This window comes from Ammodytes marinus (genome assembly GCF_949987685.1).
Source record: "Ammodytes marinus genome assembly, chromosome: 6".
Classification (NCBI taxonomy): Eukaryota; Metazoa; Chordata; class Actinopteri; order Uranoscopiformes; family Ammodytidae; genus Ammodytes; species Ammodytes marinus.
The window spans coordinates 13986082-14130260 of record NC_137235.1 but is presented as its reverse complement, the minus strand read 5'-3'; the positions used below and the strand labels follow the sequence as shown (position 1 = coordinate 14130260).

At 40.6% G+C, this 144179-nt stretch overlaps 4 protein-coding genes across 5 annotated transcripts in view; 2 read left to right on the top strand and 2 right to left on the bottom strand.

Moving 5' to 3' along the window:
* Positions 1-51676, bottom strand: part of dlc1 (DLC1 Rho GTPase activating protein) — an 86096-nt gene extending 34420 nt beyond the window's left edge. The window contains exons 1-5 of one of the 2 annotated variants that reach the window (XM_080029459.1): positions 51131-51676; positions 48390-50306; positions 43558-43692; positions 43149-43256; positions 28126-28159 (exon numbers count right to left, since the gene is read on the bottom strand). In XM_080029459.1, coding sequence (XP_079885585.1) covers positions 28126-28159; positions 43149-43256; positions 43558-43692; positions 48390-50240 — 2128 coding nt within the window. In that variant the 5' untranslated portion in view covers positions 50241-50306; positions 51131-51676. The remainder of the gene's footprint in view (positions 1-28125; positions 28160-43148; positions 43257-43557; positions 43693-48389; positions 50307-51130) is intronic. The other variant, XM_080029460.1, reaches the window with a different exon arrangement.
* A 7312-nt stretch (positions 51677-58988) lies between these two features.
* slc44a1a (solute carrier family 44 member 1a) lies at positions 58989-67624 on the top strand. Its single transcript, XM_080028938.1, has 16 exons — positions 58989-59209; positions 59631-59717; positions 60402-60544; positions 61578-61714; positions 61880-61973; positions 62130-62299; positions 62832-62921; positions 63089-63231; positions 63688-63874; positions 65218-65386; positions 65487-65643; positions 65784-65867; positions 65972-66109; positions 66220-66456; positions 66933-67007; positions 67164-67624. Exons 1-16 carry the CDS (start codon positions 59186-59188, stop codon positions 67185-67187), a joined length of 1959 nt encoding a protein of 652 aa, XP_079885064.1. The 5' UTR covers positions 58989-59185; the 3' UTR covers positions 67188-67624.
* Positions 67625-72249: 4625 nt separating this feature from the next.
* Positions 72250-89371, bottom strand: spock3 (SPARC (osteonectin), cwcv and kazal like domains proteoglycan 3). Its single transcript, XM_080029652.1, has 11 exons — positions 89268-89371; positions 88975-89097; positions 80045-80084; positions 77974-78082; positions 77101-77209; positions 76835-76943; positions 76267-76380; positions 75935-76156; positions 75284-75346; positions 75028-75165; positions 72250-74588 (listed from the first exon to the last, which is right to left on the bottom strand). Exons 2-11 carry the CDS (start codon positions 89095-89097, stop codon positions 74431-74433), a joined length of 1185 nt encoding a protein of 394 aa, XP_079885778.1. The 5' UTR covers positions 89268-89371; the 3' UTR covers positions 72250-74430.
* Positions 89372-104117: 14746 nt separating this feature from the next.
* ugt8 (UDP glycosyltransferase 8) lies at positions 104118-141078 on the top strand. Its single transcript, XM_080029328.1, has 6 exons — positions 104118-104257; positions 116929-117794; positions 120873-121015; positions 128642-128718; positions 130755-130974; positions 137780-141078. Exons 2-6 carry the CDS (start codon positions 116964-116966, stop codon positions 138168-138170), a joined length of 1662 nt encoding a protein of 553 aa, XP_079885454.1. The 5' UTR covers positions 104118-104257; positions 116929-116963; the 3' UTR covers positions 138171-141078.
* The last annotated feature ends 3101 nt before the right edge of the window (positions 141079-144179 follow it).

The window sequence follows — 144179 nt, the reverse complement described above, 5'->3', positions numbered from 1 at the left end:
TTTAAGTACTTTTTTTTGTGTGTGTGAAGCACTTTGTTAGCCTGGGTTTATTTACCTTAGGAGCTAATGGACAGCAGTGATGTGTTTAAGGGTGGATACTTTGGGTGATGAACAGGAGCTGTAGTCAGACCTGTGACTCCCCCTTGGTACCTCTGCCCCTCACCAGACCCTGGGGGATGATAGCTCAACTCCTAAGTAACGAGGAGGGCTAATACTGTCCAGCTGGAGACTGGCAGCAGTGACCAAACTTCCATATGTCCAACAGATTGGGTTGAGGCTCTTATGCTGCTGACCCTTCTCTGTTTACCCAGTCCCCCACCTTACCAAGAACGAAAGAATAGGAATAGACAGGAAACTTAAAACAGGGAAGATAATATGGGTTACATTGCTATCAAAGGTTTAGAGGCTCAAATGAAGGTCACAGATGCATGAGAATAACATATTATGTGAGCAGGCGTAAATAAAACCAATGGAACAAACCAGCATGTACTAGTAGTAGTTGTGATAGTTTGAGGCCTTCATCTTAACCCTACTTTGAAATAGTAGTTGAAGTTGGCAGTGAGAGATTAGTGCACGCATGCAACAATTTATACATGTTTTGGAACAAATTATTATACCAAACAAACAAGCCATCAGCAAGTATATAATTAGATACAGTAGTTATTTGAGCTTAATATTAAAACTTCTAATATCATTAGCATGCTAATTGTATTATCAAGATGACGCCATCATGCTGATATTGGGCAGGTACAATGTTTACCATGTTAACCATTTAATTTAGACTTGTTAGCATGCTAGAACGTCCTACATAACACTGACAACGAGGTACAGCTTAGGTAAATGTTAATTAGTTATACAGGTTTATAGTTATGAGTATTAGAAAATATAGAATTTTGATTTGATTTGTACCAAATTCCTGTAGCGAATATGACGACAATCTACAAAAAGTAAGGTCATATCATAACTGAAAATATCCCCCAAAACTACAAATTTCAACCTCATGTCGTTGCCAAGACAGGAGATCATTAATCAATGAATATAACGTCTTTGACAAAGAAAATCACTAAATTCTAAAAAGACTGATCTATAAGATGTTAAAGTAACATTCTTCCCATAGAAAGGCATAAATATGACCTTCTGGTGGCGGTAGTCAGGAGGAGATCCCCTAATTTATCAAGATTCCTTCTTTCGGCACCAACATCTACCAAATTGTATGGCAGTAAATCCATGTATAATTGAATTTAGATTTGTTTATTTGTTAAATATTTCTGAGCCAGAAGTAAAGAACCTTATTAGTTGTTGATTCTGTACGATAGAAAGGAAAAATCTATAATTCCTGCATTGAACAAAAAAAAGTTTTGTATCACTCAAACTAAAATCATATGATCCTAGTGCATGTCCCGAAAAAAGGTGACCCCTGTATTTCAGCACAGTCCTTCTAATAATTCTTTATAAGACCATATAGCCGCAGAGATATCAAACTATGTCATTGTCTGAAGAAAACAAAATATAGGCTTTAAAAACCATGAAAAACAAGACCACTTGCTTTTAGTGAAAATGGCCTTAGGCAATGAGATAAGCGCAGGACAAGCAAATAAAGAAGAGATACTTTCTGTTACTGTGTTCTGGCTTTATTCACCTTCAGGTCTTGAATTACATCCTCAGCACTGTCATGCCCATGAGGCTTCAGAAAGCCAGGCTTTACTAGCTCACGTTTCAGTGTGTGCTTTAAGGTAAGAGCCATTCAAGTGGTTCACATCACATGACAGCTATATTGACCATGCAAGAGAGGCAGGCAAAAAGACACATCTCCCAACATGTTTACCGATCATTTAAGCCAAACATTGAAAGGTATTTAAGGACAGACACACATACAGGAACATCCAACTCAACTACAGGCAAAATTACACCCAGGATGCCAAGATTTTATTTTTGATCTGCTGCCTTATTTTACAACCAATGAATGAAATGTATTATGATCGAGGGAGCAAATGGCAACTTTGTGACTGGTCAGGACATTAAGACCAAGACAGAAATGCTGGTCGCACATTAAATTAACTGACCCTGAGTTCAACCACACACACAGACACACACACACACACACACACACACACAAAAGACATTAAGTTGTCAAAGTGTCACTTACCCAACATGCCAATACTAAGTGCCCCAGTGCTTCTATTATCACCAGCTGCAAGGAGTTAAAATGGAGGTTGGCCTGGACACAGAGGGTGACAACACTCAGCCGGTAGCTTTGTGTTCACCCATTCAAAGTGGCAAAGGGGTTACGATCCCTGACTAAAAGGTGAAAGGTCACCTGCAACACACTCTCGATCAGAAGGAGAAACAGACATTAAAAGGTGAAGTAAGCTATTTATTTATGTTAATATAAGTGTTAAATCGCTCTTTATTCATACAGTGATCACGTATACAGTGTGCGCATTTCATAACGCCGATCTCTAAGTCACCCGCTGTGCATGTAATCGGCAAATACACTTTTCTGTGAACCCACTACTGGTATCCAATCAGAAGAGAGAACGCTACATACCGGCACCCGACTCACTGACGGTGCACGTGCAGAGCAACAGATGGGTTAATGTGTATGCTCCTACAATGGCGGAGCAGGTAAAAATCCTACCCAATGTCTGTTTTGATTGTTTTTATCATGTTTTATCACACTTACGGATATGAGATGATGCTAGATAACTCGCTTCTTGAAGACCGCAGTGCATCAATATGATGACGTGGGGACAAGGGAGGGGACTGCTAACTGCAGTAACTGACAGGAAGTTAGCTAAACTGACCATTCCGCTTACTGAACCTTTAAGTCATCTAAAGACAGATTATGTGGACGCTTCTTGCATGCTACATTGGGATGAACATGGAACAAGTCATACAAAGAAGTTATGCCATGTCTGCACCAGACCAGCCACTTTTGTCATCATGACTATTTCAAATTGGAAACAATCATCACAAGTTCTTCACAAGTTGCTATAGAAACAGATTGTTTTTGTGCTTCCAGTACTTGATGAATGACATTTGATGATAGTCCAGAACACTATGTGATGGATCATAATGTTGCCCTTACCGAAACTTTTCTTTTGAGGTTCCCAAAGGAGGCTTTTAAAAAAGCCCAGCAAGAGCCTGAAGGTCTATAAATCCTTCATCAGAAGCTCCCTTGAACAGTTGATGCATTCTTCTTGTTGCTGTTCACATAACCAGAACTCTATCAAAATTCTCAATTACTGATGATGATCAGACTATTCTCGTAATGAGTGATATATCAATAACTATCTCATAATTGCTAGCAAAATTAACCACTTTTAAAAGTCATCTTAAGCCTGCTGATTTTGTCTTTTATAAGGTCTCAACTGTGAAAGTTCTCTTCAAGCTATCTTCAAGTCCTCCAAGTAACACAACGATTGATGCAGAATGGAACAAATTAGGAGATGGAAAAAGAATAATGTCTTTGCCCGAGGAACTAGGCTGTCAACCTCCTCATAAATAAGGATACTACTTTCCAGTGCAGAAACCTTCAGTTTAAAATCTGAATTGGTCCCGTACTTACCACTATATAATACCTGCGAAACTGACGCTATTTCCACCAGCTTTAGCTGAATGTTTTCTTGAGCGCAATAATTATAAAATGCTAGCATACGATCACACTTTAATAAGATGGAGAACATGAGAAAATATTATATGTACATAATGTTAATATGTTAGCATTGTCATTGTGAGCATGCTGCCATTAGCATTTAGTTGTGCACATGCATCTGTGCCGTGCTGAAGCATACCTCTTCCAACCAGGCCAGGGTCAAGGATGTGTACCGTGTTTAAGCATGGTACGGAGCACTTACACTAGTCAAACAAACTAGAACTTAGCTGTCAATCATGCTTGGACACCATACAATTGCCTACTGTGATTGTGCCCTTTGTCTGTTAATGTGCAACACATTGAAATTCCATTCTAAAGTACCCTTAAAGTGCTGGGAACAATATGTGAGGAGAGGTCTTAGGAGAGGTCTTAGCATGCAATTACGTTTGAGATCATTGTCATTCACATTAACTCTCTGTCTCTTTCCATTAAAAAACTAGATCAGAAGATCCCCATCGCGACTCAGTGTTCCAATACATTAAGATAATGCCCTTAATCAATGGAATTTGAAGGGTCGGAAATATCAACAAGAGTAAAAGGATTAACTCAAAATCCCCTGTGGATTGACTGAGTAAATTGAAAATGGCTAACCCACTGAGACTTCCTAAAGCAGCAAAAAGCAGCAGACACACAGGAAATGAAGGCCCACTGGAGAGTAAATAAACAACATACCATGAGATCAGGCACCCCAAGAGGCAGAGATGAGACCATTTTAATGGGGCACTAAAACGTGTTGTAAGTAACCATCTGGAATGGATTCTTCTGGAATGTGACTGTTTTACAACTAATAAGCAATGATGAGTTGTCACACCATCATCTTACTTTTGTCTCAAATCACAGGTCTTGTTAGACACTGCATCCCTAGTATGATAGCATCACCAGGTAGTAAAACTCTGATCTCATAAGACACTAACTGCCTTGCAAACCAATTAGTATAGTATACACTATATACAGTATGGACATATACATCAATTCAATTCACTGTTACCTCGATGTTACATTCTAATGTAAACTTCATATATTTCCTCCTCACAGGTGAGGATGGATGTGAATGGAGTCACACAACTACAGGGTTTTATAGTCCTGAAATTCCAAGTGTGCATTCACCATATCCTGGTTTTTGTTATAATCTTCATTCAATGTTCCTGATATCAATTATATGCCCACATTTTGACAGAACACTTAAGATCTTATTTAATGAGTCCTCCACTGCATTTTTAAGGAGAGGTCTCTATTCTGATATAGCGCAGCTGCTACAATTAATTCAGTCACACAAGCAATCATCAAACCAGAATAGTTACACACAACCAATATGTTATCTGCCTACACTATGTCACCAGATGTGCTGATGAGGAAATTCATGTCCTGTAAGAAATTAAGTGTGGCTTTATATATTTTCAATTTGCAAAATCCTTGATTGTTTGTAGATGTTTCAAAATCATATAGGGCCTATTGGGCTTCTTGACACACTTTCTCTCTTATTCTCTCTCCACTCCACTCCACCCTACTGCATCATCTGATTCCCCCTCCTTGGTTTGACAGTATACATGCTTAACTTAAATAAAACAAAAAACGGCACCACCAGTAGTATTGATTTGAGCTGCGACTGAAGGTTAGAAAGACACATCTGTCTCTGCCAACAAAGCCGTGGCGCCGCTTACAACGGCACTCACACCATTTTTTTCTGCTGATGGAGGGAGGAAAGGTGTGGGAGTGGACCGGCCTCAAAGCCTGCGGTGTGAAATCAGACATTCTCGAGCGCAAGAGAGGCAGGAGTGAATTCCACAATGTGTGCAAATATTTGTGCACGCCACTTTGGGAATCCCAAGCTTTGCCAAATCAGGGGTTCTGTTGAGTGTCGGCTCCTCAAGGATCTGCTCCTCATCCAAATACAATGTCAATGGACACTTGAAATTGCAGGCCTCTGCGGTCTAGCTCAGTTATATCTGGAGGTTCGAGTCTGCGACAGAGAGGAGTGTTTGCCCGAGTCCTGTGCTGAACAATAACATCTCCAACCAGCTGCAGGAGTAAAGCATGGGCAGCCAATGGGACAATGAGAAGTCAAGAGCGTGCATCAAATGGGCTACTTGTGGTCTGGCTGAAAAGTGCTAGACGGTACACACTTGAGTGATGATTAGGCCGAAGAAGACAAACAGAAATCAAAGAAAACGGTCATTAGGATTCTGCCAACGAAGCGGCAGACTACATGCTCAGAAATCAGAGGGCTCAGATCTCATCCATGATGTGCCTTCTTCTCTGTCTTTTCTGACTCTTGACACTGTTTGTGTTTGTTTGTATGTTATCATATAGTAATATATTAGAAAAAAAGGTACAATTATTTGTTTGCAGTAATCTAATATAAAAAAGATACATGGTCTTCATGTAAGTAACTCCAAAGCTGCTTTCCTGGTACCAACAATCTCCTAGGCTCAGTCTTTAACAAAGACTGAACAAACCAGAGATACATGTAGCTGGATTAATAAAACAGAGAGTCAAAAGACACATTGAGTAAGTTTCTGTGTCAAAAAAGAGAAAGTGAGAAAAGACCGAAGGAGAGGGAGCGTGGTAGAACAAGTAATGTAAACAAGTTAGGCGTGAGCTTGCCAGAGTCACTGGGTTTAGCAAAACATTCCAGAGTCTTCGAAACAAGCCGCCTTGTGAGTGCACAGGGGCAGAAACAAGGGGGCTTTAAATCACTGAACAGGAACAGCGTTGAAGGACTCTAATTCAATCATAAATATCTCAAAAGTGAACACCCTCACACACACGTCATGCTTAGCGACTACCAGTCATTTGTATAACAGCAGGACAATCAGTCTGAATAAACTGGCCAAAACTAATAAAATGGAGGAGGACAATATTGCTTGTTAACATGAGCCCAGTGGATATCCATACATTAAGATATACAGACCAACAAATAATCATGTGATTATTTATTGCACTAAATAATCTAAGAAACCCTGACAGCGGTTAGATGTATTGTTTATATGCTTATCATTTATTAAATGGGCATATAGAGCTATAGACAATGTTGACATGGTCTGTGGTTGATGTAGAAATCCCCTTTAATAACATCTCTGCTAAAAATGAAACAAGCCAAAAATACATCGTCTCATATCACTCACACACTGACCGAGCCAAACTGCAGTCTTAGAAGCTGTACAATTGATCAATTGAATTCTTTACATGTTGTTGTTACAAAATGGAACAAAAATATATATATTTGTTAATTCAAGAAAAAAAGAGTCCTCTGTAAAACTATCGAATTGACCAGCAGTTGGGATTATTTTGTCAAACTGGGATTCTCAAGGTCAAGAAGGAACTTCCACGTGGAGCCAAAACAGACAAGAATATCCGTACTGAGTAGACAACTGCATCTCATCTGCTGAAGAATGTGTCATATGACTGCTCAAAAGGCCATGAATGAACCTTCATGCATATTTACTATATGACGGAATGCTTACAAAAACTGCCTTTTAGATTTTCTTATACATTTTGTATTAAAAACAAATTGATATGGGTAGCAAACATGCTTTTTATATCTTCCTTCCTGAGGGAACCACAAGACACATTTAGTTTTGACTGACATGTTTTTGAAGTCAAGTGCTGGATTTTAAGAATGCAATACAAATACAGGAGATAGGAGAAGACAGATGATGAGGCACAGAGAGAAAAACACAGTATGTCCCTGGCCCGTGTCCCACAGTCATGTCTAGTCGAGCTTGACTGCAATCTTATAGTCCACACGTACGTACACATGCTAACACAGTAAGAGTCTGTGCATGCTTTTAGGTATGAATCACAACACACCCACTTACAGACGCACACACACAAATACAGTTTTTTATGACTATTTCAGTAGTTCAAGCGTGGCATGCTTCACTCATGAGGCACACAGGGAATTTAATACAATCTCAGACACAAACAGAGATGACAGGAAAGGATATGACAAGGATAGGATGCAGCAACAGAAGTACACACTGAAGCAGTTCATCTGCCTTGATAAAATAGTAAGGAGGTGTTATTTATAGACACAAATTGAGCAGTTTGACCCAAATGTGAAGGTATACTGAAACGTGATGTGCCGTCAGGGGAACTAGTGCCTAGAAGGAACATCACACGCTGTTCTACAGAATGGCTGACTCCATGTGTTCATTTTAAACCACTGGAATGACTACATTTTAACACATCATAGTTAGATCTGTTGAGGAAAATTAAAGAGAAAATAAAGATTGAAGTATTACTAGAGTGTTGTGGTCTCTCTGTCTCACTTTGAAATCGAGATATACAGTCCCCTCCACAAGTATCGGAACAGTGAGGCCAAATCCTTTATTTTTGCTGTAGACTGGAAACATTTGGGTTTGACACCAAAATATGAATATGAGACAATAGATCAACATTTCAGCTTTCATTTCCAGGTATTTTCATCTGGATCTGATACACAACTGAGAAGATAGCATTTTTTGTAAAGGAACACCACATTTTTAGGTGAGCAAAAGTATTGGAACAGATAGACTTAAAGTAAATTAAAGTGAATAAGACTCAATATTTTGCGTTCTTCTTTTGTGATGCTTTTCCAGGCCTTTACCGCAGCTTCATTCAGTTGCTGTTTGTTTTGGGGGGTTACACCCTTCGGTCTCCTCTTTAGCAGGTAAAAATGCATGCTCTATAGGGTTTAAGTCTGGAGATTGACTTGGCCAGTCTAAAACTTTCCATTTCTTGCCCCTGATGAACTCCTTTGTTGTTTTTGCAGTTTTTTAGGGTCAATACCTTGCTGCATGATGAAGGATCTTCCAATCAGTTTGGTTGCATATTTCTTTAAATTGTCAGACAGAATGTTTCCGTAGACTTCTAAGTTCATTTTGCTGCTGCCATCATGTGTTACTGTGTTGTTGTCAAGATGAACCTTTACCAAAGTGATGGAAAGGCTAAAGTTTGGAGAAAGAAAGGATCTGCTCATGACCCCAAGCATACAAGCTCATCTGTGAAACACGGTAGAGGCAATGTCATGGTTTGGGCTTGCATGGCTTCTTCTCGGATGGGCTCATTAATCTTCATTGATGATGTAACACATGATGGCAACAGCTAAATGAACTCAGAAGTTTACACAAACATTTTGTCAGCCAATTTAAAGAAAGATGCAACCAAACTGATTGGAAGATCCTTCATAATGCAGCAAGATAATGAGTCAATACACACTGCAAAAACAATAAAGGAGTTAATCAGGGTCAAGAAATGGAAGGTTTTAGACTGGTCAAGTCAATCTCCAGACTTAAACCCTATAGAGCATGCATTTTACCTGCTAAAGAGGAGACTGAAGAGAGTAAACAAACAGCAACTGAATAAGGCTGCAGTGAAAGCCTGGAAAAGCATCAAAAAGGAGGATTCAAAAGTTTTGTGATGTCAATGGGTCACAGGCTTGATGCAGTTGTTGCAAGCGAAGGCTTTGCAACAAAATATTAAGGGCCAGTTTCACAGACATGGATTAAGCCTAGTCCTGGACTAAATGGAATTTTGAATGGAGATTGTCCATTGAAAGTACAATTTAGTCCAGAACTAGGCTTAATCCATGTCTGCGAAACCGGCCCTAAGTCTTATTCACTTTAATTTATTTTAAGTCTATCTGTTCCAATACTTTTGCTCACCTAAAAATGTGGTGTTCCTTTACAAATAATGCTATCTTCTCAGTTGTGTATCAGATCCAGAGGGTGAATACCTGGAAATGAAAGCTGAAATGTTGATCTATTGTCTCATATTCATATTTTGGTGTCAAACCCAAATGTTTCCAGTCTACAGCAAAAATAAAGGAATTGGCCTCACTCTCCGATACTTATGGAGGGGACTGTAGATACTAGCTAGTAAATAGGATGTAGATGGGAAATTTCTCTTTTTGAAAGGGATAGAAATGTGTTGTGAGAACTGACTAGATCCAACCAGGCTTGAAACACGTTGGGTGCAAAACCACAAACACTTAAAATGTTAATGTATGCCGCAACTCAACAAACAACTGAAGATAATGAGTTAAAGCTTAACAGCAAAGGGAGGCAGCCATGTGTGTCTTGTATTATGTAGTCTAAAGGCCAGGACACACCAGTCCGACTACCCGAAAATGGAGACTGCCTATTCAGGGAGCTCCAGTCTTCCCGTCGCGGCCGAAAAAGTGCAAAGAACACACCAAACCGACTGCTGACTTTCCGTACGCTCTGCGCTTGCGCGGGACGTAATGTCTCCATAACAGCAGGCGGCGCTAATCTGTATTGTGTCCCGAAAAAATACGGAAGCCGGAAATGATGGGACGGCTCTCTAGATCATAAACATGGATAGAAATACGTATTTATATTTATGGAACATAAAGAGCACCATTTTTAGCAGAGAGTGTCGAGCATGGTGTCGAGCAGTCAACAAGGGTTGATGCATGTGAGTACTCACTGAACGAAACAAACAAACAAACACATTAAAACGATGGCCAACTGTTGTTAGCTGTTTGTGCTACCCGCCTCACTTCCGGGCTTCACTGATTCGCTAGCCCTCCACAAATCAAATTGCTCCAACTGAAAGACTGCCCGCCGCAAAAGAAGCCCGACGACATCTATTGACACCGATTTCACTGCACACACCAAACAGATTCGTGTCCCCGCCCCCTCGAAACTCTACGACGGCCATTATCTGTATCCCAGCAGTTAAAATGTTTGTTGTCTTAAAAGTATGTAGAATCTGTTTCATATGTGTGTTTTCTAGGGCTGGCCCGAATGCCATTTTTCAGGCTTCAAATATTTGTTGGTTTTTCCGAGCAAATATTCGAATATTCGTTCCAGAAAAACACACCATCAAAAACAACATAAAAAAATATATATATCTTTTTAAAAATTTTAATAAAAAAAAATAAAAAAACGTTAATAATCCCTATATACTCCCTGGAACCGATTTTGACAGTATCTGCATATTTTGTTGAAGATTTACGCGCTCGGAGGTGAAGTAATGGATGCGCTATGACACTTAGTGATGTAATATCCTCCTAAATGAGCAATACTACTACTAAATGAGCAATACTACTACTACTAATACTACTACTACTACTACAAAATTACTAACTAATTATATCCAAATATAAAATTATTTGATGACATTATATTGCAGTACTAGCTTCTTGCAAAACATTTTTTTGAAAAAAAAAATTATTAAAAAAAAAATATATAAAAAAAAAAGAAAAAAGAAAACGTAGCTCCGAATACTAATTTAAGCTCCAAATAATAATTTTCCGAACGAGTATTCAAATTTTCGAATAATTCGGGCCAGCCCTAGTGTTTTCCTGCGGTTAATTCTGATGTTTCCAATTTAAATCCCTGATTAAACTTCAACGGCTCTGTCCATTCATGGGGTGAAAGTATCTTGTTAAAGCTAATTTGTTACAAAGTTGCCTACTGCGATTTCATTCAAAGAGATGTTTGCTGGTTTCACAGTGTGCGCCCTTTCTGACTTCCTCTTTGGGCGTCCGTGGGGCGTGAAATGGCCATGCTGGGTTCCTGTAGAGTCCTGTAGGGCCACAATAGGCCGAGGACATCTGTGTGGTTTAACAGTAAGCAGGGCTTGAGTAAACCGGAACATGTCTATGGACCTCCCACTGGCCCACCCTTAAGCCCAATACAAAAGCCTGGTTGCCATTTCACAATAAGACATTCATGCACAAGTGGGGGCACAAAGACATAAATACACAGTCAAAAACTATGCAAGTACAACCCAACACTGCATGAATCCACACAGGGGCCTTTTATTTTATTTTATTTATTATACTGCAGTGTGTTTAGTCAAAAGAGTATTTTATGACATTCATGTCTCTTAAAGCTGCAGTGAAGTTATTAGAGTGACATGTTAGGCATATGTTGAAACCTTTTGACCAAACCAATTTGTGAATTGAAGTTTTCACATCACTGGGGAACAAAATGCTCTATGGTTGGCAATGTCAGCTGGTTCTTCAGTAGGTCATGTCTGTCTAAACCACTTTGGTCCAGTCAGCTACATGTAAACATGTGGCCAATTTCATTTGGTACAAGTTAGGTTATTTGTCTTCCAGTGCTTGTAGTCATTTACTGATTTGAAAGGGACCCACTTGGGCTTGCCCATGATGGATTGATTGGCGTAGCTGGGGGCCTGGTAATGCAGATTTGGTAGTGCAGTGCAAATTTGGTATTCATTTTGGAATTTAATTGTGGCTGTAGGTTGTTCACTGATTCCTCATTTATACGGTGATTAGGAGTACAGCAAGGCTGTTGACATCCTGCCAAGGGAACATTGCGGAAGATAAAACACCATTAAAACAATCTAACTTCCATCTCAAGTGCACCTAAGCCCAGATGATTTGAATCAATATGCAGTTGCAGTCCGAATTAAATTAGAATCTGATTTCCTTAGGCAGCAGCAAAATGATGCAACTAGGACTAAATGCTTTTGTGTATTCAGAGAGTGAAGATATATTTATACTGCAGTTGAGAATCTTACAAGAAACTAATATAACTAACACTGAATTTATAATACAAGCATGGCGGCTGGCAATGTAACCTGGTCCTACCAGACCATCGTACTTCATTTCATTTGTACAGAAGGTCTGGAATCGCTCAAACAACAAACGTAAACTCACTTGAAGGCGGGTGTCGGTTGAAGTTTAAAACTATTGGATCTGCCAACCAATCGCATAACGTTTGGTCGTGACGTATGTCATGCACTGGCTTCTGACTACAACTGAAACTCAACGTCATTGTTCTCAGCAACTCCCTCTGTTCACTGATTGGACAGCCAAAAATTTGCTAGAGAAAATCCAAATATATTGCGGACCCAGACTGACTACTGAAGGGGAATGAAAATTGAGTGGAAGTAGGTAGGAGGGCGGAGCCAGGATACCGAGATTTGCACCTCAAATTCACCACATTCAATGGAAAAACACCGGTGCTAGGAGAATACAATTCAACTTAGAGGCCAATGCTGAACTATTAAGATGTCATAACTCAATACATGTACTGTACATATTGGTGTAATATTACCTGATTGTGCATGTTCACACTCATTTAACATTCTTCACATTTGAGCCAGAGCAAAACAGCATGACATTTAAGCACAAATCCCTCAGCCAATCATATTCAATGTCTTGACATCTGCTGACACCGAGCCAAGGTGAAATGAACAAACCTAATAGGCCTCATACCTCGTTTCACATGAATTTTGAAAAAGAGTTGATATATAACATATCATATCTCTGTTTGTAATGCAAAAGCATTAGCCCGGGAGCATTTATGATGGGCATGATAAACTAATTAAGCCTATCAGGTAACAACCCAAAGTGGTGTAAAAGGAAAGGGGAAATTATGTTCACCTTGATCCAATCCATGATTACATCAGAAAATCCACCTACAGAAGTGTGCGCAGTGTGAGTTCTCTATGAAAATGACATGGAGAGACTGTTACACAATATTCAGGTCACTTAAAGTGTTTGAGTGCAAGGGCCGGATGGTGAGCACATACACAAGTGTCAGCTGGGAAAAAGGGAACATGGAAGCCTAAGTGCCATGGAAGAGAAAAATAATTCATGTGCTGAATGGTGCTGACATAATTCAGAGAGCAGTTAGTGTGCACTCGGCGCTGCATGCTGTGTCCAATCAAAACCGCTCAATTCTCTTTATTTACTGATTTACTCTGGTTGAACATTGTTCACAGTTCTGCATTCATTAAAAACATATCATGGCCATGAGTTACCTGAAGAGTTATATTTATTTTAATGGGTTGGGGTTGGGTGATTGTTTTGAAACAGATGTCCTGTTTCATAATTTATGTATTTATGTCCACGGAATGTCACAAAGAATATAATCTTTGTACAGCATTTTTAGTTCCCCCCAACAATTTTTTTTAAACAAAACAAAAACAACGAACAAACACATACCCTACACACTAATCTCAAATCTGCATGATAGTAACCACAATTGCATTTTAGTCCTTTACGACCGACTAAAGGAATTTTTTTGCAGGAAGGTATGATGACAGATTATGTCGTTGCCCTCTTTCTTTATCATTCCTGATTCCAGAAGCCCTTTGACCTGTTTGAACTTTACCAAAAACCTTTTAAAACAGAGTGCAGTGGGCATGCCAATCATTCCAGGCTCTGTTCTCTTCTTCAGAGTCTTTGCTTAGTCAAAAATGTCTAAAAATTAAACCTACCTCCTACAAGTCAATGGGTCATGCTTTTCATGTTTTCCACAGGTTTCACACATTCATTCTAGCACTATTAGATGGACAACAAGTTAAGTGCAAAGGCTTTCGCATTTTTTAGAAAAAGAGACTTTTTCTATATTAAACATGAGTTGACAAAGACATCCGGTTGACACTTTTGTGTATAGCCTTTGAGGTAGAGTTTCTTTTACCGTCATGTTTGAATGTCATACCTTTTGCCCTAGAGGAAGGCATCAGAAAAAGGATGCGTGGAGCTTTGTCCTATTAAAAAATTACATTCATACACCGCTTGTGCCTAAAGGATCTCCGTCTTTGACAAAAGGGGGTTGATTTGAGGGCGCCCAAAGATAACAACATTTCCAATAGACTGTGAGTGACAGCTGGGTTTTGTCTGTGGATAAACTCGGCCTTCTCAGACACATGTTTTCCCCCTTTAGCTGTAAACATGCTTAAATTGTGAGATGTGATCATAGGGATGACAGGGCTGTTGCTTTTCAGAATGTGTGACGCTGCACCGCACTAACACAAAAATATACCACAATAATGTCACCTTCATGTAAATAAAAATCAAGTCCTAGTTTATTTTTCCGAGGTAAAGTTGAAGACTGTGTAGTCACCATGACGTCTGCATCTTGAAGAAAAAGAGCTAATGAAAAAATGAGACATTAGCGACATGTCAGGAGAGCCGTAAATAGATCCTGTCATAATTACTTGACCCACTTTTCCGACTCTTTCATGTGGGACCGTGAGTTATGTGGCAAAAGCCTGACACATCCCGTGCAGTGTTTGTTAGTGGATATTTATCACCTGATGCTCTCGACTTCAATAGAGGGTGTTAGGCCACAGGGCACTGACCTCTGGATTCAGTGGGAAAATTGGGTTCCTTTCTTTGAAAAGAAACACTGCACCACCTGTACCAGCTAGGAAAGTGTTGAGATTTAAAACGCAACGCAGCCAAACGTCATGTCAATCGTGACCCTTTAAAGATGATCGCACCTCTTTAAAAACACTTTGAAGCAGCCTGAGCCTGTAGATTACATCGGCCAGCTGCGGCCTACATTCCTCAAGAGCTGCACTGTTAATCCATTTTCTTTCAACGCTACTCTTGTGTGATAGAGGACTATCTGTTTTATTTAAAAGCAAGCTAGCCAGGGAGTTGGTAGCCTATTCTAATGCACTCAGTGCTGTGTGCGTACACCCAGCTCATTAGTTATACATGGGCAAAACCCAGGTTTTGCTGTTGTAGAAGCAGGTAATGTGGAAAATGCCAACACAGCTATCTCAAAGTCCTCCGCAGAGAAAAGCATCCATGGTCATGCACATCTACCAGCCCAAATAAGCCTGCTGTTACATAAAGCACAAGAAAAATATAGATACGACACAAAGATTCAACAAAAACCAGTCAGGGCCGGTTTGTCTGAGCTGCAGCATCCCCACACATCCATAACATGCTGTCTATTGATCTATTTGTCAGGAACACTGTCTACTTTACAGAAGCCTTGTAAAAGTATCCTGTCTTCCCTCAGAGATGATGACAATGCAGTTTTCCCACCCTGTTCAAAAGCACCTGACACTTCATGTTCTTGGAGTAAATAACAGCTATATGTTCTGGAACTAAACCGGCACATGCAGTGTTTTCCGGGACCTCCTATACCTTAAAAAGTATCCACTTGGCACATGCACATAATATCATACAAAACTGTAGTATACAGACATGTGGATTTACTGTACACATAACCTACATACAGTACATACTCCTCCCTGTCAGTCACTGCCTTTGTCACTCACCTGCTAAGCGACTCTCTCGAGGCGTCTTGTTGAGCATATCTAGGGCTTTGGAGGTCGAGGACCTGACGTGGTCACCCAAGGACCTCTGCAGTAGCAGCAGCCTCATAGAGCGAGACATACCGACTTGCATCCACAGACACGTATCTCTACGTCAGGCTTGCTACCTCACACCTGTCCCCGATCAGGTCGATAACTGCTACTCGATTTGTGCCTCGTCTGTCACCACTTCATTCTACTGTTCCGATTTTTAGACTCAAACTCAAATAATTCAAACCTAATCTGACTAGATTCTCTGTTCTATCCTCTGTCTGATTTCTGCTCCCTTCTCTTCACTCACTCTGTTCTGTTCTAGGACTGTACACTCCCATCTGCGGCAGAGAGCATCAGTGCGGTACAGTGCTGGGACACATCCAGTGCTGCAATGCTCTCATATTCTATTCTGCCAGTGTGTGTGTGTGTGTGTGTGTGTGTGTGTGTGTGTGTGTGTGTGAGTGTGAGTGTGAGTAAGTGCTTTCAGGCACAAGCTCCATCTCTCCCTGCGAATATCTGAGTGCTTTGGAGTCACGACTAGCACCTCTCCCTCTTCGTCTTTTCTTTTTTTAAATCTCACATCTTTATTTTTTCCTCTCTCTTCTCTGTCACCTTCCTCCTCTCATCCACTCTGCCCCTGCCCTGTCTAGACACAAAGAGCATCAATGCCAGTGATATAACCCATCGCCAAGGCAGCACGCATGTTATGAGGATCCACCTGTCCTGGTCCACAAGAAGCTAAAGAAAAGAAAATGGTTCCGAGAAATGGATAACAGTAACACAAATATTTTGAGGGATTTCCCAAAAGGACATCAAGATGTCAAGGTTGAAAAAATGCTGGGGTTTCACTGGTTCCTCCTGCACCACAGTTATTCCCCACAGCCAATCATCACTTTCCTCAGCCGTTCAGCCATAGGAAATGGTCCAACTCATGACATGACTGTTTATACATTATGGTAGGACCACAGCATGAAGAGCACACATTTATACACAGACAGAAACCATTAGCTATAGAGAAATAGGCATGTAATGGAAACCTCATGTAACAAAGCTTAATCCACTGAGATGGACACAAACAACACAATGGAATCCATTACTTATACTACTGCTACTGAGTAAATCGGATAATGCTGATTTAGCTTCTATTAAGGGGCACTTTACACAACAACACGAAACGGTGCATACACAAAAATATTTTCGCGGTTGCACTATATCATTTACATGAAAACAGCAAACGCAAGCATGAAACCGCAAGTTTTTGAGATCTACTCCCAGGGAGGATTTTTTGGAAAACACAACTGTTTTGGTTTCTTGTAAACACCGAAACCATTTTCGCTGGTAACGCTGACATCACGGCTCCACTTCACGTATGCGTAGTCTATAACATTTGCTGTCAAAATACCCACACACGAGTTATAAAGTTAGAAGACAAGATAAGATGAAAGGTGTCTCCGCAGCACCATCACTGTGATCAGCGGAGAGTGTCGTGCAGGGCTCAAATATAACACTCGCCAATTTAGTCTAAGCGATTAGTAAGTTATTGAGACCACCCGCCACTTTTTCTGGGGAAAGATTTGTGCTCTGCCGGTTTTTCTAGCAAAATAAACGTGTGTAGCTTCTATATGCCAGGGACACGGCTCTCTCTCATAGCTCTCTCTACATTAAAAAACACTATCCATAGTTCAGCGCGCAGCGGTTAAGTTACTGTTCAACAAAAGGAGCATTAAGGCTACGGCTTCACAGTAAAAGCATTTAACTGGCTAAACATTAATAGCATTTCGCTGGACAAACGTGAGTCGACTTTTATTTTGAAGTACGCCTAACAGGAAAGTAGCCGCTCACAAAGCCCCTTCACTATTAGCGTGTCTTCTGTTTTCACGAGTCCAATGCGGTGAAATAAGAGGACAGAAAGCTTGTAATTTACAATACTTGTAACCCCAAGCTTACACCAAACGCTTTATGAACATTAATAGCATTAATTTTCGGTTACAGTAAGGTTTTATGCATCAAATTGTTACGGAAGAGCTATCTACTAGGCTAAGTGTCACCACTGACTATTGGCTATGCCTACTACACTGCTACTACAGCGATTTCGTCCCATTTCCTCTGAAAACATGTGTATCAGTGAAGATGTCCGATAAATTGTGTCTGAACGGGTTTAAAGAGGACCTATTATACTACTTTTCTGGTCTTAATTTCTTGTTTTACACTGCTATAGAGCAACCTGACACGAATCACATCACAAAAAACTATGTTGATTTTCGGGAAGCTCTTTCTCTTATTTTGGCGATCCAGCACTTCCTGTCAACACTTGAGTGCGTGTGCTTCGGCAATCTCCGCTCCCTCCGCCTGTGCATCGGCCATCTCCGCTACCCTCCCCCCCGCCTCTTGCAAACCCCACTCCGTTGTGATTGGTTACCTTCCTTCCGGAACACTTTCAGTGGCGGGAAGCGCGAGCATGGACCTATAAGGGCGCGAGGCAGACGCGAACAGGGAAGTGACAGCATTACCATACATGGAAACATCCGCGTGGTCACGTCACAAATTTTTATGCGACGTCACGAATTATGAAAGGGTAGACCGCTTTGAAGACGTGACTTCTCGACTGGCAAGAATAGTGTTTAGTGCTCTGCACAGACACCCCAGACGGTCAGCAGGGAATACGTCGAAATGCATGTAAGTCATTATTTGATAATTTAGTATGGTTAAGCATGACTATGAATCATCATAACAACGTTTATAGGTCATAAAAGTCAAAAAGCATCATAGGTCCTCTTTAAAAAAATAAAAAAAAGAAACGGGAAAAATTTCATGTTTTCACCATGTAAAGTGCCCCTAAGAAAGCGCCATGCTCTGGGATCTGCGCAGAAACTAAGCTGTTAGCTGATCGGGGGTTTACACAGTGACTTTTTAGAAGATACATGAATTACCTCTGGATTACCTCTCGAAACTTATTCTCTGGAGTTGGTGGAGAACACATCAGAACAAATCAGGATGATATTGAACATGAAAATGAGTTAAATTAATCCATTCAAAATAAATGCTAATGTTGCTCCATGTCTGCTGTGTAAAAAAAACGACTGTTTGCTTGCAAATTTGTCATGTATATTTGTTTTAACAGCTTTTTCCACAGTTGGATTTACAGTTTAAAAATAATAGTTAAAGAGGACCTATTATACTACTTTTCTGGTCTTAATTTCTTGTTTTACACTGCTATAGAGCAACCTGACACGAATCACATCACAAAAAACTATGTAGATTTTCGGGAAGCTCTTTCTCTTATTTTGGCGATCCAGCACTTCCTGTCAACACTTGAGTGTGTGTGCTTCGGCAATCTCCGCTCCCTCCGCCTGTGCATCGGCCATCTCCGCTACCCCCCCCCCCCTCCTGCAAACCCCACTCTGTTGTGATTGGTTACCTTCCTTCCGGAACACTTTCAGTGGCGGGAAGCGCGAGCATGGACCTATAAGGGCGCGAGGCAGACGCGAGGCAGACGCGAACAGGGAAGTGACAGCATTACCATACATGGAAACATCCGCGTGGTGACTTCACAAAGTTACATGCGACGTCACAAAGTTACAAAGGGTAGACCGCTTTGAAGACGTGACTTCTCGACTGGCTAGAATAGTGTTTAGTGCTCGGCACAGACACCCCAGACGGTCAGCAGGGAATACGTCGAAATGCATGTAAGTCATTATTTGATAATTTAGTATGGTTAAGCATGACTATGAATCATCATAACAACGTTTATAGGTCATAAAAGTCAAAAAGCATCATAGGTCCTCTTTAAGTTGTAAATACTTAAAGGAATACTTCAGCCATACGGAACCAGCGTTCTATCATTATAAAATCACTATTATAATATAATGAATGAGGTTTTTCTTCCCTCAGTCTTCCCTTGGCCTAGCTGTCCTGTTAATCCTGAGCCTTACTGTGATGTCACAAGAAGGAAAATGTAGGGTTAGACAGTGAGACCATAAAACACTCTTTCTGCCTTTTCTCAGGCTAGGATGAACCGATTTTTTTTTTTTTTGCACATTTATACTACATAGGATCTCCGAGTTCAATACAATTCCAACCGGTGAAGTAGGTCTTTAATAATTTAAGTATGCAGAACTTTCAGTTTTTGTTGATTCTAGCGCCATCTTTGGACAAAGGCTGTAGTGTTTTATGACACCAGCGTGCCAGTGTTGAATGCATTTTATTAGGAATCGAGTGATAGGAACACTGCAGGATTGAGTGCAAACAGGTAATGTATTTATGTGTGATGTAAGAATAATAATGGTATTATTATTATGATGATGGGTACTGTTCTGGGAAACACAGTTTGTTCCGGCATGACGTTAATTGTTTTGTCTAAGTTCCTGGGAAATCTGACCCGAGCAAAGGCATTAATAATAACTTTGTTGACGGTCTCGTTTGCTGTAACAGGTCATTTATGATTTGACTGTTTCATAAACATTTAAAAGTTCCTCGTAGGAGGTTTAATTAGCCTACTTAAAATACTGTGAGTACCTTTCCTTTATTCTGATCATACTCATACTGTACATGTGTGTATTCTGCAAGTAACTTATTAACTGTGTGTATGATTCTCCCTTACATTCCACACTAAACTCACACTTGTGAAAGTCAGCCAATCATGCTTATTGCTCCAGCAAGTGAAGGTAATGTACCCAGCCTTGGCTTAGTGCAGCATGATGATAGCATTGTGCTCATCGCGCCCAATTGACTTTATGGTCTCTCAAGGTTTGCTGAGACTGATAAAGCTGGATTCCCGCGTCTGCGCTTCTGCAGTTGTGTAATGACCTCTTTTACAATGTTGTGAATGAAGATTAGGAAGGGATGCAGGAAAAAAAACATCCCATAAAAGTATCACATTTTCACTATCCTCCCTCACACACCTGTTTGACTCAAATTACATCTGAATCAAATTATGTTTTTCGTGCATGCTGGAGGAGTATGTCTGATTTCGATACACGCATATGCAAACCATCTGGGTCAGTATGCGTATCACAACAACATGTCAGTGTACTTTCCCTCTCTCTGGCTCTGTTCTACCTGTGATAAGGGGGCAACACACACACTGTAACCTGGATATGAAGGAAAATGTCCTGAAGGGTGGAGGAGACGGGATGGACCAGGGAAAACAATGGAGTTCTCATACCTCAGGAAGGAAAGTCTTGCCAAATGCGCCCCCTCTGTCAAACAAGTTTACAGTGTGCCAGGAGCGTGTACCTACATCTAATTCCACAGAACAGACACAGGAGAGGGTTACCTGCCAACATACTGACCTAGAAATAGATACAGGGGAGGTGAAGAAACGAGGGCACTGGGCGTTTCTGGGAGGACTTCAAATGGTGTATGTAAACAGCATGTGAGAGTATTTAATCTAAAACAATGCACCATACTCTATTCTTTACGGAAAGGCCAGACATGTGTCCATACATTGAAGTATGTGTGTGTGGGTGTGCACCGAGTGTGACTGCAATTGACCATCTGCTTGAGGTCTTACTCTGCTATCAAATATGCGCTCCCTCACCCCTACAGTATGCCCTACTTTAATACAGCTCCATTCTCACTATCTGATCCTTTCTAAATCTCCTGTGGGTGTTTGCCCCAGTAAATCCAAGAACTGAAAATGATCCGCGCAAGCAAGATATCAGACAACCAGGCACCTCACGATATCAAAACACAGAAGTGTCCCACATATAGTTTATCCAAACAAACGGCATCTCAGTCTCTCCATGTCCTAGACAGACTCTCCCCCTGACACCCAGACGAGACAGACACAGCCTGCTGAGCCACGACTGATTCATTAGCCTGGGGACAGCATCTCACCACATCAACACTGGGAGATTTACAATCCCTATGGTTACGGACAAAGACTTCTTGCTGGAATATTGCAGATGAAAGCATGGATTCAGGTCAGTATTAAACCTACGATCAGAAAAGTAAGTAAAGCCACATTAGTATTTTCCTTGTGGAGCATTATGTTTCACTACAGCATCCATGAAGGACAATTCCAAGCCTCACGATTTACGTCCTGCGCCAACATTCAGTGCCGGTGTAGGGAGAAGTGTGTCTCTGTTACCAGGCAGAACATACGGGCATGGAGTGTATGGGGGGGGGGGGGAGGGGGCATGTAGACCCTATAAAGTTAATCAATGGAAAAATATCTCATGACAGAAAAGCAAAAATCTTAACAATGTCAACAAAATAATAATACAATTTAATTCATGAAAGAATCCATAACCTTGTCATATTCCATCCATGAGTAGCGTTTGCTGCTCCCATAGAATTATTACACCAAGTATCTCACCATCCATACAGTTGCTCATTGAATGACCAGGTTATGCAAACAGCATAATGGCCTATTTTCTAAAAAAAGTAACACCGGATTTTCATTCCCAGTGGGTAATGAAAACACATACCAATCTGCTGAAAAATAAAGCTTAATTAAGAATAATGACACAACCCTTCTAAAGGCTTTCTTTGGTATGGGGGAGAATGTTGTTGTTGTACCTACGGGAGTTCAGCAAGCTGACTTCCTGTTGTAAATTCCCCTTTGTGCAGTGGTTTCCTGTTCAGTTCAATAGCCAAGGAGATATATTCCCTATGAAATAACTCTCAAAACTCACAAAGGAGCAACAAGATGAGAAATAAACACTTTTTCTTTTAGTTTTTCTTCAAAATGATAATTTTCCAGTTTTAGGACATTTCTTTTTTTGGGGAAATCTTTGGACACATTCTGCCATTCAAGATGATTCATCATGAAATCTGAAACATTTAAATAACTATACACAAGCCCACAACAACACTAACAAAACATTTTCAAGTTCCATGTATAATACGTATAAGACACCAAGCATAAAATAGTCAAACATTTTGATTCAAAGATTGCACATGTGAAAGTGTTTGGATTGGAGTTGGAAATATAAATGGAATGAACAGCAACGAGTTACGGTACAGTACCAGTCTCGAGACAGGAAGCCAGGAAGAGAGTGTGTCAAATGGGAGGGGAGAGGAGGGGATGTTTAAGGGGTGGGGGGGTGGAGGGGGGAGTTGAGGCTAGCGTAGACTAACGGGGGAGGCCAGGAATGTGACCTTGCACAAACACAGTGACTCCTGTACTGTGTACGGAGGGGCTGAGAAAAAAAGTGGGATAAGGCAGACTCAATAAAGAAGAAGAAAAAGATACATCAGTCATGAGCTATTATTGACTTGGCTCCAGCCTGAGGGAGCTTCATTACATCTGTCAAAGCACCTTCTCAGATCAGAGAAGGGCAAGTTACTGCAGGGTATAAACAAGGAGAAAGTAACATTGGTCACAAATGAGGAAAAACAAGTATTTCAGTGTGAATACTGACTGATGTATTCCACGGTGACGTTCTCGAAATTAAGTGAAAATAAGTTAGGAAATGTGTTAATTTTGAGGTCTGGACATGTGGTCCGTTAGAGCCAAAAATCTCAATCACAAGATCTGCGGATGAAAAGGGATTTAGAACACCATCTGTCCTAAAGGGACTTAGTTAGTTTATTACCCTGGTAATTAAGTCAGATTCCTCAAAACACAACATATAGCTTTCTATATAAATTATATAACGGTTAAAAAGATAATAGTATTACATTTTTCGAAAACCATTTGTTGATGTTAGATGAAAAGATTGATACGACTAGCATCCTAAATATGAAGAAGAAAACAAAACAAGTATTTCCCAAAATGTTGAATTATCTTTTTCACTGATTACAGTGCAAACGTCTAAGTGTGAATTTAAGAGAAACTATTTTCTTTTGGGTAAAAGATTGGAGTTATTTTTATTCTTCAATTGATGACCAAACAGATGCACCAACAGAGACGACTTTTCAAATTGTGTAATAATGGGCGGCAGTGGCGAAGTGGGTAGGAAGATTGCCTCTGGAGTGCAGGGTCGGAGGTTCGATTCCCCGCCTACCCGCCACATGTCGAAGTGTCCCTGGGCAAGACACTGAACCCCAAATTGCTCCCGATGGTTCAGAGAGCGCCTTGCATGGCAGCTACTGCCATCGGTGTATGAGTGTGTGTATGAATGGGTGAATGTGGTAAGATATGTAAAGCGCTTTGGGGCTGAGAAAATCGGCTAAAAAGCGCTATATAAGTCAAGTCCATTTACCATTTACCATTTAATGATACGACAAATACTGGGATCCCCATGGGTCAACACTCCGGTGTAATTAAAGCACAGAAAACAACACAGCTGCATTTAAAATTAGCTTTAAATACCAGTAACACAAATTTGTCACAGGAGTTCCAAGAAGGGACAAGGAAGGAAATAAGAGATAGGGATAAAAAGAGAGCCAGACAGACAGAAACAGTGAGACACTTTATTCACAGGAACCACCAACTCTCTAAAGTCAGAGTGCCCCTCCCACACAGGACTCCACGGAGGGTGCTAAACTACTTCCTCTGTCCTCAGTTTTCCTTTCCTCCACCTAGAGCCAGACGGAAAGGTTCCGGACTAGTAAATCTAGTCCAGGTAAAAGGTCAGGCTTTAACCCTTCTATTGGTTGAATGCCCAAATCATTGTGTTCTGTTTTTAAATTCCCAGTGGTTTATATTTAGACCAGGAAGGCGCAGCATGGTGCCTCTAACCTCAGCTACAATCAAGGAGAAAAAAAAAAAGAAAAAAAAGATGGACCATTCTTAGAACCAGGAATCTCTAAAGTGGTGTTGACAAGCTCTAACAATAGTGTGAGAGAGAGAGAGATAGATAGAGAGAGAGAGAGAGAGAGACCTATAAAACAGTTACACATTTAGTTGTGTACATTCTTCTTCTGTAGAAATGTTGATGTCAATCAGTTCCTGCAGCGTGTGAAAAACCAGTGTCATGCGCAGTGAAGATTATTTTAACGATTTTAGAATCCGATTTTAAAGTAGTCAAATACAGATCATCAGTCGCTTAGCTAATGCAAGCAGGTAGACATGTAGCGTTAAAGGAAGGCTCTCAAGTCATTGTCAAGTCAGAACTCAAGACAGCTGTAGGATTGAAGAAATGGCAGTGTATACTAGATTGATAAATACAATGCTAGCACCATACCCGCTAAGGTTTTGCCTTCATTATTTTTGAACTATAACATATTTGTTTGCTTTTTCTGGCACTGACATATTATTTGGCCACAATTCAGACAAGCTGAAACAAGCTTTCAGAAAATATCCACACGTGTAATTACAAGTAAGATCTTGATACCAATGATACTAAGTCAGGAAATGTCAATGACCCAACTCCCAGATGAGGTCGGAGCGGCTCAGAGCGGGACAGCTCACTTTTAAGATTCTCGTGGTGTTTCCACCACCGACCCTACCCTTACTGGTAGGGCGGGGTTTCGGCTGGACTGCGATAGCTGCCGCCAGAATATGGGTCAAACTATCGGGCTGTGGAACAACTGTGGTCAAGCCAGCGGTCTCTCGTTCTTGCTTGGTCAAACCACTCGATTCTTTATTTATTCCCCCCCCCCCCCCGTGTTGTTGTGAACGTAAACAGACAAGAGACGACTCGGTGCAACTGATAGAGACAGTGAGCGAACAGCGCTGGGTGCGGCAGCTACATGTCATCGTAGCAGTGGGATACAGTGTAGCCAACTGATTAATTTAATGACAAGGAAAAACACCACACAATAAACAGTGCTGCGCTCACATTTTTCGCCAAAACACAAGACTCTCTTCACTCTTGCCGAGGTGACTACACACGGCGGAAATGATTCTTTCGACCAATATACGGACGGCATGTGTAGCTCCGCCTTTTCGGCACCCTTTCAGGCGGCTATTACCCCAACGGAGGAGTATTGAGATTAGGAGAGGCTCAGAGCGGTTAGGTGCGCTTAAACTGTACCCTACCCAACTTTTGGCAAATGAAAAGCCAAACTACCCGGACCGCTCCGATCCGACCTGCTCTACTCGGTGGAAACGAGGCATATGTTATAAGGGTGACACTGTTAAACAGTATCTTCACAGTGGCTGCTTTCATCCTATTCATCCAGTCTTAAAGCACCTGTTAACGAATACTCAGACCGACAATCAACCACCCTATACTTCACCTGCCCAATCAGAAGGGTAGCGGAGAACCAATAGGTCAATCTTTAGGGGTTAAAGTGAGCGGAGTGAGAATGATCATGTAGGATGACTGTTGTGACTTCCATGATACAGATTTGAATGTCTAGATGTGAAACGTTTGAGTGCCATATATACATAGTCAAGCAAGTATTTTATCCACCACAGCGAGACAGATAAACAGCATTTCAATGTTCCTTTTGCTCTCTGCCCTTCACTTAACACAAGGTACACCTCTCAACTTCCTGGATGAGAGGATGTGAGGTCACCGAGCCAAACAAGCTGCCTCATAAGATAAGCTCTGACTGTCGTGAAGTAATTTACTTTTGGGCTTTGTTTACATCCCTTCTAGCTCTTCTGAAAAGGAAAGGAGAAAAAAAAAGCCCAATGCTTCTCGAGTTTGATTTCAACATTCCATTCATACCGTATCTCTCATCACATCACATGCATTATCACCAAGGATGGTCATGCAAACATAAAGCATGAGCGTGCTTATCATCTTCAGATGGTATGGTAGCGTGGTGTGAGTATGAGCCATTCCAGGCCCCGTGAAGCTCAGGCTAGGCTAGGTAGCGTCACAGCAGCCCCATAAAGAACTCCTCTAAACAACAGGTTGTCCGTTGTAACTCTCTCGCTGCATGTAGACACATCCTCTTTGAACACAGGAAAGCCGTGACACTGACCACTCACTGAGGTACGACCGGCGCCACAGGGAGGTCGTCAACTAAGGCCATTAACAGAGCACGGGCCTGTGGAAACGTCTTGTTGATCACTGGTGTGCTTCCGTTGTCACAGAGATAGTAAAAATTAACCATGACTGAGCCGTCTCTCACAGGCAGTGCAGCAGGAGCCTTAAGGGCATGGTGTGTGTGTGATGTAACGGTGTCACAGATGTGTCATTCCCAGGGGCTTAAATGGTGGAGAGATATACAGAGGAGGCTTTGAAGTGCCACAATGAACACTGGGCTTTGTTCTCCATCAAAAAAAGAACTCCCCTAAAAACTTCACCGAAACTCCACCTAAAAACTTCTCCTCTACTGAGTCCTGGGTTCCATCACACAGACCCAGAGATGCAGGTTACAGAAGTCAAACTGATTTTAAATGAAGAAAAATCACCAAGAACATTTGACCCCTAAGAAGTTGGCACTGTGCTTTTTTTAAAAACTTCTGCCTCATCGCAAACATTTTCAGAGTGGGCCTTACGCCAAATGGTAGTGCACACGTATGCTTACGCGCACTACACACACACACACATTTACACACACACACACACACACACACACTAGGACACACATACTGACAGCTTCTGCACATTTCCCATGAAAGCTTTTCAGCAAGTGGCGGTAATTAGAGGGAGAGACAGAGCGAGAGTGAGTGAGGACTCCCAGCGGGGCTCGGAGACAGCGGGGTGCAATATGAAAGCCTCGTCCCAAAGTGGAACCACCTCTCTGGTATTGTTTACCAGCTGACTGACGACACAGGGGGGGTGTTTAATGAACACTGCTCCCCTGCCGGCTGTCTGAAAGTAGGGTCTGTCCATCCATAGTTTCATGATGACCCTGTGCATAACCGGCAGGCTGCTGACAGAGAGAGGTCGGAGACGGAATGGAGGGGGCAGTCACTACGGATTGAGTTTGTTCTTAAGATTGATTCATAATACGAACAAAAAAGTGGATGACGGCCCCGTATTGTAAAGCCATGACGACATAACATGTCAATACAGTTGCAGGCTACTCATCAGGAGGTAGTCATGAGGATGGGAGAATTGCAGGCTTGTAGCTGAGAAAACACTACACTTTGAAGTCACAAAAAATGCATGTCTGTATTTGGATAGATTATGAACATATTATAAGGCAATTGCCTGTTAAATTCTTAATTGCTTTACATATCGGAATACCCCAGAATTTGAGGAAAAATGTAAGTAAGAAATGAGGGCAAAAAGGTAAATGAATAAAAAAGTGTTGGGGCATCAGACACGACACCCAGTCTGGCCCTTATCTTTTGAAAGGCGTCAGGCCTGATGGTTCAGCAGATGAGTCTAGGATCTTATCTACACTCGCATCCAGTGTCTCCTAGAACCAGGGCCTGTCCTCCTCCACTCAGCCCTGCCCCTCCCTCCCTCCTTCCTCTCTCTCTCTCTTGCGCCATGTTATGAACACAAGGCAATCCATCAGAAAATTGTTCCGCGGAATCTCTTGAGATGACACAAGACCAGACATAGACCAGATCGATTGCAGACAAACACACATTTGACAAAAAGAAACCTAACGCTGTTGTTTTGAGTGTTGAGGTCTCCGAGTAAATGGAGTAACATGTGAGGATTTCAAAATGAATAAAAACAGCAAGGACTCACCAGCTTTTTCTTTCTCCGGAATGGTAGAGGTGCTCTGGGAAAGAGAAGAGATAAAAAGATAATAGTTGAGATAACTTCAGTCAGATGCATTTTCATGATTCACACAGCCAACATTCCTTGATCCATCTCACACCCTTTAAAGGTCACATATTATGCTAAATGCACTTTTTAAATGTGTTCTAACATATCCATGGGTCCACGGTGTGCCTAGAGACTGCCAAAATATTTCAAAAAATAACAATCTCTCCTGTTCTCACTCTCCCCCTTTCTGAAACCCCCACCCCTCCCCCCCAATATACTCCAGTCAGAATTTTCCCCTTTTCTGACCTCACAAACTGGAAAGCCAGAAGCTTCCACTGTGCAGCCCACACCCCTATTTCTTATTGGTCCACGGCCCTGACAGACAGAGGGCGAGGCGTATCTGGCTTCGCTTCCGGACAGGGGGCGGGGGCAGCTCAAAGATTGTATATTTACGAGGGGAGCTGCAGCTCTTTTTAAAAAATAGGACATTGTGAGATTAGCTGAACATCAGCATAGTACAATAAATTATCTGAAAGTTTTTTTCAGCAAACAATTAAAGAAAAACGTATTAGGGACCACTAAGACCATATAATATGGTGTATAATAGTACCGAAAAGTGTATAATATGGGAGCTTTAAACCTTCATTTGCATTTTGTACTGAAAAGTAATGATGTATATTGATATTCATTTTGAATAACAGCACTTATTCAGTCTTACGATGTTGTGTTAGCTACATATTAAATCCAAGGGAATTGAATGCAGGATATAACAAACCCAATAGACACTTCTGAACAAATATCACATAATTAAAAGTCAGAGAAAAGAGCACATAGCCTGGCACCGTCCGCCTACTACTTCCGCTCAATTTTCATTTCCCTTCAGTAGTCAGTCTGGGTGTGCGGTATATTCTTAGGTTTTCTCCGAACAGATTTCTGCCGGCCCAATCAGCGAACAGAAGGAGTGGCTCAGAAGCCGGCGCATGACATGGTTGGTTGGCAGATCCAGAGTAGCACTGGGCAAATCCAATAGTTTTAAACTTCAACAGACACCCGCCTTCAAGTGAGTTAACGTTTGTCAATTGAGCTATTGTAGGGAATTTCCATACATGTTATCATTGTGTGAGTTTATACAGAACTCTGTATTAATCAGAGACACAAGGGACCTTAGAATAACCTTTCCATATTGCCACACAAAACACACGAGGACATGACCTTTCCTCAGCAGCATCAACACCAGCTGCTTAGATTTGGTAAGAGGAACATCATGCTACAAATACAGTAGCCTAGATCTGATATCAGATCTGTCCCACACACACACACACACGCACACACGCACTCTCTCACTCACACACAGACAGACACACGCACACAGACACACACACAAAACTTAGCTGTTATAAGGCAGAGTGCCTTGCCACTAAGGTTGCGCTCTGCAGGCAGTTGCTGCCGGTTTTCCAGAGGCCCGAGGTATGGCTTTTAGGTTCGGCTCCACTTCATAGAGGTTAAGGCTAGGCTAGACTTATACTTAAATATCTGAGAGGTAGCCTATCTTTTGTAATGTATAGGTTAAACATCTGTATGGTATTAGGAGATGTGTCTCCTCACTTGTGACTGAAGAATAAAGTAAACTTGTTGAGACCAGAACTCCATCCTCTCCGCGTCTCCATTGCATGACCTCTCCTTCTAGTTTTAGATGTTGATGGAATCTAGAAAAGGCCCTCTCGGCCACCACCTGATTCCACTTCATAGATGGCGTCACGAAAACGGACAGTTCACGAGAAAAGCAGAACGGCCACCACCTGATTCCACTTCACTATTGCAGACCTTCTGTACCAATGAAATGAAGTACAATGGTCTGGTAGAACCAGGCTAAAGAGCACACCCTCCTCTCAGTCAATGTTGATCCAACCCTCACGTAGACGTTGCTGATAAAATCACATTTTGTAGCCATAGTAGATTCTCATCATTCTGCACAAGTATTTTTCCTTCTTTGGCCTTATTGTGGGTGTTAGGAAATAATACTGCATTGACACAGGGTTTCTGTTAAAAACGGATCATGTCATTTCATTGGTAGTGTGTGTGTGTGTGTGTGTGTGTGTGTGTGTGTGTGTGTGTGTGTGTGTGTGTGTGTGTGTGTGTGTGTAGAGGGCAGCAGTCAGTTGGAATGCAGAGGTCTTTCTTGCATCTGACTTTTGACCTCAAGATCCTTGGTTGACCTCCACACCCTGACCTGTTTTAATCCACACTCCCTGGAACTGATCAGAAAGGACAAGGAAGACAAGATACATTCTCATTACAATATATCAACTTTGTCCACATTACTTTCGATGAGCAGAGCTAGTAAATGTCTACTTTTTCTCCTGGTATGCTACTTCTATTTAGATGAACGCCTCCTCCTCCGTGTTTATTTTCCCCCCTCAGACCTAATTAAAGTGATTTAGCTGTGTCCTGCTGTGACTACTTTAAAGCCTGTTTACCCTTTGGCATCTATTCACAGGGCAGATTCAGCGCAGCTAAAAGCACACTGACGTTATTCCTCTGTCGCCCCCCCCCCCCCCCAAATGTTGAATAGCTTCTTTAAGATGATAATCAGAGTGGACAGAGGAATAATGTCTATCTCATATCGTAAATTGCTACCGCTAGCAGCTTCTAAGATTAGCATAGCAATTCACTGCAGTTCCAACTATTTATACGTATTGTTCTCCAGGTTAGCCTGATCTTTGCTTAGTTTTTCCTGGACTTCGCCTATGCCTACTCCTTGCCGAATTTTTTTTGTGATCTCATCCTGTCTTCCAGTCATGCAGTTAAGTGGCCTTACCTTTTGTTTCAGCCATTAGAATAATCTACATACCGGGGCGCCCTTAGCTCAGTTGGTAGGGCGTCCCACCCCCAGGCCGGGCCCAGCAGCAGACCCGGGTTCGATTCCCGCCCGCGGTCGTTCTCTGCATGTAACTCCCCTCTCTGACCCATTTCACCTCTGTCTCTTCAAAACTATTAATAAAGCATGAAAAATGCCCAAAGATATCTTAAAAAAAAGAATAATCTACATACCAGCCCCCTCTGAGTCCACTGTGATTACACACTAAACTTTATAAATCTTCATCTTATCTTGAAATTTCAGCTTTGATGCAATTTCTGAATAAGCAGATCTACATTCAATTCAAGAGCATTCAGTTGTTATTATTGTTCACTTTTATTTTTTGGATTAGGAAGCATGTGCTTATGTGAAAACTAAATAAACGGAATGAATCATTGGAAAACAAATATGTGACTACGGGCCCTTAACCTTTCACATATCAAGTGGGCTCTCATAGTTTATGACAAAGCATTACAAGCGTGACAGTCTGGTGAGAGCGAACACAATGCCTGCTCTCATACGTGAGATTGTTTTTGCTAGCACGTTAGCTGATTAACACTGGATAAAGCGTTGTCTTGGTCCCAATCTGTCTTGCTCTGATTTCCTAAAAGCCAGTGGGTGAGCTGTCTGCATACATACTTTATCTGAAATCCGCACACTTGGAGTTCACCAGCAGTGGTACGTCTGCTGAGGTGTGTACGTAAGTGCGTATAGAAGTGATGAACATGTTATTTGTGCGTCATGTGTGGGCAAAAACAGTATTCAATCTCTGCATGGCTCACGTTTCAGACACAAAGCAGTTAAAGTTACTCCTGTGGGCAAATGGCTTTTAAATGTATTGCTGATTAATGATCTTAATAAGACACCAGGGAGAAGCCCAAGCCGAAGACTCCCACTCACTCGTATGTCACTAAATCGCCAGCAAAAACAGAACAACCAACAACAGTGAGGTGAAGTCAAAGATAGATTTATATTCAGTGCGGTTTCAGCTGTTGGGACTCCAGTTATATTAGCTCTGCTTTTTCAGCAACAACAGGGTCCCTGCTGCATTCCCGTGTGTGCAAAACATCACAGATAGTGTAGTCTTGAGAGAATCTCACGCTAACCACCTGTTTTGTTTTCTGACTGTTCATCAATGCATATAAAATGTCTACTGGACAAAATATCTTTTCACTACTTTTTATTTTCAAACAAACACCACTTAGTTATTTTTGAGGGATCACTACTCTTTAATTATCAACATTATCTAGCATTTTCTAAAAGTAAAAACCATATTTTTTACCCGGTTTCAAAGATTTACATTTGAAGTTGGAATGAATGGACGTGTTCCGTCCGAGGGCCACAGACTGGGTTGGGGAAGTCGGAAAGTATCAAGACAGATTAATAAACACGATGTTGGGTTTAGTCTTTTTTTGTAGGATTGGTTGACAGTAAGACGATTATGAGAACAGTATCGCACCAGCCTTATCCTTTAATTCTGCTGCAGTACATTGAAATACATCCTGACACATTAAGATAGCACCGCATCAACTCATATGTGCATTTTTGCCACAGATTTCACATAGCAAAGTGGTGTTCAAAAAGGAGAAAGCTGTTACTTCCTGCATTTTCAATAATCACCTCCTGCGGCTCACAGAAAGAATGGCCTTGAATAATGGAATGAATATGGGAGGTCCGCCTGGCTCATCTGCTTAGCACTAACAAGAGATTTCAGTTCGCCAGTGTGCACACCTTCCTATTGTGTAAACACCACACCACGGGTTCCTGACAATGACCCATGAAGTCGCTTACCCAGTGTAAATCTCACCTTCACACAATGCTGTGTTTTCTGTCATAATAGCAATTACAGTAAAAAAAAAAAGGGGGAGCGAGAGACCACAGAGCTTAACAAGAATGCGAATGAATGGGTACCAGTAAGTACCAGTGTTTTCATAGCAGCACAGTCACATATTTCTCCCGGTGTTTGCCTGTTTTCCCCCTGGCATGCCACGGTGCAGGTTGTCCGGGCCGTGTCAGGTGTCCACTGGGGAGCTGTACGCTGCAGAGCACACAAGCGTCAGCTGCCTCATTTACTGCCACTAATTCACTGGAAGTGTGGGGGGCACAGGGGGAATGGTATGTGTTTGCTTTACGTGTGTGTGTGTGTGTGTGTGTGTGTGTGTGTGTGTGTGTGTGTGTGTGTGTGTGTGTGTGTGTGTGTGTGTGTGTGTGTGTGTGTGTGTGTGTGTGTGTGTGTGTGTGTGTGTGTGTGTGTGTGTTTGGTGGCCTGCAAGCATACGTGCCTGCATGATTAACCAATGTCGGGTAATTATGGTCATTACTGTAAGAAGCTTAGTAAGGTAGTGTTCACACATGGGGCTGGGTATTGTTTAATATGTTTATATACTTGTGCCTATACAATACCAGAGTTTTGGTAGCCGTATAAATGGGCATGCACTAAATTCTTAAATACGTACTTTGAAGAAGGTTTAGTTGAAAGTGTTTCTCTACAAAGTAAAAGCCTTTTTTTCGTTTCTTCTTTTTTTAAACTTTTAAATGCTCAACATGTTATGAATGTGAGCAGGCGCACAATCGGATGTCTAAAAAAATAACACAGAATAGGCAACAGTTGGATCTAGACCCCTTAAAATCCAGTTTGCCCCCAGTGTCTACCCTCTAACCACCTCTGTCTGACATAATCAAATATATCATGTATCCATTGGTTCCAGCCCTTTATTGAAGCTTTATTAAGTGTACACTGTGAGTGTGATTGAATATTCACACACAAACCTCCATGCTTTCTACAGTTTTACAATTGTTCTATGTCTTGCTGGTCATTTTGCACACATGTTCCCCAAATTCAGCCTGAGATCATTTGTATCTTTTGAAAGTAAAGGATCTCCACTGGAAATATAAATTATGTTCTGCGGGTTTGAACAAAGTTTGACTGCAGAGCATGAGTTTGATCCAAATCATTCACTGGTGAAGAAGTTTCAGTATCAGGAATTATCTAGATAAATTAAAAGTAAAGCAGTAACAAACACAGTAATTACTGGTATTATTGGTCTATAAAAAATAGTTGGACTAAGCCTTTGGTACTTGGATACCCAATGCTGCTCATCAATACTGGTTGCTACCAAAAAAGGAGGTTCAATACCTGAACCCATGAGAATGTTTAGTCTTTCATCAATGGAGGCTACATAATCTAGAGCGGTATGCACTACAGTACTGTATGTATGAGTGAGGTTTTCAGAGATGTTTAGCAAGCCATTGGCATGTGGCTCTTACACAACAAATCCGAGAAGTCCACCATGCCTCTCTCAAGCCCAGCACCACCCTCTCATCCCCAGCTCCCCTCCTGCAATGCAGCTGCACTATGTGTGTGTGTGTGTTTATGTGTGTGTGTGACCACCCATGGTCTGTGCTGGCCAAGGATTAGGGGGCTCAGGCTAACCCAAACCTTTTTTCCCCACCACTTAGTGCAAATGGCTAAATTGGTGCAGATGGCTTATGGTCAGGTAAGCTGGCGGCTCCAGCACTCCACGTATAAGGTGAATGGGTGTGATAGAGGGAAGAGAGACATTATGTGTGTGTGTGTGTGTGTGTGTGTGTGTGTGTGTGTGTGTGTGTGTCTGTGAGAGTGCACGTGAACGCCTGTCCAGAGCCTTTGGAGATGTTATCTGGAACTCATTTCTGTTTTGACTAGCATGAATGTGCTCTTTCTGCCCTGCACTTATACAAGAATTTATTCTCCATGCTCTGTCGACCCCCAAGTGCACGTGTACAGGGGAACGTGGGAAACAATTTCATTTTAGCCCCCGCCCAAACCCTCATACTTTCTCTACCGCAGCCCCTTACCACATTGAAATAGTTTCCATATGTCACACATGGAGCGCATCAACAGGAAGTGATGCCACGAATTTGGTGTAATGGCGCGTTGGAACATTTCCTGCAAAAGATGTACATTAGTGTCCAGATGTTGGATTTAATAGCTATTTGAAAGGAAAACAACTCCTAACAAAATTTGGTGACACTTGACAATGTCTCAGTAACATATTTAGACATCTTGTCTGACGCTAAAAGCCCCGCTGAGATCTAAAGCATGAATGGGTGCACTTTTGGTCTTTAGTTGTGTAGGTAAATGATTTAACCATACCCACTGTGCACTCCACAACACAACAGGGGTTAATCATGCAGGCACGTATGCTTGCAGGCCACTACACACACACACACACACACACACACACACACACACACACACACACACACACACACACACACACACACACACACACACACACACACACACACACACACACACACACACACACACACACACACACACACACACACACACACACACACACACACACACACACACACACACACACACACACACACACACACACACACACACAGCGAGCTAAGGCCTTGTTCTCTCAGCTAACCTTGAGTTATGAGATATGCTCAAGATAGGGTGATGTTGACTGAGCGAGAGTGGGAAAAGTGGATAATCACACACACAGATAGACGTACACACATTTGCCTTTGTTTACATGAGTGAGCCAAAGCAACAGGCTTCTGGTTTCAGGCAGTGTCTGTGGGGTTTAGTGCTGGGCCCCTGGAGCATAAACTGTGAACTGTTGACTGGCCCTTGGAATCTATCACAGGACGAGACAATAACTCTTGACTTGTCTGACCATAAGACCCTTCCTACCAAAAGGCAAACTATCTGGTCATCGCCAAACTTCACTCCTTAGGTCATTTCTCCAGGCATCCAATCAAATTTCGTTTGGAGTTTGTGTTCATGAATCAAAACGCTTTATCTGTACTGATCATTAGAAAATAAAAAAAACATTGGGAAAAATATGCCCACTATGGTATAACCCATTTAAATCTATGTCAAACAAACAAATACAGTTTTCATTTCTTATGATTTTAGAGATGACATATGCAACTTGTTTGTCTGAAAGTAAAAACCATACTGCATGAAGTATGCAATCAAAAATGTGTGAGACCAATACATACAATTCTACATCTTCTACTTAAAATGTATAGGTTTCAAGATAGATTTATAAAAAGGGCCGACATGAAGTCTCAACGTTTTTAAAAAGAAGAAGAAATAAATATACTGTAGGCATACATTTTCACAGGCTGAGAATATGTGTGATATTCACTCTTCTCCCTCCTGTTTAGGTTCTGTCTACACAGGATAGTTTAATCTAGATAGACGAGAACAGTGTCACACACAGACACAGCAAGAATATAAGCAGAAGTAAAGACTAAACTCATCAATCTGTTCTCCGTTATTTGTTATACTAACAAAAACCCAGAAAGAATTGCCTTTATGATGTTAACAAGTAACCTCACAAGTGGTTAAATTTGTTTTGATAAAAAACAGATAGTTTAATTCACATACATCCATCACCTTCTAATTCCACTGATTAAGAGACAACATGTGTCACCTGTTTCTGCACACCAAAGTTGAATTGGTGGCTTATGGGCCAGACTTAATGGGGATAAGCCTTATGATCCCAACTGCAGCAACAATGCTAGCATGTGGATTACCCGCTGACATTTTTGGGAGAGAGTGGAGAGTGGGTTAACAACACTGAAGGATTAGGCTCCTCTGTAGAACACTGTGGTGGCCCCATAGCAGTCTTGTGGCAGACACATAGCTTATTGATTTACCAGAAGGACCAGTGGGTGAGACCTTGCTCGGTCACAGTCTACTTTAGAGGGCAATGTATTTCCATGGACAGCGGTGCACTGACTGCTGGGTAACCTAACTCTAAGCCAGGGCTGTACAGTGCGACAGTTTTGATCGCATTTGCTACTGAAATTGATCACGTGCGATGATGAATACGAATCCTTTCGCACTCGTGCGACAGGTTGATAATGAGGAGAGGCTGTCTTTAAAACACAGAGGTCAGATGCACAACACTGCTTAAGAGGGCTCTACATTAACACTGCGGGTAAATGAGTCTAAGGCAAGTAAGTTATTGAGTCCACCCTTCAATTTGGCTGGTGAAAGATGTGTGCTCGGGATCTGTGTTCATGCAGCGATTCTAGGTATAAAAACTTCACGGCTTCAACGGCAATTACCGGAAGGAGACGGCACATTACCGCAGTTAAGTTAGCGCGTGTACAAACAGAACATTTCCTGTGCGCCTTCACATTAAAAGCCTGTTACTAGACAAACGTGAGTTGACTTTTATTTTGAAGCCAGTAAGAACAGGAAGTTAGCGCTTTTTTCTAACTTGAAAGGCAACTCCTTCAGCTGCAGAGAGCAGTCAACAGTATCCTAGTCTATTTAAACAAAGTTTTAAATAAGCCACTGAAAAGCTACTCCCAACACATTCACAACAACCTATTTAATTTATCCTAAATTGTACCAATATGTATACTTATTTATTTAATAGGCTATGTTTAATGTTTTAAAGTTTGGTTTTAATTAACAGAAGGACATTATAATAATAATTCTGAATCAGCAAAAAATTGCAATTGGCAGGTTAGATTCTTTTTTCTAAATTGCAATCAGTGCACCCCTATTCATTTTTCTACAATTATTACTGCATCATATTAATTGTGAATCTCAAATGAGACCAGGATGACATGCTCAAAGGTAATTAGAGCAAAATGCAAGGGTTAAGGTTATGCAAGTTTTCAATAGCCTACTTTGTGTGCTACCAAATTTATTTTTGTGCTACTGAATTTTTTTGCTTGCTAGCACCGGTGCTACCACCTAAAAAAATAAGCGTACAGCCCTGCTCTAATCACACTTCTGCACAGTCGCAGTTCCATATTCCAGAATCGCATATTTAAAATAATTGGTTTTATAGATTTGGCCACATTCCTTACTTAGACAATACAATTCAAGGCAATGATGATTAATTGAGCAAGGCCTATTAAAGATAAGAATTTAAACACATGCTCAAAAAGTTATGTCCCAATTAAACCCCCAAATAACAAGCCTGATTAGCCTTTGCATGATTGCACCTGGTTTTACAATGAATTCCTGTGTGCATCTTGCAGCATCTATGTATGTGTGCGTGTGTCGTTTCTGAGAGTGCATTTAGTTTGTTTGTTCTTTCTGTGATTTATGGTGGTTCATTATCAACGGGCTGCAAAGGTGTTTCCAGATGTCTCCATTTTTTTTCCAGCCGTCCTTAAGATTTACTGTCAACAAGTGCCATCATCCTGAAACTATTCCCTGCAATTTTTTACCATCTACGTAATAGAGGTGTGTTCCGAATCATTGACTCTCGCGTGTATTCATCACTACCAACTACAACTCCTTAGCAACAGACACAGTGGAGTGATGCTTTTATGTGGATATAAAAACTATAATTCATTTAATTGAAAAAAGGGAAGCAATAAATCCATGGAGGCAATATATCACATTGGCTATTAAGTGGATGTCATTTAGACATCATGCCACAATGTGTTGTCTTAAAAACCAAAAGAGAGAGATTTGCTATAGAGCACAGGTCTGTAGCCATGTATTTATTTAATGTCTGACTTCCACAAAGATATTTCAACAGAGAAGTAATTATGTGAAATACTTAAGCCTATCATAGCGGAAATCCATTTTGACAAAATGTTCAGAATGCACCCTGAGTCGGGCTGAAACATGTGGACAGTTTCAATAAATTTCATGAATGCATGTTTTGGATTTTTTCTTCTGTCAATACTTTGCCAACTACAAAAAATATGTATATGTATAAATATATGTTCATTAAATCCTTCTATCTTCTGTTTTTGGAGTGCTCTATGCCGCAGCTTTAGCCTTGAATGGAAAGGAAAAACAAGATTTCCTTGCGGGGGTTGAGGAGATAAAAGTTCATTTTCCACATCCTGTTCCAAACACAAGCCTTTTCTTTCTTCTTCTTACCCTCTTCTTTTCAATCCACAGAATGTCTGTGTTTGTCTCCTTGTTACAGCTGTGCTCAGCAGAGGAGTAACCTTGGGGACAATGACACCACACAAAGCGGCTTGCGTGGCCATGACTAGAGCCACTACTGGCAGCCCTTGTCACACTGAATGGCGGTCGGTTTTCATAGCTTGCTGACTCATTAAGGCATACTACAGCCTTTAAGCCAAGTATGTGGGTGGAATGTAGGCATAACATAATTATGCCCGCTGCACATGGTGTTGACTCTCAGAAAATGAGACAGTGCGAGCAAATGTAGAGATGAATAAAAGGCAGTGAAAGCAGAAAAAAATATTGAGTCTTTTATCCGAGTGGGACATTGAGAAGGTGTGGTTTGGATAAAGGATGTTTGGGGACAGTGAGGCTGCCAAACCGGAACACGGAGGAAGGACAGAGCAGAGATCTGCTAGTGACCTTAGCACGCAAACCACAGCAGTTCTATTGTCCACCAAGTCACAGACAGATAAAAAGCCATGTACATACATAACTAACTGACAGGGGATAAATTCTTTCCGTCATTTTTAAATAAAAATATCTCTCGATCCATCATCACAGCAATTTTTCTTTTTAAATCCATGAAACTCCACAGGTTGAGAATCGGGTACTTTCAGAGTTCACTGTCAAATGGCACCAAACATCTCCAAAAGAAATGTCAGAAGTTGTGTTTGGAGCCCTGTTACCCTGGAGACAGGACACAGATCCAAGAACAGGGTCAAAGGTTGCCCTGTTAAGGAATGTTTACTAAAGATGGAGAGGATGAGGGATGGTATAGGGCAGCGCCTTACCTGCTACCATAGGCATGAAATGTAAACACTCCTGTGCTAAATTGAACAGACAGTCATAGTCTGTGTCTTGTTCAGTAGCGGAGGCCTTAAGGGGATGCTGGGTATGTCTTGCTGGTGGGAATTCTCTGTGCTGAGGGTGACTGATATGTTGTTTCCGACTGTAACATTTAGAGGAAGGTGGTCAGGGGTCAGCTGCAGCCTCCACCCGCCTCTGTGGCTTGGCACATCCTCTGCAGTCACAGAGCTCTAAAAATAGAGTTACATAACAAATGGCTCTCACAACACGCATAACTTAAGTTTGCTGTTACACCTACTGAGTATTATACACTAAAGCCAAATTAATGACAGCTAATATAGCTACGACAATCAATAATACAAATGCTTTGAAGAATAATAACAAAATCACTCAGGTTCGTACCACTTAAGACTGGAAATCATCACACCAAATAAGGAACTATTTCAGTACAAGAATACAATGACAGTTGTTTAGAAAACTAATAAATTCTTTAATAATCAAAAATTTCGAAAATGTATGTGACATTTTCTTTATCAATAAAAAATAAAAAATGTAAAAGTTGCAGCCCTCAATATGATATGAGGCCAAATCAATAGATGTATATCAGTCGATAAAGCAAATAAAAGCCACCTGTTACAACACAACAATGTAAGCCAAATAACATTGCAAGACACCTGCTCCACTGAGCAACCTATAGAAACCTGCCAACAAAAACACCTGCTGTGGCACAACATCTGCTAGATGTTAGCCCAAAATTGGATGCAAGAATACCAGCCACCTGCTGATGGCTAACAATAGCCACCAACTAAGCCAGCGAGAACCAATAATCTCTTCACTAAAACCCAATGCCTTATCCACAACAGTGAGTGAATGATACGGTACATGCCAAGTCAATTGTCCACTCATAACCAACGTAAACACAGCCACGGATCACCACTCCACTACATTTATCACTGTTACATAACGGTCCGAACGGTGCGGGTACGTGCTTGGTACAATCACATCAAAGTGTTACGCTGAGTGCCACAAGGTGTTAGAGGGGACAGTAAGCACACAAATACCACTAACCGCTTACATAATCTGGCATGATATGGAAGGAATGCAAATACACAATGATAAACACTTTAGGATTCACACAGCCTCACTACAGCAGTGACAGTGACTTCAGTCACATTCACTGATGGCCAAGAGGGTGGGTCAAAGCCATTTGAACTGTGAATGGTTTGGTGAGGCTTCACTGGAATAAAAAGGGAAGACTGAAGTAACACTATTCAATTGGGCAACAATCACCGCAACAGCAAACGAGAGCATCAGTGCAAAGAAAGCAGTTTTTATATATTTTCTATTAATACCTTTGGTCTGGTCGCACACCCAGTCCGATTTTCGGCTTGCCCATGCAGGCTCTATGGTCACATATTCGTATTGGTCGCAGATTTCAGTGTAGCGCAGCAACGCAATTTGAGTAGCCTATTCCTCAAGGTAAGGGAAAGTGGAGCCTTGTTTGAGACAGTTATTTGTCGTCATAATGGCTGATAAAGGGGCAGAACTATCAAAGAAAAAAAGAAAATTCAATGAAGAACAATAAAAAGCTAAAAGGGAGATTGATAGACGGCAGGAGGAGGGCATTGCCAAGCAACGTGTAAACAATTTAACAGGAGTGAACTGGTCCTGGAGTGTTTACTCCTAAGTGAATGAACGGTACTAAAACAAAGTGTACTTTGCTTCATCAACATCAGATGACCATTATTCATCTGAAATAGTCATTATTTACAACAACATAAACACATTACCTCATCGTGATCCATACCGCAGTCTCTCGTTCATTCGCTTTCTGTGAGGGCACGGAATCTCCGCTCCATGAGAGTGGTTAGTGACACTGCATCAGCTCATTGCAATCAGGTGTGTGTGGCACTGACTGGCATTAGTTGATGCAGTGTCACTAACCACTCTCACGGAGCCGAAAAGATTCCGTGCCCTCACACTTTCAACACGGACATGCACTATATTGCGTCCTAATCATTTGACACTCGCATCGGCCTGTACGCGCTAGAAAACAGCTTTACGACAACTGGCGTCATAAAAACACTACCGCTTCTGTCCAAAGGGGCCACCAGCTGCCAAAGTTCCTCGTAGCCACTTTAAAGGATTTGGCATTGTCTAGCTAAAAAGATTAAGTGGGCGTCACACCACTTTAAGTTTGAAAGGACTCAACAGTCCCCTACTACTATTAACCACTGCGAATCCCCTTCATGAAGTCATCATTTCTTTGGCCTCAATCAATCACCCCACGGGTGCCCCCACTGTAAAAAGCCTCCTATTAGGCGCAGTGAAAGCACTGTTTACCCAAGCTTAGTGAGTTACCTTGGGTAACTGCAGGAATTGAGGTTGTGGAAACAGTTGGCTGCAGACAAAATACATTACACTTCATAGAGTATGTTGCTCTGTGTCCCTTAAATTAGCCGTCGCACATGAGTCGAATGTTGCTTACCTTTGAGACTGCAAAAGAGTTGTGACGTGCAACAAGACAAAGCAATATCCACAAGGAATTGCAAGAGATAATTTAGGAATGTCCTTTTGTCAATGAAGGACATTTCTACAGGTTGCAGTGTTTTGTTCTAGCAAGATAAGAGTGTTTTGCAACAGAGACATCCTGCTCGGTATTTCGGGTTATCGTATTATGCATCACTTCATCAAGAGATAAAGTGCCTCAAAGAAGCTGCCATCTTTTTTTCTTCATTTTTTCCATTCTAACATTTACTTTTAAAAGGTTGTTTGAGTGCTTGGTCCGGTGGTTACCGGCCTCGTTTACATTGACCTCATTCTGAAGGATATAGCAAAGCGAGGCTGACAAAGTCATTAAGTGAGCAAGCAAGTGGTTGGAAGACGCACGTTTCAATTGAAGCGTGTCCCCCTCCTTCAGCCCCCTGCCTTGGCTTTTAACCCCCAGACCCCCCTTCTGACCCCTTTGTTGGGGAAAAGGGCTCTAGAACTTTGGAATCAGCTAATTATAGAGTTTTACTGTCTGCTTGGCTAAGCCCTAAGTGCTGGGGGACATTCCTACAATTGGGAGATACACTGAGTGTGTACTGTTGTATAGCTATGTCCCAACACCCAAGAGAACAAAAAAAAGTTTATTTTATTAAAGACATAAATGCTTTTAAGCATTGGGTCTAAGGTAAACTATAATCAATGAAAATAACATGACATTTTGTTTTATCATGGACACACAATAGAAAGCAGAAACCTCTATAAAATATAAAATAGCCTCATCAAAAACCAGACACTTTCCAGACACAAGGCAGTAAATAATGATGGTGAAGCATGGTAGCGGTAAATGGCGCATGCTTGTGCGTGTGTATGCGGGGTGCCTTTGTTGGTCTCGAAGCAATAATGTTGTGATGTGATGTAGAGCTGTGATATAGGGAGACTTACGACACTCTTCGGTTTTGCTCCAAGAGCTTGTCTTGAGGTTGAGGAAACAGGAACATGTGGATGTGAAGGGTTTTGTGAAGCTGCTGGCACTGATCCTAAATCCAACTCCTGCACAGATAAAAGAGAGAAATGACAATGTGGGCATTATGTGGTTGTGCAAAGAGCCGTGTTTTCCTCTAATATTTCAGTAATTCTTCAAGTGTTGCTAGACATTGCTTTGTCTCATTTTGGCCAGTAGGGGACACAATATTACAGTAGGTGGGAGAAAATATGAATGAATGAAGGTAAAGTTTGCATCCACTGGGTGCAATACATTCTTTTTTAACATGCTGTATGAGTTGGTTTAAATAAAGAGTTAATTCAATTGCAGTAGAGGCTGAAATCAGCAAGGTAACATGCGTGTGTGTACCAGGGGTTGTCGTCGATGGAGGGTCGGGGTACTGTCCTTAGATGAGGTAACACTGAGGGCATTCTCTATTTCCTGGTCCAACTGGTCCAACTTCATCAGCAGCAACACCATCGAGTCCAGACGAGCATGCTCCCGCTGAATAAAGAGGCAAATCGGAGAAGAAAATTTTTCAATTAAATTGTATTGTGGTCATTGATATGAGTACTATCAATTTGCACAAGTTCCATTCAATATAAAGTGAAATTTTGCTAGTTATTATTTAGAATTTAGTTGACATGGACATGAAGAAAAATTACCTTTTTCTCAACCCATCCAATAGTTCATAATCTACAACAAGACCACCCAGGTGATCTCAATTAATCATATATTGCTGTCATATTACAGCAACATACACATTACACAAGTATACTTATTTGTGACATCTTAAAACAATTAATGTAGAGCTGTCTCTGTTTTTTTCATGTCCGTCAACATTGTGGCTGACTTCCTTTCAGGCCAAAATAATTGAGGAGCCCAATTCTATAAATCATCTTTCTTTCCCTGCTCCTTACTTCTCTTTCCTGTTCCTTTTCAACTGCTGCCAAAAACTATTTTATATACAGTATAATCCTGGCAGTTTCCTCTGCTTTTTTCACCCTTCTTGCTCATTGATTTTTTTTTCTTTTGCATGATATCTAGTCCATTTAATATCATATGACTTCTTCCTATCATATGCAGTGTTTAATTGTCCAATCAAACGCTATGATAACAAGTCACACACTGACCTCAGGTGGTGTGTCTTCAGTAAGACAAGCTCAATGAAATACAATCCGGCCCACCTCCACACTCCACCAATCGCACTGCCCTTGTTTGCAACCCCTGTCATGTTTTGCCTGATGCTACATAAACCATGTTATGAAGTAAAAATGTTGTTAAATCCCTTTCTGGAGTTCTTAAAATGGCACATATGTTTTCATTGCCTTCTGCCTGTCTTATGTCCTGGCTCGGGGTGTGGCTCTCCATCTGAGCTTCTCTCCCGAAAAGAACCCCAAGATATTACGTCACAGGGCTGGCTCATTAGCCCCAAACAAACCTTGTTACAATTTCCACGAACAGACCCTGTTAAACTCTTTATAGGGGTGAGCTCATGGGACACACAGCCACTGGGATTGTGTGTTTGCACAAAAGATACAGAGGCACGTTAACATGTAAATGTTAGCCACAGTTCATATGCTGTGTCTGTTTTCCGTAGAACAGATACATTAGAGCAGGGGTGCCCACAAGTTTTCAGCTTGTGAGCTACTTTTATAATGACCAAGGCAAGAAGATCTACCTACTATAAAAATGCAAAACATATTAGGCCCTGGGGCTGAGAGGTTTCGTAGGCCCCCTGAGAGTCCGTCTTACAACTCAAAACGTGTAATATTTCTTTTGATTAATAAACAAATCATTTTAAGGTAATACTCAGGGCCTTTTAGGGGAGTCCAGGGGCATGCCCCCCGGAGGAAAAATTTGAAACTTTTAAAGTAAAATGTATCAATCTGGTGCATTTTGAGAAGAATACGAAGGCTAAATCAGTTGCGTCCTATGTGAGCTATTTATTACTATTTTCTGGAATAATTTGGGGACACAGAATTACCAAAAAGCAGAAAGAAAAAATGTACAGGTTTAAAAAAATCTCTCTGTGAAGTCTTTTTTTTTTTTTTTTTTTTTTTAATACAGTATACCTCAATATAGGCCCCTGATCTTCATAGCCACGAACAATGTAATTTAAAAATATCAAAAATGTACTGGTGCCAGATCTCTGTATGCCCCCCCCCCTACCTACTAAGGTTAGGGGCCTATAATGAGCCAGTCAATTGTTTATTTTTTTAAATAAAGTTGTTCGGGGTCTTCAAAGATTAGGAGCCTATATTGAACCAGTAAACATTTTTTATTTTTTATTTTTTTAAGAATGCCTTTGCGATCTACCCACAATGCCTTCGCGATCGACGTAATGGGCACCCCTGCATTAGAGAGTAATCAAATGGGGTTATATAGGATGAAGTCACTATGATTTACTATGACTAATGCGGCTCCATCTTGTTTTAGTTATGATTACAACGGGTGTGTTACGAGGAAACCATTCAGATGAGCCGAGTTGTAAGTAATTCTAATGTGTGCAAGGATGACAGGTTTATGGATCCTAGGTGGAATCTGCATCACGATAAACAAGCTTGAGCTCCAACCCTAAGCCTAACTCCTAGCTCTTTCCCTAATAACGTCTTGTGCCTTACGCTTACATTTATTTTCCAGTTAGTGCCCAATTAGCCTGTCAAGAGCAGTTCCTTTTGGGTTTTGCGGAGAAAGCAAATGGACATCGAGGACCATGTGTGTCATGGAAATGTGTCTCACATTGATGCATTCATTGGCATTCCTGGCTAGTGGCAGCACACATCGCTACATTCTGTCTCCTTGGCTAAGCATCACAATGAAACATTGTGTCGTGGTAAAACAATGACATCTTTACGGGGCCTCACTGAATGAACAAAAGCATCTGGCTCGAGATGGCAATAACAACCACAAAACAGCAGAGTAAAAAACAAGTGCAGTGAAATGTCAGGCGTCTCAGAGCGGCAGAGCTTTTAATGGGGCATTCTGGTGGTTTGGGTGTTCTCAGAAGGTTTCTTTTCTCTTTTTCTCATCTTCTGATGTTTCTGTTACATTCCTCTCCACTTCCTGTTTTTGGAGATGGGAGACAGTTCCCACACTGTTTGAACTCTTTAGACCCCTCCTTCCCCTTTCTCTTGCTCTCTTTTTCAAACCCCCTCTTCCTATCGGTGGCCTGCTTACCATGTTCTCAAAGGTGTCTTTCACTGCTATGCGAAACATAGTGTGCAGATGATTATGCTTCACAATGCTATTTAATACAGATATCTCGTTTATGAGCTGGGACCAAAGGGAAATAATTTATTTAACAAATTAGGACAGAAAAGGCAGAAAATGAGTCAGATAGAGCTCTGAAACGATGTTGCCAAGTTGTCTGCGGTCAGATAAACGACAGTTGAGCCAGTTTGGCCCTGAGGTCAGGATAAGCCCTTGTTGCTATAACAAATAAACACAGTAACAAAGCCTTATATCAGGTTAATCTGAAGCCATTATGCAAACCAGATGGGTTCATTTTACAAACTAATTCAGCCACAACAACATGGTTCACTGGGGACATAATCATTAGTCAGTACAATATCTTGTCCGAGATAATTCCAGGTCGCTGCTGCCAGTGCCCACTGAGAGATAATAACATCAATTCGATAATTAAATATTTGATTTTGTCCATGATATTCAATGATAAATGCCCACCTTTCTCTTTTCTATTTTCTTTATTCTGAATACAATATGTAACCTCCCTTGGGAATGATTATGTTCAATTTCACTGCCTTATTTATTTTCTGTCCTTGTGACCTTTCCTAAAGCAAATTTTCTGAGTAATCTCACTTAATACTGTATGTAAATACACGTAAAGAGGAGGTATAAGCCATCGCCATATGGTGGATGGATTGCCTTGGCGCCCTCAACTTTTATGGCTAAACTCCTCTTTTCGAGTTCCAGCGGACAGTTTTTTCAGATAGTTAATCCAAAGGTTTAAAGTCACCCTAACATTGAAACTGGAACTACTTGTAAAAAAAAGCAAAGGTTTTCAATTTCTCTACACTGGACTATGATGTCTCATTTTGGCAGCTAATGAAGTGACGTCAACTTTGGTCATGACTTAAGAAGTCACAATCACTGAATTCATGTTTAAATAGTGGATTTGTTAATACGTGAAGATCTCTGCGATTACATTATCAAGATGCTATTCAGGATAACGTACAACTAAAATGTCAGTGTATGATTTATCAGGCAAACACTGTGTGACTGGTCTCATATGTTTCTTAGATGATTTGAGGCTTTACATCAAAAGGTAAAAACAAATTTATTTTAACAACTGCAACTGTAAAAACACAGCTGTATATACATATACTGTATATAGGTATTTATAGGATCATTACAATTTTAGATAGATACTGTAAACACGTAAAATATCCTTAAAAGCTGTTTAAAGTAGTACTACTTACTACTTGTTATTTTTTAGAACCAGCAACACCAATACAAAGATAAAATAACTAGAAAAAGGTTTCTAATATTTCACTCTGTCACAGTCACTGTATAGAAGCCAGTGATCTTCTTCAACTAGAACGCATCTTAACTTTCCACAATATGGTACTTGTCTTAACAACATGCTTGCTAATGTACCATGCATTGTAAATAATGGATTTATTGTTGTCATTCCAAACAGTCCAACATTGTAACTACTAATAGTGAGTAAATACTGCGTCCGTTCTCAATCCATTGCTTTGTTCCAAAAAGCCCAAATCTATGAAATGCTTAAGTTTTCAGCAATGTACTGTGCCTAAGAAGCACGTTGGCTACCATAGTACAAATACAATATAGTATTTGGTTGAGGGAGCAGTTGATGGCTTTCACACCAGAGATTGCTTGAGCTTCAAAACCCTCTGTCTCCATGCCCTTATAGGACCTTGTTTCGCAATGAGCAGTTGAGAAAGAGTAAAACATTTCACAGATCCCCCCCTCTCTTCCCCCTACTCACAGATCTGTAAGCATGTGAGAATGAAGTCATTGTTTTCCAAGACGCTTGCCAGAGTGTGGGACAAAAATTATTTGAAGGCCGTATATGCCCAGTGCTTATTTTAGAAAATAACTTAATTTTGAGTTTAAGTGCCAGAGCCATGGTTACTACACAGACACAAAGACAACATGAATGTCAAACAAATATACATTATGATCTTCAACCTATGGATTAAAGGTTGCCTTACCTTTCTCATGCGCACTTTGACCACATTTTCCTCATTTTGATCTCCAGGTTCCTTGATTCCATCTAAAACCGGACAGGCGAGTTGTGTGTCACTGTAAACAACAGTGTATGCTGCCTCCTCCATTCTAGAGACTGTGGCTCCTGGCCTGTGGTGTTCCCTCCGACCATCTGTCACCTCAGAGGCAGGTGACTCACTGAAGTAACGACCAGAGGCCTCTTGGTTGCCATGGAGTCCCTCCGGTGAGAGCTCGTCGCTGATCTCTGCAGAGCATGGTGGCTGTTTTTCTGTGTGCTGTTGAGTAGCTGCATGTTTATTATCCACATGGGAGTGCGGAACATCTGGAGTTTGGGTGAAATCTGAGTTCTTCTGAGGATCCAGTACAGGAGTGTCATCTTGGTCAACGTGGCTAACTTCTGGGATGGTATCCAGTTTTGAACAGCTATTTTCCAACTGCTGAGCTATGGTTGGATCCTCACAACAAGCCAACTCTTTGGACACTGAACTTTCATCAGTGTTTTCAGTCTGTTGACTTAAGGAGGCTGTGTTAACTGTCAAAGAGCAACACTGACCTTTGGAACAAGTATCAGATGATGCGATTGGCCCATACCTGCCTTCTGCTGCCTTCTGGTTGCCTTCTGCTTGTGCACTTTCCTCTCCCTGAGGCCCACTCATCACTGTCATTTCGACACTACGCTGTTCCAACAATGTCTGGGAGGATATTTCACAAGCAGGAGCCGGATCCAACACTCCAGTGTAGCCATGCTGATCCTGCTCTCCTCCTTGAACTTCTCTTGAGTAATTTTTAGGTCCTGTGTTTTCTTTTAGAAGTTCTGGGTTGTTGAATCCATCCAGCTTGTCTGCAGAATCTACACGCCAGCTTTCTGTTGCTCCTTTGTCACACGCTTTCTCCACCGCTGAAGTCACAACTGGTTCCACAGTTTTGTTTGTCTGTGATATCGCGCCACCACTCTCCATCATATTAACTAAACTATGCAGCACACCAACAGGTAATGCTACACTCGCATCAGCTTGGTCGGAGGTGGAAATATTCTCTTCCTCTACATCTAGGAAGTCTGTTTGAGGTTCCAGTTCAGCAGCAGAGGACTGGTTTAGTGTGGCCTCAGAGATCTCAAGGGGTCTGCTGTAACCCTCTGTATGGCTCTCCTTTGTTTCCTGATGATTTGGAAGTTTGCCAAGCGGTTCACCAGCAGATTCAGACAGTGGAGAACCATTGTTTGATAAGATAGAGATGCATTGTTGCTCTTCAAGAGAGATATGTGGACTTTTAAAGACATTATCATCATTGCAGATGTCGTGACTACGGCTACTCTCTGTGCCAACTTCATCTTTGTCGTTGATAGTTTTCACACAGTGACTGATGCTATCAGTTGCACAAGAAATATTTGCACTATACGTCCCACTGTTTGAGTTAGAGAGAAATTCTCCAGTATTCCCAATGTTTGAGGTTTGGAGATACTCTGATTCAAACGCTGTTCGGAGAATGTCAACATCCACCAACTCATGAGGCCCTTGACTGGACTGCAAATCCAGCGAAACTTTTACATTGCTTTTCATTGGTTTCAACTGTTCTGATTCAGTATCGTCATTCACAACAGAAGCTGTCGCCTCAAGCGCCTGAGCCAGGTCCTCTGTGGGCACTTGGTGGCATCCCTCTGGCATGGAGGCACATCTCGTCCGGCGACCTTGTTTGGAAGCTCCTGCTCCCATCCAAGGACCCTCGCTGTCAACCCCATGACAGCAGACCAGATCCAGGTCATCATAGCTATACTGTAATCCAGAAGGATGCGTCAAATGCTCCTCCCAACTTCTTTTTCGTATGGCTACTGGCATGGTGGACAGGCAGTGCTATCCCATAGAGCTGTTTTGAAGCTAGGTGAAAATGGAAAACAGGATCTGCTGCAATCAAGAAGGGAAACAAGGATAAGAAACAGCCAGTGTTACCAAATTATGAGTATATAGTTACTGAATGTGCAGATGACAATGAGGTAAACAATGTGTCACTATTAAAGTAAACAGCAAGGGAGTAGTGAGTGGAAGTTCAAGAGGGGTGTAATTATATTGCATTCACATTTGCCTTCTAAGTATAAACTCTGCTGGAACTGTTAAGATGACAGGATGTTTGTATCTAACATTAAACTGATATATTTTCAAGAAGAGCTGTACCACATTCCACATTACATTATGACAATGACAATGAGTGTACTAATCCTAAAACATCAAGATAATCATCTATTTAGTGTTCCCCTGTTAACTATATAACAGATGTTCATTGTGAAATAGAAACAAACCATATTTACACAGGAAACACACAAAACACACACAACACATTAACTGTATCAGTGCAGAACTGGTCTGGAAATGTCCATGTGCTGTTTAACTGTCATTCTTTATCTACTCAGAAAATAAGAATGATGTTACTTAAGGGAACTAAAAAGGCAAATGACAGTTGGTGTCCCTGAAAAGCTGGGCCTCCATAAGCCAACATTATCAAAATACAAACTGTGTCGACTATCATGCATCAAAGCAAGCTCTATACTGTGCTGTTTTTCCCCTGATGTTCTAGGTCAGAATGTACCGAAGTAGGAGGAACACAGGGGATCAACAAGCAGCGCTTACTCAATTTAAGCTGAACTAAACATAATATTACAATTGTTCAAATGTTACAATAATACATTGCCCACAAAATGTTAGACCAGGGCTTTTTCTCTCCAATGTCTTACCTTCGTTTCCTTAAGAAAATATTTGGATAGTCATCTGGACCCTCTGGCATGAACCTGCATTAGTTTGGTACAGGAGGTTAAAAAAAAAAGTCCCCAGGCAGTTGCTCCTTCAGCTCACTCTCGAACTAACAGTAAAACTGACAGCTCAATACATATTAACATTGTACGCAACAATGGTCTACATTCTCCAGTGATTTACAATATAATCCAGTATCTGTATACTGTATTTATATACAGGAGATAATGCAACAAATAGCTTACAGATCCAGTATTTGCATTGAGTATAATTATCTTTAGGTGTTTTGGAGTTGCAATTTCACTCGTCCACCGAAAGCAATCAGTCCATGAAATATGAATCCATCTCTTTCCAAATGACTTGACATACGGTTTACTTTGTAAGCTGTCCATAGTCCAGGTTTCTGCAAGCCATTTTCTGGACTCCAGTCAGTATATCTTCGCTGTTAAACTGTTGTGGAGGCAGTGAAGCCCCGAAAGGCAAGCAGAAAGCCGGGGAGCAGTTAGAGGTCCAAAGACAACTTCCATCTTGATCACATTAAGGGTTTTTGCTGACGCTGAATGCCGTAGCGTCGGGCTGGTGTAAGAGGGGCTGGGTTTTCTTTCCTTCACTCCACCCCTGCTCTCCTCCGTTCTATCCCTTTTCTCATCAGATCCCCTCCCCGCTGGTTTTGACAGGGAGTCTGAGTCACATCCCAGGAGCCCCATCCCCCGTCTCACAAGTCACCCAGCACACTATGGCATTTATCCACCCCAGCCTCCTCTGATCTACTTTTTCTCCCCTTACTTTTTCAAAAACTTCCTCTCAACTTCTCTCACAACGAGTCTCTTTGCTCTTTACAGTGGACCTTTTCTCCGTGCTTCCTTAGCTTGCTGTTTTACTAAGCTGGCCAAGACTCCCACCAGTTGGTTTTCATTAGTAACAGACAGTCTGCCTTGTAAGACCTCTGGCTGCGGGCCAAGACATATTGCTCTAGATATACAAGATATCTTTACAGAAATACTTTGAGAATGCAGTTTTCAAAATATTCTGTAAGAATATCTGTAAAAGGTCAATCATTTTTACAAGGTAAATGACAATGAGGGGCAATGTTAAAAGGGTTGTCAACCTTATCTGGCAGACCTTAGGGAGGAAAAAACATTAAAGGAGACAAATGCCAGTAATTCATTTCCTAATATAGTCATTTGTCAGACGCACTCAGCAGAAAGAACAGGCAAAGCCAGGGATATATACACTTCTTATACACTATTGAGATCATTTAAGGCATATGTTAATCATCTAATTTTGTCTTTAACATTATACATTTATTAGCTCAAATATGCACTATATAAATGTACAACATTCTAACAATAGAAACTAATTTTACAAACTTAAGCTGAGACCACATTATTCAAAACTATTTTTTCAGTGGTGTGAGTGCAGAAACAGAGCAATGCAGCATATCAACAGGGACAAAGCAAGCACAAGAGAGAACTGGAATGAAGCTCCCTCCAAAGATCCCCGCAACCCCGGCCTCTAACCTCTGGGTCATCCAGATGTGAGGTGAGGCTCTGGATGAGTCTTTTCTTAGGGGGCCTCGCTGGGAAACTGTACACTGTCGTCAAAGTTGGCTCTCCAGGGACACAGATGGTCGCACTCAAGGGAAGGGATCCAAGTTCAACAAGACTCCTCTGTAGCATGTCACATGATGCGCTCGGTGGTTACGCCGAGTGCAGTGTAACGAAATGCAGATCTTTTCGGTCACAGTAGCTTCCATGTGGCTGGTGATTGAAGTGTGGAGGCCAACACAGATCATGACTCAGGCTATCCACTCATTACCTGCTGTGGACATCCAACACAGGCCTATAATTTAAAAGTCTCCCCCCTGCTATCCGACCATCCTGCACTGCCACAGGGCAACTGGTCTACGTCACAAGCTGATCCATTAGTGACACTGTGCAAACACATGTTCAATCAACAACATGTGTGAGACTTAATGCCCATATGCAACGTCTCTGTATCTGGGCACGTGTGTGTGTGCTGCCAGAGCACTTAAACTGGAGAAATACAACAAAATGTAGCTTTAACATATCTGAACGTCTAAAGCCACACTAGCAGCCCTGTGAAGGACAGCAGGGATTTGAGGTATATGCAAGCATGCTAACATGCTAACATTAACAATGCTAAAATGTACATCATTATCAAGTAAAATGTTCACCATGTTCATGATCTACGTTAGATTTGTTAAAATTCTATGATTAAAAAAATAAACATTTTGCATTTAATTGTTCATAAACTACAGTGTGGGACACACAAATTGATAGTGTTGCTAGAGGAAAGGTCGGGGGATCAGTAAAGTTATTTTAATCCTGAGGGAGACATGAATGTCTGAATCAAATTGTATGATGGATGAGACATTTCCCTCAAAAATATAAATTTCAGTCACATTAGCTGGAAAACAATTGATGTCTGTACAAAAGTTGTGTCGATTCATCAAGTTGAGATATTTTACAGATATTTTCATTGAGCACTTTGCCTTGCTGGCATTCTAGATGAAAAGGCAGGTAGACAGACGGACAGACTGACATTATTATTCCTATAGTCATGCTATGAGCAATGCTAAAAATGATTCACTATTTCCACTTACTGTCTGCAACTTAACCCTTTTAACTTTAACTTCACTAAACAGTTTGATATCATATAAACTGCTATGCGTTTTTTTTTTTAAATAATTGTTTTGGATGTGTGTGTGTGTGGTCTATTTTGGAACTTTGTAATCTACTATGTGCTGTATTTTAATTATTTTGAGGTTTTTGAGTATTTGTCCTTTTAAGAGTCATCATCACAATCCAGACTGTCTAAATCCAACACCACAGAGGACGAACATGAACATACGCTCAGGCAAGCCAAGCAGCATCATTGGTCACATACATGGTTAAGAAAGACCTATTCATGATTCACCCTATAATCCCCCACTGTTCAACCTCTCTGCTTCTTAAGTGGAGCAGTGAGGGCCCAAAGGAAACAGCCTCACATTCCTCGCTGATATAGTTTATTATTGGAAAAATAAGCCAGACTAAATCAAGGGCATTGCCCATGTATGAAAATGTAGGTGACAGTTGTAGGAAAAAAAAATCCTGTCCTTCCTATAAATGAGTCATTTGAGAGCTTGCATATACAAAATATTGCTTTGAGAGGATTTTGTTGCACTCTTTTTAAGGCTTCTTTAAATAACCATTTCCTTACTGTACTAGTGGTTATGTGAAGTTGTTAAAACGGACCTTGGGTTCATTTACCCTGAAAAAGAAAACTAAACAAATGCCAGAATCTCATCTGAAAATCTAAAAATAATATCAACATACCACACCAAGATCCTTTCCTGTCACTTGCTATGCCCTGTGGTTAACAACTCAGATTCAAAAGCCAGTCAGAGTCATGCCGCTTTAAATAACAGCGTTTGAGGCCTGGGTGGGAACTTCCAATCACAATATTCTTGAATGAAACCTCTCAAAGTAGATGATGCAATTTAAGAGGAAGATCAAGTTGAGGGCTCCACTGCAGTTGTAATTCTAAAAATGTGTTTAATAGTTTGAGGATTTTAAATCCCTTTTTTCGTGTGGGTCTAAAATGCAAGAAGTCCTCATGGGAGAAACTGAGGGGGCCTTGGCTGCTGTTCATGGGTTATAGTGTGACTGTTACCGTGGGAACAGGAAGTGCAAGTTATTGAGGATACAGACCATAACAATCTCCAGGCTAAAATAATCTATCTAATCTTCTTGTGAGAGGATCACCGTGTGTGTGTGTGTGTGTGTGTGTGTGTGTGTGTGTGTGTGTGTGTGTGTGTGTGTGTGTGTGTGTGTGTGTGTGTGTGTGTGTGTGAGAGAGACAAGGGCAACCCCTATATACTGTGTGTGTATTTGGTGTGTGTTTATTGTCTGTAAGATTTCTGTAGAAACTGTAACATGCTGTCTGGTTTGTCAAATCAATTGAGTCAACTGGGCCTGTCACCGGAAATCACATTAGTTCACTCTGTACCATTTGTCCTTTGCTTTTTAGGCCTCAATGTCCAGCAAAGCAACAGTGAAGAGGAGGTTGCTACTTCCAAAGTCACTGAATAATAAAAGATTGATATTAAATAAAGGTGTTTATTTGACTAAACCTTGTCTGTTTGCATTTGTATATTGAACCATCTTTTTAACAGCCACTATCTCAGCATATGTTTTTGTTTTGTATATACTCTGAATAACAAATCTCAACTTCCGAAGCACTTACATCAACTAACCTTTTGATTACCATTCTTACCACTATTCTGAAGGTTATTACAGATGGATTTGTTCATGATCTTAATTGTCTGTTTTATGATACGTTTTCTTAGGTATTATTATATATTATATTATTATTACTATTATTATTATTATTATTATTATTATTATTATTATTATTATTATTATTATTATTATTATTAGTAAGGTATTTTCTTAACACCTGCAGATAGTATTTTTTTGTAAAAACTTTGGAAAGACACTAATATGTTGCAAAAGACTTTAAAGACTTTACCTCTGGCTTTATCTAACTCCATTTTAGTTTTTCAACAAGACATACATTTACAGATAATAAGAGAGATATTGCCAAATTAACATAGTTATTCAAACATTTCTGGAAAAAAATGTATGTATATATTTTTAAATAAGTAATCAACAGACAGAATTTCATGATGATAATAAGTTAAGATTTTTTACCCTATTCAGCTGCAGTGTCTCGCCTAATATTAATAACCGGTAATTGACATTGTGCCAGTCAATGCAGTGTATGTTCAGCTCAGACAATCTACCTGCATCTCAAGCAAACATGTCCATAGATCAAAGTAGGTCTAGGTGGCAACAACAGCTGGATTTCATCTGTCTATTCAGACTGAAAAAAAAATAAAAAGCTCCTTAACTGTAAAACCAGCCACACATGCTCACACGTCTGTAGGCTGATAAAGTGTGTAGGAATGCACACAGCCTACAGATACACATAAAACTCACATGTATCTTTGCATTAACCGTGGTAAATGTTACACAGGCTCATATCACAAAAATGCGGCCATCTCGTAAACTTAAATCGGTTCACTAAGCACATGTTTGCTCTTGGTGTTTTTTTCGACCAATCAAATTCAGATATATGCTTGTTCAGCCAGAACAAAACTACTATACTTTTTGAGATATTCCATATGAATAGAAAAACAAAGGTTAGTATTTCATTTCACCGGCTTCTCTTAGAATAGCATGTTGAATGTTTTTAACAGAGGTCACAGGACCCACAAAGACGCTATTGTGAAAGGGAAAATGTTGTCATTTATCAACACTGTCCACTTTCTTTGAAACTTAAATCTGAATCTCGAAAGTACGTCAGGACTGAGGCACATCATATTAATCGTCTCCTCTAGCTGTTTATCGGGGAATGATTCTTGAGCTTGGACCAGAACCTGTCTGGGCCAGGATAGTGATGTAGCCTACTACATCCCGCCACCACCCAGGATCCTGCTGAACATATGCTGCTCTGGCATTGACTCCAATGACATCCAGGAAAACGTGTTGTCCTTGGACACCGTTGCCACAGCAGCATCAGCAGGAAATACTTGAGAACAAGAGTCAGGGGATAAGGAGCCAGTTAGGGTTCCAATGTGTATAGTGTCGAGCATATGTTCTGGTTCTACAACGCTTTGTTCCAATCCATGTGGACACAATCAGAGCTATTATCATCAGGTATGAGGAAAATAGTCTGGACTACATTTGTTTTTTAAGGATTATGTCAAGGGACTAACTAGGCTGCAGATATTTTTGCACTAGTCGGGGACATAGCTGATGTGATTGCCACAGATAAATATTTACCTTGCCTTCCGGTCTTCTGCGGCGGTGAAGGAGAAACGTTTATAGCTGTATAGAGCAAAAAAGGAACATAAGACGCAAGGCACCGCTTCTCCAGGAAACCGTTTGAAATTCCAGCCCACTCAGGAAGTGTGCAGGTCAGGAGACCTTCACTCCGAGGAGAAGAAGAAGAAACCTCTTGAAAAAACGACAGGCGAGGTGAGGTGAGGCCTTCTTGAAAAGAGATGCTACATCAAACATCCAACTCCTGATGGGGGAGCCACCAACGCCGACATTTTCTAAATAGTAGTTGCAACCAGCATGGTACAAAAGGGCATGGATCAAGTGTATCAGGCCAAAACAAAATAAAACATAAATAAAGATGGAAGAGCGGCAATGATACAGCACATAAACAGGATTCAATTGGGAAACACCAACCTTTGTGTTTGCTAAGACGTTTGACTGTGAGTTAAACGTCTCTAAGCAAGGTGAAGTTGTGTAGTCAGCTACCCCAGGAGTGTCTGATTACTCAATATATTAGCATTTGATAGAATAAACTAGTTGTAAGAACATGATGCAGACTTCAGGGGGCGACAAAACCTCATATTTATCAATGTGGGGAGCTGCTGTTGATAAGCCACCGTTTTACTATCAGTTTTTAAGTTTTGATTTGTGCTCATTTTTATTTGTTTTACTGAAATGTAAGGTAGGCATATACGTTAAAGCCTAACTTGTTAGGTCAATGTTAATGCCCACAGCTGCACGTGAAAGCTACATAGGCCTATGTTAAGTTCTACTTAAATTTACTGTCCAGCCTCTCCTCTGCCATTTCAATGTGAAACTTAATTTAAAGGCTATAGTAGCCTAGCCTAGTCGTCAATTCAATTATGTATTTATTATAAAGCTTTCTATTTAATGGCAGCTAACATTTTCCCGGTTGACCCCTCGTATAATTGGTCCATGGTTGACCCCTTGGCCCGCCCGGGTCATGGCCCAGGGACTCATTTTGTAAATCATTTTTGCAAAAAGTAGGCAAGCTTATTATTGGCTAAATGCTTGAGATTTACTCAAAATAACTTTTCAAACCCCGTAGTGGTCGCGGAGCCCAGGTTGAAGAACACTGCCCTAGTCATTTTAAGCTCATAAACTATGAACCTGAAGCAGCACATCATCATCATTAGCCTACTCACCTACGTAGGCCTATGGGTGAAATGGCAGTCGCAAGGTGGAACAGCAAACTGGCATTTCCTCTTGGAAGACAAGCCAAGGCAGATTTTTTTCCTCAATTAAGCTTAATCTTTATAATATATTTGTTTGCCATAACGAGAAACAAGCCTGCATGGTCACACTAGGCTATATGTATTAAGTCCTCACAGTGAACAGTTACTGCATTACTCCAGTAAACAGCGCCAAGTTCTCCACGTGTGTTCATTCACGAGCCTGCAGTCTACAGACCAGTGTGCTGCTTTCAGGGCACCTTGTAACTTTTCAATCATGCATGGACCAACATTGCAGATGCTTACTGTATTATTGTCATACATGTAAAAGTAGCTCTAAGCCTTCATATTGCACAATGATAGGCTATAGGCTTACGTCATCATAGTATACATTGATTGCATTAGTAATTTGCTGTTTCAATGTTTGCTAGCTCATAGGCCAAAACAGTAACAAAAGTCAATATGTATATGTTATAGCTACACATTATTACATTAAAATAAATCTATAATAAGCTAAATTGCTTTCACTTGTAGGAATAGACTTATTGAGTAGGCTATCTGTATTTAATAGTGTTGTAGTAGGTAAGTGATTTGAATAGGCTAGACTACTTCCTCCCCTGAGAAGCTATTCCAGCAAACCCTCGGTTTCTTCAGTTGCATCCCACAGCGCAAACACAACGTTTAATGCAGGTTCAGACATCAACAACAGCAAAGGGATGCATGTTCTGATTTTCTGAAAGTCCGTGAAGGCGGCACAAGAAATGTGACTTCTTCCGCGTTTACCTGCAGCTCTGAACATAAACACACCAGGAGGAAACTTTCTCAAGTGTGTTTGAATAGGGCGTAAACCAAGCGGCACGTCTGTGTCATTGTATGGGTTATAGGTAGAAAGAGAACAGAAAGGGAAATGCCGACGTAGTTTAACCGAAGGAAAGCCACTTAAAAGTTTTGTTTTTGGTTTAAGATAGCCGAATTTGTCGCGGTCTCGCGCACAATGGGGTGTTGCAGCAGTTCAGAGGTGAGTTAGCTGAAACATGGTGGAAGTTATGGCTGATTTTAACTTATACACTCTGTACATTTACGGAGGAGTTCTGGAGACCGTGTGTGTGTGTGTGTGTGTGTGTGTGTGTGTGTGTGTGTGTGTGTGTGTGTGTGTGTGTGTGTGTGTGTGTGTGTGTGTGTGTGTGTGTGTGTGTGTGTGTGTGTGTGTGTGTGTGTGTGTGTGTGTGTGTGTGTGTGTGTGTGTGTGTGTGTGTGTGTGTGTGTGTGTGTGTGTGTGCACTTAGCCTACTAGTTCAGCAGTGGCAGCAGCAGCTGCAGCAGCACAGATTTGTCCGCTGGTGTTTGAAGCAGCACAGTTGCTACCGAACACACCCCAACGAAACTGAGTTAAGGATATCTGTGTCATCTTACATTACCTGTTATTTATGCCTTGGAAGAAAAAACGGGACTGGAAACCGCTGGAGGAGCACAGCTGCACGGATATCCCATGGCTCATCGTATTCATTTTGTTTTGCGTTGGGATGGTAAGTTTTCTGATGGATCTGCGTGTAGGCTATTAAATAAGTCCACCTATGATGCATTGCATACATAACAGCTCTGCCAGAAATCACACATTCACAACGTTTGCAATGTTGCATTTTTGTAAAAAAAAATGTAATAGAGATGTTATTAATTAACTTCATGATGAAGTTGTCATGACTATAGTTTGGGATGCTGTGGTTTTGCATTTAATTAGTGTTACCAGTAATTTAGGGTAATATTGTACAACAAATAAGAGCCTCAAAAATTACCTCAAAAGTAAAATCAACACCTCTATACAGTCTTAATAACATCCAAAATGTATTGGCTAAACTTTACATACCCTAGATGGGATTTATTTGAGCAATTTATTTTAGCTAGTTGTACATAAAACTGACAGTTATGTGTTTTTATGCATGTCGGTCTATGCCTACATGCTACACTGACCAATTCATTTCAAGTTGGAGGTCAGTGAAGTGGCCCCTTGAAATTGCAAACAATTGCTAACCTGTAACAGCCCGGCAATAAAGTCAGGTTTGGTGTAAATTGATCCGCAGAACCTCACTAAAATTGATCCAACTTCAGTAATTTTGGAGGCTGTAGTTTATGATATTGTAGTATTGCACATGTTATAGGCCTACTGAGTGTTTTTTTTAATGATTGCTAATATGCTCTCATCTCATATTCAGGCGTGTATTTGTGGCTTTGCCATCGCCACAGGAGCTGCATCCAGAATAATCTACGGATATGACAGTTATGGCAACACCTGTGGTCATAAGAACGACCAGATCGATGGAGTACGCCTCAGTGGACGGGACATGGCAGAAAACAAGTTAGTCTGGTTTGTTAAAATGTACCTGTGACATCGGGTTTAATTACCGTACATCAAAGTCATTTCTTCTCAAGTATTTTTATGCGCTCTCTTTTCCTGATTGGATGGCCCACAGTGACAGAACATTTAGCTGCAGATATTCAGTACATTACTGAAGACATGTTGTTGGCACTGAAGGAGACACACTGATTGCATGCAAGGATTGCATCATGTAATCCTAATCTAATTTGCCCAGTAAAGGGGTTGCTGCATTTGTAAACACTTCAGGGCACCTCCTCTTCTGTCTTACATAGTTGATCACGTGTCATCAAATTACACATTTAAAATAGCAGTGTAATTGCTCACTCCTAATACAAAACGTTGTCGAATTTACAAACGAGTATTTTCGAAAAATGCTGTTTTTTTCTTTCCAGGACTTTTTTATGATTGGTCTGTTCAAGCTACTTTGGGTGTGTAAACAGAAGAAACTAAGATCTCATCAGTGAGAAATGTAATGCTGATTAAATCCAAGCCATAAAGCTACACTAACACTGTGTTGGGCTGCTTATGTGTTTTATATATCTGACCAAATAGTATAGTTTTAGGAACATATCTCTTGAAGAATATCTAGGTAAATGTGATTTATTTTCCTCTCCATTTGTCCTCATTTATTTGAGAAGTCTTTGAATATTTTCCTTCCTTGGACAGTAGCTTCTCATCAGCATGCAGCCTGTAGGCTCAGATTTGACTGAAACAATGGGTCACGCTTTATTGATGGGCCGTTTTCCCATGGAGGCTTTGAATAAAAGGCGTTGTGCTACAAAGAAGGATCTGTGCGACCAAGTAGCAAATGTCAACATCGTTCTTTTTTTGTGCCCCGACAGAACAGTCCCAACTGGCATTGCAATAAACAAATGTGTTGATATCTTCATCAAGGGGAAAGTTTGATTTTGTTGTTGTTGTTGTTGTTATTGTTTTTGCTGTAGGGAAGGGTGTGGCGGAACTTAATATGAACAGTTTATTAATCTAAAATTTCAATTGTTCTTCCCGTCAGGTACGTTTTCTTTCTAGACCCTTGTAACCTCGACCTCATTAACAGGAAGATCAAGTCCATCGCCCTGTGTGTCTCTAAATGTCCTGCTACTGAACTCAAGACATACAGCGACATAAAGCAGTTTGCTCTGAATAATGGTAAGGAAACTGCACAAATGAGAATGTTTTAGAGAAAATATGATCCAGTAAACATTGGGTATTAATAAGATATACAGTACATGGATGCCATAACAATTGCTTGCAGACAGGTTAGATATTGTAACCAAATGAAAAATGTACCTCTTTTTCCCCCCTTGTTGATAGGATCTCATCTCTGCTCCTATGAAATATATCCTACAAAATACACTGGCCATTCAGAAAGAACCACTAAATGTCCCAAACTCCCTGTTTTACCCAGGTAACCAGGCATATCCTTTTTGTATTTCAATATCATTTTCAACTCATGAACAAGAATGTTACAGGAAAAGGGATAACTCCATAGCATCCACATCATCTCTATGTGAAAAGACAATCCATCCTTTTTTCTCCTTTTTTTCTCTCTACATGTCTGTAGTAAGCCTCTCCCACTGTTCCGTCGCTGTGTGCCCCTGGAAGTGGGCTGCTACGCTGAATTCGCCCAGGGATTTGTCGCGTTCGTCAGTGACAACAGCGTGCTTAGCCGGGTCATTTCAGGGGTGATGTCCAGCAAGGAGATCATTATGGGCCTCTGTTTGCTGGCTTTAGGTATAACACACAGTCACATCTGGCTTATACTATGGATGTAGATATTTTTTATATGAATAATGCATTTGATTTCATCTAGGGGTACAACTAACTACTGGCTATGTTTTTTTTAATTCTCTGCTGCCCTCCCCTGACGCACAACCGTTTAAGTGCTCATGAGGATTCTTTCGGAAGTTGGAAGCTATTTTTGGTCATTAAAATAACAGGAAATGTCTGAGTGGTTACAGCGGTTGTATTCACTGCCCGCAGGAATTAATTTAAGGTTTACTCTAACAAACAAAAAAAGGCAGAACAGATCCCATATCAGTTTAAGACATCTTTTGTATCTGGTTTGGGTGGATTGATTGTAAAGGCTACATGATTCATTGCAGGACGTCTGGACTTTTTCTCATTCGATCACTGTTTAAATGAAACACAAACTCATGTCTTGATTGTTTTTCCTAATTCAGTGTATTTTATATTGGTATATATTATCAAGCAGCATTTTCTCATACTGATACACTCACAAGATGCCCTGTGTTGTCATCTTCAGTTCTCTCCCTGATCATGATGGTGGTCATCCGTTACATCTCCAGGGTGCTCGTGTGGATTCTAACCATTCTGGTTATCATCGGCTCGATAGGTACCTTCCAAAGTCAACATACACATTCGAATACCATTACGTCTACGGTTCTTCTAATACATTTTTTACACTTTTTCAAAATAGCTTCATGATTTATTCTGGTATTCTCGATGAAAAAACATGAAATATAACAGACTTGAACTCTTGTCCGCTCTGATGTTTTCCAGGCGGGACGGCCGTCCTGTGGTGGCTCTATGTGGACCACAGGAAGGCCCTTGATAATAAAACCTTATCAGTGTTTGGGAAAGAAGTGGCCGGGGACAACGTGAAGGCCCTGCTCGTGTTTGCAATTGGAGCGACGATTTTCACAGTATGTCTTGAGTGCACGCTTTAAATGTGAATGCATTTGGTAATCTTAAATCACAAGAGAATACTACTACACATGTTTCATTTCAGGGGTCTCCCCAATTACATAAAATACACTAATTTAATTATAAAGGAGGATTCAGTGATTTTGGAGATAGTTAGTTGACAAAATCTGTTTTTGTCAAATGCAGTGAATATCTTCTCACGATCTGCTACCTCTCCATACCTTTTGTGCGCTTAAAAAATCTGGTGTTAATACACAGCCTTGGCTCTGTAAACGGGCATGTTTCTAGCTACGGTGGGCCCTCTTTGTTTACCTACCCTTTGTTTATATTAATCATATTTATTACTTTTTCATGATATGACAGGGAAGGTCTGTTATGTTTCAATTGAATCCCCCAAATCTAGTTAATTTAATTGATTTTATTGGACCACTGATCTTTGTGTAACCCCCCTCCAGGTGGTTCTCCTGATAGTGATGTTCATCTTGAGGAAGCGTGTGGCGCTCACCATCGCTCTGTTTCACGTGGCCGGTAAAGTCTTCATCCATCTTCCCCTGCTGGTGCTGCAGCCTGTGTGGACCTTCCTCTCCCTCATGCTCTTCTGGGTCTACTGGATCGCTGTGCTTCTCTTCCTCGGCACTTCAGGTGGGAGCTCCAGTACCGGTTGTTCTCCTGTGTGGATTTCAGTAGGGGTGGTGGAAAAAAATTGATTCATGTGAAAATTGCAATTCCGAACTCCTGCGATTTTAAATCGATTCATAACAAGCCAAAACACTTTATTTTTTTCTATTTTGCTGCCGCTGATAATGTTGGCTTGCCTTAAAATCACATGCATTACAGCTTCACATTGAAATAGACTTAAATTAAGATAAAAAAGACATGGACTTTAGTTTGATTTCATGCCATAATGTGCCACAAGGCCTCTTAGCACACAGTGGACTGGAGTAGATCCAGACACCCTCTTTTAAACTGAATTTTGACTCGGGATTAGTTTTGAATCAAATCATGACCCCTGGAATCGGAATCGAATCGAATTGTGGGATTCCAAAAGATTCACGGCCCTAGATTTTAGCCAGCGTTTAAAATTCACATGCTTCAGAATAGCCATCATTATCAGTGAAGAGCAACGGAGCAGCTTTGATCAACAGATGCGTTAGTGGTAGCATTCTCCAAACAAGTAGAATATTAATTTTTGTCACTCGTGACATTTTGTTCTCATTTTGGTGGCATGACTAAAACTCCCACATTCGGAATCCTGTGCCAGTCTCGTAATGTGGGAGGAACAACTTCTCTCTTCATCTCCCACTTCTCTTTTCTACAATTTGAGTTTTAATTAAAATCAAGTCGGATTTAAAACAAAAGGGCCAGCCCAAAAAAAGTCAAAACATCTTGTTTCATTTATTTGTCTTTTATTGGGTGTATTATAGTAAGTATCAACATTTAAGTAATCATATAAATGATTAGAACTGCAAGTGCACTGAAATGAAGGCACTCATCACAGTGAATTCTGAGTATTGTGGATCACAGAATTTTGTAGAGATACTATGCAGTAGTGACCTGTTGCTTCTCTTGGTTAGTTTAGTTGAATTAAAATAAGTGTGACCTACCCTCCTTCAGAAGTGATAACAATATCGTGTAGCCATGAAAAAGATATAATGATGAAGAAAAAGAGAGAAAGTGTAGTGGATTTATAAAGAATGTTGACAAGGATTTCAGAAAGTTGTACACAGTAAATTTGGGAATTGTGGTCTACTTTACCATGAACAACACCAAATGAAAGAGGGGAATTTTGAGTTTATAAAGAACTGTGTTGACAATAGTAGTCAGTCAGCTACTGTAGGTTGTGTGATGCAGCCATTCCTGACCAATAAATAAAAGCAAGGCAGGTACGGTTTATTTAGCTTTTTTGCAGGTAGGATATTCAAAAATATAACACTGACTTAAATGTAATTCATCTGATCCAAACCAATGCCCTTATCTCCTCACAGGGACCCCTGTTAAAAGCAACACTACAGATTTGGTTGAATATGAAATGCAAGGGCCTCTCCAGTACATGGTGTGGTATCACGCTGTGGGTCTCATCTGGATCAGTGAATTCATTCTCGCCTTCCAGCAGATGACCATCGCTGGAGCCGTGGTCACCTACTACTTCACAAGGTATGAAAAGGGACAGAAAAAACCCCTGGAAGGATTCCTATTGTTTCTGCTGTGATTTCTACTTCATAATTCAATAATGTTTTCTCACTGTATTGAAAAGGAATAAGTCCCAGATGCCAGCAGTTCCCATCGTCTCCTCTATGGCACGCACCACCCGCTACCATCTGGGAACGCTGGCCAAAGGCTCCTTCATCATCACGCTTGTTAAGATCCCTCGCCTCATCCTGACATACATCCACAGCCAGCTCAAAGGAAAGGTGAGCTGGGAAATTATGCAAAGTGGATTTTGAAGGGGAAAAAAAACTCATGGCCTCATGTTGAGCCTCTAAGTGTTATTTTAATGATCAGTTAATTGAAAATTTTTATTAAAAATTGTGAATTCCTTTGTTTTTCACAGGAGAACGCCTGTGCTCGCTGCATGCTGAAAACTTGTGTCTGCTGTTTGTGGTGTCTGGAGAAGTGTCTCGCATACTTAAATCAAGTAAGTCAGTTGGAGGTGAAGGAAAAACATTGTGTATTCTGAACATTGGAAAACAAAGATGTCAGTTATTTACCATGTACATGTCGTATGTGAAATCCTTTCAGAATGCTTACGCTGCGACGGCCATCAACAGTACCAGTTTCTGCACCTCTGCCCGGGACGCTTTACTTATTCTGGTAGAGAACGCCCTCAGAGTGACCGCCATCAACACTGTGGGCGACTTTGTCCTCTTCTTGGGAAAGGTACCACACAGAGATGTGTTTGTGTTAGCTGCATTGTCGACTGAAACAATTCTTTTTATGCGAGATATTCTCCCCCGAAAACCTAATACTTCTTGTATCTTCACCCTCAGGTGCTTATAGTCTCCTGCACTGCGTTTGCCGGCGTCCTGGCTCTCAACTACCAGAGGGATTACACCGTGTGGGTCCTGCCTCTCCTCATCGTCTGTCTGTTTGCCTTCCTGGTGGCTCACTGCTTCCTGTCTGTCTTTGAGAATGTGGTGGACGTCCTCTTCCTCTGCTTCGCCATAGACTCAAAGTATAATGACGGCAGCCCTGGACGAGAGTACTACATGGACAAGTCCTTAATGGTGAGAGAGCAGTTGGCATAAAAGGAGGGATTCTGATGTTGTAACAACAATTTCTTCAGGGGACATTTTTTCTGACACAATGATTGGAGTTTCCTCATTCCTCGCTGTGCAGTATCGTCCTCTTTTGCATCCCAAAGTATAACATCATCTACTGCAGGCTGTGATATTCACTCCCCCCTCTCATGTTATTCCATGGGCCGCTTTGTTTTCGCAACTTTTTTTTTTTTAGGTTTGTATGGAAATCTTAGTGGCGGCGATTATACTGGTGACACAAATCTTGCACATTCACGCTTCCTAATGAACAGGTGGTAAACCTTGAGATGTATGACACGTTTGTCCAGTTGTGAAAATTAGGATAGGAAAGTGTTTTCTATGAGCCCTTTATTTTGAGTTTTTCTATTTTTATTTATTATGTTTATTGTTTTTGTATTAATTGAGAAAATAATGGATTCATACTCTGCCCTAACCCTTTCCAGGAATTTGTTGAGAACAGCAAAAAACTGGGTAATTACAAGCCAGATGATGGAGATGGACGGGAGCTGAAGCCCATGGTGAGTTGGAAATGATTTGTAGTCTTCTAATCAGTATACTGCGTTTGACCTAATTTAGACCAAGTCAGTAAGTCAACCACTACAGTGGGTGCAAATCTAATTATATGCATTTTGTGGATGTTAAAGTGAGTCTTTTTTCATTATCATTTCTTGCAGGCACGTGGAGGGACTCTAGCTTGACCAAGTGTCTGAGCAACTGCAAAAAGGACTGCCACTAAAAATACACATAACCAAAGACTAACTCAATTTGAAAGATAAAAATGCAAATCGTACGGAATCTACTCCTAGTTTTAGAAAACGATGCATTGGGTTTTATTTTATATTTTGAAAAGGAGTGATTGCAAATGTAAAGTTCGACACTTATTTGAGTTTGTGTTGGTTGTTAATTTGACAGGGTTGGCATTTGTTTCCACTTTTTATAACTGCTTTTGATATTTTATTGCGTTTTAAATAATGTGAAAAAATTAACATGGTTCAACATGTTTTGTTTTGTTTTGTCGCATAACTAGTGTTGGCTATAGTTTGGTGTACATTTTGAAATCGATAGCTAACTATGTTTTGTCAAAGGCTGTCAAAGTTGTTTTTATTACTCAAGTTTTATACTTAAATAAATTAAAACACAGAATTGGAATGTTTTGTTATTTTTGTACACATCTATAAAACACTCTAAATAACAGAATAAACATAATCATGTCACATAGAGAGTATCTTTAATAGCCACAGGCCACTTCTCTGAATTTCACATGAGGTTATCAGCATGTACCTGTATCGGTATGCTACACAGCATTCAAACCTGGCACTACTGTACATCACCCTCTTCTAGTCAGCAGGTGGCAGCAAAGTTGAAAAACACAAACATACATTTTTAAGGCAGTAACGGAAAATTCAAATACATAGTAGGTAATAGAGTATAATACTAGTTACATATTTTTGTTGAGTCAAGGATATTCTTCTAACCCGTGTTGAGGACATCACTGTCAAGTCTTTGTTCCTAAATCGAAGCGAGTGCTGACAACATGTACAGTAAAAAGTGAGCTGTAGGAGACCTTGAAAATAGAAAACGTTATAAATAAATGTGAAGAAACATGAAAAGCATCAAGCTGTAGCTGATTCTCCAAGCTCCATTTGTTAGTGTAAAAACTCATGGTAAGGATGTCCTACTTATGTAAAGCAGCACAGCTAACAATCTAAAGCTGCATCATTTGAAATATTATTAGAGATAACTGTAGTGCCCTGGTAGTCTAGTGGTTATCGTGCATGCCACATTATTGCTACATCACAGGTTCAATTCCAGCAGGCGAATTGTGATGCATGTCTCTCAACTAGGCATGGGCCGGTATGATATTTTGACGGTACGATAACCTTAAGCAAAAATACCACCCTCACAATATCACGGCATTGTGGTTACTGCTCACAAAAGTGTTATTTTTGGAATGTCTGGGTAAAAAACAAAAAAGGATTTCCGCCTGAACACAATCTTCTTATTTTCTAAACAACATATAGAATATTCTGAGCATTAATAAAATTGTATGATAATGATAATTGAATTATTCTAAACAAAATGTTTATAAAAATCAGTCCTTCTTAAGTGAGCAGCTCAACAAGGATTTTAGAGACATGCTCACTTTCTACACAATTCTCTTCTAGTAAAAGTTATGCAAGAATATTCTGAACATTCATAAACTTGTATGTTAACATGCTGTGCGTTCTAGTACCTAAGAAGTATGGCAGAGATAATGCCAGTATTGTGACCATGACTTTTTCATACCTCGGTATTACCTTGAACTTGTTTATCGTCCCATGCCCACCTCAACTCTCTCCACATGTTTCCTTTCTTGTCTGCCTCTTGACTTTGCAACTATTAAATATAGGCAAACAAGTCTTAAAATATCTACATAACAAAGTACTATCATATGCCTCCTATACAACACAAAGGATTGAGGCACTGGCATTAACAAAAAGAAGGCAACTTTACTCCAAATGTTTAGCTGTGGAGGATAACCTTTACCACCTGGGGGCAGCAAATCCTGCCAAATGAATGACATTTTCATTTCCAATGGGTTTCCATTCTTAGATGTCATGCCCTTCAAAAATAATTAGAACACAATTGCATTTTAACTTCCTACCAGGGTTAACAAGGTTAGCGTGACCTCAATCCACTTTGGGATAATAAATGACTGTGCTATTTTAGATTTTCCGTCACTATGGACGTCATTGCATATTTCATGACCTAATTAAGATTTGATTTAGAAAAGATGAAAGCTCAATGAAGTCTATGGTAACTTCTGGGAACAGTGGGGGAAAATGTTAAAACTGAGCTTACAACTCAACCAAATGCCATAAACATAATATTCTGCAGTGTTGACAATAGCTTTATTCTTTCCAAGTATCTCTATTTTTCCAACATTTTATACATATGTAATCTCAAAATGTATCATACATTAGACAATTAAAAACATATGAACACATCTTTCTTTAATAACCTTCAGAATAGTGCTATACAAAGCCAGTTTGGCATTTGGTTTTATACAAGATTCAAATTCAGAAGTAAATCTTTAAAACTATTCTTTTAAAATCTGAAATTTACAAATGAATTATTGAAGATTAAAAAAATGTTTCCTGACTAGCATGTAGGTAGACTGACCTGCCATGAATCTGATTCCCATAGGATTGTATCAACACTATACTGATATATAGATTACTGCCCTCATCCCCTTCCAGTTTCTTTCCAATCCACTATTGACCAGGAACGAATCAAACCACTAAGCAGTTTGAGGTTATTGATGTGAAAGCTCTCTCTGCACACTGCTGTCCGCCTCCATAAAACACAGGAATCCAGAGCAAAACAGCTCGATGGCTGAGAGTGAGTCACACCTAAGTGATTTCTGTAGTACTTATAGAACACTAACCGTTCCTGGAAGCCCTTTGTCATTGGATAGAAACACGGCAAAACACATTCTGCTGGAGGCCTCATCAGCAGGAAGTGAATGAATTGGCAGCCTGAAGAGGAATATTCCTTTGTTTTTCTTAATTTAATGATTATTTCACTTAGGTAATTCTGACTCTGATTATGTCACTTATTATAATAAACATTGCAGACACGTTATTGGCCCAATCACTTTTCACTTCCGATGAAAGCCAAAATGATTAACTTTTTCTGTATTTTGTAGGCCTACACTGGGATAATTTCATAATATAAATTGTTCCTATAGGCCTATAAATGAGTGCCACTTGCCAGCACTGAGCCCTTTGTCATGGAGAATTGAAAGTGTATGTGCATTTTATCTACAGTATTTACTGTACAGGATAGGTGCTATATATCATCCTATAGAGTTTTCAGCACAAGCAGTTTATCAAATAATCATCGGCTTTTTGACGGAAGCTCTGAAGCAGGGATTCAATTGGTAAATAGTTTACAACCATTAAACCTGCTCTGTCCTGTTCCTATATGGATGTGGATTGTTTGCGCTGACTCAGGCGCAGTAACAGGAGCCTGCTAAGTGTGTGTGTGTGTGTGTGTGTGTGTGTGTGTGTGTGTGTGTGTGTGTGTGTGTGTGTGTGTGTGTGAGTGTGTGTGTGTGTGTGTGTGTGTGTGTGTGTGTGTGTGTGTGTGTATATGTGTTAGAGAGTGTATTGACCAATAGTGACTTAACCATTAAGGGGAGCCAAACTGCCTCCTCAGCAGCTTGGCCCTGGATGCTCGGCTTAGGCCTTTTCTATGGTGCTTAAATTTGGCACACAATAGCTGACAATGCTGCTGTAAAACATGTAAACAGTGAGTAAACATGTACTTGAAAAAAAAGAAAAGTAACACAAACTTAGAATGAAAGGAAAAGAACACACCCGTGCACAGGTCATGTTAAAAGAAACCTGGACAATTCTATTGTCTGTATGTTTTTTTTTCACTATATTGATATACCTAGTGTATCATGCCATGTTAAATGCACTCAAAGCACTTAACATTATTTCAAGTGACGCTTAACTGAGATGGTTGTTTCACTGCTTTATTGAATTCATGTCAATAGCAATGTATTATGTCTCACTACATAACTTAAGTTGGTGATTACACTTCAACCAGCAACAATACTTAATCATGCAGCAGAGTGAAAGTGATAAATTAACCTACATCACCTGTCTTGCACAATATTGCTTATTCAAGAAACCTGATTTCAGAACATCATAAGTGCTTCCTGCAATTTGAGGCATTTCCCATCAGCGCTCAGTCATACGGTCTCCGGCAGATCACCTTTTATAGTTGGACTCTCTCCAGTAACGGGCTCCACTGTTTGGACATCAGATGAGTTCTCACGGCATGTTTTATGGTCAGCATAACAAGGAGAGGAAAAGTGTGAGAAAATGAACATTTTATATTTACCCAGTGACTTCCCTATCTGGAGCTCTTGACAGCTCCTGTTGCCAACGCACGCACGCACGCACGCACGCACGCACACACACACACACACACACACACACACACACACACACACACACACACACACACACACACACACACACACACACACACCCCCCCAACAATTGGAACAATACGTATTGTGTTAGTTCCTGCAACCTGCTCACTCTGGGCTTTGTGAAATAAAGAAAAAGCTGTAGTTCTAGCAAGAAATGGGAAATATACTTTTCCAGGTCACCGATTGTGCCTTTTTTCCATGCACTTTACTCATTTGGTGTGTTAAATGTGTTTGGCTCCACATGTGTTCACGTGTGCTTGTGTGCCGTGTGTGTGCAAGCATGTCAGGGGCAGGTGTGACGACTGCTCATAAAATATTCACCTGTTTCTTCTCCTACATAATGCAGTAATGTTCCTGCACACAAAACTCATTGCCTACAAAAGTACTTGCATTTTAATGCTCCTGACCATTGTCAGCTTGCTCCAGTCCCCTAAAAATTAGTTCAAATTGATACATACTATCAACTTCCCCTAATGGCAGGTGTTGTGTAATTTCATTTTAACAGTTTTTCCCACCCTCAACAACAGCTGTATACCTTAAAATGGAGGGCGGTATGGACTAGTGTTTACCCAGTTCCTCCATAAAATGAAACACCCTTAACTTTTAGCACACAGCTTGTCTTAGCTTCTCCTAAATAAACCCATAAAAAGAGAACAGAAACTATGAACATGGAACAGAAACATGGTCACACAGGAACAACGGTTTGCCGTGATGCGGTCATGTCTGTCCTCAAAGTAACACTCGTGACAACGCCATCAAGCCAACATTGGTCAATATAGCTTTTATTTCAGCAAATCATACATACACTGTAAAAAAATGCATATGTATCATAACCTTTAAAACACTATCAGAGCTGTGATGACAGTGTGTGATTGGTTGTGAAGTGGCTACAGTGTCTGAGGTCATCAAAATGATTTGCATGTCATCACACTCATGAAACGGCACACTTTGAGACGGAAATGTTTTTCCAGCTCAGAAAGTGAATTGAAATTCCAAGTTAAAAGGAATGAGGGTAGCAAAAAACAAAAAAAAAGAATAAAGAACGATTGGAGTAGATGGCACTTTTCAGGTCTTAACATGGAATTTCAACAGATGTTTGATTCAAAATGACGCCCGACGGCAGATATATAGTTTTAAAATTAACATGAGTTCAGCAAATCCCAGGTATGCATAAGCAGTCACAGACATTTGCAAGTATACAAAAATCTGGGATCAGTTACGGTTTTTAAACCCTGACAGATATATGCAAGTAGTTAGAGCAGATCCGGTACAAATCAAGCTTTCTGAAACAAAGTAAAAGCAAACAATTGCAGGATGATCATCTTTTTTTTCATATAAAGCTGTCTAAACCAAAGCCTCCCTATAGTCAGTGTACTAATATATAAACAGTTTTCAAATCCAGCAGAATTTAAGTGTTTTTATGCCTTAACTGCTAAGTAGATCTGTGCTTCTCTACATTCTAGCTATCCTATGAAACAAATCAAAAGATCTGAAATATGGCCTATATTACACCATCATAAGAGAGACCCAAAAACACAAGCCATACCAAAAACTCAGCCGTGTCCGAGCTTGACAGTGAAGCCACTCCTATGCAGCATTAAGTCGGTCCAGTTAAGCATGCGTCTCCAACCATTATCACCTCCTGTCCTCACCAGGAAAAGGCACACCTTACCCTTTACTCCCCTGCCAGACATTTTTAACAGGTCTGCACTGCTCTGTGGTTTTAATCACTGTGCAACAGATTCATCCCATTCTGTTCTCAAATCGCGTTAAATCCGAGACTCCTATCTGAACATTTCTACAACATCAACTACTCCTTTTCCTCGGGAGCTGACGCGATGTGAGCCGCACTGACTCACTGACATATTTAAAGGTCAGCAAACACTTTTATCACACAGAGTCCAGGCTCAAGCCGCTTACAACTACGCAAGTGCAGTTTCATCTGTACACGCTTGAGGGGACTTTTCACCCCCAGAGCTGCTTTACATTTTTGAGTTCCACAAAGGCTTAGCCTCTGCTTCTGCAGGCTGAAACAACATCACACAGTATTATACATGCTATGACAAATCTTTTTCATCTTCTATATTCATCATACAATGGATTAGAAAAATAGATAATAATAATAACATTTCCCCCCCAAACACCACCGGCCAAGCAGTAATTTGTCTTTCCTCGTCGAGGAGCCTTTGAGATGATTTAACTTGATTCGAGTCTCTGTGAAAACAAGATGTCGGTTCTGATTGTTATCCAATTACAAAACAGTTTTTCTCTTTTCTTTTTTGCCTTAATTCTCCTTATAAAGCATGTCTAACTCTTATCTTGTTTTCCACACATTTTAAAGTCACAGTTATAAATCAAGATCAAAAGAAACCTAAAGAGTGCAATATTCTCTTATCTACATAATCAACATCCCACCTATACACAGGAACATATGATAAGGAGTAAATGGGAGGGAAGGATGGGGGGCGGGGGAGGAAGAGGGAATGAAGTAGGGGAAATCTCATTAACATTGATGCCTTAGGCATCAACACACTCAGGCATCAGGGTGCTGCACAGGGACAGGACACACTTAAAGACATGGACTGTCCAACGAAAGGGAGAGGTCTTTGCACACGTCAACCAAATCCAATGCACTGGATTGGTTGCCTATAAGTCCTTGTCATGTTCTCTGGTTGGCGGACACACAAGTGAACAAGTGCCATTAACCACTCATATGTTTGTACTTAGAGAGGAATCATAAATGTTTGTCAGGAATATTCTTTTTCTTTTTTTTCTCCTTATTTAGTTTTACTAATGAACAAACAATACACAGAGAGTAGTCCATAGGCTGTTAGTAGTACGATAACGAATCTGCCTGGGGGGAGTCACCTAGAAACGTGCAGTTTGACCAAACAAACAAGTTTTCTCTTTTTAATTTTTTTTGTTGTTTTTGTTTTGTTTTCTATGTTTGAAGATTACGACAGGTATTCGTCGTTCACGTCGTCGTCATCCTCGTCTTCATCGTCCTCGTCATCCATCCCGGCCTGGTCCTTCAGCACAAAGGAGTCTTCATCATCCTCAGTTAACAGCGAGTCTCCGCTGCCCAGGTCTCCAGAAGACTCCAAAATCACGCCTAGAAAAACAGAGAAGGAAAAGAAATTAGTAAAATCACTCTATATTCATACAGCAATCACTTGAACAGTATGCACAGTTCATAACACAGGTCTCCCAGTCATTCAGCTGTGCAGTAATTGATACAATTTCGAGTATCCCGCTCGTTTTTATCCAATAAGGAGACAGAGCGCTATAAAGAGGCGGGTCTCTGTGCCCACGAACGATGACTCGCTGCTCTCCATCGAAACACTATCTGACTAAGACGGCTGCTAGTTCATCTGGTGGTGAGATAAGGACGAGGGAGGGGATTTCTAACTGCAGTCACTGACAGGATGTTAGCTAAAAGGACCATATCACTTACTCTTCTTAACTGCAAATCACGTGGTTTCGTAATTTGCAGTTCTCGTACACAAAAACAGTAACCTGACACTCCATTCTCCTCAGAGTGTTTTGCTTACCGCAGTTTGCAGGGCCATGGGTACGTGAGCTAGCCACCTCGTTGCCATAGTGATCCACGCACCAGCACTGTCCGCTGCTGCTGTGACACTGGTGGGACCTGTAGTAACCGTCCTCATCACAGGATGGCAGATACTGACCTACACACACACACACACACACAAGACAAAACACACAGACGCACACAATGAGTTAGGGTGTCTGTGTATTTGTGCTATTGTGTGTGTTGGAGTATGTGTGTGTGTGTGTGTGTCTCACCAAGCAGTTTCTTGCCCGCTTGCTTTCTGTTGATACTGGACAGCTCTGCTTTACAAGGGGAATCTGAAAAGCAGAGAACAAGTGACCTCTGGTGACAAACTGCACAAGTCTGCTTTTCTGGAAATGCATCTGTTTGGGGGGAAATGTTGCTTTCTTTGTCCACTCTTTTGCTCTCATTGTGCTGTTTGTCATCCCGCCGTCTTTCCTGTAAATGCTGTTTCTTTATGACCAAAAAACTAATAGCATAGCTCCCGGGATAGATTTTTTTAATGCAACATATTGTGTTGATTTGTTTTCCATTCTATTGTATTTTTTTTCCAGAGTACAGTAATGGTTTCTGCTACATTTCAAGCACGGATATGCCATTCGGATTGAACAGAAGGTGCCTATTAATTCTTTGTCTGTAAAAGTTAGTTTATTAATATAAAAAAGGTTCTGGTCTGGGGAACTTCGGAAAATGGCTACAAAAATGTACCAAGGGGCAGTGGACACGAGCCATCATACAGGGTTATAAACAAAACTGTTGTATGAAATCGGAATTTCACTTCCAATGTCTGAAGCTGGATGGCAGCTGTGTTTTCACGTATATGCGGCTGTGAATAGATTGTAAATGTCTGTATTTCTGCATGTGAGTGCATTGAGGTATCGTACCTGTGTACCTCTGGAAGCATGTACACCACTCAGAGCTGCTTATGACTTTGTTGGTGTGAGTATCACAGGACTTGAAGAAGGCATCAGAACACGGCTCGTTCCTGTCCACGTAGAGGCTCTTGATCTCTGATTGGTCCAGCTGGAGGTCAAAGTTTGTGTCCAGCCGGGAGAACATCCAGCCCAGAGGGTCCTTACAAATAGGCGATGCCCCCACCTCAAACTCTGCAGGGGAAACGGGTTAGATACAATGAGAGAAGGTGGACGATGCCAGCCAGGTATCTCAAACGAATGAATGTGATGTATTTCTGCTCTGTTACTGCCACGTGACTCACTGTTCTTCTCTGGCTTCTGGAGCTTGACCCTCTTGTGGTTTCCGTTCTCATGCAGAACCCTGAACCAGTCCCTCAGACGACTCACCACCTCCTTCAGGTCCAAGTCGCTGCACACTGAGGAACAATAAGGCAATGATAAGTGATGATAAAATGATGCTCCACCGACCCCCTATACACCCCCTTGTGGAGATGAAAAGACAGAGTCAGCTGAAGCACAGCTGCCCGGAAACTTGCAGGTACCTTAGAAGGACAGAAGGGCTTGAGCTCTGTCAGGAAGGGACTTGGACAAACACTTTTTTATTAAAGGTGGAGTCAGTGATTCTGGAGAATACGTTTTGTCAAAATCAGCGAATCTCTCCTCACAATCAGCTCCCTGTACATACATGTGCTTATATCAACTCCAAAAAACAAAGCAAACATACAGTATGGATAAGTAGCTGATGAAATCAGATATTCACTGATTTTGACAAAGTGATTTTGAAATCAAGCATTCTCCAGAATCGCTGACTGCACCTTCAAAGAGAATGTACTGCTTCTCATGCAAAGTATACCGTCGAACACATTGTACCTTTCTTCTCTGCAGAGCTCTGCTCAAACTGAGCGGGGCAGGGACACATGCCGGGACAATTCACAGCGATCTTCTTCCCTGTGATGCATGCCTGGTAGTCCAGCTTACACTGAGCGACAGAGACAGACACAGAGGGGACGAGACAGCAGAGGAAATAAAGTCAGGATGTGTCTGTCAACTAGAGGAAATCTACCCAGTGTGTTCCCAGAGGTCTCTATTATGGCGGAAAGGAGAGCCGGTGGTGTGTGAATGCGTGCAACAGTTACCTTGGTGGAGTAGGTGTGGCCGTCAGTTCCACAAACAGGGGAGGGGTGAACCACCGGGCAGGGTTTGCACTTTGACCCAGGACTCTGGTACAAACTAGCATCTTTGAAGCTAGAGAGAAAATTCACAAAAAAAAAAACACACACTAAATATCTGACTCCATGCATAAGGAAATATTTCAAAAGATGTGAATTAAGACACTGTCTCCATCACAATGCACCATTTATCTTCCCTGCTTTATCCACAAGAAATCTTTTTCTTAGCATTTTGTATCCGTCATGTATAGTTTCTTGTTCCGACATCAGTTTCAGAGTCGAGACCAGGATTAGGATTTCTGTGCGATTATTTTCTGATTTGCTGTAGTGGTAATAAATTGCGTTGTTGCTTAGAAAGAGAAATGAGGTCAGTACGGCGTTGCTGTCCTCTGTCCTGTCTGCAGTGTCCCAGACAGACAACACACACACACACACACACACACACACACACACACACACACACACACACACACACACACACACACACACACACACACACACACACACGTACAAAGCCCATTCAAATCATTTGGCAGGACTTTGTGTCCGTACGGCGGTGCCAGTGCTTGGGTAATTGGACTAAAAAGTAATGTCACACAACAGTCACAAGAGAGCCGGGCAACCAGTAGACAAGCCGGCACAAGAGGGAAAGAAAGGAAACTAGCCACTGCTTTGGGAAAACACAAGGTTGAAGAAAAGAGATGGCAAGTTAAAACGATATTTGATTTGCTTGAAATCCATGGTCAATTTGTGTTTCATTTCTGGCATTTTCACAGAAAAAAACAAACATCTGAATGCCAATTTGTGTGGAGAGCTTTGAAAATGCCAGCCGTTCTTTACCTGACTCTCCTCTGGCTGACACAGTTGGCGGTCTTGGAATCCTCGGCCACGCACACCTTGTGGCGACTGCATTTGACCTTGAGACAGGGGTCTTTGGCTGGATCGAGGCCTAAAGAACACAAAACAGAGAGAGAAACAGAGAACTCTTTTTAGTGTAGCATATACATGTGTATTGAATATGTGTGTGCAAGGCAAACACAGCCTCTCTTATTTAAAGAGCTTATTAGAATGACTAAAACATAAACAGAGAGAAAATCTTACTTCTCTTTCTTTGAAATCCAAGTTCTTGATCTTGGATTTCAATGACTATATTATACTAAATTATAGATTCAAGCTACAGTATGTGGGCAGCTGTTAAAGATCTGTGTGTGTGTGTGTGTGTGTGTGTGTGTGTGTGTGTGTGTGTGTGTGTGTGTGTGTGTGTGTGTGTGTGTGTGTGTGTGTATGTGTGTGTGTGTGTGTGTGTGTGTGTGTGTGTGTGTATGTATGTGTCTGTGTATATGTATGTGTATGTGTTAATTCTAGCCACTGTCTGTTCACTCACAGTATAGTGGGAATGTCTCTCTAACGCTGGACCTAAAGCCATAATACCATTAAGTGCCCTTACAGCTAAACACAGATGGAACTAGTTATATAGAGGCTACTTCTGACCTTACATCAGCCTGCCCAGAGTCAGACTTTCATGTATTCTGCTCTCGCTGAGATCCTCAAACTGATCTGTAAACAGTTCCCACAGCTAAAGGGGGGTGGGTGGGGGCTCTGGCTGTTACAGAGAGAGCTGTATTTAGATCTGAATCTCTTGCTGAGGGTGCGATCTTTGTCGGTGGACAAACCTGCTGTCCCTGACTGCTTGTCAGCCTTCAGCCTGGCACCTATGTGTGGGATCTGAGGCCCCCGGCTGATCTCAGAACAGTTTGTGAATGACCTCCCCTCTAAAGAACCTTACTGTAATCCCTGAGCAGCTTTGCCAGATTATCCAGCCTCCATCCTCCAACGAACGTCTAATGCTATTGTTTCCCTGACATGCCTGTGTGTGTGTGTGTGTGTGTGTGTGTGTGTGTGTGTGTGTGTGTGTGTGTGTGTATGTGTGTGTGTGTGTGTGTGTGTGTGTGTGTGTGTGTGTGTGTTTGTGTGGACGCATGTGAGTGGGTTTGAGGGATACAGTGATAAGTGAGAGTGAATTTCCTGGTGTGCCCGGATGTGCGCATGAGAAAAAACACACATTCCTACATGAGAGCACCAACAAGTTAAAGTGGCATGAATGTCAAAATCTTTCCAGTGAAAGTTAAACAGAAGAAGAGGTCATGAGTTGTTGACCGTCCCTTCCTCACTGCTACTAAATCTTGTTACAGTACGTCTACAGAGTTGAATGAGTCACAGAGCTGATGCCACTTTGTGTCATCATGTTCCCAGAGACACAATGTTTCCGAGGGACTGAGCTGCAGAAAACAGACTGAATTCAACTGACAAAAGTTATGGTTTCACAAAAGTAAATATAATATAAACCCTGTAAGGTTGTATTCTGCTGTTTGTCTGTCTGTTAGCAATAGCAGGATATTTCCAAAAAAAACATTTTAATGACATTTGGTGGAAAGTTAGGCCATGTCATTTTTTAATAACAGAAGGTAGACAAAATGTTACTGTTTTCTAAATCACTCCTGAACTAAATAGTATCCTGGGTTTGTTGGATTAAGTTAAATTATTCTGTCATACAGTCTTCGCCAAATGTGATACTTTATTAATACTATCAGTGGCCATAACTCAGCAAAAATAGCTTTTGATTATTTAATTAAATATTTGTATTAATTTTAAGTCTTTATTCTCCTTGACAATCATTAGCCAATCCGCATGATTGTTTATCACTGTCTAAATACTGATGTAGATCCATATCCACAAATTAAACATTTGAATTAAAAATATTTTATTAATAAATTGCTAATTTAAAGATGTGTTCAGGTTTTGAGGAGGTGTGAGTTGTCTTCTGTCCTTTCTGGTGTTTTTTCTTTGTTTTGTTTTATCACAAACCCAAACCAGCAGCACAAGAACTCACAACTCTCTTCCTCACACCCACCTTGATCAAAGGGCTTGGACGGAGTCCATGTTCCAGGCTCCTGAAACAAGAAAAACCAATACACAAAATCATAAAAAAAATACTATTCATATGACATCTAGATTAAATAATAGATTACAAATGCAAGACGATTAAGGTGTCATACAAACCTCCACTTCCTTTAGGAGAAAGCATTTTAGAGAGAGAGAATGAGAAATTAATTTAAATTAGGTTTCTTTATTAGCGGAAACTTTGCATGATGAAATAAAGGGATGGAAGTCTGGGAAAAACACCAACACACTATCAAGTACAAACAAGTGAAGCATGCATCTATGTATGCGAGATAAGGTCAATGTTATGACAGCCCGTGTGTGTGTGTGTGTGTGTGTGCGCAGCACTGCACGGACGTGTGCTGCTCACCATACTCCCTTATTTCACCCAACACCGAATTTTGTTTATATAACAAATGTGGCATATGTACTCACAACAGAGGGAAAATAACAAATCACCCAACAGGCTGAACAGTTTGAAGATATGAAAGGATTACTTACATTTTTCAGCCTTCAGTTTAAGGTGATGAAAAGTTTAATTTGAGTAGATTGCGTTTAATGACTTTAACAGTCTTTTTTGGGGGGCTCATACTTTCTGAGGTACAGTTAGGTGTATAACGTCAGGCTTAGGAATACATTATTATCAGCTGGTTAAATTTGCATTGCAGAGCAGAAATACCTAACTTTACCTCTTTGAAACCTAATTCACTGTAAGATGCTTCACATTGACTAACGTCTTCTTTGAAATAAAAGCTTGGTTTAACGTCAAATTTTGTCCTAGAAGGTTGTTGATGGGGGTAACATTTTCTCCAATGAATCCATTTATCTAACTCTAAACCACATTGCAGCTTTAGATTGGACTTTAAATATAACAACCAATGAAAAACTCAATTGAATCAAAAGCTGAATCATCACCAAAATACAGAGACTACCTGGGAAAATGTGATATGTGGGAAAAGTTTAAGAGCTATTATATAGAGAAAGCCTACTGCATTGTCAAAAAAAATATGTTATCATATGAATAATTAATAATATTAATTCCTATATAAAACATGTGCTTTACTCTTTCCCAAAATGAGATAGTCAAATGGTTTAATCCGTTGCCAGTGGATGTGTTTCAGCTGTCTGAATAGGGATCGCATGGAGGTGAATGATTTGCCTGCTTTTAATAGATGGCCAAGAGGGAGACACACCCAGGGGGTGCTGGCTTAGGAAGCAAATGTAAAAGGAGCTTAAGAAGTAGTGAGCTGGGTGATGTCATCCGTCCATTTGCTCTCACTTCTGTCTATGGGCATTTATTAAGACCGCCGCACTGTGTTCTCACTCATTCTGTCAGAATGATAACCTGTTCCCGTTATCACACCCTTCTTCTTTCTCATACACTTCACTCTCTCTCTCTCTCTCTCTCTCTCTCTCTCACACACACACACACACACACACACACACACACACACACACACACACACACACACACACTCTCACGGACACACTGGGTTTTTGCCACTGAAGAACCTATTCTCCTGAGTTGCAGTACAATGTGAAGAGAGCAAATATCAGGGCAAATCCAAATGTTCACAATTCCAGACAATTTAAACAGGTCAATGGTAAAAGATAAGAATTATGAATTGGCGTATAGGTACTGTAAGTAAGTACAGCATGGAATCTGAAGTACAGATGTCCATCAATAAATCTATCAAATCAAATCAATAAGTAATCTGATGAAATGCTTCTATACTATTCTTCTATACTAAAAATACAATTTCTATACAATTTCAAATGATATATATTTACCTGCTAAAGTTACTTATAATACAACTGCTGTTCCTTTTACTAGCTTATAAATGGATTGTTATTATCATAATACTGCTGTAAACTGTACACCCTTATGTTTGGCACGGAGTGATTTATTGTCATTCAGAAATCAAAATAGTCTCTCTCTCTCTTTCTCTTCTCTCTCTCTCTGTGAATGTGTGTGTGTGTGTGTGTGTGTGTGTGTGTGTGTGTGTGTGTGTGTTTGTGTGACTATTTGCCAGAACAAATAGGAAGGGAGGGAAATAGGAAACATCTAATCAGCAAAAATCCTACCATGTGTGTGTTTTATCCGCCCAATAAAAGCCCCATGTTGTACATTAGCACAATCTAATGTGCAAGTCTCCACCGATATGATGTTTAAATGTAATAAAAAAATTGCAATTTATCACAGTTTTCTCTGGTGTATGGTTCAATCAGTTTTGTGGCCGCACAGTAGTTTGTGCATATGGCATTTCTTATGGAGATGGTCAAGTGTACTTCATCCATCAAAAGGCAACACAGTGACAGCTGCCGTACTAGTAAAGTAGTAATGTTGACAGTACCAAGTTCAATGTTTCAATACTTGCCAGGCAATAGGTGAATGTGGGAGTTTGGGTAGGTTGAGAGGAGTTCTAAAAAAGTCAATGAGGGTTTTTCCAGCATATTCATAAAGATGCAGTTATACAGTGAGTGCACCATACAGCACTGTAGGGGAGTGTGGGGTGAGTTGTGCCACTTTTTAACTCAAAGTGACTTTAAAGTGAGGCATTCTAAAGCTTAAAGGCCTACTTCACCGGTTTGAATATGAAGGTGTATTGAATTCTGAGATCCTATGTAGTATAAATGTGCAATTTTTTTTTAAATTGGTTCATCCTAGCCTGAGAAAAGGCAGAAAGAGTGTTTTTTTAACCCTATATTAATATTATTAATTTATCTTACTGTGACATCACAGTAAGATAAATATAGGGTTAAAAAAAAACCTTACTTTGTAAATATTACTGTGATTTATCCTACTGTGACATCACAGTAATATTTACAAAGTAATTTTTTTTAACCCTATATTTATCTTACTGTGATGTCACAGTAAGATTAATATAGGGTTAAAAAAAACACTCTTTCTGCCTTTTCTCAGGCTAGGATGAACCGATTTTTTTTTTTTTTTGCACATTTAAACTACATGGGATCTCAGAATTCAATACACCTTCATATTCCCACCGGTGAAGTAGGCCTTTAATGTGGAGATCTATGTGTCTCTTTTCCTTCAAAAAGCATGACTTTAACCATTAGGCAGTCTCTGTCTGCCTCACTTCCTCACACTCTGAAAGATGAACAGGGTCAACGTGCCTTTTCTCAGCTCTCATTAATTTCTCCATCTTGTCCTTCCATGCCAGCCTTCTCTGACCCTCTCCATCTTCCCTACAGGCTCTCCATTATTAATTCTACCACTTCTCCCTTCCTTCCACTTCTGTAAAAGATCCATGTTGCAATAAGAGAAAAATTATTTCAGAATTCAATCACTCTCGTCATCTTCATATCAAAAGGCTGCACATGCTGAAAGCTTAGCAAAAAAGATAAAGCCAAATTGTGAGGTACTTTCAGTTTCTGTTTCGGGATGGTTCCCCTCTGGCACTTCCGACCATGGAGACTGAATAATGAGAACATTGCATTATGGGGGCCAGGCCCTCTCTAGACCAGTCAAGACAACAAAAGTGCTCGCGGTCTGATTCCTTAATGGAATCAACAGACGCATGCAAACGCACACGCAGAAGTATGCCGGAAAAAAAACTCCAGTCAGATGCACGTCACCGCGCGCGCACACACACACACACACACACACACACACACACACACACACACACACACACACACACACACACACACACACACACACACACAGCTGTATAAAAGAATAACTTATGACCACTACACTGGTGGTGCCAGAATATGTCAGCACTACAAAACATCAAATAACTGGATGAGTGCACATTGCAGCACATTCAACCAGCAACCCACTTTCCAAAAACCACAGAAAACCCAAAAATTCAACAATAGGTCTCTAATAGCCTCCTGAGTGTACACTAAAAATAGCAAACTTTCAATATATCTCTTTATCGCTTTCCACCTATATTCTTCTCTCTCCCTTACAGTTATTACAGTCTTCATGTGCACAATTGTACTCGTATTCCGCTATGTTGTCTCACATCCTAATGTCCTATTGTGCATACGATGTTGTGCAACACTTGCGTATCTGATACGTTTCTTCTGACAAACATCCTTTCTCAGCTTTACTTAATATATTTTCACAGGCCATCCTTGCCAATTGTGTCCTGATGGCTTTTCTCACCCTTCCTGGCTACTTGCTGCCCTCTACCCTAACTTCCAACAGGAGAAATATCTGAATGTTTTTCACCATGCTGGCTCGGCTTGTCTTGCTCAAGCTTGTCGCATGCATGCACGCACAGACGCACACACAAATACACGCTGAGGTGCTTTGAAGTGGAAAAGGCCCCAAGCTTTGAACCTCCCCTACATCATTCACCCTCCGCAACACAAACAACACAGGACGGGCGTGCACAGTGAAAACACACAAAGAGAGAGAGAGAGAGTTAAGGAGGAGAGGAGAGGATGGAAAGGTGCAATTTGCTCTAACGAGGTCTTGTACAAACAACATGTTAAATCACTCCTATACCCCACAATTAAGCGCTAGCTCTTGATCACGCATCTCTCATTGTGTTGTCCCCCTCCCCTCCCCCCCGCTCATTGTTAAAGCTATCTTCTTCCTCAGCTTATCTCATTACTCTGTGGCGGTGCTGAGCGCTGGCCAAGGCCCAGTAAGCGGAGCAGAATGTCTAAATAAAATGAGATGGCACCGTTGCCACAGAGAGAGAGAGCCTCAGGCCTCTCCAGCCACCCTACAAGGACTTGTTCAAGATCCCTATCTAGTGCACTTAACAGGAGACCCACTTAAGGCTGCTGCTGAAAGATGAAAGCGGCAGCAGATGACTAAAACTGTCAAATTGAAATCACAGAAAAAGCAAAGTTTGGCACGGAATAGCAGCACTTTAAAATCTTGGAGAGAAAGGAAAAAGGTGTTATTATCAATTTTGTGCTTATTTGATTTTAGGATTAAGATACCTCTAACATCTTTTAGTGCAACTACTTAAACTTCTGTAAACCATCGACATGATTAATAATCACGTTATAGATTGGTCTTAAAGTCAACAGGATTGGGACGATAAATTGTTGTGCAACATGCAAATGCAAATGTGAGAAATACGTTAGCAAGTGAAGACTATATGTGCAAATCTGTTGCTAGGAAACATCTGTTGCTCTGTCCAATCAAAAGCAATGTCAACAGGAAGCTAGTAGCATCCCAAAGCTTGATATGACTTCCACAACAACAACCTTGACATACTATGTGGTTATTGGCATACTTTGTTTTATTTTTATATGCATGCATTATCAAATGTGTTTCATGGTTATACAAATTAATGCAATTGACAGGGTAAAGTAACTGACATAATTTGTTGAATTGGGTTATTGACAGTGACTTGTAATTTGAGTAATGTTATGATGTTTTTTTTAGGTTAGCCTGTTGCTGTTTTAATGTTGTGACGCATAAATATAAGTAAAATCTACATAGTTACATTATCTAGCTGTTCAGGCAGTGCAGTTTGTGTCATGACAAACAATTGCAGCTTTCCTGTGCCAAATGGCCCCTCAAGCTGTAACCTCTATACAGTGTATGTATAGAGTAGTTGACAATAGAGTGCCAGCAATGGGATGCTTGCATTTAATAATGTGTGACTGTAGCCTACCAATCAGATTGGCATATGTTCTAACTACTGTGCACCTAGACAAGGACTAGATTCATTTAGAAATCCATTCTTATTTGGTGTGAAAATATTGTCTAGAATATCTGTGTTTGTACCACACCGCTAGCTGAAACCCACATGCCAAATACGTACAAACAAATACCAATTAGAGCCTAACAAAAGGTGTAACAAACTACACATAGTGGTGTCACAAGTCTAACTGGCAACAAAAACACACAGAGAAAGGTGAGTGTGTTTGCCAGGAGTGCTTCTTTTGCTTTTCAGTTTTTCAGTCCCTTTGACGACGCTGATCAATTCTTATGTGAAAGAATGTAAAAAATACATATATAAAAAAATGTGAATCTACAATGCGAATGCAGCAATCTGTGAAACAACACTAAAACAGGAAATGAAAGTCATGCACATATACTGTATAGAGCAGATAATTCTTCTGTGCTCCACCCCTGTCTCTAATGCCTCAGCCTCAAGGTTAAAACACAGACATGAATGCACACAGAGCCTTCACTTCAACCGTCAATCACTCTGCTCTCTTTCATCTTTCCATTCCACTCTCATCACCCTGTCCCTCCCCTCTCAGGTAACTATCTAAAGGAGTTCGGACAGTCCTAAGTAGCACAGCACATTGACACCCTATTTGCATAACATCCTGACCTGAAGTGTATCACATGGGTCCACCTGAGCCGTGTGGGATCACATGCTTAACGTGCAGTCAGAGATAGGAAAAGACTGTTGCAAGTCAAATACAAAACATACACAAATGGGTATAAAACAGACTGCACTTGCCCTTATACTTTGAACATTCAAAATAATGCTGCTCCTTCTTTTCTCTCTCTCCCTCTCTCTTTCTGAAATCAAATATATCTAGGACTGGCAGTGAAACCACTCATAAAAGCTGATTTGAGTGACACATGTATTTTCTCTGGTGCATTATGTTAACCCTGTTGTTTTTTTGTCAGTCGAAGCAGAGCTCCTGAACAAAAATCCCCTTTTCTCATAATGTATGTGTGCGACGCTTGACATGATTATTTTAGTGTCTGTAATTGTGTGTGTGTGTGTGTGTGTGTGTGTGTGTGTGTGTGTGTGTGTGTGTGTGTGTGTGTGTATGTGTTTGAGTGAGTCAGCGCAAGTGCAAGCGTGTACAAATCACTTCTGCTTGTGTGGACCCATTCATTGCAAACTGTGGCTAGAGGCTGGATATATCCTCAAACAAATATAATCCACCTGAAGCCTACATGGCATGTTTATAATATTATACATTATTATACTTACTTATGTCATTTCAGACATCTACACCCAATCAATAGTGATTACCAATTTCTATATCTATTGCCGATTATATTTCACGACCACTAAAACATCTTCATGTGTTGAACAACACCTGAACAACAAGTGTAAGTGTCACTTTTGTCAAAATACTGCATTACCTTCACATATACTGTATTTCTATGCAGCAACATGGCCTAGGGCATGTCCAGGTTCGAGGTAGTGTACAGTATCTGAGGCTTAGCCCTGAAATCTTGAATGAGGTTACACGCCTTATTAATAATAACATTTGCATTATAAATGAATGCTACTCAAATATGGTAATATAATTATTACTTCAAACAAACAGTTAAAGGTTCAGTAAGCGGAATGTTCAGTTTAGCTAACTTCCTGTCAGTGACTGCAGTTAGCAGTCCCCTCCCTCGTCCCCACGTCACCACATTAATGCACTGCGGTCTTCAAGCAGCGAGTTATCTAGCATCCTCTCAGATCCGTAAGTGTGATAAAACATGATAAAAACCATCAAAACAGACATTGGGAAGGATTGTTACCTGCTCCGCCATTGTAGACGCATACACATTAAACCATCTGTCGCGTTGCACATGCACCGGCAGTGAGACGGGTGCCGGTTTGTAGCGTTCTCTCTTCTGATTGGTTATTAGTAGTGGGATCCCCGAAAAGTTAAGTTAAACACAACTAAAGAGTCCATCCGGCTTTGGACAAACATTCAAGCAAGTCTGTATTTGAAGTTCGAGCTAACCTGTAGGATATGGACAGGAATTGTTGCTATTCAGGATGGATCTGATTAAGGTGGTCTGAAGGTTGAACAACTGCCTGCCCAATCATAACCAGGGCTAATTTGGCTTACTCACACATTTAAATATCCAGAAGCTGCTATCTCAAATAGTGTTTGTGCTTATAGTCAGTCTGCACATTCATGGAAACCATCTGGAAAGATGCAAGGCTTTGCTGAAAACATCCGGGGCTTAAGCCTCGTGAACCAGCTGCACGATCAGAGGCTAACCTATGCACAATGGCAATCGGCTGCAGCACTGACACAGTGTTAATGTGAAGGTGCTATCAAATAAACTCAAATACAATCTACACTGCTTGAGAGAGAGAGAGAGAGAGAGGGAGAGAGAGAGAGAGAGAGAGGAGAACAGAGGGACACTGCTGTCAGAAAGCCACTGAGAAACAGTGAAATATTCCCACATGGACTCATAGTGTGACTGTGAGTTGACAGTGGACGAGCTCCACTTTGTAGACTGCCATTGTGGTAATATGCTGTTATATTCCCAATTGGGACGTGTGGTATTGTTGTAATGTTGTTGCACACACACACACACGCATGCACGCACACACACACACACACACGCACACACACACACACACGCACGCACACACACGCACACACACACACACACACACACACACACACACACACACACACACACACACACACACACACACACACACACACACACACACACACACACACACACACACACACACACACACACACAGCCATGTGTTTGATGCCTTAAGAACATAATAACCTGAAGCTCAGCTGGTTTGCCAGTACCTTGTGGCAGGTGTAACTCCTCTAAATACAAACAACACAGGCCTCACCGCTGCGGACTCCCTCATCTATCATACCTGCCCGTAATTAGGCCCCTTTCGGGGACACAGCGGTGCCTATCTGACAACTAGACGATCGCAGAGGCCCTTGGCTATCTATGCTACGCAGGTACCGCTTACGCAAATAAAAAAAACAGCCGACTCGCAGATAACATAGTTGGTGTATGTACTGTCTCGGTGGAGCGGGTGATGAACGTGTGACAAACACCACATAACGGGCCCCGTGACGCGTCTCTCGGACACAACGAGAAAACGAGGAGCGCATGATCACAGTCCAATGAGGTATGAGGAAAATGGGGGGATGTGGTGCTGGGGTGTTATAATGAGATAACGAGGAGAAAATATAAACATAAGCAAACAGATATTTACTCACATCTCTGAATTTATCCCATCTCCCAGCGATCCACTTATCATCCAAAAAATTGCCGCTATCGGAGCGAGCGGAGACTTGTCCAAAGACGACGGCGCACACACACAGCAAGGCTACGCTCAGCATCTGCGGACACAAAACAACAGCACGGAGATAGGACATCGGATTCAGACTCTGAGAAAACCGCAAATGCATTGGAAAAAACAACGGCAGCTCGATCTGCGTCACATTAGCGATGAATAGGCTATCGTCAACACTGAACGTTATGATGATGCGGGGGAGTTTTGTTCTCCTACCTTGTCGCAATAACGGCTCTCCAGACTGTATGTGCTCGCTGCCGTTTTCTGTCACTAGTAATAGCAGCCCTCTCACTCTCCTCCCTCTCTCTCTCCGCACCGGCTGTCTGTGCGCAGCAGAATACGGGAACGCGCAAGGCACCGTGCGCGGGCCCTGCGCTCTGTCGCTCTTTTCCTTTTTTCCCTCCCTCTGCCTCTCCTCAGTGCAGGGAAACCTCACACATGATGTCTCACTTTGGGCTGATATCAGGCCACCGCAAAAAGGTCCGGCTGCTCTGATGACCTCAATGAAAACATTGTGGCCAATGATAAAGGTTAGAGAGAGGATGAGGTTCATATCATGGCAAATGTACAAACGGTTGTATGAATATATTACTGATGGTGTGCAAGAAACAACAACAAAGAATAAAAAACACTAAAATCTAGGTCATTACAAAAAAAATAAAAATAAAAAAGAATAGGCTATGTTTGATTATTTTTCCGAAATAAATACTGTATAGACCAGACCTGTGTGCATGGACGTATGTTTCCTTTATGTCTCCCTTATGTGTGCTTTGTAGCAGCCATCACATGGGAGCTGCTGAGGCTTGTTTGTACAGTAGTGACTCATGAGAGAGTTGGACACGCATTCCTGGCAGAGGTTAGCTCAGGACTGTAAATTGATGCTGCGAGATAACATGGTTTCCATAAGGAAGGCACCTAAAAGGGCCCGTTGTTGTGGATGATTTGTGGAGGTGGGTGGAGACGGCTCGCTGTCCTTTCTGGAGCATGCAAAGCTCCGAACATTCCTGCTAACAGTGCTTATGTGTGATTTAAGGTGTTTTGAAGAGGGAAAGGTTGTGGTTGGTGCAAATGTTTTAGGCACGACGGAGACTATTGCAGCATGCAGATACTGTATACAGAGATACAGCTTCAATAGGCCTTGGTGTAGAGTCTACAAGTCTTCAGACTCTACTGGAGGAATGAAAACTATTCCTTCACAAGATACAGTCAGTGTCTGATACATGTCAGGTTAGAGGTAAGTATCTCCCATAGTAGTTCAACTCCATTGAAATGTCTGCATTCATGTTCCATTTTCCACTCATTCATTCGGGGGTTTCCTTTAATCCATCAACCATTCTGTCGTTGAACCAAATAAAGAGATTTAAAGAGAATGGCATGGAAACAAAGGAACAAAAACCTTGCACACTTGAAGGGGTTGAGCAAGTGAGGCAGTATTAATAATGTAACCAGGCTTTTCACAGAGAAGCTTTATGGTCAGGTGGGTCGAGACATTATTATGCAGAGTTGCTGTAGAAGCCAACCTTGACCTCGGCTTCACATCTTCATAAGAGGCAATGAAAAAGATGTGTGTGTGTGTGTGTGTGTGTGTGTGTGTGTGCGTGTGTGTGTGTGTGTGTGTGTGTGTGTGTGTGGGCATGTGAAAAATATGTCACTCTGTGCAGATATTTGAAAGTCAAATTAGAACTAAGCATGCATGACTGCATCAGAGGGACACACAAGTGTTTCAAGTGGTGTGCGCCACTGAGATGCTAAATGATCAAATGCACAAGTTCACAAAAGTCAAGACAGGCAGACAAAAACGTTTGATTCTTCTGTGTTCACTCCGACAGGAAGTGTGCAGCATGTCAACAGGAAACTGGTACCAGAGATGCCATTGTGGTTCAACGAGTGGGAGGGCAGAGGCGTTGGTTTCCTTTGAGCTTGCTTTGTTCTCTCACTTCAACCCAAGGTGATCTGATCTCGGTTATGACACAAAATAGCTGCGAAGATGGTGCTTTGCGGGACAGTGGATGGCATGGCAATTATGGCTTCCTGTTGGCTTGTGCTTTATGACATTTGTGCAGATGGAAGCAGTAGAAGAGGTGTTTTGCCTGTATGTGTGTGTGTGTGTGTGTGTGTGCACGTGTGTGCGTGTGCATGTGCGTGTGCGTGCGTGTCTTCCAGCCCAGGGGGGTTTATACATTATTCAGTCTCAGACATTAAAGATGTAGATGTGGTCAGAGACATATGCAGGAGAGACAAACAGAGTGCTCACACACATAAAACACACACACACACACACACACACACACACACACACACACACACACACACACACACACATCATGTCATACTTATAGATTTTAAATTCCGCTGAAGCTTGATTTTCCGCTCCCTTTCTCTTCTTTATGAACATCACACATTGTTGACTCAATCTCTACATGGCCAGACAGACACGATGAGAAGGGAGTGGCGAAGAAATGCTGGGAGTTGAAGAAAGAAAAAATGGGATAAAAACAATGTAATTTGTGAGTTTGTGTGTGCAGCCTGTGTGTGTGTGTGTACTTGGACAGGAGAGGCATGAAACGTGTCTGGAGAAGCTGAGATTTCACAGCCCAGTGCCTATGTCACCGTGCACCTGCTCACTGAGACGGAGGGAGGGAGGGAAGGAGGGAAGGAGGGAGGGAAGACAGGAGCGAGGGAGGTGAGTTGGTGGTGCTGGGGAGGGGGGAATTGGGGTAAAAGGGAGTATGAAATCCATCAAGAGGGATTTAGGATGAGTCTACTAAACAAATTTGTTCAGCAGAATAAACACCAATACGTTGTCATCACTGTTTCCTATATACTAGTGCCAATGTGTACTTATATTAGCATATGTCACTACATTGTCAAGTTGAACAAGTAGAGATTTTCTAAAATATCAACAGAAGACATTTTAACTTGTAATAGTAGGACTTGGCCTATATTTCCAAATGTTATTAACAATGGTGCCACTCTTTTCTAGATTACCAGTAGGCCGAGACATTGAGCCAGCATTTAAAACCAGGTCCCTTGAACAAAACCATTTTCACAGCAGGCTTGATTTACAGGTTGAAATTCTGACATTAGCGTTGGCTCTCTTCCATTTAGTGGTGCAGGAAGCCTCTCCAGCAAAGCCAGACTACGCAATACCAAACATTGGAACTAAATGGAATACAGCCACCTTTAATATTATAAAGTACACCCGTTCACACCTTTCCTGCTTTGGCATGTCAGAGTGCCTGCCATGAAAATTGCCTATTGAATCACTAATGCAATTCAGCCATCGGTAACTGTATTATTCACACCTGTGCTTGTTGTAGCAATGAGGTGTGCCTGACTTGGAACTAAAAAAGACCCAAGAAAAACCTCCCCACACCAATCTTACATGAACACTTGCCTTTGAATACAGTATATCTTTCACTCCCTCTCTCGCAGGCACTCTCTCTCTCTTGTTCAATGCAACTCAATTTCAATGGTATGAATGAGTGTCACTCAAACAGTATTGCTTAACGATTAAATCGCAATTTTGGAAAAGATTGTAGAATTACAATAATAGGATTATCGCCCTCTCTTGCCTCCTCTGTCTCTTTCCATCATAAATGTGAGAAGATAAAAAAAGAGGCAGAACTAATGATTTTTTAATTAAATTAATTCTTGTATTCTTCAGTGAAGTTAATCATTTGGGCTCGGTTGGTCTCAGCAAACACACTCCATATATGTTCTGCTCTGTGCCACTTGACAATGATGTTTTGTGTGAATATGTTGTAGGTTTGGTTGGTTTGCTCCAGAACTTTTTGCATGGCTCGGTGTGTAGGGGAGAACGGGGGAATCTGAGGCACCCCCTGTATCTAGGCAACGGAAAACATTTGTGGTCATGTGAGATATATGTTTTCAAGCCCCTCTCATTTCCACATGGCCCTGAAAGAGAGGACCTCATGGTGCTGTGGTAAGCATGTTTTTTTCACCAAAATAGGTATTTTGCATGTAAAAGTAAATTTTCTTGCTGTCAACTTAATCACCTGTTGTGCCAAAGCAAATATATTCACGTAGAAAAACTTCTATCATACGTGTTGATGAACTACCAACATATAAAAACCATGTGATGATATTAGCTAAAGATTAGCCTGAAATGCTAAGAGAGGTAGTTTTTTCTCAAATTTTGGTGGTGGGGGAAAGTGAGCCAAATGCTGTGGGGGAAAGTGAGCCACTGACTCACTTTCCCCCACCACGAGGCACAAGTTAAGTTTAGTCTTAAACATATTTTAATGTAATATTACATGACATATGTTTTATTTTAATGTCATACACATTGTAGAAAAGCCATCATGCCAAGGAAATACACCAGGAAGACGACCTGGGGCAACCACACGAAAAGAGCATCTTCTCATCTTTCCCTGTAACCTTCAGGGCTGGAATGTAGAGTAGGCCTAGTTGTAGAGTATGACAGGCTGATGTTATAATCCAGTTGGGTCTTCTCCTGTGTTCTGAGTCCCAGGCTGTTCTCGCTGGTTCTGATTTTCCTATGCTTTGACCCCCAGACACAAGCTGGCTCTAAGGGTCCTGTGTTCTGACCCCCAGACTGTGTTCTAATCTAACTGGTTCTATCTTTCATTTGAATCTTATTAAAACCTTTTGAATTATAATATGTTGTATTTGATTTTGTTCAGAGTTACTTTCAAGTGTTTAGAAAATTTGCTTTGCTTAATTGACCAAACCCCATCATTCTTTTACTAGTCCGACATTAGTTCTGGAATGTGTGGCTAGCTTTCAGGATTCTTACTGTTACAATATGTGTTGTTATGGTAGTTTCAGAGTGGAAAAAAGTAAGTGGATCAGTTTACCCCACAGCTGGGGTAAAGTGAGCCACATGACAACTTTTTTTAAAACAATCATATTTTCACTGCCCTTTGTCTTGAAAAAATTCTGCTAATGCCCAATTCTAGGAAACATCCTGAATTAATGGGAAATGTGTAAATTTGAGTGATAAATCATTTTAGCTCGCTTGGAGGGGAGCAAATGTAAAAAGTGGCTCAGATTACCCCGTTCTCCCCTACTAGGTATGTAGTTTCATGTGAGTGAATTTATTTTGGCTCTGTATGTGTGCATTCGGGTTTCGGAGGAAAGAGATGGAGAGAGCGCAAGATGGGAGTGTGGTGGTGGTGGTGGTGTGTGTGTGTGTGTGTGTGTGTGTGTGTGTGGGGGGGGGGGGGGGGGGGGGTTATCTTGCAAAGCAGACGTTTGGAGCATAGCTGTTTGACTATAAGGTCAGTGGGATTCCTGTGTTTTAGCCCCAGGATGAAACGCTAATAGCAGAGTAATGACAGAGAGGTGAAACTGCAAAAAGGAGATAAGGTACACAGAAACAAAATGGCCATCGCTGAGAGGGTCTGATTGCAGAGCCAGTGAGAGAGCTTTAGAGCAGCTAGAGAGAGAGAGAGAGAGAGAGAGAGAGAGAGAGAGAGAGAGAGAGAGAGAGAGAGAGAGAGAGAGAGAGAGAGAGAGAGAGAGAGAGAGAGAGAAAGCACTGGATAAATGATTCAGAAAAAATTAATCAATGGATTTTCTGACCTTTAGACTTTTGTAACTTACATTAAAATGAATCCCAGTGGGTTTAAAAAAAAGGTAACCCTGTCTTCTCTGTGACCCAAGAGAACAAAAGTATGCATATGTCCCTTCAATGCCTATCATGATGTTGACGATGCCTTTCTTCTAAAGTAAAAGAAACAAAAATACAGCTGCCTTTTTGAAACTGTGTACAGTATACCTGAGCGATATGCTTGCTGTACCTTTGTGCTATCCAAAAGCACCCAGCTGAAGTTATTGCTTACTTCCCCCATGGTCGGAAACATTTCCACAGTCCCAAGTTTCAAATCAGTGGACCAAGCTTGAGGTCTTTAATTTGGAGCCGGAAGAGCTGAAGTCACATGAAACATGTTAGAGGTGGCGCCTTGACGGATAGCCTTTGTATGTGGTTCAGTGAATAAACATAAATCATTTGTTTTTGAAAATACTAATAGAAAGAGCGGCGATGTGGATAATGTGTCAACTAATCGGAACATCCTGCAGGTTATTTTGGCTATGGGGTTTGTCCTCCCCCTTGTGGTGATACTTACACATTACACACTAGGTTGTTAAAGAGTTGCCTTGATAAAACATAGCAGTGATTCTTGAGAACCGGGACAAAAGGCCGTCTTACATAGGCTATGTAACTGCTGTTATGTTTAAAACTAAAAATATTTAAAATGGTAGATGTTATTAGGGATTAAGAATAGAATGTCTGGAGCACAATTATCCCCTTAAATTTAATTTGATCATTATTATGTCAAATATATGACATATGTTATCTTCTCACGACGTCCAAAACAGTGTGTCCTCAGAGAAGGTTTCAATCTTTCATATGCAATAAAATCTATTAAAAATGTACTTTAATTATTAAAAATAGCCTTTGTCATCACAAGCAACACTACAATCTCTCATATCAATAAAAACTTTTTCTACAACACATTCATGTTTTATAAGGATTCTAAGTGGTGGGACCACTTTACTGTAAGTCAACACCGTCAGACATTTCATTATGTAAAATGTAATAAAATCAGGCGAAATAAGGGGCAGCTGTCACTTTGAAGGACCTCTTTTCAAATTCTACCTCTGCAGAGTACATTGCACATTGGAGTCAGACAGGCTCTGATGAGTTGTGGTTGTAGTTTTAGAATATTTTACATTCCAAATCTTGAAAGTCCTGTGTCACAACCATGCTATGTCAACACCGAATTTCTGAAGACATTATTTGAAATGTTTTGATCATTTTATTTTCCTGAAGGAGTTCATACTAGCACCTAACATCAACAGAAAAACCAAATGGCTACTAGATAAATTCCATTTGTCATGTTTAAGAAACGTTAAATACGTCAACACCGTCAGACAGGAGTTGACATCTGACGGTGGTGATAGGCCAATGACGGTAAAAAAAACTAAAGCTGGGAGGTTGTGTCAAAGCTTAGTAGCTTAGTATATGTTGGGGGCGGGACCTGATAAGCCTTTGGCTTCTTCCGTCTCCCTTCGGACAACACAAAGTATGATGTATGAATATTTGCAAGAGAAAATTGTGTGGAATTGTCTGAAAGAATAATAAATAAATAAATAAATGTTGGATACATACATGTCATTTTATTTGCCGTAACATAGGGTTTGTATTTTTTCAAGATTGCACCCTGTTTTGTCCCACTTCTCAAGAATCACTGATAGACATATAACGACATATGTGATCCCCACATGATGTAAACTAATGCAACACCACTCATTACAGAAACAAATGACTGCTGAGTTTAATCAAAGACTAATATTAACATTACAAGACTGACAAAGGCTGGATTAATTAACCCAGCACTAAGCATGTTGCTGCACTTTAAACACCTTTATTTTGCATTGGTGTTTCACTTGTTTCTCTAATCCAGCCTTTGTCAGTCTTGTAATGTTAATATTAGTCTTTGATTAAACTCAGCAGTCTGTTAACCTTGTTTAGAACACCATATGACCCTCCTGGCATGAAAACATCCCAACATATCCAAAACATGATTATTATAAGCATGTGTGAACAATCTATTTGTTGCTAAATAATAAACATTCAGTAAGGTTATATGAATCACGTTGCCCAACCCTAGCAAACACTCTTTGGAATCTTTAAGTGGCGCCAGGCTTGGGCAACAAGCATATTCATGTTTTGAGTCTGAGCTGAACATTGAGAAATACCAACCTTGGTATCTTCTGAGATGAGACTTTGTCAGTACAGCTGACCTTACATTATCTTCTAACAGGTCACAAAGCTGAACTATTGTCTGGGAAATAGAAATCTACATAACAAGAAAAATACCATAAGTGCACTATCATATTAACAAAACAAAAGAAAGCAGACTCTATAATAAGAGATTAATGTTCAAGTGAGGAGTGCTGAATGGTGAAATATTATATTCAGAAATAGAAACACATCTTTACCCTCACAGACTCACACACGGGTGCTAGTTGAATCATGCATCAGCTTAGCTGCTTTAATATCTGCAGTGGGAAAACACAAGCCATCAACTATAAGACGTCTGGCCTTTTGACCATTGCTCTCTCTGAGATTTCTCCTTTTTTTCTATCCCCACTGTACACATTTTATAGATCTCTGCAGTGGCGTGCACAGACATTTTGGGGGGCAGGTGCTCATTGCAAAAAAAAGCGCACAATATATTCTATCGATGAATGACCAAATCATTTTAAGGGTACTTGTACAAAATCCCCCCCTGGCCTAATGACTTTTAATACCCGGCCACACATAGTGTTTCTCAAAGGAATTTGGGAGACTGTGTTTGGGACCCTGGACCTTCTAGGGGGGTCAGGGGGAATGCTCCCCCGGAAGAAAAATTTTAACCTTTTAAAGTAAAATTCATCAATTAGGTGCACTTTGAGAAGAAAGCTAAGGCTAAATCACCTGTGTCAATGTGGGCTATTTAGTACTATTTTCTGGAATAATTTGGAGACACAGAATTACCAAAAAGCAGAAAGAAAAAATTTACATGTTTGAAAAAAAAAAACTGTCAGTTTCGGATTTTTTTAAATAATCCCTTATCCCGAATTATCTCTTTGAAGTCTTCGTTGGGCCCCTGATCTCCGTACTAATAATATCCTACTAAGGTAAATACAAGATTACTGCAAGTCTGGTAACATAGAAATAACTTATGGTTGGGACAAAATAATATAATTAGCTTATATAGCTTCATGATTTAGTACCACCAACCCACTTTGCATAGTTAAAATAAAATGTGTGGACAGCTTTTAAGATATTTCAATAACATTTGAGGAACAGTTCAACATTAAAATCTGAGCTTTAAAAGGCCGGCCCCAGGGGCCGGTTGCACCAACTGGTCTTAACTAAGCCTGGTTGTAACTGCTAAGTAGGGCGTAGTTAAGACCAGGTTTAAGAATGGGCGTAGTTAAGACCAGGCTTAAGAATGGACAGTTAACATGACTCTGGTCTTGACTCTGACCCTTCATCTTCATCTTCCTCCATGCTGCTGGTGTATGCTTTCATCCAGGAGAGCAGAGAGCTGCTCCCCTGGGCTGCCTGCTGTAGCTCCCTTTCTTTTTCTTTTTAACCTCTCCTTTCTAGGCATTATACTGCAATTTGTACATAAAAAGAGACCAACCATATAAAATAAGACAGCTTGGTTACATTACAACCAGGCACAAGGCTACTTTATCTGCAGGCAATTGGGAATTGCCTGTTTGTCATATAGCAAATAAATTACTGCATGTGTTAATTATATAGCCTAAAGTAAACCTAAACAACACTAAATATTCAGCATACTGATAGATTCACATGCTGTACCAGTGACAAACTCCGCCGAAATTAGTTGTGTTCATCACGTCATATCTATTTATTTTTTTTGGGCTAGCTTGTTAAGCAGGACAGTCGGCTAATTTATGCTCAGCTGTGTGGCGCTGCATGATAGAGGCTACTTTAAAACAGAGACAGATAAATGCAAGTTATAGCTTGGCAACTGAGGCTTTGGGGGCAAACAATACACTCTTGACTCCATTCAATGTATGTGTTACCTCACTGGTGGGGCAGGGCAGGCCGGGGAGTAGGTGTGTGTGTGCAGCAGCTGTGAACTGCTGCGGCAACGCGCCTCCGTTTGTGTCCACTCTGCGCGTTCACGTTGAAGTGTGTGCGGAGGAGGAGGAAGGGGGGCATATTTATTGGGGCATTATTGTCAAAGTTTTTAATCGTTGAGCATTTATAGATGATAATGTCGGCATGGGCCACATACACTGTAAAAAAAAAAGAAAAAAGAACTTTCAGATTTTTTTGATTTTTTTCAAACGGGCACTTGATTGGGTCAGGGGAAAAGGGCAGGTGCTTCAGCACCACTTCAGGTCTACCTGTGCACGCCACTGGATCTCTGAGAAGAACGTGTGCCCTTGTGGGCTAAATGTATGGCTATATCTTGAACCAATTTGACTACTTTCACCAGAAAACCCTAATTTCAGTGTCTTTCATAAACCGTTGATGAAGCTCTCTTACCATTCTTACTGCGGGAAGAACATCAATTTAATTTATAAATCCCAATAGCACAAAGAAGACCTGAGTGATTTGACAATCTGTGCAGGATGTGGCACCCCCTGTCTCTGATGTCAGAAGAAGTTTGTTTAATATCACGTTATCAAAGCATGTTATCAATGCTGATAACATGTTGTGTGTAAATGCTACTATGTCACGTGGGGATTAGAGTACCGGTTTTTGAGCTACTTTAATTCATCCCCTCATTATTAATTTGAAGAAATATGCATATTTTCTTAAAAAAAAAGAAAAAAAACATATCTAAAGATAAAGTTAAGAACTAACTTTTGGTAAACTCCTTTGTCATCGCATAATTTGTCCACTAGGGAGCAGAACAGAACACTTGTGGAAGCAGAGCAATTCCCCAAATAAAGGGACACTGTGTAACATTTTAAGTAATGTATTAACTTAAATCAATATCCTCATTCATAAATATGTCCTCATTGGTGTAAAAATCACCTCTGCCAATAATCTGAATTATCCTCCTGAGCGGAGAATTACAAATATTAATATTACATTTTGTACATTGAGCAGGCAAGTCTTATGGAGAAATCCATGTTGGTTGTAATGTCATCAGGTGCATTGTTTAGAATTTAGAATTGTTCTTGTCCTTGAAGGCCACTGTAGCTTCTGTTATTATTCAAAAGGGGTGGGGTTACCTAGGGAGCGTTGCATTCTAGAACTTTCTAGAACTTTCTTGATGATGTCATATTACACAGTGCACCTTTAAGTAGAGTTTACTAAATTAAAAAAATACATGTTTTTTCAACTTTTTTCAGATTTATTACGAATAGACAAGAACAAACTAACAGTCATTTATTTAGTGACTATATGATGAATTAGTAGCCGACCTGTTCCTCAAACTAATGCATCAGATCATTTGCCTTGCTTGTGAGTTTTATTGCCTAGCCCTGCACAATCCAAAATCCCTCTGCTTCCTCGTTTTATCTTGTCTTGTCTTTGTTTGCAGCCTTCAGCTCTCTCAGCTCAGCAGCTTTTCAATTCTCTGAAAATATGCAAGTCTTAGTATCCCCACGCTCACTTACTTTTTCTCTTCTCTTCTCTCACTCTCTCTCTCCTCTCTCCAGCACACACACACACACACACACACACACACACACACACACACACACACACACACACACACACACACACACACACAGTCTCCGCGGGAGAGAGTTCTGTCATGCTCTGTAGATTGGGTGTCCCAGGGTGATTAACTATTGATATGGAGCTCAGGTAACACACCTGATCTGGGTGGGGCGGGGGGAGGGGGGGGGGAGAGAGAAAAGGGAGGGAGGGGTGAGAGGGAGGGGACTATTAAATAACTTGACATTGTTATCTTGAAAACGTTTAATACATTTATGGCAAGAAAATTAAATCAAATGAATATTATGACTTCATAGTTAATCATTTATTTGCACATGCATTGTACCATATCTCTTGTTAAACAAAGTTGTCGGTTGATATGGACAGTAATGAACGATTTGTGTGGATATCAGAAAAGAATGTATGTATAAATAAAAAAAACATTGGATTCACCCTTAACTATTGACCTTAACTGTTTCTGATGTTGTGTGGTATCATAGAAATCCCTGACCATGAAAACATAGGGTTAGACATCACTAGTTATGTGGTATTATGTTTGGTTCAGGAGTTATGATGAAAGATGCATAATTAGGCAATGGTGGAAAGTAAAATGGTCTCCATGGCAACCATGATTCAATTTTGCAATGGCTTAATATCTGAAAATGTTCAGAGACCCAAACTGTATTAGTGTACCAAGTTTCAAGCTTTTCTGAAAAGGTTAACAATTTTGCACATATCCCCTCTACCATAAAACAGTACTTTAGGAAGCCAAAAATTTACATAAAGGTATGGTCAAGCAACCCCTTAGAAAATAACTTTCCACCACTTGGATTCCTTAAGACTTTTAGTATGTTATTAATTACATATTCATGAGTCAAAAACAGTTGAAATGGTTTCTGTTGCAATTTTTGAGAGGTCCACCCATTTTTCTCACAAAATGCCTGTACTATATGGAGAAAGAGAATAGTACAAGAAGAGTGTGGCTGGGGTGGGGGGATGTAAATCGAGAACAGAAGCAAGGTATAAGGAGACACATGTAGCCTGAAGGTAGGAGAAAGTTAACAGAAAAATGGCAAGTAAGCAGCAGTCACACACAGATTTACAGGAGTAACAGGCCTTTCTTGGACTCTGGGCATAGTTGAGGAAACTGGATGCTGTACACAAGAAGTACATGGACAGTGGTGTCCACTTATTTAGGCCACGTAGGGAATTTATTGTGGTTGTGCGTGTGTTTGTGTGCGCGCGTGTGTGTGTGTGTGTGTATGTATGTGAGATATTTAATGGAACCCATCAGGTTGGGTTTGATCTTTCTCACTCATCAAGACCCAATTATAATATATTAGACCCACCATCTCTCTCTCTCGATGAGACACACACACGCACGCACGCACACACACACACGCACACGCACACGCACACGCACACGCACACACACACACACACACACACACACACTCTCTCTTCTGCATGAAGCTTGAACTATTTTGGCAAAGTGGAGAATATTGCTCCTGTGTAACATACAACGTCACACAACCATATTATAAATTATCTTATTTGTGGAACATGAGAGAGAGAGAGAGAGAGAGAGAGAGAGAGAGAGAGAGAGAGAGAGAGAGAGAGAGAGAGAGAGAGAGAGAGAGAGAGAGAGAGCGAGAGAAGAGAGGAGGGGGATGTCACCCGAGTCTAGCAGAAAATAACAAGATCTATGCCCACATTGCTAAATACGATTTGATCATCATCATGAATGTGGTTCACCCACAGATACAATAGTAATAGGATCCAGGTATTCCTCCTTTCTCAGTTGTCCTTGTAGTGTGTCCGATGGCTTGTTTGGGCCTACTTGTTGTCAGTGAACAGATACGCTGCCCCGTCTCTTTGTGTGTCATTGTCGGCCGTTCTGATTACCAGTAGACTGTGTTTTCCTGGGAATCTTTGCTCTCTGTGTCTCAGGTCTCTCGGCCTATTGTGCAGCAACCAGGGCAGGGTCTGAACTGCTTATTGTGGGAAGAGTTTGCCTTTGTTTACACCCTGCAAAAAGGCTGTGTGTGTGTGTGTGTGTGTGCGTGTGCGTGTGTGCGTGCGTGCGTGTGTGTGTGTGTGTTTGTGTGAAGGGCAGATGCATAAACAAATGGATCACTGTAAGAGAAGAAACATCCACTTGTCTTAAACTACACACATCATGGCCCTGCTCTCCAACCCCCAATTCCTTTGCATTCCTCTCTGTTTATGGGTGTGGGTGTGTGTGTGTGTGTGTGTGTGTTTACCATGTAAACTGACCTACTCCTTTGTGTGTAAGTCAGGACGCCGTGTCAGCACAATTACAATAATCTCTCCTCTGAAATTACTTTATCTGCTCCTCTTTTCTGCCTGATAAGCATGTTCATTCTCTCAACTGTTTGCCTGTGGGCAGTTAACCCCAAAGCCCCTTTCCCCAATCCTTCCCCACAGGTGAACTGCAACAGCACAACAGCCTTTTTCTACTTCACACCTGCAGTGTTGTGTCTGATATGTGTGTTGTGCTGCAATTCTGTAAATTAAACGAGTCGGTGAATGAACCAAGATTATCTATATAACATATTCTTTACAATCAGCAACTTGGTACTGTATGAGCATTTACTGGTGATGAGAGAAAATGAGACATAGTATACTGTTTTAAAGCAAAGTGTATTTAATTAAGCAACAGCGGCTTCATGTTCCGTGGATCCAAGCACATGGAGGTTCATAACTGATCCAGACAGCATGGTTGCTGGCTGGGTAAGAATGACAAATTCTAGTACACAAGTCAGCATACTTATTTGAAATGAAGACACTGTTAAGAACAGGACTTTGAAATTTCTCTTTGTAATATTCAGGAGATATGCAATATTTCCCATTACACTGGCATTTTTATCTGTCTAACACAGACACACACAGACGCACGCACGCACACAACACACACACACACACACACACACACACACACACACACACACACACACACACACACACACACACACACACACACACACACACAGTTGAAGTGGGTAAATTGATCTTCGTTGGAAAGTGTTATTAATTTGATATAAATAATAACATCATATTTGTCAGTTTCTTAGAAACTCTCATATACCACCAATCTGAGCTCACACACAGCGTTTACTTCTTTACAATTTATTATGCATGCATATCTACTTGCTTAGTGTACAAGAAAGGAAGATGGCATGCATCATTTTTCAACGTGGGTCCACTTTGTAAGGCACCATTGAAGGTGTTTTGAAGCTTTGGTCATCTCTGGTTCCTGCCTCTCAAATGTGAGGGTTTACTGCTCTTCTCAGTTTGATGCCACTTACTTTTATAAGTGCTATATGTTTGAGTTTTTTTCAATGTTCCCAGGACAACAGAAGCTCTTGGAAAATGTGCTGAGCATTTTGTACCATTTTCTGAGAGTTTTATAAATTCAATAATTAACCAATACAACAAACAAGGCTATGGTTGGGCTTATGTTGTGTTCTTTATTGCCTAATTATTATTCACATTTTTAGATAAGCATTTAAGCTACACTTTGCACGGCCAAAATAACTTGATGTCATGTCAGAGAAAGATGTCATGTCCCAACTAACTCATGCCTTACTATTGTTGACAGAGACAACATGGGTGGTCATATCAGTCAAAAAGGAACAATACCTGTATTAGCTGATACACACTCCACCCTTATTGATATACAGTAGGCTCCTCAACCTACCACTCTGTCCCCCACCTCCACTTCTCTCCCTCTGTCTCTCTCTGCCGCTCCCTTCCTTTCCATCTTGTAACCCAACAAGTCCCGCCTATCACCGCCCCTGTGACAGGGACTGGGAGTTTAATATTCCCTCTACGCGTCTGCGATACCCAGGGACCCATTTTACTTTAAGCTATCACCACTTTTTTTTTTGTTTTGTATCTTTTATCTCACTGCACTTTAAAAAGCATCACAGGAAAGCTTAAGACTACTGCAGTTACAACCCCCCTAACCTCTCCTGAACAACATTTCAGTCACAAGGTAAGACCATCGCGCGCGCGAGCTCAACAGGTGCAGCGAGAAATCTATACTCACTCACCAAAACTTCACCTTTTCTTTGTTTGTTTGTTCTTCTTATACATAGTAGCACTAATTAACATTGTTTGGCATCCCAGCTGGAAGCTCCTGCGGGCTATTTGTCGGGTTATTTTACTGAAAGTTCAGGCGAAGTGTCGAAATCTCCTCAGACGCAGGTGAACACAGGTTGCTGTGTGTCGTTCACGTTGTTGTTGCGAATTATCCCAACAACAAAAACAAAAAAAACGTTAACGAGATGCATTTGTGAATTCAGTGGTTTATTGGTTGTGATATTATTTGATCTTTTGTAGCACATTCATGGCAGTGTTAGATATGTTTAGTAAGGGCATTGTTTTGTTGATAGCTTTATTTTTGTTACTGTGGAAACTGTTGAGCTTTTTCAGTGACACGCGCTTAAATATTTCGTTTTTTAAAGCTCCGACAAAGCAATAGCTTTTATAAAACACAGCCACATTGCCAATGTGTAACTCCTTACGTGAGATCGTTGTTATAATAGTTTAACTGATAAGAAAAGTGTAGGCTAAACGAGACTTAATGAGTCCATTGCAGCTGTCAGGAGGTTTTAACTCGATCAAATGTAGGCTACCCCCAAAATGTTCTGTGGGCTTTCCTTAAGTGAACGTCAAAAGCCTATTTGCCTATCAGGCCTACTTTATTAGGACACCTGTATGGGCCAATCCTGTTGAATTGACTCAGAACAATTACCCGGTATTACATAGGGCCTACCTGATATTAGGGCCTGTATAAAAAATGTAAATAAAATCATTTTATTTGACTCTGCAAGGGGAAGTCATTTGGCAATGACTTGCAAATGTGATATGGTGCCAACACCCTGCTATCTTAGATTTATGTGACCCTTCAGAAATTCTTTGTGGCGTTGCTTGAGGCACTGTCTCTGAGGTGTGCCTTTACACTTTATATTTAGCGATACAAGAGTAGGGCCTACCATACTTTGTGTCTTTGAGCAGTTGTGTACCCAGCAGTTGTGTACCCAGGTATTAAGGTTGTCAATCTAAATTGTCATAGTCAACCCAGCAAATTATTGCTACAGGCTCGAAACATAGTGTAACCTCACAACTTTAAAAAAGCAGGCGTTTATGCTTTTGCTCACATTTGATTTTCCCACTGCATCCCTGTCTCCAGTCGGTCTTTTCATTCATAATTGCTTCTTTACAGTTGATCGTTTGCCTGCGTTTCACCCCTCCCCCCGCTTTATTTGTTTGTTATGCATGACTACTACCACTGGTAAAGACTGAGCTTGTCAGACTTGTTTCTTGTGTTTGGATTGTGGTGCTGTGGTGGAGTTAGAATGAGTCCATGAAAGTGAAAGACTAAACACTCATCTAAAGTCAGCAGTGAGTTACTGACATGTCAAGAAAAACTCTCAAAGGGGAGGAAGGAGTGCTGATAGGTGGGCCGAACATGGTTGAATCGGACACTGCATTTTCTGTCTGATGGCGGTGTGGCTCACATCCAAAGCAGCGCCGCTGGACTGACCGAGTTCATGTGGGGTGCCTCGTGCTGAAGGCCCATCAGGCCATTTTGCAAGGATTTTATTGTCTCAGAATATAGCTACAAATTAGCATTTTATCATTATCATATGGACACTACACTCTTTAAAATGCTGATGAAGCAGAAGGTATAATGGCGTGCAGAAAGGCCTTGTTGCCACTGTCAACAGCTTCTCATGTGTTTTGGCATGGGAGTTGAGTGTTTTCTCTGTTCTTTTTTTGTCAGCTTTCATTTTGTTTTCACCAAAATTCAAGATATGAAGTGTTGTGACCTTACAGTTTTTTACGATTGCTAAACCACAGTGGGCACAACTGGAACGACAGGTGCAAAACTCTAACAACAGTATGCAGAGCAGCGGTTCATTCGGACCAAACTGTAGCTCGTTTTAGCTCGTTTTTCATTGCTTATACACAACTTTCAAAACTCTACACACCTATCTCATGGCTTAACCACAGCCTGCACAACACTGTGGATTTCCAGCACTTTTTTCAAATGCTAACACACTGCTGCCACAACTATAAACCACACATTCAAAACAGAATGAATCCCTTTCAAACACTGCGGATTGCAATTTCAACTGAAACACTAAGATGTCTTGTTTAGACTTGTTAGTGAACATATATATACAGTATAAAGGGAAAGCTCAAAAATATATATTTTTTGGGAAATGGACCCAGGAAGACAGGTTGTTGTAGGTAGAAGAGTGGCAGTGAGAGTGTGGATGTGTGGAGGAAGACCTAGAAGACATAGAGCTGTAATGTCTGATGAAATACAGTAAGGGCAACACTGATAGACCCTGTTGTGAATCATGGTCTCTCATTGAGAGAGGCAGGGTTGAGAGTGCAACCCAATCTGCAAAAGTTGCATCTTACGAATTTTCCAGCAAACAAACAGCTTAGAGTTGCATCCTTACAGTAAATGACAACATTACAGGAATTGATTTCTGTATTACAATTTTAGAATATTTACACAGATAAATACTACATTTGGAAATGTTTTCAATAAAGTATACAACATGTGTATCTATTGAAGCAAACTTCTGATTTTCATTTCTCTTTGTTTTCCTAAAGAAATGGTATGTTATAAAATAAACAATTTCATGTGAAAGAATTTCATCCTTTCATCAAAGAAAATATTATGTAATTTGTGTGAAATAACTCATATTATTCAAACTGTAAATATTAAAAGTTTGTAATTTGTGTATTGGGGTTTGATGCTAGTGTTTATACTCTGAGCAGGTTCTGAGTGACAGTGTGTGTTATCTCAATGAGGCTGGTTCATAGTAGCCTGGCTCCGCCCGCCTACCTACTTCCGCCCAAATTTCATTTTCCCTTCAGTAGTCAGTCTGGTGGTGGGGCGTATTAGTGAGATTTTTCCGAACAGATTTCTGAGTATCCAATCAGCGAAAAGAGGAAGTGGCTGAGAACGATGAGGGTCGAAGTCGCGCTCCAGTTTCAGTTGAATGCTGCGTTCCCTTACGCTCGGAACTCGGAAACTTCCGACTTGTTAGTTCCGAGTTCCGACCTGTCTGTGTTCCAGTGCATCTGCTCGGGAAAGTATGGACGCCTACAACCTTTCTCATCCAAATAACTAAACGTTAGGCTCTAGCAAGTTACCGTTGCCAGGTACCGGTAGATCCATAGACTACAATATGTAGTGAAGTCGGAAATTTCCGAGTTCCCTGAACGCACCGTCAACAGCCGGCTCACGACCAAACGTTATGCGATTGGTTGGATAATCCAGAGTGGCACTGCGCAGATCCAATAGTTTTAAACTTCAACAGACACCCGCCTCCAAGTGAGTGAACGTTTGCCAATTACAGCACTTCCAGACCTTCTGTACAAATGAAATGAAGTACGATGGTCTGGTAGCGCCAGGCTAGGTTCATAGTGTTTGCTGCACTGAACCTGTTTTGCAGGTGAAGTGAACTGTTCAGCTCCAATGACTGTTGGTAGTGCAGACTGTAGTTAGAGTTTTGCACATTGAGCTACAGTTGTGCCCACTGTGGTTTAGCGATCGAACAAAACTGTAAATCAACTTTGTCTAAGAAGTGCTTGGATATAAAACTTACCCTAACCTTATAGACTTAAAGGTGCTGTAAGCGGAATGGTTCTTTTAGCTAACTTCCTGTCAGTTACTGCAGTTAGCAGTCCCCTCGCTCGTCCCTACGACACCACATTAATGCACTGCGGTCTTCAAGCAGCGAGTTATCTAGCATAATCTCAGATCAATAAGTGTGATAAAACATGATAATAAATCAAAACAGACATTGGGAAGGATTTTTACCTGCTCCGCCATTGTAGGCGCATACACATTCACCCATCTGTTGCTCTGGCGTGCACCGGCAGCAGTGGCGTGCACAGACATTTTGGGGGGCAGGTGCTCAGTGCAAAAAAAAGGGCACAATATATATTCTATCGATGAATGACCAAATCATTTTAAGGGTACTTGTACAAAATCCCCCCCAGGCCTAATGACTTTTAATACCCGGCCACACATTTAGGCCTTTCACACATTTTGGCGTGAAAGGCCTAATAGAGTGTTTCTCAAAGGAATTTGGGAGACTGTGTTTGGGACCCTAGACCTTCTAGGGGGATCCGGGGAAGAAAAAATTGATCCTTTTAAAGTAAAATTCATCAATCTGGTGCACTTTGAGAAGAAAGCTACGGCTAAATCACCTGTCAGTGTGGGCTATTTAGTACTATTTTCTGGAATAATTTGGAGACACAGAATGACCAAAAAGCAGAAAGAAAAAATGTGCATGTTTGAAAAAAAAACAGTCAGTTCAGATTTTTTTAAATAATCCCTTATCCCGAATTCTCTCTTTGAAGTCTTCGTTAGGCCCCTGATCTCCGTACTAATAATATCCTATTAAGGTAAATACAAGATTACTGCAAGTCTTGTAACATAGAAATAACTTATGGTTGGGACAAAATAATATAATTAGCTTATATAGCTTCATGACTGATTTAGTACCACCAACCCACTTTGCGTAGTTAAAATAAAATGTGTGGACAGCTTTTAAGATATTTCAATAACATTTGAGGAACAGTTCAACATTAAAATCTGAGCTTTAAAAGGCCCTGAACAGTTAACATGACTCTGGTCTTGACTCTGACCTTTCATCTTCATTTTCCTCCTTGCTGCTGGTGGATGCTTTCATCCAGGAGAGCAGAGAGCTGCTCCCCTGGGCTGCCTGCTGTAGCTCCCTTTCTTTTTCTTTTTAACCTCTCCTTTCTAGGCATTATACTGCGATTTGTAAATAAAAATAGACCAACCATATAAAATAAGACAGCTTGGTTACATTACAACCAGGCACAAGGCTACTTTTTCTGCAGGCAATTGGGAATTGCCTGTTTGTCATTTAGCAAATAAATTACTGCACGTGTTAATTATATAGCCTAAAGTAAACCTAAACAACACTAAATATTCAGCATACTGATAGATTCACATGCTGCACCAATGACAAACTCCGCCGACATTAGTTGTGTTCATCACGTCATATCTATTTTTTTTTTGGGGCTAGCTTGTTAAGCAGTCGGCTAATTTATGCTCAGCTGCGTGGCGCTGCATGATAGAGGCTACTTTATAACAGAGACAAATAAATGCAAGTTATAGCTTGGCAACTGAGGCTTAGGGGGCAAACAATACACCCTTGACTCCATTCATGTATGTGTTACCTCGCTGGTGGGGCAGGGCAGGCCGGGGAGTAGGTGTGTGTGTGTGCAGCAGCTGTGAACTGCTGCGGCAACGCGCCTCCGTTTGTGTCCACTCTGCGCGTTCACGTTGACAAAGGAAGTGTGTGCGGAGGAGGAGGAATGGGGGCATATTTATTGGGGCATTATTGTCAAACTTTTTTAATTGTTGAGCATTTATAGATGATAATGTCGGCATGGGCCACATACACTGTAAAAAAAAAAAAAAAAAAAGAACTTTCAGATTTTTTTTCCAAAAGGGCACTTGATTGGGCCAGGGGAAAAGGGCAGGTGCCTCAGCACCACTTCAGCTCTACCTGTGCACGCCACTGACCGGCAGTGAGACCATGGAGTGTATATACTATGTATGAGTGAGATGGGTGTCGGTTTGTAGCGTTCTCTCTTCTGATTGGATAAAAATTTCGGGATCCTCCAATAAGTTTATTTGCCAATTACATGCAAAGCAGCTGACTGAGAGATCGGCTTTATGAAACGCGCACAGTAAGTGATCACTGTATGAATACAGAGCGATTTAACACTTATATTAACATAAATAAACCGCTTACTTCACCTTTAAGGTCAGGGCGACCCTTACTATCATAATAGCCATGTTGCCCCCTCTTCCATCAAATACAATGTGTCTGGAGCTGCAAAACATATTTGATATCACAGCTTATAAAGTGTTATATATAGTCTCATGGTATACGATAACTATAGTTTGTTGCGTTTGATTCCTATTACTACCCGTTATAACAAAGGAAAACACCAAACTCTTATGAATGGGAGATGCACATACACTGGCATTTCTAGGCCTACTTTGTTTTTGACAAAAACAATGCAGGCCTAGTAAATTTGCTCTGCTCAGCTCTCTGCAGTACTACATCGCTCTTTTTTGTTCATCTCCAGCTTGGTACTTCTCAGCTAATGCTGTGTGCTTGCAAATGTCAATTAAACTCTCCATGCGAACTCTCTAGTTTCCTCAGATAATTTTTTTATTTGTATTCTTTTATCCTAGTTAGCTTACAGAGGCCGCAGGGTTAGGAAACTCAAGATTAACATTTTATTTTATTTTAGTGTCAAAGTATTACCTTAAACTCCAAGAGAACAAGTGTTTGCTTTGAAATATTGTCCACTGTGCAAAAAAAAGAAAAAAGAAAAAAACTCAAATTTTTGCTACGGGGAGCAACCTCAGAGAGGCTTAAGAGGCTCATGCGGCCTGCTAGGTCAATGCTCCCTTACTAGACACACAAACAAACTGCTATATTCTTGCATTGGTATCTTTGATTAAATAATCAGAGCTTGACTTGCCTAGATGCGATACACGCCGCATTGTGTTGCTGTTAATGATTTGATTACAGCTTCTGGAAGGCTACCAATCTGTCTCCAAGCTGTATTGTATTCTTTTAGTTTAAAGCAATCTGTTCTTTATGACCTGAAGGCTGCACCAAGATATAGTCAACGGTGCCCAGTTTCAATGATAAGAGGCAAAATAAATGGCTCAGACTGACTGGCGTCTGACTTAATATCAGCTGCACTTGGTAGTCGGAGAACAAATGAACCCCCGCTGTGCAGGCAGCAAGGCAGCTCCTCCTGCTGTGCTAAATCAAGAAAATGTGTTAGATTATGGCATCAGAGAGGGAATTACTGTCTATTTATCATCTTGTGTCACTTTTTGATGAATTCCAATCCTTCCTGCAGAAGAAGATGTAATCGGTTTGATTTTTCAACAATACACAACCAAAAGCTGCAGTTGAAGCCAATTCATTTGAGTTCATTGCAGAAATATGGTCAGTCTTCATAGTTATTTTAGAACTTTGATTAAAGGAGAATTGTCTAAACATAGTGTTTAAGCTCATCTGTGAGGTAAATATGTGTTAACATAATCTCTTTGAATCAGTGCCACAATTTGAAACATAGCATTGGCAAAATTAGATGGAGTTTTCTGGAGTTTTTCGAACTGTCGCAAGCAAGTTGGCCGACATGTTAAGAAATCAATAGGCCTACCGAAATATAAATATCACAATAAATGGCACATGTTTGCATCATATAAACTAATCAAATTGATATTTAATGCAGTGACATGTGTTCCACTGTTATCAGAATTCTTTACACATAATACAATAATAACTAACAACTATATTTTACATTAAACATATAAAGTGTTTTTTTGTATCAAAGTACCATTACATATTGGTATCACTCTCAGCTTTTATCTGCTGTCCATGACGTATTATGCCTTTATACAAATATTTCCTTTCAAGCTTTTTTCAAATTTCTTGCCTTTTTCATTCCTCCTTTGTCTCCACCCATCATTTCATATCCTGCAATTTCATGCAAATTCTCTTAATCCAGGTAATTACCTCTTCTATCACTGTGTGCAGGGAAACCCAACTCCATTGTTAGTAACTTAACTCTCATCACAGTCCTCAGTAGACAGTGGACGGTTTCTATAGTAACAGTCAACAGTCTGGGCTGAGAAGTGCTTGTAACGGTATCCTCAGGACAACGCTAAACAAAATGGTGGCCGCCTTGAGTCCACCATTTTGTCCTTGCTACTATGGGCATCAGCTGTTTCTGGATATAAACTTCCTATTTTGGGCCAAACAGGTGGCTAAAATACACTAAATAATCCTCCTGAAGTTGCCATTTGACATTCAGACGTAACGCTATTGACGATATGATGTGATTCGAGATATTCCTTGTGGGCTGACAGGATAGAATATCTAAATTTTTTTTCGATATCCAAGGGTGCTGCAGTCTATAAGGTCAACCATTGAATGAGAGGCAGGGTACGCCCTGTGTTGCAATGTGATACTGGAACAGCCTATTTAAAAAGCTTTATCTCTTCTCCGATGCTTCAAAAGGAAACTTTGAACCAAACAGTATCAAAATAGGTCAAGAATGTATTCATCTGCTACCACACATACTCACTTAGCTCTTCTACGTCCCAGGGTTCTGTACACTTTGCTTCAAAGGGCAGCGCAGTCCTTGAGATGTTGTTAACAACCTATGGAAGGAGGAGTGTGGATGAGTCATTGTATACCGTACTTTTCTGACTATAAGCCGCAACTTTTTCCCCATTTTTCGACCCTGTTATTACACAGCACAGTATATGTTCTGTAGCTACTAGGGATGGGTGTCAGTAATCGAGTACTCGAGTAGGCTACTCCTCGTTTCAAAGGAACTCGATTGGTGGATGAGGAAAATCGTTTTTTTAGTGTCTGTAGCCTTTAGGCTGGCGGCCTGCGGCCGACCCTATTTTAAAATGTTATATACGTGTACAAAACGGCACAAAACGGATACAATTTTAAAAGTTTAACAAAATTAAATATTTTGATGCAAGTGCAATAAACTGAGCGTTGTGTCAAACATCAACTGCAAATAACTGCCACCTCCGTGCCACCGCAGCGCAGCCTGTGTTCTCCACAGCACCGCGGAGCTGAACACGGTCTCTCCTTTCTTCTCCAGAACATTTTCAGGAATATAACCAATTATTTCAAAGCAGAGGATAAAGTTACGTTTATAAAAAGGGGAGATGACACCTGTTACTCTCAGTTAGTAATGAGTAGACTCCAGGGGCCTCATTTATAAACGTTGCGTACGCCCAGAAGAGGGCGCACGCCAATTTCTAAGCAAATATTGGGATTTATAAAAACCAAACTTGACGGGAGATGTGCGGTCCTCCACGCAAACTCTGACCCATGCGTACGCACAGAAAGTGGAGAAAGGAGAAACGGCGACTCCGTCGGCACATGTATGAAGTGCGAGAACGAATGTGTTCGTGTAAAATTTATCCAGATAGGCCTATTATAAGCCATGTAGGTCTATCATATATTGGGAGTTCCTTTGCAAAACGGATGAAGCCATTCTTACAACTAATGAACAAATGCCTCCACAGATTTTTCCATGGAGTGATACCAACAAAAACAAAACGAATTAGGATCTTATATAGCCTACAAACGGAGACATATGAGTGCAAATAAAAACAAAATAGCAACGTTCGAATAAGCTCTGCAGTTATTAAAGAATAATATCTGCATGTTGTGGAATTAATTCTGATAATATTGAGGTGTAATACAGCCTATTACTTTTACACTGACGCTGTTCTCGATGCCTCAGTCAGGCAGACAGGAGTGCACCTTTTCATACACTAATGATAAGCCTACTGTACATCACATAGGCTACTGTGATTTTTTTCACGGCTTTTAGTCCGTTTTATCTATGTGTTTTTCTTTGTGTTTAAGCACGTCGCAATTGTGTTTTGAAAGGGACTGTGAAGTTTATTATTAACCCTCCGCCGCCCGTCACTGCCCCGGGATGAATTCTCCAAATCTGTATCTCATGGGGGGTCTCAGTGCCCCCCGCTCGTGGCACAAACACTGTTGTGTGAGGATATGCACTTGTTTGCGTCCACTTTTATGTCGGATCACTTCTTTTTATTTCGGCCACAGCGTTCACAGAGATCGCCACAGGCTGCACTCTATCGCCTTTACGCTCACACTGCCACCAAACTATATTTTCCCTGTTCGCCACTTCTCCAACGGGTACTTCGGGGTGACTGCAGTGATCCACACCGTGTGGAGTTTATTTTTCCATTTCCCTTTCAGTCGGCGATTGCCACTACCGCCTTCATGCACTCAGTAAATGATATTAATTCGGGCGTGTCGATGACTATGTATGGGTAAATATGGGCGGTACGTGAAGCCCGCAAAGGCTGCGCCACATTTAGAGTTGATTGTGATTTATAAAGGGAAACAGGCGTAGGACGTGAGTGCGCACTGTTTTATAAATCCGAATATTTTTGTTCGCACGTACATCCTACATTTCTTCCGTACGCCAGCTTCCACGTGAATCCCACGCAAAGCTTTATAAATGAGGCCCCTGGTGAGCATGCAAAGTGCTCTCCGCTTGGAAAGAAAAGAAGAAGCAAGGCTTACTTCAGACACATTCGCTCCGAGGCAACAACAGTTAAGAAGCCTTCAATAGGGAATATGGGGATAAGATTCAAAAACCGACCGGTGTAACGTTCCGTTAATGAGGAATTAGTCGCGGTAATTATTCACGGACACGGAGTGAGCATTACGCGGTTGGATATAGGCCTACAACTATCTGCTTTGGTGAGTTATTTATATGTATTTAAATTGTAGGACAATCATTTTATATTATCTGCTGCACTTCTTATTTTAAATGGTGACTTAGGCAATTTATTTTGTTACAACTACTGCCCATGCTTTTTTTCTCATTTTTTCTCCCCATCGCAGACCTACTGGATCGGTTTAAATTGTGGCCCGTCTATTAATTACTTTCAGTGAGGAAAATGTGTTTTAACCTTGTGGAAAAAAATCCTTAATATCATAGGGCAACTGTGACTGTTTGACATAAGCATTGAGCGCTTTATTGCGGTCAACCGTTGTTCTGTAGACAGATGCGTTGCGTTCTAAAAATAGAAAAAAGTTTAACGAGGAATCGATTGATCCTTGAGGAATGCAAGCGATCACACGAGTAGCGAAAACACTCCTGCCCATCCCTAGTAGCTATTGCACTAAATGGTAACACTTACGTACGTTATGCAAATATGCAACTTGTTTGTTGAAATGTTAATAAATGGGAGCTTCCTCAAGCAGCCATCTCTTTCCCGACAATCCCCTCTGTGCACGAACTCTTAGGGCCGACTCACACTAGGGCCGTTTGCCTGTTCCGTGCTGCAGGAATATTCAGCACGATTCTCCCCCTCCCCACTCCTCCCGCTGGCCCGTGGTCACACTGCTCGTGGCCTGGGCACGATTGCACCTTGCCTACGTCACCGTGCGCGTTTAGGATTTGGAGCGTAGTCTACTTGTAGGCTATACGACTGTTTGTGAATATTTTCATCCGGCCAAATTTGCATCATATACTCCACTTCCACATTAGAGCAACGATAATCCTTAAGCCATTGTTTTTTTTAAATGTAGCCTTGACGTAATAGGTTGCGGTGGACAGTCTCATATTTGTGCAGCACACTGTTTATTATTAATATAACGGTCCGTCATCATTAACATTTCAACAAACAAGTTGCATATTTGCCGACGGGAGGAAAAATAAAAAAAACATCTGACGAACGTGAGTAAACACGAAAACCTTTTTTCTTTGCTTTCTGCGCTCACCTATTTAGCTCTCTCCCTTTTATTAGCCCACACCTAGGCCTACACACACGTTAATTCTCACACATTTTATGTAGCTACAAGTCCAAGTGGTGGGCAATTCTGGTGCCGACTAGTAAGGCAGCGGACGTTAACGTACTATGCATCCTTAATAAATTCACGCCAGGAACGCCGCCTGTGCGCTTTCTTGTGCGCGTGTCATCTCATTAGCATCTGTACTTTGGCCACGGCACACCTGTCCCAGGTGTGCCGTGGCCAAGGGGCTGTTCCGTGCTGGAATACGGATGGCGTGGTCACACTAGCCAAACGTTCTAGACTTTAGTATGCAAATGAGCTTGGGCACGGGGCCGCGGCCCTAGTGTGAGTGGCCCTTTACATATGGTAATTAAGCATTATAATACCTGCGGCTTATAGTCCAGTGCGGCTTATAGTGCGGAAAATACGGTGGATAAGAAGAGAGAAAAACTGGATATATGATTGCTCTACATAAAGAGGTTTCCAAGTCAGAGCGAGAGGGAGAGTGAGTGTAGGCATATAAGGCCCAGCCTGTGACATAGTGGCATGATAAAGGCGCTTTGTTTCAGTGTTTGTGAATAGAGCGGTCAAGAATGACGTTGGTGCTGCCCACACATCCATGTCGGTGACGGCTGTTCATATAGGGCAGGGAGGAAGAGGTGGAATGGAAATGGGGAGAAATAAGTTGAAAGGTTGATTAGGAAAAGTGAACCATTCTGGACTTTAAAAAAACGCACCATTCAAAGAGGTGTTGGCGTATTTAAAGTCCTGGTTAAAGGTGCACTATGGAACTTTTGGGTGTGTCAGAAAAGTGAATATTTTCTAAGGTATATTCTCAAAACTGGCACTACGACTGTGAGTGCATTGAATTTATTCATTAGAACTTATTCTTAATCAGGCTTTTTTTTACAGACATTTAAAATTTTTTTTTAGCACAGATGGATTTGCAAGTTAAGTCTAGGGATCATTGGTTTTGTGCCATTATAAGTAATTTAATTGTTTTATTCTTATTTCAAAAGATGGTCTTAATGGTTTATTTATTTATGTTTATGAGAATAAACCTTACAATATGTTTACTTCTCTGACACCTAAAGTTACTTTAGTGCACCTTAGAACTATAATTTCTGAACTGATTTTATATGAAGCTCTTCATTCTCATAATGTTTCTGTACCTGTTGAGAAACATTATCCTATGTCTGTATTATGGCGCTGCAATTTTTTTGACGACTGTCCATTTTTGTCTCCATGTCAGGCGTTGACATTTTCCATTTGGTCATCATTTCAACCATGCTACTACCCTCGTCACTACTGCTCCTCCTTGGCCTCCTCTCCTTGGAACCCAGTGCATCATGGGCCGCTAAAGTGATAGTGGTTCCACCCATCATGTTTGAATCCCACCTCTACATCTTCAAGACGCTGGCCACGGCGCTGCACAAGGAGGGCCACGAGACCCATTTCCTGATTTCAAAGGGTCGTGAGGTGCCCCCCTCCCCTGACTACCACTTCCAGCACTACCCAGGGATCTTTAACAGCAGCACGGCTGACACTTTCCTCCAGTCCAAAGTCACCAACATCTTCTCAGGCCGCCTGACATTTCTTGAACTGTTTGACATTCTTGACCACTATTCTATGAACTGTGATGCTGTGGTTGGCAACGTAGAGGTGATGACTCGCCTCAAGGAGGCCAAGTTTGACCTGCTGCTAGTGGACCCTAATGAGATGTGTGGTTTTGTGATCGCTCACATCCTGGGTGTGAAATATGCTGTGTTCGGCACAGGCCTGTGGTACCCGGCAGAGGCGGGCGCACCGGCCCCGCTTTCATATGTACCTGAATTCAACTCATTGCTGACGGACCGAATGTCACTGGTCCAGAGGATCGCCAACACAGTTATTTACCTGGTGCAGCGAATTGGAGTCCGTTACATTGCATTACCCAAGTATGACCGGATTATGAAGAAACATGGCGTGAAACCTCAAGTGGCCATGGCCGACTTGGTGCAGGGCAGCCAGCTGTGGATGTTGTGCACTGACCTGGCCCTGGAGTTTCCCAGACCCACCCTGCCACATATAGTGTACATAGGAGGCATCCTTACCAAGCCCTCCAACCCACTGCCGCAGGTAAGCACACACACACGCACGCACGCACACACACACACACACACACACACACACACACACACACACACACACACACACACACACACACACACACACACACACACACACACACACACACACACACACACACACACACACACATTGTAAATGTTTTGTCTAATTCTATAGACTACTGATGACTACTGATGGTCTCCTCATCAATGTCCTTGTCTCCAATCATTTGAAATGTTTACTCTGTTTGAGAGATGATCTGATGCATTTCTAGAGCCACACCCTCATACAAAATGTACATACTGTATCTACAGTAGTTCTTTTACGGCCCATTACAACTGCTGGTAGATAACATGAGGGCTCTGTGCCATTGGTACAGCAGTACAATGGCTACCTCGTGATGACAGAGTTTGACTTTGACATTATGCAAATGTACAGTATGTTTGTACAGGACGGAAGCAATATGTAATGCTCTACTCTCCCTCAAGACAAATTTAACCTGTTAGTATAACATATAGGAATAGGCCTAGCATTGTGATTTCAAGAGATTTTGTGAAAGTGTCAAACAAGTGTTAAACTATTTTGTCAATTTTTTTTTACCAAAGCTTTCTTTAATGGACATCAGTAAATTATTTAAAAAGCTTCTGGTGGCTGGTAATTTTTATATCCTATTCTTAACCCTTGCTAGCTTTAACTTATATCCATTGTCTATGGGTTTTTAGCACATCCTGCTTACAAAGACATCCTATACATCGCTGGGGTGAGGATGGCTTTGGGTTGAATTTTGAGCAGAGAGGGAGGGAGTGCCACCGAGAGCAGAGGCGGTTGGTGACGGGGGTCGACCAGAGTTTGGACGACCGGTCGCGCAGGCCGTTGGTATCCACTGCGGGGGCTTTTTGGAATTCCTCTTGAGCCAATAGGGAGCATTGTGCCGGATTGTGCGGAGGGAGTTAGAATGAAAGTGGAGGGAGAACGAGGCCATTGTTCTGGGCAGTTATCTGGGCTCTTGGGACACTGAGACTCTTTTTTAACAGGGTCACTGAGGCTGCGTTGTAGGGACAGTAGAGCCCTTTGAGGTTCCTCCGTGCCAGTACCGGCCTGAGCTGCTGCAGCTGGACCCTTAGTTAGCCTCCCTCCTTCTAACTTGTCCTCCACTTCTGTCATTAATTCCAACATGGCTGCTCCCTGATAACCTCCTCACCAAATGTCTTTGCCTTTTCACCCCCCATTCCTAGATAAGTATTAGGGCTCCACAAAATATCGAAAATGTATGGTTATTGCAAATGTTGATATTGAGGTTTATCGCAAAGACTGCTTGAACTGCAACAAGACTAAACTGATCTGATGTACATTTAAGTTTTTAATCATAGCAACTCCTCGTCATAGTCATGAACAGGGCCCGGGAGGAAGAGGGGATTTTTGTCTGGTCGACAATGTAAACAGTGCGTGTGTGCTCTTTGTTTTCAAAGCAGATAGTTTCAGTTTCCCTCCCTAACCCTTTAACAGTGTAAGCCAACTTAGTTTAGGAAATGATGTCATACATGGTAATGAGATCATCTGTGTTTACTTAAATAGAGATATTACCGTATTAACCTCAGATATGCAAATATAGTTCATATCCATGTACTAATTATGATTAAGCTTAATTTCATATCTGCACCCAAGTACTAATTATGATTAAGCTTAATGATAATTGAAGTGTCTTTACGTAAACAAACATGGATGACTCAGCTCAAGTTCATTATTAAAAGTAACTGTACTCTAATTTAATGCTCAGGAGTTCATACTTCATACACCTCTGCCCATCACATGTAAGATATGTGGACTACTCATCATGTTTCTGATGGCTGGCTGCGCCGTCGTTTTATGGCATGTCAATTATTGTTCATCAGCTGTGCTGTGAGTTCAAGCTACAGAGTTTCCCACGGATGCAATAACGTATGAGGTACTATCGCTTTCATGGCAGAGCAGCATTTGTATTTGTTTTCCATTTGTATATCTGTGAACCAAACTATGATGAACTCTTAACGTCAACTTACTACCTGCCAACCTCAAAGCAAATTGCTAAAGGTAGCCATTCAGAAGAGATTAAAATTTCACAATTTTGTCACATTTCCTGAGAATAATGTGGGACCCGGAAATACTGTAGACTTTCAGAGTGAAAGGACAGCTAACCTAAGTGTAAAAATAAAAGAAATACAGGTACTTGCAGGCACAGTTTGGTGTATGTTTATTTTCCATCTAAGATAAAATTGCTTTTGCTTTTGAGGTCAGAAAAAACAGGGGTTATTGTTAAAACAGGAGCCTTTCTGAGAAATGTCCTGCCATTGTTTAAGTAATGTTTTTGTTTTGTTTAGTTTTTGTTTTGTCCTTGCCGTACACCATTGTTTGTTTGTAATGATTTAATTTGAATTGTGTGCTCCATGCCATGTGCTATGGCCGTGAGCCGTAATAAATAAATGAATAAATGAAATGAAAAAAGGCCACCTAGATGCAAAATGATCTCGACACTGATGTTGGCTCATAATAATTAAAGACTTTCTGGATTATTTACATTGTTCATTAATTTCCTTAATCATTGCTTACAGTTCTTAGGCATTCACTTACATATATAAAACAGCTTCATGCATTTGGCACTTCTACCAGCAGCAATATAATAACTGGCAATTGCAGTTGTATGGCGGTTTATAGTCCAGGAGCCTTTTAGCTGCTGTTGCTTTTCATATTACAACACCATATACAACATTTAAAGGGACATTATTCAGAATGTGTGTGTGTGTGTGTGTGTGTGTGTTTGTGTAAAACAAACCTCTCTTTTATTATTGCCATACACATAACTCATATGGCTGGTTTTCTTATCTTTTAAATCAACAAAAAAGTAATCTTCAACTAAGCTGTTAAATTAACATTATTATCACTTTACATATATCAACAATGGAAGATTAGAGTACACATGCACGATATACCCAGTAAGGAGGGACAAAAAAAAAAGGATACACAAATTTTTATATAAAAATACAAGTCAAAGAAACTCTCAAAAAGATATAATCTTAGCTCATTGTCTTGTCTCTCTTCTTTTTCCCACAGGATTTTGAGGCCTGGGTGAATGACACAGCGGAGCATGGCTTTGTGGTCGTGTCATTTGGAGCTGGGGTCAAGTACCTTTCTCATGACGTTGCTCACAAACTTGCAGGAGCCCTGGCCAGGCTGCCGCAGCGCGTGGTCTGGAGGTGAAACACCTGCTTCTTCACTCTCTCTCATTCCTCACACAGCTACTGCAATCTGCACTCAAGGGGGCTCAGAGGGCGTAGTATGCATGCATTGATCAGAAATGTAATTCATAGGTTTAAATGCACTAACATAATCAGCTATACTACATCCAGTCCAATACACGCTGTAAAATAAAGGGGAACAAGTTGATCCTCTGACCGTTCTCTGTCTCAAGTCCAAATGTCCGTTTTGCCACCCCACATTTGCTCCAGGGTTTATCTGAGGTCGCCCTCTTGATCAAACAGAATCGAGCAATGGATCCTAACCTTTTAAGCGTCTTTGTTCTCTTGAATGAGAACTAAAGACAGACACTATACTGATGATGAGGGCTTTACATGTTTATGGTCGAAAAGACATCTGCATTTTATTTAATACAGCAAAGTCACATAACGGAAGTGATTCGTCCAGAAAATGTGCTCAGTTGATTGGCCCATTTTTACGTGTCAAGTTCAGCTGAGATAACTATCTACAGGGCCTTTCTTTGTTTCAGTATCTGTGTGTCTGTGACAGGATTAATGTAGACCTTCGTGTGAATGAATAACAGGAGCAGGGCTGTACAGTGCGACAGTTTTGATTGCATTTGCTACTGAAATTGATCACGTGCGATGATGAATACAAGTCCACTCGCACTAGTGCTAATGAGGAGAGGCTGTCTCTTTGAGACACAGAGGAGCGCTGCACAACACTGCTTAGAGGGCTCTACATTACAGTTTTTTACGATTGCTAAACCACAGTGGGCACAACTGGAACGACAAGTGAAAAACTCTAACAACAGTATGCAGAGCAGCGGTTCATTCGGACCAAACTGTAGCTCGTTTTAGCTCGTTTTTCATTGCTTATACACAACTTTCAAAACTCTACACACCTATCTCATGGCTTAACCACAGCTTGCACAACACTGTGGATTTCCAGCACTTTTTTCAAATGCTAACACACTGCTGCCACAACTATAAACCACACATTCAAAACAGAATGAATCCCTTTTAAACACTGCGGATTGCAATTTCAACTCAAACACTAAGATGTCTTGTTTAGACTTGTTAGTGAACATATATACAGTATAAAGGGAAAGCTAAAAAAAAAATGTTTTTGGAAATGGACCCAGGAAGACAGGTTGTTGGAGGTAGAAGAGTAGCAGTGAGAGTGTGGATGTGTGGAGGAAGACCTAGAAGACATAGAGCTGTAATGTCTGATGAAATACAGTAAGGGAAACTGATAGACCCTGTTGTGAATCATGGTCTCTCATTGATAGAGGCAGGGTTGAGAGTGCAACCCAATCTGCAAAAATCTAAAGTTGCATCTGTAATACGAATTTTCCAGCAAACAAACAGCTTTGAGTTGCATCCTTACAGTAAATGACAACATTACAGGAATTGATTTCTGTATTACAATTTTAGAATATTTACACAGATAAATACTACATTTGGAAATGTTTTCAATAAAGTATACAACATGTGTATCTATTGAAGCAAACTTCTGATTTTCATTTCTTTTTGTTTTCCTAAAAAAAATGGTATGTTATAAAATAAACAATTTCATGTGAAAGAATTTCACCCTTTCATCAAAGAAAATATTATGTAATTTGTGTGAAATAACTCATATTATTCAAACTGTAAATATTAAAAGTTTGTAATTTGTGTATTGGGGTTTGATGCTAGTGTTTATACTCTGAGCAGGTTCTGAGTGACAGTGTGTGTTATCTCAATGAGGCTGGTTCATAGTGTTTGCTGCACTGAACCTGTTTTGCAGGTGAAGTGAACTGTTCAGCTCCAATGGTGCAGACTGTAGTTAGAGTTTTGCACATTGAGCTACAGTTGTGCCCACTGTGGTTTAGCGATCGAAAAAAACTGTAACACTCTCCAAATGCGGTCTTAGACAAGTAAGTTATTGAGTCCACCCTTCACTTTGGCTGGTGAAAGATGTGTGCTCGGGACCTGTGCTTGTGTGCGATTTTAGCGTCACTTCACCAACGGTAATAATCGGAAGGAGACGGCACGCACTTAAGTTAGCGCGTGTGCAAACAGAATATTTCCTGTGCGCCTTCACATTAAAAGCCTATTACTAGCCAAACGTGAGTTGACTTTTATTTTGAAGTCGGTAAGAACAGGAAGTTCGTGCATCACAGCCCTGCAGTGCGCTAGCTTGAAAATCAACTGCTTCAGCTGCAGAGAGCAGTCAACAGTAGTCTATTTAAACAAAGTTTGGGATAAGCCACTGAAGAACAAGTTTGGTTTTAATTACAGTTTTTTTCGATTGCTAAACCACAGTGGGCACAACTGGAACGACAAGTGCACAACTCTAACTACACTATTCACAGCAGCGGTTCATTCGGACCAAACTCTAGCTCGTTTTTCATTGATTAAACACAATTTTCAAAACTCTACACACCTATCTCATGGCATAACCACAGCCTGCACAACACTGTGGATTTCCAGCCCTTTTTTTCAAACACTAACACACTACTGCCACAACTGTAAACCACACATTCAAAACAGAATGAGTGCATTTCAAACACTGCAGATTGCAATATCAACTGAAACACTAAGATGTCTTGTTTTAGACTTGTTAGTGAACATATACAGTATAAAGGGAAAGCTCAAAAATATATTTTTTTTTGGAAATGGACCAATGAAGACAGGTTGTTGGAGGGAGAAGAGTGAGAGTGTGGATGTGTGGAGGAAGACATATAGCTGTAATGTCTGATGAAATACAGTAAGGGCTTCACTGATAGACCCTGTTGTGAATCATGGTCTCTCATTGAGAGAGGCAGGGTTGAGAGTGCAACCCAATCTGCAAAAATCTAAAGTTGCATCTGTAATACGGAGTTTCCAGCAAACAAACAGCTTAGAGTTGCATCCTTACAGTAAATGACAACATTACAGGATAGATTTCTGTATTATAGAATATTTACACAGATAAATACTACATTTGGAAATGTTTTCAATAAAATATACAAAATGTGTATCTATTGGAGCAAACTTCAGATTTTAATTTATTTTTGTTTTCCTAAAAAAAAACTGGTATGTTATAAAATAAACAATTTCATGTGAAATAATTTAACCCTTTCATCAAAGAAAATATTATGTAATTTGTGTGAAATAACTCAAATTATTCAAACTGTAAAGATTAAAAGTTTGTAATTTATGTATTGGGGTTTGATGCTAGTGTTTGTACTCTGAGCAGGTTCTGAGTGACTGTGTGTGTTATCTCAATGAGGCTGGTTCATAGTGTTTGCTGCACTGAGCCTATTTTGCAGGTGAAGTGAACTGTTCAGCTCCAGTGACTGTTGGTAGTGCAGACTGTAGTTAGAGTTTTGCACATTGAGCTACAGTTGTGCCCACTGTGGTTTAGATCGAAAAAAACTGTAACAGAAGGACATTTACCTAAAATGTTTATTATTATTATTATTAATATAATAATTATATGTATATACAAAAAATATATAGATATTAATTTCATGGGGAGAAATAATTCTGAATCAGCAAAAAATTGCAATTGGCAGGTTAGATTATTTTGTCTAAATTGCAATCAGTGCCCCTATTCATTTTTCTACAATTATTACTGCACACACTAGGATATGATATTAATTGAGAATTTCAAATGAGACCAAGATGACAGGCTAACAGGTAATTAGAGCGAAATGCATGGGTTAAGGTTATGCAAGTTTTCGATCATACTTTGTGTGCTACTGAATTTATTTTTGTGCTACTGATTTTTTTTGCTTGCTAGCACCAGTGCTACCACCTAAAAAAATAAGCGTACAGCCCTGAACTGGAGTCAGGAGGTCCCTACCTTACACCTCTGATTGAAATCTAAATTTCTTGTAATCATTTACACAGCAGAGATCTACTGACAATGACCTGAGCAGATATGCAAAACAGAAGAGGAGGGAGAGTAGGACTGCTAAGGATTTTTTTGGGGGGACCTCTTGTTTCACAGTGCTTCCAAATTCCATCCATGAACCTGTTAATACTTTTCTTTGACATAATACACTCAAAAAGACTGGTGTGAGGTTGCATAATCCTTATCAGCAAGTCCTATTTGTTTGTATCAGTAAACTTTGTTCTGGTGTGTCCAATTGGTAGTCCATTGCTTAACCATGGCCTTGGTCCTTATTCCCGCGGTCCCCAAATCTTACTTTTCTATAGGTTTATTGTGTTGCTGGGTTAATGTTTGAACATGTGCTTGTGTGCAGAGGCGGGTGACTGGTGCATATGATCTTCACTTGTACAAACACTGCACACCTGACAAATAAGAAATAACCTTTGAAAAGAAGTGCAAGGAAGGATACAGTTCAGTTACAGAGTAACAAAGTTAGACATTCCACTGGCAGTTCAACAGATATAGATTTGTAAGTTAGTCAAATATGAGAATAAAAGCGGAGGATAATGAATGTCTTACAAAGATTCCTAAAATAACACAGATTTACCCACGTAGGTAAGTGGGTGTGATGACCTAAAGTAACTGTTATTTTAATCTACAATCGGAGATAGCCGTGAGTTAAACTGCGATCTCAGGCACAATATGAACCCCACAAAACCAAAGCAAAAAAAGTCCCACAACTGATCTGTTCCTGTGGTTCCTTTACGTCCTTTTAGTAAAGCCTCAGACAGGCATAAAGTGGATATGGGGCGAACACACCCTCAGTGCTCCTCTATGTTCAACAACAGACACTCAATATATGACTGGATATGTGTGTTCAGAAATGAAATGAAATTAATTAAGGATAAGACAACAAGTCGAGGCCCTGGTGCGATCTAAAACGATCCAACATGTGGTTGCAGTGTCTGCTTACAGTATGGTTGTTGTGAAAAAGCTTGACGTTCTGGGCAAGAGGTACTGTGTGTTGTGATGTGGGGGATGTATTTTCCTTGGCACGCAACACAAGTTTTACACTATTATTACATGCAAGTAAAAATGGGATTTTACATTGGGGATGGTGACACCCTGTTTCTTCTTTATTATTTTAGTGTAAATGACAAAGGCACATGAATCATATCCCTCTGTTCTCAAGCACTGACCTTTCACTGATCAGGTTTCCAAACAGCCTCATTTAAGCCCCAAGACTTTGTACGTGACATTGAATATTTAATCTGCCTTCTGATGCCCCTTCCAAACCAAGAGGGTGGAAAAGTAAGAGGGCTGATGAGAAGAACAGGGACCAAGCCAAATGAATCATGTCATTGATAATTGGCTGAATGAATGTAGGCTTTGATTGGCAGGACAGTGAATTGGTGCTTTGTTAAAGAGGAATGAAAGAGTTTGAGTTTGGGAGAAAGGGATGGACGGATGGATGGATGGATTGATGGGGGTCATAATGTAGCATGCATATTTGTGTTCTGCATTTGTTCGAAATGCTTCTGCACACGCAACCACAGCCCCCAACAAACATGCACAAGATGCTGTATGAAATTACCACCACCCTGTGGAAGGGGGTTCGTGAAGTGGGTGTAACCTAAAAATCTGCAAGTGAAGCCCTGCTGCTTTTTAATTCAGGAAAAATGATCAACAGTGAATACTCCTTGAATGTTTGACTCAATTAATTATCTATTGCGCACACTGTACAATAGTACATATTCTGACCTCACTAAGGGTGCACACGCTCAATAGGCTAACAGTAAGACGTTTGACGCTTTTTAGCAGAAGCAGGTGTAAAACTGAAAACAAGTTCACTGATATTGATTGAAAAAAAATTAGATATCAACAACAATATAAGAACTAAGGTGAAGCACAGTAACAATGAAACTGAAAATATAGATTTACTATAAAGATAACATTCCAGGAAGAAACAAGATGCCCCCAAAGAAAAGTCAGCCCAACAGTTGTGAATGTTGTATTAGCGACTCATTAGCTTCATAAGGCTAGTATACTGTGATGAATAGCTTCATTAGAAGTTAACTGATTACAGATAAACTAAAATGAACGAGGTAGTTTTATACACTGGGAAATACATTGATTTACTTTCTTTGTGTTCAATTCATTAAGTCTTGTAGTGAACGTGAGACAACCAGCAGAGACTTGGTTAAGAAATAGCCCTGCATCACTGTGATCTGTCATTTTCACACTTTGGTTTTGTACAGAGGAAATAAAAGAGAAGAGATATAATGTACATTAGCTATATGCATGTGTTGATTGGTGAGCCTTAGAATAGATGGTAGGTTTTTCTGTTGGACAGAGCCAGGCAACTGAACTGTTACACCTGATGCTAGCTTTAGCGTCATATTAACTGTAGGCCTACAGAATTGGAGATGTTAACATCAATCTTCTTATCAAACTCTCTGAAAGAAAGTCAGTCACTAAATCATTGGTATAAAAAAAGTATTCACAGTTAATGGTTCAGTAAGTGGAATGGTCAGTTTAGCTAACTTCCTGTCACTCAGTGCGTTTCCATGGCACAACTAGATTAGATTATCACATATATCGAACTAGACACTCGAACGGACCGTGTCACTTGTCTGAGTATACATGGCCTTTAAGATATCGGATAAATGTCCAATGCATGGCTGTCTCCACTATGCTAGGTGGCGCTGTAGCCCTTTCAACCATGCTTTCAACAAGTGTTGAAAGAGCCACGTCCGGTTCTCTTCCGGCAACAACCCATGGTGTAGCCTATTACGCGCAGGCACACAAGCACAGAACGAGAAGTCCGATATGAGATGTCCGATCCCTGTTTACATGCAGAGAAAATGCCAACAACGAACGACTTATCTAGGTGTTCTTATCCGACATCTCTTGTCCGTTATCGTGCCGATTTGTGTCCGAAGTAGATCGGATAAAGGTGTTTACATGCAGTTTAAAAGTCCTGTTGAAGTCTTATTCGTTTAGTTACCCGATTATGAGTCTGCATGTAAACGCACTGACTGACAGCAGTTAGCAGTCCCCTCTCTAGTCCCCATGTCACCATATTAATGCACTGCGGTCTTCAAGCAGTGAGTTATCTAGCATCATCTCAGATAAGTAAGTGTGATAAAACATGATAAAGACCATCAAAATGACTTTGGGAAGGATTTTTACCTGCTCCGCCATTGCAGGCGCATAAACATTCACCCCTCTGTCACTCTGCGTTTGCACCGGCAGTGAGACGGGTGCCGGTTTGTAGCGTTCTCTCTTCTGATTGGATACCAGTTTCGGGATCCTCAAAAAGTTTATTTGCCGATTACATGCAGAGCAGTTGACTGAGAGATCGGCTTTATGAAATGCGCACACTATTTAAGTGATCACTGTATGAATAAAGAGCGATTTAACACTTATATTAACATAAATAAATCGCTTACTTCACCTTTAATGCTCCAACAAGGGTAAGTAAGGAGTAAATGCAAGATGTCTGTCAACATTTGTTTGGCCACATATCTGGCAGAGACTGTATGCAACTCAGTTAAACTGTAACTGCCATGGAACTGGGCCCTTAGGTGTTGCTAGTAGCAACATGTTAACTGTATCCTAACTAACGGTAATAAGGGTGGCAAAGGTAAATAAACTTAGATATTAGGGATGTTCTTGATCAGAAAAGTAAGAAAAACAACAGTATCTGAGCAATTTGTTTCTTCAGTTTTTTTCCCTCATTAGTTCCTTTCCTTCTTCTCTAGATTCTCTGGAGTTCCACCCAGTAACCTTGGCAACAACACCAAGCTTGTGGATTGGATGCCTCAGAATGACTTATTAGGTGAGTATTGATATTGATAAAAAATTAAATTAAAATTATCTTAACTACAGGCCAATTTCCATCCCATGCCTGGCAAAATTCTAGAATCACTTATTAATAATCAGTTAAAAACATTTTTAACTAGTGCTTCCATTTTGAGCCCGTACCAATCTGGTTTTAGGGCAGGCCACAGTACAGTCTCTGCTGTGACTTTGGTTGTAAACAACATTGTTAGAGCATTAGACAAGAAAAAGCACTGTGCAGCACTTTTTATTGATCTTTCAAAGGCGTTTGATACTGTTGACCACCATTTGCTTTTACAGAGGCTGCATGGCATTGGCTTTGATCATTCTGCATGTAGCTGGTTTAGGGATTATCTTTCTGATAGACAGCAGTCAGTTAAACTGGGAAGATACCAATCTGAATTCTTAACTGTTACAAATTGTGTCCCACAGGGCTCAATTTTAGGTCGAGTTCTTTTCACAATTTATAAAAAATAACATTGTTTTATCGCTAAAAAACTGTCACGCCCATCTATACGCTGACGACACAGTACTGTATTGCATTTCCGATTCGGTGCACCAATCTATTCAGAACCTACAAAGGTCTTTTAACACTCTGCAGGACTGTCTAGTGGACCTCGGGCTTGTTCTAAATACAGACAAAACCAAATATTTGTGTTTCTCCAGAGCAAGAACTACACATTTGAATGATTTTAATATTTTTACAAGGAATGGATTTTTAATTGGAAGAGTCACAGAGTACAAATATCTCGGCATCTGGTTAGATGATAAACTCACTTTATAATTTTCATATAAAAAATGTCGACTACGACAAAAAATTGGCTATCTTTATATGAACAAAACCACCTTCCCTTTATTTAGTAGGAAAAGGGTTATTGAGGTAGTTTTCATGTCTGTCCTTGATTACGGTGATGTGGTTTACCGGCATGCACCACATTCATGTCTTAAACTCCTGGACTTTGTTTTTCACTCTGCTTTAAGGTTCATCACAGGAGATGCTTATGACACACACCATTGTCTTTTATATGAAAAGGTTGGGTGGTCTTCCCTTAAAGAGAGATGTGACGCACATTGGCACATTTTTATTTACAAAGCCCAGGCCGGGAAGCTTCCTCGTTATTTAACAGAAATGCAATTTCAGATGGGCTTTATCAGACCCGCTCCACTGACATGCTTATGCTTTATGTCCCACAAGCCCGGTCTGAGCTGGAAAGACAGCTTCCTGGAACAACTTACAGCAACAAATTAAACTAAATACCTTCATATCCTTTAACCAATTTAAACAAACTATCTTAAATCTGCCAAACCCTACCTGTAACTGTTTTAATTAGGCTATATTGTACTTTCACCCATTTAATTTTAATTGCTGCCATTCTTCACCACTGTGTAAATGTTTCAATTGTTTTTCTCTTCACTTGTCGTTGTGTATTTTGATGTATTTGCATTGAATATTGTTTATGTATTGTTGTTTTTCCTTTGAATTTGTTTGAACTCGACGTCATTGTAAATGAGGGTCACCCCTCAATTGGTCTCTCGAGGATAAATGAAAGTTAAATGAAATTAAATAACTAAATAATGTCATATAAACCGAATTAATTCTTAGATCATTTTCAAAATCCTTTAAATGAAGAAAAACTTTCAGTAAATAATACTGAAAATGTGCATCGTGTTAACTTCACGATACACTAAAGTCATTTGGTTAATTATACTCTCGAAATAATACACACAAACACACACGCACACACACACACACACACACACACACACACACACACACACACACACTCATCTTCTTTCTTCCTTTCACTGTAATTCACCCTTCCCCACACCACCACCCCCACCCTCACAAAGTGGGTAGCAACAGTTGAGATATTGCTGAGTGTGCGGCAGTTTGCGTGATCTACTGTAATACATTGCACATAATCTAGAAAAATCACCAACCCAGCAAAATAAACGCCCTGTCTAAACAAAAGACTAATGATCATAACACCTAACATGCAAAAATCACATCCCTCATCCCTCCCCTTAATCCAGGCCACGCCAACACGAGGGCCTTCCTGAGCCATGGTGGCCTGAACAGCATCTACGAGGCCATGTATCATGGGGTGCCGGTGGTGGGTGTGCCCCTGTTTGGAGACCATTACGACACCATGACGCGTGTATCGGCCAAAGGCATGGGTATCATGCTATACTGGAAGAGCATGAGCGAGGAAGACCTCTACACAGCCCTGACCAGCGTCATCAAAGACAACAGGTCAGATTTCCAAGTCCTGTATATGCACACTGTCAAACTGTCCCACATGCTCTGTATATTATATTATTAGTGCCATCTGGTGACCATATCGGATATCACCACTCTGGAACTTAAAGGTGCAGTATTTAAAGGGAATTGGCTCTTTTTTTTCTGAAAAGACTAAGGTACAAATGGAATTTAAAGGTGCTGTAGCGGAGTGGTTCTTTTAGCTAACTTCTTGTCAGTTACTGCAGTTAGCAGTACCCTCGCTCGTCCCTACGTCACCACATTAATGCACTGCGGTCTTCTACTAACTTTGCAAGTTATCTAGCATCATCTCAGATCCATAAGTGTGATAAAACATGATAAAAACCATCAAAACAGACATTGGGAAGGATTTTTACCTGCTCCGCCATTGTAGGCGCATACACATTCACCCATCTGTTGCTCTGGCGTACACCGGCAGTGAGACCATGGAGTGCATATATTATATATGAGCTGGCCAGCCCACACCAATGGCTGGGCCCCTGAAAACCTCCAGTCAATGGGCCCCCCTTACCCATACTTTACTAGTATCAATGCGTGTAACAAATTGATATATTTTTTTAGATTAACACATCCCAAACCTTGGCCACAACTAGGTGGGAAACCTTTAAGGCATATATGCCTCTCAGATCTGTTATGTGGTACCCAGTCCACCTGCCCTGGGTTAGGGTGGGGGAGTTAATGTTTCTCAAAATAGTTGTATCGTCTGGGATAAACAAATAGCACAGGCACACAAGATGTCAAATACCCACTATTCTTAAAGGAATAGGAATTCTCAAAAATATGTATATTATGGTCCAGATTACCATTGATGGAAGACTGGACCAAATTAAAATGATCTTCCACAACACATGTTCTCCAGTCCAGGGTCAGCACAAAATGTACTTTATTTTACTTCATTCAGACCGTTAGGCCTTCAAGATTTTAGTTTTGAGCTCCATCGACTTTTTGCTGCCAATCTCTGGGTTGTCTACCAACCCGTAACGGATTCAAGGCCTGCAAAATACAGACTTTCCACCCCGTGCCCACAAAAATGTACATTAAGTTATGGGTTGTTTTTTTATGTTTAAACTAACGGTGGTGTTAATATTTGACGCTCAGAGGAGTGCCCCACCCAACCTGTTCCCAGAAAAGTCAATCTGTGACGTTCTAGTGACACTAAGCATTAAACGTCAATGAAATTAAAATGTCCAGCTGCTGGCTCTGGCCCAGGCTTTTCAAATGGTCATAAGTGGAGCAGCAGCTCTGTGTAAACCCCCAACTTTGAATAGATATTGACATTTTACTCAAGTAACAATAAATAAAGTTTGTTTTGTTGTTATGGTCGAGCAAATTTTAATTACATTTTTCGGTTAAAAATAAAGTTTAGCTTAGTTAGGTTCTTGTCTTCCAAAGATAATGGGCCCCCCAAGTGGCTGGGCCCTAGAAAGCTTTCACACTTTCTACCCCTTATGGGCGGCCCTGTATATGAGTGAGACAAGTGTCGGTTTGTAGCGTTCTCTCTTCTGATTGGATAAAAATTTCGGGATACTACAATAAGTTTATTTGCTGATTACATGCAAAGCAGCTGACTGAGAGATCGGCTTTATGAAACGTGCACATTATGTAAGTGATCACTGTATGAATAAAGAGCGATTTCACACTTATATTAACATAAATAAACCGCTTACTTCACCTTTAATATTCATAAGTATGTTTGATAACACGTTATAATAACTATCCGTTGTAACTCGTTAATAGATCATTAGTAAACTCTTAATTAATGATTATTAATGATTTGTTTAGTGTTTGTTAGCAGTTTGTTAAGGATTTATAACAATGGTAGATAGTTAATAGCTTAATAATTGAATCAGTTCATCTGGGAGGTAATCCGAGATACCGACGAGGCTGAAATAGGCTATAGACTATACACAGTGCATGGGCAACTGAGGGCAGCCCCATTTTCAAATATTTTTAAATAAACTCAATACACACTGTGCATGCCATGGACTTGAACGTGACGTGATCAGTTAATCTCGGATTACCTCCCAGATGAACTGATTCAATTATTAAGCTATTAACTATCTACCATTGTTATAAATCCTTAACAAACTGCTAACAAACACTTAACAAATCATTAATAATCATTAATTAAGAGTTTACTAATGATCTATTAACAAGTTACAACGGATAGTTATTATAAAGTGTTACCGTATGGGTAAATTACTTCCTTTTAGAATTAGCGTTTTATATCTTCATTAGGGCAAGTTGCCCTCCATGGAGGCCGCCGTGTTGCAACGCCATGTTCTACAGTAGCACAGATCAGACATACTTTGGGGTTGTATTAAGCACTTTGTGTTACATTTGATTGTATGAAAAGTGCTATACAAATAAAGTTTGATTGATTGATTGATTGATACTTACAGTTTTTCACAATTGCTTAAACACATTTCCTGATAGACTACCTCACTTTTTCAAAACCCTAAACACAAATTTCAAAACTCAAACACAAAATGCAAAATCCTTCACTTCTCTTGCGAAAGCACACTTTACCCTCAAAACAGTGTTAACTCTTCACTAAATGGTGTTTTCTTTTCAAATGACAAACACACACATCATATGAATAGACATTTCTAGCACTCATTGAACACTGGTGTGCAGAATGGAAAACACTATAGTATACAGTTTTTTACGATCGCACGAACACTAAAATCAAAAGTATGACACCATTACAGTTTTTCACAATTGCTTAAACACATTTCCTGATAGACTACCTCACTTTTTCAAAACCCTAAACACAAATTTCAAAACTCAAACACAAAATGCAAAATCCTTCACTTCTCTTGCAAAAGCACACATTACCCTCAAAACAATGTTAACTCTTCACTAAATGGTGTTTTCTTTTCAAATGACAAACACATACATCATATGACTAGACATTTCTAGCACTCATTGAACACTGGTGTGCAGAATGGAAAACACTATAGTATAAATGCAAACCACTATATGAATGCTTTGTCAATAGAATTATGCCTTTGCATGTTCATATACTTTCACCTACAGTAACAACAAATACTTTACGTTTTTTGCCAAATGCTAACACACATGTAGCAGACTAGTTTATTTTGCCATTTCAAACAAACACAATGAATAGGTAGGACTGCAGTTCAAGCAATTCAGTGTGTCAGTATAAACTAAGAAAAAATTACAGTAAAATTAGGGAACAATGGTAAAAAAAAAAAAACAGCGCTGGGTGGTTGGATTATGAATCCTTTTATGGATACCGCCTCCTGGTTGCGTCTGGCCACATCGCCTCATCAACATCACACTCAATGTCATCTTTTGAGAAGCAACAGGGAAATGATCACCTGATATCCAGACTAAATCTCCTAATTATGGAGCGACTCAGGTTGGGCTGCACTCTCTGTCCAGGCTCCCTCATTGATAGGCCATGATCTATAACATAGTCCACTATAGTGTTCCTGTTGTGTGTGTCTCTGTCTGTTGCCTTCTTTGACCTCGTACTCCTGTCGCTCTCTCTCCTCCTCTTCCCCTGACTCTTACTGTTTCAGAAAGGAGCTGAGCTCACCTGGGGTCTATTTGTAGTGCTACGGTTTAGACTGATTGGTATTCAATTAGTTTAATTTTTTTTCAAGAAATGTGTTGGAGAATTTCAAACACAGTGCAAAGCATATATTGTGTTTGTAGGGTTGGTGCTTTGGTTTAGGGCATAGTTACAAAAGTTAGAGGTTGTGGTCATAGCAGTCACTTTTAGTGTTTACAGTATTCGGCAAAATCTGTATTTGCACCAAAATGTGCAATCTACTGTAAATCACAGCAAACAGGAGCTCATCTCTGACCCTTCTATAGCTAACTGCACAAAAGCCTTTTGAGTTTAGAAATTTGATTGGCAGTGTGTTCTGTGTGAATACCAAGAGAGAGAATTCAGGAAGAGTGTGCAAGGTATAGAGAATTGTGTGTAGTGTTGTGAAAAATGTGTGTTTTCAAATGATAATATGAGTCTAAGGCAGGAAATGTGTTTGGAGTTCAGCAGAATTGGTTAAGCAGTTGGTAAATTAGTTACAGATTGTGCACATTGTGTCTGATGTTCCAAAAAATGTGTTTAAACAATTGTGAAAAACTGTATCAAAACCTTAAACTCAAGAAGCAAACCATTGGCTATATGTGCACCACTATAAGCACAAAGTCAGCCTCACACTTTTTGCAAAACAATACACACAGTGATTTGCAAAACACTAAACACACTTAAACACATTAGACACAGAAGTATATCATGATGTCACCTCATTGCAATTCCAAAGCACTGACTGTCAAACTACCAAACACATGAGCCAATCAGTAAACACAACCCCCAAATGCACAAACACATGATTGCTTTATTCTAGACACACCAATCAGGTTCAAGCACAATACAAATGCAGCAGGTAAGTTCACCTGCCTTTACAGTAACCAAAATGGAAGGAGTCAGAATTACAGTGAGAGTGAGGGGGTTGAATCCACAGAGGAGATGGGGTCCTCCTCTGTCAAGCCAATATTAGCCCTTACAACACACCTCATACTCACATTTTTAGACTGATTGCGAAACATAGTCAGAGCAGGTAAACAAATGCACCAGACGCAATACATTGTCATTTGGGACAATGTGTCATTCCACCATGCTGCTCTGGTCCGGAACTGGTTTCTACACCATCCACAGTCCACAGTTCACAGTTCTATACCTTCCACCATTCTCTCCTTTTCCAGTTTTTCTCTGCATGGCGGTGGAAGGATGTGGATGAAATTCTCTGGACAGATCCAGCTAGTCGAAGAGATAATGTCTAGTATTTTCTAAACTGTATTTTCTGTTTCCTTTATCATATTTTTTAAATGTATATACAGTATTATCTGTAATTTTTAACCTGTACTGGATACAGTATTGTATGTGTGTTGTTGTTTGCTGGGATAACAGTGTTATGCAGACTACTGCACACATGTTTGGTTGTGATTTTCCATGTTGACTGATTTGGGTGTATGGAGAAAAATAAATTATATTTTCCTCATTCTGCAGCATTGGTCTGGTCAAGTGTTTGGTGAACTTATTGTATATTTGCACTTTATCTGTGTACTTGTGATACATTACTCAAATAACTGAGAAGTAGAATTACTAAAAGTGTTTAAGGTTAGCAACAGCAGTGTGTAACTGGTTCAGACAGAATTAAGTGATATGAAAAGTGTGTGTTTCATATGGTAACAAAATATGTTTTTTATAAAATAGTGTATAGTTTTGAAAAGAGTATTTCATTTTGCAAAGGGTCTGAGGTGTTTTGGTAATTGAGTGTTTGGTGGGCTAATTGTGTGTAGTGTTTTGAGAAATCGGGCCCTGTTTTCAAAATCGTGCTTAAGCAATCGAAAAAAACTGTAAATGCAAACCACTATATGAATGCTTTATCAGTAATTATGCCTTTGCATGTTCATACACTTTCACCTACAGTAACAACAAATACTTTACGGTTTTTGCCAAATGCTAACACACATGTTGCAGAATAGTTTATTTTGCCATTTCAAACAAACACAATGAATAGGTAGAACTGCAGTAGTGTGTCATCATAAACTAAGAAACAATTACAGTAGAATTTAAAAAACAGCATTGTAAGGAATGGAATTGGGTGGTTGGATTATGAATCCTTTCATGGATACCGCCTCATGTTTGCGTCTGGCCACATCGCCTCATCAACATCACACTCAATGTCTTCCTTTGAGAAGCAACAGGGAAATGATCACCTGATATCCAGTCTAAATCTCCTAATTATGGAGCGACTCAGGTTGGGCTGCATTCTCTGTCCAGGCTCCCTCATTGATAGGCCATGATCTATAACATGTCCACTATAGTGTTCCTGTTGTATGTGTCTCCTTCTGTTGCTTTCTTTGTCCTCGTCCTCCTGTTACTCTCTCTCCTCCCCTTCCCCTGACTCTCACTGTCTCACAAAGGAGCTGAGCTCACCTGGGGTCTATCTGTAGTGCTAAGGTTTAGACTGATTGGTTTTCAATTGGTTTCATTTTTTTTCAAGAAGTGTGTTGGAGAATTTCAAACAGTGCAAAGCATATATCGTGTTTGTAGGGTTGGTGCTTTGGTTTAGGGCATAGTTACAAAAGTTAGAGGTTGTGGTCATAGCAGTCACTTTTAGTGTTTACAGTATTCGGCAAAAACTGAATTTGTACCAAAATGTGCAATCTACTGTAAATCACAGCAAACAGGAGCTCATCTCTGACCCTTCTATAGCTAACTGCACAAAAGCCTTTTGAGTTTAGAAATGTGATTGGCAGTGTGTTCTGTGTGAATACCATGAGAGAGAATTCAGGAAGAGTGTGCAAGGTATAGAGAATTGTGTGTAATGTTGTGAAAAATGTGTGTTCTGGAATGGGAATATGAGTTTAAGTCAGGAAATGTGTTTGGAGTTCAGCAGAATTGGTTAAGCAGTTGGTAAATTAGTTACAGATTGTGCACATTGTGTCTGATGTTCCAAAAAATGTGTTTAAACAATTGTGAAAAACTGTAATGGCTTTAAACCATTTTTATATTGAGTAGGTGTCCACCGCAAATGCAACTGTTGGAAGAAGAAGTACCATAGAATAAAACTGCACCTTAAATGTTGCACATAAAGTACAGTATGCACTATCTTCATATTTCTTTAATACATTGTTTTCTTTTCTTGTGGTTTTTACGCCCATTTCTGCTTGTCTCTTATACGTAAAAACGTATACATTGTATGTTGCCAACCTCCTGTCTCTTTCTAAACTATAGGTACCGCCAGCAAGCACGTCTTCTCTCCAACATTCACAAAGACCAGCCGGGCCACCCAGTGACAAGGGCGGTGTACTGGATCAGCTACATCCTGCGGCACAACGGTGCCACCCACCTACGATCGGCCGTGTACGAGGTGTCCCCCTACCAGTACTTCCTGCTGGATGTGGTCCTCACTGTGGCGGCCGCTGTGGCTCTGGTGGTGCTTGCGCTGCGACGGTTGGTAGGGTTACTGAGGGGGAAGGCTCGCGACCAGACCAGAGGAGGCGGAGTCAGCGTCGTGGCCAGGGATGACGTTAACGTGACCAACGGACATTGCCACAGCGAGAGCATTGCCAACGGGAAACACAAACGCAATGGCACCACCAAAGCTGAAAAGAAGATCAATTAATAGTTTTAAAATGGCCAAGGAGGGACGAGGAAGAAGTTGCCCCGAGGACACAGCTCTAGGATTGGTTTAGTGTTTTTTTATTAAAAAAAAAAAAAAAAGCTTCGAGAGAAAGCTGTTCTTAGGTCTGAGTCAAGAGGCAACTGCTACTCAAGAGCGAGCAAGAGGCTTTAGGTAGGAGGATGCACACAGTACATTGTGTGGGGGGACAAAGCAAGGCATCGGGTGCTCAAAAATCTGTGTGTGTGTGTGTGTGTGTGGGTGTATGTGTACACTGAGGTGAATTTTAACGAAAAGCTAACAACAGCAGCTACAGCAAATATGACACGAAATTTGAAAAGTCTTTGAGGATGAAACACAGGAAAGGGCACACTGGAGGAACGTGTGTTCTTCATGTGCGTCTCGTCTCCTGCATGTTCTCTCTTCCTGCCCGTCTCACCAGCGGAAGGTTAATAATGAAGAGGGGGAAATCCTGAGCGCCAAGCCCTTATCAACAGAACAGAAAAAACAAACAGATAACTTTTTAACTATTTGGGATTTAATGTATCTTACTTCAAACTCTGCTTCTAGCGTCTGGTAAACTGTAAATAGAGGAGACATCTATTTATTACTGTACAAATGCATTTTAAAGATGGACCTATTTAACCTTAATATAATTATTTTATTTATTTCATGTATCAGCGGTGTGGTTGTGATATATGATGATGGTAGACTTACACTCCCTCCTCTAAGCTAATACATTTTGCTTCATGTGAAAACAAACAAAAACAGAAATGGACAAGCAGCAGTCATTATCAATCTACACACGCCTGTGTTTTCTGCGTCTGCATTATCCACAGCATTCATGTCGGTCTTGTTTTTTAAACTAATATGAGGGTTCGGAATAAAGTGTCCCTTTTCACACGACAGTGTGCCCTTGGCTGTGCAGCGATCTTGATTAGTTCTGGTAGGGAGTACCTCAATGCAACTGTGATTGGCTTATCAGTGTGCAAAAGGTGATCATGTTATTATCAAACATGAAAAACTTAACTACCAAAGATACCGTGGATAAGCAAAGCCAGATGAGGAATGTGCTCAGGCATATCCAGTCAGGTGATCAGCGCAGAGTATAAGCATTATTGATTAATGATTACATGCTTCGTCTGTCACATATTTTAATTCTGCATCCATCAACTTTCTTTTAATAAGTAAGGATTCGTCCCTTGATTGCAATTTATAATGCTACACGTGACTTGTACATCATTCATCTGTGATTAATTTCATTTTTATCACACATGTAAACTAAATTATGTTTTTGGCTTCAATTAAATGTTACTCTTCTGCAATGTGAAGTCTGTTTAGGTGTCTATGTACAAACTAGGCAGACCTTATGTAATTGTATTAACTTTGAGTGTGAATGATTCACATTTTGTATGTGGGCTTTTATAATGCAGATATTTATGTATGCAGTATGATTGAATACACTTGTGTGTGTGTGTTTGTGTGCCGCTAGTTGTTTCAATGCTTGTGCGTTTGATCACTGTACAGCTTTGGACTGAGTGTATGGATGAAACAGGGTAGATGAGGAATGTTTTAGCTCCCTGAAATATACAACCATAGATTAATTTGCTTTTCTGTGAAGTCATATCACAGAGTGTATGCTCATGCAAATGAATAGTTTTGTTATTTTCTTTTAGTAAGAGTGAACTTGAATTCAGAAGCTTTTATTTATAATTTTATGTGCTAATCTACTCTACATAATTCTACCCTTCTTTTCTTGGCCACCATGAATCCCACTTCTTCAGCAATTAATAGTGCTGTGTCACTGATCACTGCAGTCAAATTATTTTCTCGAACCCCTGTCAAGGAGATCAAATGTCAGGGCAAGCTTCAGAGTTAGCGGATCTGGTATCTTGCTAATGGACATTTCGAAAGGGTAGGTGCTCACGGACATGGGGTATCACAATCTCATGAAGATGAGACTTTCACTTAGACATTTTATCAAACCACCAAGCCACACACTACACATTCTGTAATATTTCTTCCATTGTTTTAGGAGCACAGTCCAGACATGCAATTTAAAAAAAATTATTTGCCACCACAATTTGCATTCCAACAAAGAGATTGTTTACCAATTCCAAACAGAAGGAATACTATCGCCTAACCTGTCAACGTTGTGGAGTACTTAATATCCGACAGACATGCATTCTGTGTGTTCACAAATCCTTTATGATAGTTAAGAGAAGATGACCTTCCTTTCTCTGTGAGCTACCATCACACTTGCAAAGCCTGATTCAGCCCTGCTGAAAAAACAGACTATTATACTTGAATCATTATCATTATCATCTATAACAACTTCAGCTGTTGGGTGTGGTAGTCAGGTCTGCAGGTGCTTCACAAAGCTATGAACAGAGTCAGGAGAGAAAAATATTTGTGAATATTTGTATTTTTTGTTTAGTTATTTCAGTATTATTAGTATAGTTAAATGTTGTCTATTCACTTATATCTTATGTTCAAGTACTTACCCCCACAGTCTGTCATGTCTAAGACCTTGTGTCATTGTATTTAATCAGCTTGGAGATGTCCTTTTGTTCTGTCGTCAGTAGTTCACTTGCTTGTTCCACTTGGTCTGCTTGCAACCCTCAGTTCTTTTAAATCGAGTCTGAAGACTTTTCTGTTTCCATTTTAACCTGTACTTCTTATTTTATTTAAATGTTTTACTTCTTTTCATTCGCTTTTAAATGTCTTCTAATGTGTTTTATGTATTTTAATCTTGCCCCTGTAAAGCACTTTGAATGGCCTTGTGTTTGAATTGTGCTATATAAATAAACTTGCCTTGCCTTGCCTTGTCCATTGTCCACCTATTTGCCTTTGACACACCCTAGTCTAGTGTATTCTGCTGTTTAAAAAAAGAAACTTTTCAATTTGATTTTAAAAAGTCCTCACTTTTCCTGTCCTGCGTGTCCATGTTGTAAATAGAACAATGTAAACCAAATACTAATGCTGAATAAAAATTACATATTTTGTTTGAAGAGACTTTTTTTAGTTTCTCAAAATTGTTTATTTAAAAAAATACACATTGGAAGAAGACAGATGAAACGACGAAAGTAAACAGTGCTGCAATTATCATAGTTTGCCACTCAAACGTGTACAGTACTTGGCTTTGTTTAGTTTAGAATTGGTTGTTGCGTGTCACTAGTACCCCTGTGTCACCATATTGAACAAACAGGTACATACGGTCCGTGTTTTTGAGAGCTGACAAGGCCCATGTTGATTACATTAGTTGATGCTGTCTCAGTCTGATAGGGGATGTATAGGCTTTCTGTTGGGAGCTGTTACCGAGCAGCAAGAGGTTTTGTGGGTATTGTGGAAGAAGTGTTTTGTTGAAGAAAACTTCACTATAGTCCAATATGAAAACAAATCTTTACTTAGTTTCAAAAGACAATACAGATGAATCGATTATGGTCAGCATTCATGCATGGAGAGAAGACCATAGCATCCTGCTCAAAGCAATGCCAGGGTCTTGACTGAGTTGTAAACACAAAATGAGCTGCTTTATACAGAATGGTTGACATGGCCAGATAGGTAGAATAACAATGGAACAATCAAGTTTGGTTCTTGATGACATCAATGCTAATCTGAATCTGGGAGCTTCCAGGATGGCCCACAGCTAGGATGTCAGCCCAATCAGACTGATTTAATTACAATAGAAACTCCAGACAAGATACATCAGTAGTCAAGATGAGAGGAAATACACTTCATAAAATGATGAAATAATGAATGTAGAGACAAGAGTAGAATTAAACTAATCAATATAAAATTGGCTTCCACAATTCCCCATTTTGTCCTTTACAGGACAACACCAAACTCAAAAGTATATTCAAATGGAGCTTGGAAAATTACAGAACAATCAATTCACATGAAATGTATGCAGTTCATTAAAGACTCCGTTGGAGGATTCTGCAGGCGAGTGAGTTGGACTATTAGAAGGAACTTGTAGTCCAGGAATGGGAGAATCATAGTTCAAGTGCCCAAATAATGACACATTCCTTTGTGAGGTTGAAAAAAAGTGTTCAGGTGGAATATACAGTATAGCATTTTGTCACAGTCTGAGATCGGCAAAAAACATCAGAGGGAGTCCTCAATTGGTGCTATTAGGAATGCATCCACATACAGTAGTTGGCAGAGTGTTGGGCTGTGGTCAGACACCATCCTAGTCAGGCTAGCATTAGTGTTGTTAGAAGCGATAGTTTGGGGATTTAAATCAGGTTTCATCCTTGCAGAAAAGGAAACACATCATGTAGGAGAGGTTGAGCCACCGATTATATATTCCTTTGTGATGGTTGAGTGTCAAGGATTCACTGTAGTGGTAATCCGGTTATGAAAGCAGTTAGCAGCAACAGCATTGGTGTTTTCCATCATTGTTGGCGCAGTTGGATAGCTGCTCTCATCGTCATGATTAAGAGGCTGTTGATCTTTGGCTGCTGAGTAGTGACAAAAGTGGAGCCCCATGGCGTCTTTCACACTCCACGTCAGGGTTGGTGGTGAGCAAGACTTTGAATGGATCATTCAACTTTGGCTGCAGGATGTCCTTTCCTTAGTACCGCTACATGTATATATGGTCACCAGGCTAGATGTGTGATGGTATCCATCAGTGGGAAAAAGCAATAGGTGACGTTCCTTGTTTTCTGGTCGCTGTACTTCTCATTGTCATTAAGATAATGGGCAAAAGTCTTTGATCCATTTTATACTATTAACACATAGCAACTAGGTTATGATTTTTTTTTGGCATTGATAAAAACATTTGCATTTTTACAAAGGGTCCCTAGGGGTGAGGATGTGTGCTGCTTGGATTGTTTTTACAGGTTTTCCTGCTTTGTTCTATTGATATGTGACACATCGTTGACAACAATTCTCATAAATTATTATCATACCAAGGGCAAATAAATCTTTGGTTATTTCAGCAACCATTCCCCATTTGCTCGTGTGAGACGCCAAATGTGCCACATGAGCAAGTTGAGAAATCTGGGAATGTGGAGCAACTACGTGGCCATCGCAGGAGTTCCACAACCCTTAAATGAATAAATAAAACACAACCTGATAACTGGCGAGACCGCTAAGAGGTGTCAGCAGTAGTTTGTAAAGCAGCCACAAAATGGAGAGTGCATAACAAAAGTGTTTGAAAACAATGTAAACACTGCAATTGAGTCAATCAAAAATAAGCAATTTAAGCAAAAAGGGAAGAAAATTAAAAATAAACTTAAAGTAAACGACTGAAAATCAGAAAGAAAATGATTCAACAACCACATAAACAGGAAAATTAATTTAAACCATGAAAGGGGGTAATTCAGTCAACCAACAAAATATAAAGAATAAACCCAGATAAACCACTACATAATTTAAAAGAAAAATGCATTTTAACCAAAGGCGTTTTAAATGCTATTAAGGTGAGGGGAGACAGCTGAAAAACAGAAATTTTAGTTTACGAAAGGCAAATGCCTTGGTTGCAGAAAATGTAAACGAAAAATGTTTCATAGGTCGTAAAAAACATTCATCAAGGAATATTGAAATAAATAAATTATTAAAACATTTCATTGGAATGGTCTAAAAGAAACAATGGTCTTGTAACAAATACTGCACTCAGATCAAACAATCCTTAGTATTTGACCCTAAATGCAGTTATTTCTAAGAATAAGATGTTTTAAGAGAGGAATCATTGACATTTTAGCTGCCTAGGTGGTGAGCCTAATTCAGACCACCTCTCTTTGTCTGGTGGCTGTTTAGGAAGCATTGTCAGTCTCTCTGTGTCGGTCAGGACACCCTAGTCCAATGTCCCAACTGGTTACAAATGTGGCATGCATTTGATTTATCTGTGGTATTATGGTACGTGGGTCTAAATGTGTGCTTAAAATGTTTATTTCTTTGCAAGGATTTATTGTGAGCAGTTTTCCTTCCAGTACACACTATCATTAATTTATCAGTGTCCTGTTATTGTTGTTTGTCCATTGTATCTTTTAAACTGGCTAACCTGCT

Bases quoted from the DNA above. Each gene is read 5' to 3' on its own strand.
- slc44a1a (XM_080028938.1), top strand. From the start codon at position 59,186: ATGGGGTGTTGCAGCAGTTCAGAG. The intron at 61,974-62,129 runs GTAACCAGGCAT...ACATGTCTGTAG, and splicing joins AAACTCCCTGTTTTACCCAG to TAAGCCTCTCCCACTGTTCC. The intron at 65,387-65,486 runs GTATGAAAAGGG...TGTATTGAAAAG, and splicing joins GTCACCTACTACTTCACAAG to GAATAAGTCCCAGATGCCAG.
- spock3 (XM_080029652.1), bottom strand. From the start codon at position 89,097: ATGCTGAGCGTAGCCTTGCTGTGTGTGTGCGCCGTCGTCTTTGGACAA. The intron at 78,083-80,044 runs GTGGGTGTGAGG...TGTGTTCTTTAG, and splicing joins GTCCAAGCCCTTTGATCAAG to GCCTCGATCCAGCCAAAGAC. The intron at 76,944-77,100 runs GTAACTGTTGCA...TCTGTCGCTCAG, and splicing joins GCCACACCTACTCCACCAAG to TGTAAGCTGGACTACCAGGC.
- ugt8 (XM_080029328.1), top strand. From the start codon at position 116,964: ATGCTACTACCCTCGTCACTACTGCTCCTCCTTGGCCTCCTCTCCTTG. The intron at 121,016-128,641 runs GTGAAACACCTG...CTTCTTCTCTAG, and splicing joins CCGCAGCGCGTGGTCTGGAG to ATTCTCTGGAGTTCCACCCA. The intron at 130,975-137,779 runs GTCAGATTTCCA...TCTAAACTATAG, and splicing joins AGCGTCATCAAAGACAACAG to GTACCGCCAGCAAGCACGTC.